This window comes from Daucus carota, chromosome 6 (assembly GCF_001625215.2).
Source record: "Daucus carota subsp. sativus chromosome 6, DH1 v3.0, whole genome shotgun sequence".
In the NCBI taxonomy this organism is placed as follows: Eukaryota; Viridiplantae; Streptophyta; class Magnoliopsida; order Apiales; family Apiaceae; genus Daucus; species Daucus carota.
In genome coordinates, this window is record NC_030386.2 from 4,070,260 (window position 1) to 4,198,929 (window position 128,670).

A 128,670-nucleotide genomic window follows, 5' to 3' on the forward strand; every position below is an offset into this window, starting at 1 on the left:
AAACAATAAAGTCAATTTCACTCTTCACAGCACGTTTCCAATGCCTAGACTCCAAAGAATCCATAGCTTGTCGGAAAGTTAAAGGTTCGTCCTCGACATTGTAAGTCACAAAATCACTTCCAAAGTCCTTAACTACCTTTGCACGCTTACTCCTTCTGGGTTCCTCTACTTCATTAGGAGTAGAGCTACTAGCAGGATCTGCCCTCACATTTGTCATCTTTTCCACATGATCGGGAATAGAACTAGATGTGTGAGTAGGATCATCATTAGAAGAACTTTGAGGTATACTAGTCTTCATAGGGAACACATCCTCAAACAATGTTGCATCACGAAACTCAACTATCGTGTTTGTTACTATACCATCTATGTTAGATTTTAATACTAAAAATCTCATTGCTGTAGTGGTTTCAGGATAGCCCAGAAAGATACAATCAATAGTTTTCGGTCCTAGTTTTTTTCTCTTGTGTTCAGGGACAAGTACCTTCGCAAGGCACCCCCACACACGAAGATACTTTAGACTAGTTTTCCTGCCTTTCCATAATTCGTAAGGTGTCTTGTCCATATGTTTCAGAGGGACACTATTCAGAATATGGCAAGCCGTATTCAGAGCCTCTCCCCACATGTACTTAGGCAACCCCGAATTAATCAACATCCTGTTAATCATATCTTTAAAAGTTCTGTTCTTTCATTCTGGCTCCATATTTATTAAAAACAAGCCGTCTGACAAGTAACCCTTGCCATAAAACACACCAGTCTAAGTAATAACTACTTTATTACATTTCATCGAAAGTTCAAAGAAATTTCTAACCAAACAACTTCCACTAATTATGTTTCTACGAATCTCGAGAACATGATGCACTCTAGTCAGGGATAGAACACGCCCGGAAGCGAACTTCAGGTCCACGTTTCCTATTCCAAGAATTTGAGATGCACTAGCATTCCCCATCGCCACTGTCATCCCATGTTTCTCAAATGTAGGACTAGGATTCGAGTTCTGGGCCCTGGCCGGGCTGGGGGCTTGAGCCTTGAGATTGGACAGCCCATGTTTCTCAAACGTAGATGCCCAGCGGGCTTTTTATAACCTCAATCTGCTAGTTACGAATTTTGGGTGATAAACCCAGAACCCGGGCCTTATACTTTGGCCTTTCATCACACCCGGGCTCAAAATAACCCAACAATTTTTAAGGCCAATTTCAGACCCATATCACCTGGTTGTCCAACAATTGGGCGAAGAAGAAGCCTGTTTTTGTAAATCTTGACGATGAACTGGATACTAGAAAGATTGAAAGAGTGGTACGAGTAAATATATAGCTTAAAGAAAAGTATGCTGAAAATTTGGAAAAATATGGAAAAATCCTGAGAATTCAGGAAAAATCACAAAAATTGAGATTTAATTTTCAAAAATCTTTTGAAAATTATTTAAAGGCTCGAAATTTTTTGAAAAAATGGAATTTATTCAGAAAATTTCAATAAAATAGAATTAAGCCTTAGAAAATACGAAAATACTTGAGAGTACTGTTATAACAATAAATTCGGCAGATACTTGCGACGTAAAAAAACTCGGTAAGTCATAGAAAAATATCCGCCATAGCTTAAAAAACCTCTATAAATTTTTGATAAATTTGTACAAAATTCATCAAAAGTTGGGGCGTAAATGATAAGGGTTAAAATAATTGAATAATTATTTTATGACTCTTAGATGTAATGGCCCGATCAATAAAGGTCCAAATACCAATTAAATCTGTGGAGATCCAGCACATGCCCAATAAGGGTCCAGAGCAGATGTATATGGACCGTAAGAGGGACTCAACTGGACGGGAGGCCCAGTGGAAGGTCCAACTACGAATATAAGTTCTACAACACGACTGATATGATTCTCATGGATATATATAATCATTCAAGAGCCTGAGATAAACATTGGCAACATAAAGATAAGAGTTCTATCTTATCTCTTGCTTAGAGCCACACTTCTATGAGAAATTTGATACATGGAATCATACTTCGCTTCTTACTCCGAAGCATCTATATAAAGGGCTCTACCCCTTCAAACTAGAACTACGTTTTAGACTTGATTCATCTTCAAACAGAGGATACGTAGGCATCTCACACATCGAGAACAGTCTAAAGCACGAACCCTCTTACCCTCGTTTTCTATTCCATAAAAAATAAGATTAGATGGGATATCTAAGATAGATGATACACGAGGAAAACAAAGTTGATATTGGCAAGCTTTTAGAGCAACTTGAATTGGTCCAATCAAATTTCTGTGTACTCCCATAATGTATGACTTGTCAATAACTTATACAGTTCATGTAATGTTGACAATTTTATACATTAGTTAATAGAAACTTGTTGCTATCGAATACTTGTGAATAATTTTGTTGGTGACTGATGCAAGGAGCTAGAGGATTTTTAACTAATAAGGCCTGTTACAACATTAACTGTAGAAAGTAATGCATAGTCTTTTGTCATTGCTTAAATAACGAAAATTCACAGCCTGACTTGTACAGTTGTACAAGTGCACCAATGAGCACAGATTGGTATTCAGAACAAAACTTAAGTGGAAAATGTCAAGATTTAAATGAGTTGATCAAAAAATTGCTCTCTAATTTGGACTCTATTACAATTGATAAAGGTTGTGAGTTATTTAAGTGTAGTCTGAATAAGGATGGTCCAATATACGTCCTTCCTCAAGATGTATGCGAGTTTGTGAGAATGAGCACATTCAATATATCCATCTTACGAATCCACGCAATGTAAGCAATCTAATTTGTGAATTTTTAATTGTACTTTTTCTGTTAATTACAAAGATGGCCTAACGAGTTGACTTTGTTTAAAATTTATTACAGGTACATTCACCAGTTAGCCAAGAACTTGAATGTGCCGTTCGGAATTATGTGTCGATCTGAACTAGCATCGGCGCGTGAGCGTCCAGCCCAGACAAGTACTTATATTACTAACTTTATGCTTGAATCTAATCGAAGCCGTTTATCCTAGCGCCATATATTCAAAAGTATGAACCATAATTTAATTAGTCATCAAGATTCATGTTTAATATTCGCGTTCCTTTATATTCTCAGCCTACTAATTGATTATATAATAATATTGTAGTGGTCATTGGATGCTAATTCTTATTTGTTTGCGGGACAATATTGTTTACGTGTTTGATTCCTTAAACGACACAAGGAACTTAGACCTCCAACTAGTTTTGAGCATGTATGATATAGAAATTTAAAAATAACTTAAAATAAGTGTGGAAATTGATTATTTTTAATTAGGTAGAAGTAATTTATTATATTTTTGTATTCTTGTTTTCTAGTGCATATAGAGCATACATAGTTCAACGCGTGCGCACAGGTGGTAATAAAAGTAAGCTCCATTGGTGTGATGTTGAGGTAATTCTATTAATTCTTCCAACTACTTCATGCTTATATATTTATATGTAAGTGCTAATCAAAAAAATGATTAATTCTTTGATTTGTAGTGTCCCCAACAAGGAGAAATAACAAAGTGTGGTTACTATTTTATGAGATTCATGTATGATATAGTTATGGAATATCATAAAAATCCAGAGATTAAATGGAAAGAGGTATGAACAAAAGTAATTATAAACTTTATGTAATTTGTATGGTTATGTTTGAACATTGTCTTTATATTTTTGTTCGATAATGTAATGATAATTTGATTGTTACTACGTACTTTTGATGGATTATGTAATTCAGCTTTGTACTTTTATTTGCGACTTTTGAATATTAGAATGTAATCTAAACATGAATCATGGATTTGACTTTGAATTATCAAGCTTAATGTAAGATTCATTTTTTATTTCTTGGATCTACATATGTAGTTTTTTTTTGGCTTATAATTTTATAGTGTGGTCGATATAATAAATAAATTTCATTTTCATTTTGGCATCGGTTTGTAAATTAATTGGCATCGCTTTGGCAAATATGTCAAGAACATTTTTGCATCTGTCTGCTGACTTTTGGCAGATAGGATATCTTCTGTAGTGTTTTTAGACCTAAATTGTACAGCCGCTTTGCTATATACTACAGATAGTCATAGTTTTAGAAAAAGCAAGCTGATGGCCTCCTCAATTTTCCAAAAAAGCCTAATTAGCGCCATATATCCGTGTCAACATCACGAATCTAATGGCGTTTCTGCTACTTTCTTTGAGATGTCACCCCTCGAGTAGGGCCTAGTCGGTCAGTTACAAATGTGTTTCATTCATTTGCAGGACAACGTGAGTACATCACTTGAACTCCTCAGAGATCACTGCAAATCTCAATATTAGATATATTTTGTAGAGGCGGACCGTGGCCTGGGCTAGGGTTGGCTCCAGCCCAGGTCAAAGTCCAGTAACCTCCTTAATATTTTATAGCCCATAACTTCCAGCCCAGGTAGAAAAAAACCCAGCCCAGTTATATATATATATATTAGTTTAGGCTCAGCCCACGTAAATTTAAATAACAGAATTTGGGCCACAGGCAAAAAAGAAAGATTGGGCCACGAAACCAAAACGAAAGTCTTGTCCACTGCTTTGCAAACTAATTAAAAAACAAAACAGAGTACACGGACGTGTGTATGCGAACAGAGTACGAGACAAAAAAATTAGTTTATACCCTAATGTGAAAAAGCTATCCGGCGATTGTCTTCCTTGAATCGACTCCTCAATTCTCTACCTCAACTCACTACCATGTAAATTGCTGAACTTTTTTCTTTTATAAATTTTTATTGTAATCAAGTATGAAAAATAATGTAGAGTAATTAATTAAAATATTGATAATGAATATGGGTTTTCTTTTAATCAGGATCATTAGAATATTGATTGTTGGGTGTTTCTTGGTTGTCCTAAAACCAAGACCTCAATATTTTAAGCCGTGTGTGAGTTTGTGAGTCCAATAATAATATTTTATAATATTGTTTGATTAATATCTTTAAGTTATTTAAATTTGACTTGTTGCAGGAGTCAGGATCGAAAGAGGAAAACATTGTTATCTTATTTTTCTACTTCTAGTGCCGCTCCTACAGCTACTCCTAGTGCCGCTCCTACAGCTACTCCTAGTGCTCCTACAATTACAGCTACTCCTAGTGCTCCTACATTTGCAGCTGGTCCTATTGCTCCTGCCCCAGCTACTGCTACTAATACGGCAACAACTACTCCGATTGATATTGCATCTCTTGAACGCGATCCAGGTCTTCGTTGTCCAATTTGGAAGTATCCACCTAATGTTCGTGATGACATTAGGCGTGAATACATTAGACTGGGAGCATTTCAACCTAAACTACACAAAGATCAATATCCACATACTGAATATAAAAGTCAACGTCGTCGATTTCAAGCATCTTGGTTCAACTCATGGCCTTGGCTAGAGTATTCAGTTTCTAAAGATGCAGCATTCTGTTCTCCGTGCTATTTATTTGAAAGTGATACATTTGCACAACATTGATGGAGGAAGAATATTTGAGAGACTCTATGCTTATCAACATTGAGAGGGAGTATGCTGAAAACATTGATGTAGATGAGGTGATAGATGAATTTTACGCTCAAAAGAATCGCCGAGTACAACTCATTATGATGTGAGTAAATCTCATCTTTTTTTTCCCGTTGAAACTAGTATATTATTACTTGCTTTTTTACATATGTTACTATATTATTAAATAATATGACTGAATTTTGTGGCTTTACTTTACATGTATATGTTAGTTTACTTGTTTATCTCTTCATTGAATTCGTGGAATTTTTTTTTAACTCCAGCCCCAGTAGGTTTAGAATCCTGGGTCCGCCCCTGCCTACAAACATTACTAGAAAAACGGGTAAAATTGACCGCCATTTCCGGTCACTTGAACACTTGTTGAATTTCTGCTCTACATAATGCAATTCGAACAGTCTACTCATGACCTAATTACAACTATAGCTAGGGTTTAAATAATTAGGGTCTGAAATATCGAGACTTGGCAGATATCAAAAAGTTCAATAATCGACTACTTCTGCTTGACCGGCGTCAGTGCAAGCAGCATCCATTACACATTTATCAGCACTCTGAAAGCTAGATCGAGTACATTCATTCTTTAAACATGTTCGCTTTGAACATTTTTACTTGCAGCACGTAGATGATGACTAACCACAAGGTCTTTAGCAAAAAAAAATGACCAACCACAAGGTCGGGGTACCACCAAAACTATCGACCTTCTAGTTAATCTATGACAGCCACAAATAGTTATGTATGAAAGGTACAGGAGCAGGAGCTGTATAATGTGGAAATTCTATTTACCAGCCAATCCAAACCCTATCCTTAATTGGGTTGTGTTCAGGTGAAATTGAATTAAATCAAATAGTACAATTTTAGTGTATTAACAACTAAATTGAACGTGATAGGATATTGTAATGCAAAACGCTTGTTCTCTCCTATCCCCTGAATTAACCAGACTTATCTGAAATAATTAAAATATATAAATAAAAGTTATATAGATGACAATCAAAAAAATTCAGCTCCAATTGGACATTTAGGATTGTTAAGAAAGTTTAAAAAATTATGATATTTTTCGAAATATCTACATTCGTAATCAAAATAATACGGATATTTTTCATGTCCATATCCGAAATGAAGGAGATATTATTTGTATTTGTATCTGACAATTTCGAATACATATACAAATATAGATAATATCAGTATCCATAAATATTATAATACAGAAACAAAAAAATTATATCTATTTAATATATAATAATAACTTATTAATAATATATATTTTTCTTCATAATTTAACATATTTCTTAGATTTATATTTAACTGCACACCATTTAAAAATATATATTACATATATATTACATACTAATATATTATAACAAAAATATTTCATATTTTAACTCTTATTTTAAAATAAAATAAATTATTAAGTTACTTTTCAATAAATTAAACAAACTCTTGATAATTTAAATAAGATTCAAATATTATTGAGATCCAGATTTGAATTCAGATATTTTGTCAAATTATTTTCGAATACGTGTACGAATTTGAAGCAAATTTTCACATCCGGATTTAGATTAGATTCAAATTCCAATATAGATAAATCCACATTCGAATTACCTGTTTAACAATGAATTGTTCCCCTTTTTCCTTATCCATAATTTTATCCACCTATTTATATGAGTTATATTTACTCAGTTATTACGGGTCCATTTTAATAATTTATATGATACAATTAAAATAGTGATTTATTAAATCTAATACCATGATTTTGCAATAGTTTCCTATTTAAATTTTGGTTTATTGATTTTTATTAAAAGCAATGGATGTGCTTGTCGGAGGTTGGTGTCAAACGAACGGATAGATGATGGTACTCGAAGGAGAAAAGTCAATAATAATGAGATAATATATTTAATATATATAAATATAATTATAGGAATGAAAAACTTAGAAATAGCTAAATTTGATTATATAAATCATTAGTTTTCAATTAGTGCGGAGTCTTATTGAACCTCTAGTTAGTCCATGATAAATTAACGGAACAGGAAAGGATACCAAACCAATGACATCAAGGAGGGTGAATAATCACTACAAGAAAAACAGGGTCATACAATAGTTTATGACCCATCTGTCTATTATCTCGGAATTCCCCAGCCGACACATTTCCAACCGTCGTTAGTCGGTTTTGAAATTATCCACGTGTATGACACGTCAACGGTGGGACCGGATTTCTAAGGAAAAGGCAACACTTTTCCGACCAAAGTCATCAGTCGGTTATATGTCTCATTTCGGACCGATCCGTCATTCGCGACTCGGTTTTGAGGTACTGACGTGGTCGGTCGGTCAGTGGTCGGTTATGAACTCAAAACCGGCTAATTTCATTCATTTTTGGTTGGAAATGACGGTCGTAAATGCCCATTTTTGTTGCAGTGCTATTTGGAAAAATGTATATTTTTGACAAATATGTATATATATGTTGTCTTTTAGGCTTATTTGACAAAAAAGGGTATTTTTCACGAAAAGAAACGTGAAGGGGATTTAGCCAACCGGCCATTTCTTGTGTTTTCATTTCTTGTGTTTTCATTTGTGCCAGTGTCACAAGGAAGATAGTAATTATAGAAGTTATTTGAAGCTCGAAGTATTGGAATATTTATCAATTTGTGAGGTATATATATATTTAAATTGTAAAAAAATGATTTAGAATTTCATTAACATATCTGGAATTATGATAATCAAATTCTAGTATATAGTATTTGTAGTAATATAGAGTTCTTGAAACTCTTATAATAAGTACATATAACAATTTTATTAATATTTTAAATAATTAAACAAAAATAAACAAATTATAATAATTATAATTGAATTTATTTGTCTTTGTACTTTCTCAAGCTAGTCGAGGGGCTTTCACTCTTGTTTTATACGGTGGAAAGCCCCAACCTTTTTGTTTTCTTTTCTTTATTTGATTTTTTTAAATAAAATCCATTTTTTTGGTATTCGTATGTCTCTTTTTAGAGTGCTTATTTTACCTCTCGTTTAGAGTGTTTCATTATTTTTTCGCTTAATTATTTTTGATTTTATTCGATGTTAGATCTGTTGAGAATGATTGTATTTATGTTTTTGGGATCTATAAAGCCCGCATCAAATCTGAGTGGGTAGTAATTATGACAATATTTATCTTTTCAGAACCAAAGATTGTTCATCCGTTAAGAATTTACATCTTCGGCATGTCTATAACTGGTATCCGACATTTAGATAACTGGGGTGACTCTCCTCCAATCTCAGTGTATGTGATTACGGTGTTTGAACACGGGTTTAACAATGACTTAATTTGATGTGATAAATATGAATTATGATGTTACTTTTTTAGGGATGTTGGTGCTAGTCAGAACGCTTTTAGCTTTATAAAATTTTAAGTTATATGTGTTAAACAATGAGTAAACAAATCAGCTTTAGCATATTATTTGTTTTCCAACCTGATTTATATGTTCACTTAGGAATTTATTCCGGTTTTATTTTGTTCTGGTTAATGAAAATGCTTTTCTTTTCCAGCAAAGAAAAGAGTAAGTTTCTTTAGAACCTTACACAACACGTCCACCACCCTTAATTACCTGTTGTTTCTATGTTTGGTTTATTTGACGAAATGTATTCTTGACAAATTCCCCTGTAAGTGTATGATTAAAACGTGAAGGGTATTTAGCCAACCGGCCAGGTGCTGTGTTTCGTTCCTTTCTCGTGTTTTTCATTTTGTGCAGTTTTCTTACTCACAACTGAACGCTCCTATATAAACAGGACGTCCTGCTAGCTTTGAATACCAAAAGCTGAAGATCCTTTATCTTTCAATACACACTAGTTTGCTAGCTATCAGTAGAGTAAAATGTCTCTCAATGTTCTGGCAACATCTTCAGCTTCTACCATTCCCCAGCTTTCTCGCAGGTCAGCCAATTATCATCCTAGTGTGTGGGGAGACAAGTTCCTAGCATACGATACCCCTGATCACAAGGTCAGAAATTTATCATCATCTTTTCCCCCTTCCATTTCTAAATATTGGGTTTATTAGTTATGAATAAAAGATTTTATGTGTCGTAAATATTAGTTTTCCTAGTTATAATGAATAAAAGATGAGTAGTGCTAGGTGCACATAATTGTGTACAGAAAATTTGTACATAATGATGTGGCAAGTGATGTGGTGGATTTTAATTGGGGTGGTTGGTGTAAATGCAGGGGGGCCATCCAATTAAAATCCACCACATGTCATTATGTACATGTTTTTGTACACAATTATGTGCACCAAGCATTTTCCATAAAAGATTTCATGTGTTGTAAAGATTTCTAAATATTAGCTTTATGTGCAGAAAGATGATACAGACACAGCGGAACAAGTTCAGAAGCTGAAAGAAGAGATCAGGGAGATGTTAGTGCAGACAGCGGCAGAGCCAAAACAGGTGATCAACTTGATTGATGATATCCAACGATCGGGTATCGCGTACCATTTTGAAGCTGAGATTGAGGCTGTGTTGCAGCGTATGAACGACATCTATGATGAGTTTTGTGGGAGTAACGATGTTGATGACCTTCACCATGTTGCACTGTGTTTCCGGCTACTAAGGCAAGCCGGGCATAATGTGTCCTCTAGTAAGTTATTTTATTTTCCCTTTCTGGAGGAGAATCCTTTTTATTCCCTTAACACTTGATATATATAATGACTTGGTCCCAAGTTAAGGTGTTCACTGAGTAATAATATTACACGTCTACTCAGGAACATAATAGAATTATTATTGCTCTTAGCCATGCACGTGAATGAAAAACGTCTTGCTCGAACATTAGGGGAAGATTATTATTCGACATACCCCTATCAAAAATTAGTTATGGTCATAAATATTTTTTATTCATAATTATAACAGTTATTATACTTTTATGAACTTTTTTATATTGATCAGAATAGCTTTTATTTAATAATAATTATTATTATACACTTATGAAATCATTTCTATATGCACTCAGAATTTGCATAAAATTCAAATAAGGAGTAATATCAAAGTAACAAAATTTGGCTATTATCATACAAGTTTTTTATTTAATAAAAATTATTATTATAGGAGAAGAGTTGTATATCGACTAGGTCTTAATAAAATTTCATAAGGCTAGTAGTATATTGACAAATAAAATTATTATTTGAATATACAAATCATTAACGTAGCTATATATACAAGTAATTCTATCACCTAATCTTTAAAATACGCATGCAGCTGTGTTCCGCAAATACATGGATGATGACAGAAAGTTCAAGAAGTGCTTGCTTAGGGATACTCGAGGACTGCTAAGCTTGTTTGAAGCAACACATTTTAGGGTTCATGAAGAAGAGATACTGGAGGAAGCACTTCAGTTCACCATCTTTCATCTAGGGAACCTCATGTCTTACTTGAGCAAACCTCTTGCAACCGAGATCTCATATGCACTTAAGTATCCTATTCGAAAGAATTTGAACAGGCTTGGAGTCAGGCACTACATTTCTGCTGAAGAAAACAATGATGGGCATAATATTGTTCTTAAATTTGCAAAATTAGACTTCAACCAGTTGCAGAAAATGCATCAACAAGAGCTAGGCAACATTACCAGGTACATATATACTTGTGAGGTTATTGCATGCTTTTATGATCGTATTTAATTAAACACTAGGAAATTATTCACCTTAATCATGCACAATAATATATACTCGAATTTCAGGTGGTGGAAAGATTTAAATTCTGCTGAGAAACTTCCATTTGCTAGGGATAGAGTGGTGGAGTGTTACTTCTGGATACTAGGGGTGTACTTTGAGCCCCAATATTCCATAGCCAGAAGATTTCTAACTAAAGTCATTATGCTCGCATCGGTTGTTGATGATATTTATGATTTGTATGGTACCTTGGATGAACTTTTACTCTTCACTGATGCAATTGAAAGGTAAATTGTGGCGAGTACAGATTTTTTTTCCCCCCAATGAGTTGAGTATATAAGTATAATACTTCGCAGCCTTCTTTGTGATCTCGGGTACGTGCAGGCAGGCATAGTGCTAAAAATTTCAAGAGAGTTAAAAAAAACACCTAGAAATTTGATTGTAATTAGTATATTTAGGTTTGCAAGAAATGCTGAAATAATTTGATCACAAAAGTAGCATATTCAACTCCTGAAAGTATAATAAAATCACACAATTTTTTCAAATGAAAATAAATAATCAGTTAATTTTTCTCAATTTCCTACCAGCTGATATACTAGAAATGGGAATTTATATGTCAGATATATGTGTTTGATTTATATATGGCTTATCAACTTGTACATTTATAATGGTCAGATGGGACTCGAATGCATTAAATCTGCTACCGGATTACATGAAAGTGTGCTATCAAGCTCTCCTTGATACTTACGGTGAAATGGAGAAAGTGCTTGAAAATGAAAGTGGAAGACCCTTATATCGTGTTCACGAAGGGAAGAATTCAGTAAGTTACAAAACCTGGTATATTTTTATTTGTAATCAATGACCTAATATGACATAATGAGTCATATTGGATGAGGAAGTATCTTTGTCCTGTACTATTTTATCTTAACACTACTATTCACTGGAAATTGTATCGTAGGTCTAAAAGAAGATTCGAATGGAGACATATATATTAAGTAATTAGTAGCTCTAATGAAACCTTACGTGTTACGAGAAAGACTTATCATAATCTCTATACAATTTTATATGAACAAATTTACTTTCTCATGGTAGAGTAAACTCAATTAATTTCAACGTTACCTTTTAGTAATCTACTCTACAGTTTACTAGGTTAGCCAAGGCATATCTTGATGAAGCGAAGTGGTTTAAAGAATGTTACTATCCAACTATAGAGGAGTATATGAATGTGGCACTCGTGTCCTCGGGCTATGGAACGATGGCTACAAATTCATTTGTTGGAATGGGAGACGAGGCAACAAGAGAAGCCTTCCAATGGGTGTCGAATGATCCTTTGATTGTTCAAGCTTCGTCCTTAATTGCAAGACTCTGCGATGACATGACAGGTCACGAGGTTAGACCTTGTTTTTCATTATGTATGGGTTATATAATTATTATTTACTTAAAAGTTTCAAGTTAATCATTTGTTTCAATTAACAAAGATTCTAAAATTAGCAAGTTTCAGTTTGAGCAGGAGAAAGGAGACATACCGTCAGCTGTTGAGTGCTACATGAAACAACATGGTGCTACAAAAGATGAAGCATATTTGGAATTAGACAAAAGAGTTACAATTGCTTGGAAAGATATTAATCAAGAGTGTCTTAGTCCAACTCAGATTCCACTGTCACTTCTTGCGAGAATCGATAATCTTACACGAGCCATAAATATACTGTATGATGGTGATGACGGCTACACACATTCATCAACAAGGACAAAGGATCTTATAACCTCGGTGCTCATTGATCGGGTTCCATCATGAGGATCTGTGCTCATTGCTCATATATTACTGTTCATCTGTTTGTTTTAGTATCTTCTTAAGTTTCTAATCTTTCATATTGTGACTTGTTTCTGGAGAACCATTTATGATTTTTTTGTTGATGCAAAAACTTTATATATATATATATATATATATATATATATATATATATATATATATCATGGTGAGTTTAAATTATGAACATTAAATATAATAATGATGTGTAAACTAATTGACTTGGATAAAACATGTAATCTAGGTATGTACTACAAGAAATTGATAGCTTATAACACATTATATACTAGGAGTTGGATCATCGCAAGAGCCGGATTCTACTTTCTAATGTTGACAGTTGATATGGGCATGACTTGTTTAAAAAATTACAGTTAAAAAAAATTGTTCAAAATGTCAAGTTAACAAACGCTGGCACTACAAAAAAATGGACAACCGACCAACAAATATGGTCGGTTATGTCCATTTACCATTGGTTTTAGAACCAAAACTGACAAAAAGTAACTTTCGGTTTTAGCATCGATCAAAATTATGCTCAATTTTAACTCGTACAAGAATCTTGCACCACTGCGCCTTACCATGCTAGGTGGTGCCACCTGGAATCAAGTGCCACATGTGTACATATAACTAACCGTGGATGTGGTCGGTTATAATGGATCACCAAGGGATACATTACAATAATTGACGACTACGAAAACTATATACATTCTTCATAAATATGATATTGCAAAATATGATATTATGTAAGAACATGTTTATATGGACATGACTTGTTTAAAATATTATAGTTAAAAAAAATTGCTCAAAATGTCATGTTTACAAACGTTGGCACTATAAATATGGTCGGTTATGTCCATTTACCATCGGTTATAGAACTAAATCCGACCAAAAATAACGATCGGTTTTAACTAGGTCCGTTTATACACATTGGTCATTTTAAGGTCTAAAATACATTACGGTTAGTTTTAATTTGTAAAAAAATCTCGCACTAGCGGGCTCTATAGTGCAAGTTGGTGCCACCTAGAATCAAGTGTCACGTGTGTACATATAACCGATCGTGGCTATGGTCGGTTATAATGTATGACCAAGAGAAGTCAAAATTTGGGGAGAATCCTAAAACCGATTGATGATGGTCGGTTTTAAAACATTGGACCGCTTTATTATAGAAAAAATTTTGGTTGGTTAAAACCGACCAAACATAACCGAGCGACACTTTGGGCGGATTTATGTACCATGTTTAGGAATGATAACTAAAATCGACTAACTCATGTGGTAAGTGTTAATCTTTTATCGGGTTTATCCCAGAAGTAGATTTAGCCTTTTAAAAACTGATTGGTCATAACCGACCTATACATTACGCAGACGGATGGTTTTCTGCATTGTGGAATGGTATACACGGTCCGTTATGACTGTTGTTGGTCAGTTTTCTGAGTAGTGGAATGGTAAGGTTGGTCGGTTTTGACTATAATCGGGTGGTTTTTTGGGGTTTTTTTTTTGTTTTTTTAAGGCTTCTGTTGTTTCTTTTCATTGCCATTACCTGCGACAAACACCCAACCAACAAAACAATTTCTAAGAGCTACAAAACTAACCAATCAAATTAACTACAACCACAAAATATCAATAACAATTACCAGAAACATCAAAATTAAATAAAAACCGACCGAGAATCCACCAATTGATCAATTCGAGGAAGCGGGAAGCTATCCTTGGGGCAAGCCTTGTTCAAATCAGTGAAATCTATGCATGTCCTCCACTTCCTGTTGGGTTTTTTCACCAACACTGGGTTTGCTAGCCATGTGGGTAGAAAGCCTCTTTTACTAGGCCTTCCTTCAACAGTCGGTCTACCTCCTCTTGAAGGGTGGTAGCCCTTTCCCCACTAATTGGCCTCCTTTTCTGCCTGACCTCCTTTTTGTCTGGGTCAATGTTGAGGTGGTGGCACATGACTTCTGGGTCAATCCCGATCATATCCGAATGGTCCCAAGCAAAGACGTCCAGATTATACTTTAAGAATGCAGCCAGGGTTTTCCTTAGATCCGGCCCCAATTGCTTCCTAATTTTTAATTCTTTAGAGGGGTCAGATTCATCCACCAAGATGGATAGAGTGTCCCCAGCCGCTCTAGTCTTCACCTAGGTTTCCGGCATCCTTGGGTCGAGGTCAATTTCAACTGTAACCTCTTTCTTGCTGCTCTCTTGGGGTTACGTACCCAGGATTTCATGAACGGGGAGCCGTGTCTGGTCCCCAAGTCAATAGGTGACCATAGCATTGTTGAAGCCATAAGGCGCCTCGTGACCATTTTCTTGTTTTTTATTTTGGGGCTGCACCTGACCAGCCCCTTCAGAATCGTCGTCAATAACATCTTCCACAATTCCTTCAACCAGGGTTTCAACGACGTCAATATTCTCCACCGGGGGTGTGCCCATGAGAGTGAGTCATCCATGTCCAGCATATGAGGCTTCAAGGTATAAGTCTTCCCCCGGATGTTGCACAATGACCACCAAGTTGCAAGTCTCTTTCAAAAATTTTATCAATATCTTTCCCTGTGTTTTCGCCTCAGGTTTCTCCTCTGGCTCCACTTGTTTGTAATAATTTTCCGGGATGCCTCCATCCACAAGTTGGACCTCCTTGCAGGCCTTCACTGCAGACCTCAAAGCCCTGCTATAGCATTCTCGGGAGTCAGCTTGGCATCCCTGTACACACCCTACTCCATTCGGGGTTGGGAATTTCATGGATAGGTGGTAGATTGAAGTTACAATCCGCATGTGCCTAACGATTGGTCTGCCCAGGATCCCGTTATAGGATATGTCCTCATTCACTATCATGAATTCTGCAACCTGAGTGGTAGCCAGCGGCTCTACTCCAAGGGTGATTGGCAGCCTCACCCTTCCAATAATTTGTACAGCGTTTCCCGTGAAGCCATATAATTCATTATAGCAAGCCATCATGTCCTTATCTGCCATCTTCATTCTTTGGTATGCACTGTAAGCCAGAATGTTGACAGAGCTTCCGTTGTCCACGAGAAGCCTGTGCACATTGATATTCCCGATCACGGCTGATACTACCAGGGCATCGCTATGAGGATGGTGTACTGTGCGCGCATCCCCCTCAGTAAAGGTAATGTCCATGGTCTCCCCTTTAAACATTTTAGGAGGCCTCTCAGACAGGTGGCACACATTAGTTAGGGGTTGCCCTCGGGCTTCCCGCACATATCTCTTCATACCACTGCGTCCCTGGCCTCCCACAAAAGGTCCTCCGATGATCATTTGCACGCTGCCAGCCCGGGTGTTACGGTTGGTTCCTTGTTCATTAGCCTTTTCGGCCTTCTGGTCCTTATATTTTTTAGCCTCTTGGGCCACAAATTCTGTCAGGTATCCAGTACTTCTAATGAGATCCTCTATGTGATCCTTGAGGTGCACGCATTCCGCCGTTTCATGCCCATTCAGGTCGTGGAAAGCACAATATTTCTCCTGGTCTTTGTTTCCGGGGGGTCCATTTCGAAAAGGCTTTCTGAAGAGCCTTGCCTTGTCCCCAACCTCGAAAATATGCTCTATGGAGGCTGTGAGAGGTGTATACTCATTGTACCTTGGATCCCTGGTCTTCCTCAGCGTTAGCCTTGATTTGTCGAAGCCCTGTGTGCTGGTTGCATTCACAGTGATAGGTGAGGTTTTGCCATCTCGGCTTGAGGGCTTCTCACCAGTAGGCCTTGTGTAGGGGTTCCTCTTATAGGTGTTTCTCCTTTCTGGGCTGTAAGACCTATCCCTTTTTCTTTTCCAGTTGCTACGACTTTCGAACTTCGACTCCTTCTTCAGCTTAGCAAGAGATTCCTCAATTATTTTATAGGGTTCCGCCCTAGCAAAGAAGTCAGCCAGGGTTTTAGGCTCTCGTCCCTGCAACTCCTTCCAGAATTCTGTTCCAGGCCTTACCCCTGCTATCAAGAAATTCTTCAGGGTTTCCTTTGATGTTGGCCTGACACGGGGAACCTCTGAGTTGAAGCGTTTGAAATATTCCCTCAGTGTCTCATCTTCCTTCTGTTTAATGTTAGCCAGAGTGTTGGTAGATGGGGCATAAGTAACGGAAGCCCTGAATTGTCAAAGAAACAGCTCACTCATTTTCCTCCAAGAATTGATAGAATTAGCGGGAAGCCTCTAGAACCAGTGGTGAGCGTCATCCCTAACGGTTGCAGCCAATAAGCGACATTTTGTGAGGTCTGGAATTCGGTAGACCTCCATCTTAGTGTCAAACCGGCTAAGGTACTCCACGGGATCCGTGGTCCCGTTAAATCACAGGTCGCCAACCCCCTTGTAGATACGCGGTAGGGGTGACTCCCTAACCCTTTTGGTTAAGGGTGACTTAACGGTAAGCTCGACTTTTGACTTCTTATCGGCCTTCACTTTCTTTAGGGCTTCCAGCAGCTCTTGCATCTTACACTTATCGCCCCCATCATCGAGTACAACCTCATAATCATCATCCATGGGCTGTTCCTTCCTCTTACTCACTTCCTCATCATTATGCGACCCTGAGCTTTTCTCATTATCGTGGATTGAGATGACTTTCGACGGCCTGCGATTCTTATCTTTTGACCGAGCCTCAGACGTGGGCTTCCCCTGTCTTTGGCTGGGAAGAGCCCTCGGTTGCGACCCTTCAGGTTCATCCCCGTTAGGGGCCTTGTTGCCAAGCCTGTGTCGCAAGTCTTGCTCGGTCAGTTTTCTTCCCAGGCGGTCGAACACGCATACACTGGCAGCCTGCGAGTGTTCTCCGTTATCCATCTCGGGGTTATCTTCTTTTTCAGGGTCGCCATCTTCTTTCCTGCCGCCTTCTTCATCAAAATTTAGGTTGGTGGGAGTCACCTTGCTAGCCTTTTTCGACCTTGCTGATTTTCTTTTCAGGGAGGCAATCCTCCGACTCATTTTCTTCATTTTTGCCTTCATCTCCTCGCGTATTAATTCCCCGCTCGGAGTGCCGTTATCGTCTCGCGTACCACCCTCCGGCGTCTTGGGATTTTCTGGATTTTCGGGTATTTCTGACATCTCTCCTCTCTAAGATCAGTAATCCCCTCCTTCTAGCGCCAAAAAGTGTTGTGAGAGGAATTGATACAACACCCCCAGAACCGTATAGCACAATAATATGGATATTTGTTACAACTACGATAATCACGGCTAGCTTTTAGGCGCTACCGTTAACATAAACTATAGAAAAACTAATGAATTTAAGGGCTGAGCTCGCAAAGGACCAAGCAATGAGGCCGGAATTATGGAATTCCGTCCCGCGGTTGCCTGGAAAATATGTCACGAAGGTTACACGTGCCTCTCTTTAGAGTGTAGAACTTGTGAGTTAAAATCTGAATCCTCTCTTTGCAAGGTGCCTACATACCCTATTTATAGGGATCAAGCCTATGTAGTTCTTGAGATAAATACCAAGAAAAGATAAGCTCTTATCCCCTCTAGTTTAGGATTAAACTGCCTTCTTCCATAGTTATCCAGCGGAATCCCACTCCAAGTAGGTCACTTGAAGCCTTCATCTTGCATGCTTATCCGATTATTTGCACTAAATTTATTTAAACGTTGTAATTATCTCCAAAAAAAGCATAATTATCCTTTAATTCGTGGATATATAACAGCTGATATACTCCCAATTCACCTCCAATTAGTCCTCCTAAAAACAAGGAAGAATAGTCCTTCTTGGAGTCTGCCTGCAATTCTGCCCAGGCGGCGGAAGCCCTGCCAGCGGCGTCCCCTAACTGCAGCCCTGTGGCTGCAAGCTAGGATGCACTTAGCGGTAACCCCTATCAGAGGTAACCCCTAAAGCGCCTTCAGATGCAACCCCATTCTGATGGCAGCCTCCACCATGCTTCCAATGGAAGCCCCTTAGTCTTCTTGTATGCCCTCAACGGTTCACCCAGCCATGGTGAAGCCTAATATCGTTTACCAAATAACTCCAATAAGCCCAAATAAAACCCAGATGATATAAAGAGTTGTAAAATAAGCTAAGGGAGATTTTACGACACAACATAACGTTTATTTTTTGATATATTTATTATATAAATATTACTATTTGACATTTTTTTCCTTCTATATCAAATTTTTTAAAATATAGAATAAAAAAGTTTCTTACAATATACATTAAATATATTTGTTAATTGAAAAAATACTGTTAGATATTTGATGATGTCATATCTAACTGACTGGTTTAGTGTACAGAAGTGCATGTCAGAGTTTAGCCAGAAATCAGAGTTTATGGACTGCAAGCTACACCAGAGTTTACGGTGATCATAGTTTTTAGGCGCGTGATTTCTAGGAGAAGATCTGGATAAACAAGGCAGATAGAGATTGAGGAAGATTGTGCAAATCAGGACAGCAGTAGATAGCGAATGATTGATTTATTTCAGGAAGCAGATTATTATTAAATCAATGAGTAGATATCGTGTAACTGTGTATTTATAAACACAACTTAGGGTTTACTCATGAGTTAAGCATCGAGTACATTATTCTTGTAACCTAGCAGCTCTTAGTGATAAAATATAAATCACTAAGAGATTATTTGTAAGTTACTGTGTTTGAGTTTTGATAAAGTGAATAAGAGTTTAGTTAATTTATTCTCTTATTTTTGTGTGTTAGTTATTGATTGTGTTCACTATATACATCTATATGGCGTTCTTCTTCGGCCTAACAAATACAATACGTCATTTTGATATAAATATATACGTTCAAATAAAAAGTTAGTCAGATTTATATTTTTAAAAACCATTCAATATTCAAAACCCAACATGTATAAACAAAAGTTCTAACCCAATACAAAATTAAAAAAAAAAAATTTGACAACTTTTATTTTAAAAATATATATATATTTATATTTATTTTGTATTTCATGTATTTTATTTATTTCATGTATTTTATTTATTTTAGGTAATATATTTAATATATATTAAACAGAACTTGTTTATTTTATTTTATGAAAAATTCAAATATCTATTTTCTTATTCAGATGTGAATTTTATCATTATAAAAATTATAATAATACAAAAATGTTTCATGTATGACAGGTACTCCATCCGTGAGTTCTATACGTTTATTATTTGCATGCATGTCCAGACTTTTATAAAGTATAATTTCATAATATTTTTTTAAATTTTGTTTTGAATGAGAGTTTAAACATCAAACTTTTATTCAGAAAAAATTAATAAAAAAAATATTATGAAATTATACTTTAATTTTTTTTAAAAAAAACATGCTAAAAAGTAATGTATACAAAAAGTCATGATAAATTTTGAAGTCAAAGTTAAAAACACAAAGGGAAAGGTAATCAGCCTGATTGATTCCCTTTGTACGTGTTTGTTTTGTAAAAATTATCATTCCCTTTCCTTTTTTTAGTAATATGTTTACCCAATATTGCTCCTAACTCATTCCCCACCCCCGTATTTGGATTCCCTTTTCTTACCTTTTTTCTATTTTGAGTTATAATTCATATTTTAAACAATTAGAATAAAAGATTATCATATAAAGTATTTTTAAGAATTAAAAATAATTTTTAATTTAGTTTTTTTGATTAAATATAATTGTGACATAATTCACATGTTAATTTATTTTAAAAAATTAATAATATGGTTAAATAAATTATATTAATTTATTAGAATATAAATAAATTATCTTGTTATAGATTTGAATACATTTAACTCTTTTGAAATTATATAGTATTAAAAAAATCGAATATAAAATTAATCACACAAATTTTCATTCCGTTTCTGCAACAAAACCAAACAGGTAAAACAATTCAGTACCATTTCTTTCCTTTCTCCGCGTTTCCGTTTCTGGATTCCATTCCGTTTCTCTGAAGCGAACCAAACGGCCCCTAAATATAATATCAAAAATTATATCCTAGTAGTTTTGTATAAGACTTATCTTGGACTTAGCTCTTACTAGCTATAATTATACAGGATGGCTAAATTGTGCCCTCAGGGCATAGGTTAGGTTAAAGTGTGCTCACAGCTGTATTAGAGGAGTTGCTTTTCATTCAAACTCCACTGCTTCATCTCATTTTCACGGCCTTTCAAAATTTTGTTGTTTATTTTTCTATATTTATTCTTTTAACCAGCATGTTTAATCTTATTTATTTTATTAAAATACATGTATAATAAAAAATTTATTTTAATATAATAGTCTATACCCAATCTTTATATTTTTTATAACTAAAAACTAACAAATATGTATATAAAATTTATAGATTGATTTCACCCACATGGGGTCCCCTGCATGCACACTAATTTTCTAACTAAAATTAGCCTTCTAATTAAAATCAGCCAATTTGATAATAAATTTGTGATTTTTATCATTTATGTTCTCTAATATTATTAAATATCAAATTTGCTAATTTTATTATTAAAAATCATAATTTTATCATTTATATTTTTAATTTTATTAAAATCATAAATTTATTATTAAATATCAAATTGGCTGATTTATATTATAAAATCATATATTTTTAATTGGACAAAATTAATTTATATTTCTTATATACATATTTGTTTTTTTAATCATAAAAAATACAAAATTTGGGTATAGACTATTATATTAAAATAAATATTTCATTATACATGTTTTTTAAAAAATAAGTCAGACTAAATATGATGATTAAAAGAATAAAAATTAGAAAAATAAACATCAAAATCTTTTATTTTTTTTGTCACAATAAACATCAAAATTTTGAAAAGCCGTGAAAATGAAAAGAAGCAATGGAGTTTGAAAAACATATCTAATACAGCTCTGAGCCACAACCACAAGCAGCCACAAGCCTTAGCCCGATAATTATAATCGATGATTATAGTGGTTAGGCTGATCCCCAAGGATTATGTTTGCTAGCTGTTACCATGCTCTGCAAAATCAGTCCACGGGACACTGACTACCATTCTCCTGTGAATCAGATGAGTGATGCAGGTAATGTGGGCGAGCATTGACTACATTGATATAGCAATTCAGCTGAATGCTGCCGCCGATACGGTTGAACAATCACTCGTGGATAATGACACTTGTGTTATGGAAATTACCCGAGTGACTACTATGCTGCGGAAAATCAGCTAAGCAATGTCGTTGAACAACTAGTCCAGGAGATTGATTACTTTGCTCTTGAAGTTCAGTGGAGTGCTGCAGCCAATGTGGTTGAAGTATCATTCCGGGAAATTGACTAGAGTACTCTGCCAAGTCAGCTCAGAGCTGCAGCTGATGTAATAACCACATGGCTCTGGAAAATCATCAATCAGACTTTAGAATTAGAGTGATAGGGGAGAATGGAGGAATGGGCACGATTGAAATATCGAGGTGAAGGCCACACTGATGGTTACTCTCACTAGAAGCACATTGATCAATTATCATCCAGTTATCCTAACAACAGGAAGGTTGCATATATAGCCGGATATAATTACAAGTCAAGTTTCTATCATACGTTTAGAACCGTTTCTCCAGTACTTGTGTTCTTTTCCGAATCATCTTGTTACATTGCTAGTGTATTTGTAGTTGCTACACATAAACTGTGACTTTTTCTCTTAAAAATTTGCAAGTGAATGATTTTCAGATTTCGCCTACTGGTTAAACATATGTAATCTTATCCGACCTTCTCCTTGAAGTAGCTCATTTTGCTCCCAGACTTACTAGCTTAATGCAGTGGAAGTAGTTTAGGTTCTCTCTTTCATTGATCTTGAACTTATCAGGAAGATTGTTCAGGATGATACCAATAAGAGGATTCCATAACATTCCGACAGTCATGCAAAGACAGGAATCACGGTGTTTTCTGCCTGCAATGCTTTTGGTTAAGTCCTTCTCAAGTGAAGCATTATTTAGCATTTTAGCCCGAGATCTTCTACTGGTATAGTGTTACTAATTACCACACAAGAAGCATGTGTGTCTAAAATACTTGTACAATACAATAATTGGTGGTGGGTAACAAAAAAACAGATTAGGTGTCCACCAGTACAAAAGAGTGCAGCATTGGCCTAGCTGTTGATCTTTCCACGCTCTCTCCAAACCATCTTCACTGTTTAGATCCTTATCCTGGAGATTTAAAGATCTAAAATTTCCAAACTGCTCGTGCGCATATTTATCACCATGTGTTGGTTACTATTGCAGTAAACTTGGAGGTTGCAGCCACACACTACAGGATTTGCAGAAGAGCTTATCGTCGAATATTTACACCCCAACAACACCCTCCCTCTAAGTTTCGGTACATTGCAGCAGAAGCTTAGACATGGAAAAATAAATGAAGAGAACTCGAAAGATGAGATGAGAACTGGAGCATGAGTATTAAGATAATTTACAATGCCTATGTGTTTTTAGCTGGCACTCCATGTGCTTGCTTGTGTATACAGTTCTGGAATACCAGCCATGTAACATGAAAATGCATAGCATTACTAACAACAATTTCTCAGAACCTACATCCATAATAATGCATCAAAAAGGCAAAGTTCAAAGTACTAAAATATTAGATTACATAATCTACAACCCATGATATAACATGGGAAAATTTTGATCCATTTTCTTCTATCTGCTCTGGAAAGTCGATCAACACGACAACTATGATACCCTAAACAATTACGAAAGAAATTGAAATCCCGAAATTAAAACTGTAAAATGAACAAGTACTTGTTATTTTTTCTTCCCTAACCAGTTCCTCCTTACCTTGTTACCACTTTGAGGAGCAGCATTCATGCTGGTAGATTTTTCATCTTTTTTCTTCTCCGGTTTTTCAATCTTTTCTGCTCCCTTTTTCATCGATTTCCTTGCATTTTTTTTCAGCTCAACATCACCTTTCTTTGCTTCTTGGTGATATACATCCTTTTTCTTGATATTTGAAGTCATTGCAGAAGAAGCATCCGAAAGCATTGAATCATCACTTTCGACATCACCACCACCACCTTTATACTGCTCTTCCACATCATTTTTCGCTTCACCATCATCATCATCATCAGCGGGGGATCCAATATACATGGTCCAACCGGATTCAGAGCTTTGACATTCTTCCTCATACCCTCCAAAGAACTGGGAATGATAAGAATCCATCACATAAAAGAAGGAGCAAAGAAAAGCAGAGACAAAACAAAGCTCTAAATGCAAAGAACAGACATGCTCACATTATTATACTTTCCAAAGCTACCCAAAATATATACTAATATTCTTTTTAGTTTATTCTAAATATGATCTTTAATAGCTGGACTAAATTCTTCTACCACCTGGACCTCTAAATAGTTGCCATTATTATTTCTCTGACTTCACTTGAGCAGAAGACAGCTAGAAGCTGTCAATAAAACTGTAACAGAGACAGAGAGAAATTAACATGAGTGACAAAAAGGCATGTGTATGCATGCCACAAAAAGTATGCATTTACAAAATAAGGCGAAAAACCCGAAAATGCCTACTTGTTGAATTTAATTCAAAGGACAGAAATAGATGAAGATGAAGACATCTATAAATTCAATTACTCTGCATTCTCATTTATAAGGAGCAGAGAAGCTCATAGGCCATGAATGCAAATACAGATGAAGTAGTCATAAATAGTTTACACATATGAGAACCTCTTCACAGTCTACAAGTCATAGACTACATGATGAAAGCGATGAGGTGATGAAGAATATGTGACCTTTGTTATAAAAAGGGCACGATAAAATCCAATCGAATCAAATCGAGCCAGTCCCGTAGATTTTTAATCTCTTGGCTCGTCTGTGAAAAAAAAAAACTCGAGAATAAGGTGTTATTTGTTAATAGGAAAAAAAACTCGAGAATAAGGTGTTTAATTTATCGAAAAAATCACCATATATTGAGTCTAACAGTCTAAGAAGCAAGGAATCATCATTTTGCCAGACAAATTATTTAGACAAACATGATACATTCACATTTAAATACAAAGAATCAATATTAATATCCATTTAATCATGTTATTACATAACCTACCTCTGTGTAATCAAGTGTGACTAGCTTTAAAATATGAAAAATGAAGACACTAGAAAATTATCGATGCATATCTGGAGTTCAGATAATTCTGACTCACTGACACAAACCATAATCAGATAGTAAAATCCAGTGCTTTCTCAAGTAGCATGTACATGCAAGTAAAGGACTACATATATGAAAGACCATGTTTGGCTAGGTTCCTGTCGAATTTCGGGTCGTGTCCTATCCAGTGGCGGAACCAGGACTGAGGGTTAGGGGGGCTGAACTATTTCGTTATCCACACTTCCATAAATAGCTTTCTCGACATATATCATCATACTATCATTCAGTTATGCATCTCCTATCCTATTACGCTAATAAGTCTTAATTGTTTTTATAGCGGAAAAAACTCTCTCAACAGTAGCAATGACAACGGATAAAACCAGTGCCTTTGCTTTTCTTTTTTTACAATAAATTCTTCTCTATGATATTTATAATTTAGCAGGGGCTAAAAAAAATTATATTAACATCACTAATTCAGCGAGGTCTGGAAAAAAAATTTACACTGTTTTTTCGAAGTTGGGGGCTCTAGCATCCTCTCGCCTCCCTCTGGTTCCGCCGCTGGTCCTATCGTCCCTGTGTTTGGCCAGTCCTCCACATATTCAGCCAATTCTACCCCACAAACGCTTTTTCAAAAATTTAAAAAAATATAAAATATGAAATATCATTATCATGTGAGTTACTGAATGATACAGGGGAGTGGGGGAGCTTAACATGACCAATTGAAGCTAGGCATGCATGCAATAAATAGATAGTAGAGTAGTAAATAAAGCAGTAAGGTGTCACAGTTTTTGTTTTATATGTCGTCCAAAGGTAGGGAAGACTTCATATTTGCCTGCTTTCAACTTCTCCCTTGAGTCTTTTACTCAAGGGAACACAGGTGAGCTCAGATGATGCATCAACCAGGTGGCCTGGAGCTGGGGCATACTATTCCCCTCCATTTTTGGCTGTGTTCACTTCATGGAATGGAATGAGGGGAAAATGGAATGAAAAATTATATAGAAGTTTTAAGGAGAAAGAAGAAAGTATGAGATAATGGTGACAAAATATGAATGTAGTAAATTTTTTTGTGAGAAAGATTGTGAAGAAACATGATGTTGAAATGGAATGAGCATTCCTTCCAAAACATGTGGGTTAGAGTTAAAGTTAAAATAGTAAGGTTGGAATGATTGAAGGAATGACAGTTATATACATTTTCTTTAATCAACACCATTTTAGAGTACAAAATTCATTCCATTCTCCCTTCATTCCATTCACTCCAAGTAAACACAACCTTAGTATTTTATTACCCTTAAGTTCCCTACACTAATAATAAATTCACCATAAATTGTATAAACATGTACTTCCTCTGTCAGGATATAATAGTTGTTTGACTTTTTTTTTCCACGTATTTAGCTTGAAATGTTTTGTGCGGAATCAAAATGTGTGATGTGTGTATGAATACAAGAGAGATGTTTATGTAAGTTGTGTTTGGGTTCCATGTGAGTTTGAAGCGTACCTCAAAGACAAACCGACTTGAGCTGGAAAGGTCTTTTTCACCATCCTTGGCTTTCTGTGCAATAATACAGAGCCTTCGTATGTGGACAACATTCTAATTATCAATCAGAATATGCTGAATATGTTGGATACTCCATGAATAATTCAGAAGAATAATGAGCAGATACTTTACGAATTCTCCAAACATGTCTCAATTAGAATAACAATTATACAGAATTGAAAAGGATCAAAGGAATTATAATTGATAAAGGTATTCTGGAGCATTGAACCATATCGTTCCATCAATTCTCATCGATAGGAGAATGATCAAGGAAAGAAAGAAAGTTGATACGCGTGTTTAATTAAGTTTAAGGACATGGATGATTCTGGGACCATGAGACTAACTGGAGTGAGAGATATAGAGTATAATGCGACATGGATGGGGTTATAGTTAAAGACAGAGATGGCTAGAGAATACTGCGCCCTGCTCCCGAGTAATAAACAGGGAGAAAAGTAAGTGAAGAGGAAGTAAAGTCATATAACTTTCACTTCTATTTGTCCTCCCGAGTTTTTTAATTCCTTTACCACCATATTCATCTGATTGATGAAACTCATGACAAACATTCACTACACAAAATTGCGGAATCATTTACAAGAGGTCAAAAGTATCCATATTACGACATCCATTGCTGGGGATCTTCTGTAGTGTGAGAGATGTCTGCGCATTCAAATGACAAAATTAGCATAGTGATTTCGATGTCTAATAATTTCATTCTATTTACAGAAGTCAAATGTTATAGTAGAAGTCGAAAATGTGACATATATTCTTATATATAAGTTTTTGTGACTATGTTAAGATTTGTATAAATTTATACTCCCTCCGTCCCTCTTTAGTTTTAGTTGTCACATTTGATTTTGTGCCGGTCAAATTGACTAAAGTTTGACTGAAATTTATTAATATTTTATTCATTGACAAAATAAAAAAAATGTCAACGGAAATAACTTTTAATCTACTTTAAGATGTAATTTTCAGTTTTTTAATAAAATGAGTGAATGACTTGTAATTTTTGGTCAAAACTTAGTCAAATTGACCAACAAAAATAGAAATGTGACAACTAAAAAGAGTCGGATGGAGTATTATATTTGATTGTAATTCTCATTGATTTTATGTTAGTTTCTGCATGTTATTCTAGTGGTTTTAAAAAAAATGATATAGATTTAAAATATTTTAAACTAGTCTTTGGTAAAAAGTAACAACCAAATCACAGACACATCATCCGAATCACTCTCCTCCTTCTGCAAAAGCAACAATCAGATCTCACTCTTCGATCCTACCCAATTCTGCATTCACTTAATTAATTAGATTAATGTGTCCCTTATAGATTTGTATATGTATCTAAAATAATAATTAATTAATTAATTGTAGGAGGGCAATGTAAGATCATGCATGCATACAACAGGCTACCCGGAAGTGGACAAACCACCCCATCTCCGTCACCGCCTTCTTCCCCCCGGTCACCGCGCCACCGTCAGCCCCGCTCCAAGCCCAAGCCACATTCAACCCTAGCTCAACGCCTCTCGTGGTTCCTCATTTCCTTTTTACTACGTCGACAGCGTATTCTTTTGTTGGCACCCTTTCTTTACATTTCCGTTATGTTGTTTTATACCGGAAAGCTGTCGCTAGATCATGTCATTCCTTTGGCTATAAAATCCCGCTTGTCGCCCGGCTCCGTTTATCGCAGCCCGCAGCTTTATGCTAAGCTCAGGCCTCATATGGATGCTGATAATTCATCCATGGATGCGGTTAGTTTTTTTACTTTTTTAAATTATATTCAATTATATGATATCGCCATGCTTTTTTGCAGACAGAATGTGGCTTAGTTCTAAATATATATTTACAATTTCATTGGGGACATGAGAACAATTGTTTGCACTTTTTTTAAATCGTGGAAAAACATACGTAGAAAAATTGTTAAATAATTGTTCTGTGCAAATAATATTAGTTTCACGTTTTAATGTGTTGTTGATCTTGCGTTAAAATGTGTTCTTCAGAGAGGACAATCCTAACAGCATTATAGGAAGTATATTTCATCTTTTACTTTGTCATTGTAGTGGGAACTAGAGGAAAGTTAGAGTGCCTTAATTAGTGAGTAACATGTGTACCATGAATATATCATTCGTATAGGTTCAAGCCTGCGGAAACTCTGAATCCTGGTGGTCTAGTATTAGTTTGTAGGTTTTTGTGATGAAGAAAGGTGGATGTCTTCGGTTAAGGTTATATAGAAGCTGTGTAATATGTGTTTGTTATGTCTTGATCATACTGTTGACATAAGACATTAACGTTATTTAGATATCAACAATATGGAATCATCCTAAAGAAGGAGAGTGGAGGCCTTGTACAAATACGTCTTCTGGAGGTATGTCCATATAAGATTCTTAACTGAACATATTGTCTTGTTTTGAAATCCATTGTCAAAAGAAAAAAGTTATTATTCCTGTTTTTCTTATTGCATTTAGTGTGTAAAAGTGTGATTCTATTGGTGTCTAACAGAGTCATGTTCTAGGAAGTCATGTATTATCAATTATTTCATTAAAATTTAGGATAGTTTGCATAAAGAACTCGTAAGTTTCTGGCTATCTAAATTAAAAGAAAAATACTTTTTTCAAATGAGGTTTAAATATCTGAGTATGTTACATATCATCTTGACCTTCTGCCACAAGATTATACAGTTCAGTCCCTGCCAAATATGCATGCAATTCACAACTACAGGATCCTTACCTTTAGCTCTGCGTCTTTGTTAATGGGATCTTTAGTTCATGCTATTCTGGAGTAGTTTTAAGTGAACATATTAGACCACAGACAATCGATTAATGGAAAATAATGTCTTTGTAATATAAGAAGTTTCTTTGTTAATGGGATCTTTGGTTCATGCTATTCTAGATCTTTGTACTTTCTTGTTGTCTAATTGAAATAGCATGTCTAACAATGCCTCTTAATGTGCAAATCAATTTTGAATTGAGGTTTTCTGTCTATAGGATTACCCGAGTCCAATGGATATATATATGTTGATGCAAATGGTGGATTGAACCAGCAAAGGACATCGGTAAACTTTGTGTTCGACTCTAATAGTATCTTATTCAAGACATTTAAGCTTTTATCCTAATTATTGTAGTCTTTTGCCAATGCCGTCCACTCCATAGGTTTGCAATGCTGTTGCTGTGGCAGGATATCTTAATGCAACACTTCTGATTCCTAATTTTCGTTACCATAGCATTTGGAGAGACCCTAGGTTTGTAGAAATTTTTTCTGTTCTTCCTAATTTGCTTGTGGAATCTAGTTCTAGGTTGCATGATGGTTAGGAGTTTAATAATACTAAATCTTTTTAGATTGTGACATCTGTTAAAAAAAATAATTACAAAGTATTTGTATCCACTTTGATACTCATTTAGGGGTTAACTATAGTAAGGTATGCAAATAATATATGTCATTCTAGTTGCTACTAGCCTACAAGGATGCACCAAGCACTCCATATAGTAAGGTATTGAGGTGCTTCATGTACGAAGTACCATAAATTTTCCATCAGAAAAATATTTAGATGCGAAAAGGTGGTGTGCCATATTATCTGGCTATTGGAATTTTAAATTTTTGTCCAATGAGCTTAAATTTCTGTTACCCCGAAGTTATATTGTCACAAGCACCCATTGCGGAGACACCTGACACTTGAAAATGGATATAGACACTTGGACACTTATTTTGGGCCATAAATATTTATTCATGTATAATTTTTCAATATCAACCAAACACATATACATGTTGGGCACTTCCATCCAAGTTTGGGTAACAGATAGCTAAATGGATTCCTCCTTTTAGCTTGTACTGCATTTTATGTTTTTTTTGTGTTGTTTTAGTTTCTTTAAGAGTGTCCATTCAATTGGAAATATTTTAACAGAAAAGTTTTCGAAGATTACAAAGAAAAGAGTATATTATCACAATTTATCATTGATAATAATATATGGATTCTGTTTGTCTTTCACATGCAGTAAATTTAGGGAAATCTATGATCAGAGTTTTTTTATTAGTACATTGGTAAATGATGTACGGGTGGTTGACAAGGTTCCTGGGTACCTGATGGAGCGATTTGATCAGAACATGACTAACGTAGCCAATTTCAAAGTGAATGCTTGGGCACCCGTTGATTTCTACAAGGATATAATTCTTCCCAGGCTACTCGAAGAAAAGTAAGTTGTGCTCTTTTCAGTTTTACTTTGTTATTTTTGGCTGTAGGGTATTTGACCACTTATCCTCTATAATTTGAGTTTCTACAGATATAAAACAACAAAGATCGGTGCTCTTTTAAAGTGTGGTTACTTATATCCATTTGTAGGATATTTAAACCATAACCCCTGTATTATCTCTTATATCTCTTTTTATGCAATCAAACTTCTCTGAAGTGATTTGTTTGATTTTTACCTGTCCTGATTGGTGACAGTGAACTGTTAAATCTTCATAAGAGCGAGTAGTTCCTGTTAACTGCTTTGATATAATCAATCAGTTCTATCTTACTTCCTACTAGCAAAAGCAATCTTGATGTAGGGTAAAGATTCATTTCTTCACGCTATCAAATTGGGTTAAACAGCTTGAAGTGCCTTTAAATATTGCTTCCATGATACATATATATATACAAATTTAAGATTATAATATGTTGGAAAACAATATTTTCTCTGGATTTGTTTTTTGTTAAATTTTTTTCTGGTTTGTCTTTTTTCCCTTACTTATGACCTCTGACTTGAAACTTGATGTATGATAAACAGTTGTTGCATTATGATCCCAAATTGTGGTTATCGCTAGTTTGATACAAAGCCTTCTACAAAGTAGTTCCTGCAGATATCATTTCATACAACAAATACAACTATGAGAGCATAATATGAGGGGAAAATTATAATAGTTTTGAAATTTGTGGAAGTTATTGTGCTTCCATTTGGTGTTATTAATTAATAGATATTTTTTATAAAAAAATAACATTTTTTATTTGTATTTAAACCCTCTTAAAGTTAGTAACTTCTGGAACTTCTTTATTTGTAGAATGCTGGGGGTTTTTATTACTTCTCCTTAAGATTTTTGTTTTTTATTCATTTATTGGTTATGCTCAAAATATTTTTGTTGTCAAATTTAAGTTTTCATGGTGTTAACTAGCTAGTTGGCTATGTTATGTCTTGACACTTTCCTATTGTTCGTGATATATTTGGTTACCTCGAAGTAAACTTGTTTGTTGAATTAAACATTATTATTGCTCTACATTAATTAACTAACTCGAAGATATATTTTATCAATCCTTATCTCAGGGTTATAAGGATTTCTCCTTTTGCAAACCGCTTGTCATTTGATGCTCCTCCTGCAGTTCAAAAGCTTAGATGTTTGGCAAATTATGAGGCTTTAAGGTTTGTTAGTCCCATATTAACCCTAGGAGAATCTTTGGTGGCAAAAATGAAAGAACTGAGTGCAAATAATAATGGCAAGTATATATCTGTGCATCTACGCTTTGAGGAGGTTGGTTTCTAGTGAGTGGATCAGGTTTCATCAGATAGACAGATTGTCATGAAAACTTTTTCTGAAAAGTTATTATCTTTCTTGTGTAGGATATGGTTGCTTTTTCTTGTTGTGTATATGATGGTGGGAAGAAAGAATATGAAGACATGAACACAGCTAGGGAAAGAGGTTGGAAGGGAAAATTCACAAGGCCTGGTCGAGTTATTACTCCTGGGGCATACAGAATAAATGGCAAGTGTCCTCTAACACCTTTAGAGGTAATACTTGTTTCTTATAATATTTACCCGAATTCCTAATCATGTGTATAGTACAAGTATAAATGATGATGATGATAAAAATTTAAAAATAATGATTCTATTCTTCTTTCTTTTGTTATAATCGGAATCCTGGTATTCTCATAGCTGGAATCTCAAATCCTAGGTCATTTTGCTTCTACCGTATTGGTCTCAAGATTCTATTCACATGCATATTGTAATCCCTTGCATGATCTAGCACCTTTCTTGAAATATGTATTATGGTTTACCTTGCTATTCGAGTATGTCTTACCATGAAAAAAATAAAATGAAATGAAGTCATAATTTTGAAGGCTAAACATGATGTCAGCTAATTTAGCTGCCATTTCATTGGCAAATGGTGTGAAAATGAACTTATATATTGTTGCTTTGTGTGTTTTTCCTTTTTTAAACTAATTCATGAGTATATGAAACATTTTGAGGAGTTAAATTTACAAATATAGCTATCCAACTATGTGGTGCAAGTAATTAAGTGATGTTGTTTACTTATTCATTAGGTAGGTTTGATGCTTAGAGGAATGGGGTTCAGCAATAGTACAGCTATATACTTGGCATCTGGAAAGATATATGACTCAGAAAGACATATGGCTCCACTCTTGGAAATGTTTCCCCTACTACAAACGAAAGAAATGTTGGCATCTGAAGAACTAGCTCCATACAAGGTATATAGTATTTGTTATCTCTGTTCACAAGTTGACTAATCTCAGGTCTTCCCGAAAAACTGATTTGTTGTACTGCCCTTAGAACTTCTCTTCTAGGATGGCTGCAATAGACTACACAGTTTGTCTTCATAGTGAAGTTTTTGTTACAACTCAAGGAGGAAACTTCCCTCAATTCCTTCTGGGCCATAGGAGATACTTGTATGGTGGACATGCAAAGACAATTAGACCTGACAAGCGAAAGTTAGCCCTACTGTTTGACAATCCCAAAATGGGGTATGCATTCATTTCGTAGATATGGTTGGCCATCTTACCTTCAGTTCCCTGGCCTACTATGAACTACCTGGATAAGAATCATATAAGCTCATATGAATCTGTTTCTGTTTCCAGATGGAAAAGCTTTAAACGCCAGATGTTAACTATGAGAGCTCATAGCAATGCAAAAGGATTCGAGTTGAAAAGACCATCTGACTCGATCTACTCATTCCCTTGTCCCAGTTGCATGTGTCGCGTGAATAAAAAAATAAACTCAAACACATCGTCAGCGACATGATGGTACTATTTTCATAATTTTCTTTGCACATCTCAGCCTCACATACACGTTAATATTTTGGAAATAACCAAACATACAATACTGAAAGCACAACAAATTTCAAATTCATTTAAAAAGATCATTTTAGCAACAGCAAAGAGAACCTGAAAACATAGCATTATAGCAGAAATGTAGATACACACCTTTCTAATCCAATTTTTAGTGTTTTGTGGTACATTATTCCATGTTGTACTAGCAATACTATCAAGACTGAAACATTACAACATTCAGCAGAAAAAATTATTCACCCATGTTGATGAAAGGATGTATCATAAAGATTGTTCTTTGTTATACTCTTTTTTTGTTATACCATGTGTCCGGGCCTGTTTTTGTCCACATCATCCTGGACTCCAGAAAACTAGCACAACATTCCACCACCATCGTCATGGACTATTTTTTGCTTTACTTGTAAAATGCGCAGTAAATACACCAATGAGTTTGATAATACAAATTACATAACCACACGACTTTGTCGAAATTAAAAAGAGTTCAAAAAAATATGATTAATATAAATATACAAAATACTCGATATTCTAAAAGTCGGCGATTAATCGGTATTAATCGCTGATTAATCGATATTCGGTCTGCCACCGTCTCGATTAAGCGTTAATTGAGGGGAAATTGTTTTCTCTTAAAATCGGTTAAAAACGGGATTAAACAGTTTAAAAAGGTAAAATCAGAAAAAGTCGGTCAAAAACAGGTAAATTTAAAAATATAAAGTAATAAAATTTTAAAATTGTAAATTTAGTTTCAAATAAAACAAAAGGCACGAAAATGACAAATCACATAAGTTTAAGTTGTTTTTATTACCATTCACTCTTTCAATATTAGCTCCTAAATTATAATTACAAAAATCTGCAATATCTTTCTTAACAGACACTCCAATTAATTCTCGAGTATCCGATTAATCACTGGACGGTACTTTCACCGACTAATAAGTCCGATTTTCAATTTTTACAACATGAAAATACTTAAACTAATTAAAATTTTAGATGAGTATGTACCATTGGAACATTTTTTTCCCCCAAATTGCAAAATTTTATTCTTTTTCGTAACTGTGTGTATATCAGGAAAAAAACTGAGCAGCTGACGAAGAGGAGTAAATAAAACACATACACACACTTAAGAAGAAACAAAAAGTCCTAAATTACTCAGAAGAACCCGAATATGATCCAACCCGTGTTCTAAAATGCTGTAATTTGGTTTTGTCTGCTCTCAATTTATAGCCTCAAATCAATCAGACAGAGAGAGAGAGAGAGAGTAATGTGTGGATATTTGAGTAACCCTCTTCAGTTTTCTCAAGCTATATTTCGAAGATTCTCAGCTATGACTGGGGAACAACTCCCTTCATCTTCATCAATTCAGAGTCTTTATGAGCTTTGTAATCAAACATTTAAGCGTTCTGCTAATTCTCCTCCTTCTTCTCAAGCTATTCAGAGAGTTTCTGCTCTTTTAGGTACTTTTTTGCACTAGTTTGGTTTTCTTGATTTTCTTAAAGATCGGTAAAATGATATGTTTTTTCATCTGGGGTTTTTTGATATTGTAATATGTGATTTGGGTTGGTTTGAAATTTGAATTTGTGTATGATACTGGGTGCTTTTTCAATTTCGTATGTGCTCCTCTTCTTGAATAATGACAGTGTTATCTTTTTTCCGTCATCCTGGTATAATCTGAAATATTAAAGGTAATTGGCTATATTGGACTGTTGGCTGTGAAAGTCTGGTTTGCAAACATTGGTTTTTTATGCTGAAATGGAGAGATTGGGGATGCTGCTCTGTGTTAGTCTCACTGAATATGAAATTTAATTATAAGACACCCAAAGCTCGGATACTCGAAATTCCACAAACCAGCATATTAGAGCATCTCCAATAGGCTCTTCAAACAAGCTCTTAACTCTAAATTTAAAGAGGATGCGAAAAATTAGTGCTCCAATGAGCTCCTAGTGGGTCTTTAAAAATTTAAGAGTTTCCTCTCTCTCCTCTCTTTTAAAGAGCATCTAGGTGCTCTTAACTTATTATTATTGAATATGATATTCACTTCTCTCTCATTGTCTCTCCAACTTTTCTCTCAAATAATAATAAAATATGAATAGAGAACAAGTATAAAGAGTCGGGTTGGAGTTGCGACGATATTCAATGTATTAACTTGTTAGGAGTCATATATTATTTTATTTTTTAAAGAGTGATTTAAGAGCACCATAGACCAATGCATTCTGGTTTTTCACATTCTAATGTTGGTAGCACACTTTTTATCGTTTTCTTGTTCTTTTTTATGTTTTCACATTGTTGCCCCTAAAGTCTGGCAGTGTATATGCATAAATCATATTTTAATCCAAATTTGTGTAGAATTTAGGCTTAAAGGACGAATAAGATTCATGAGTAGTTCTAGGTCTAAAAAAGGAGTTGGGAGTTTTTACCAAAAAAATTTAGGTGAAAGGATGGATGTCCTCTTTGACCACAGTACCAGTTGTTTTTCCTTTTAACCCTTTTCTTCCTAGATTGAAACACTCTTTTATTTAGAAGATTTACTCTTGATCCTTTTTTGCTCACCAAGGCTATTGTCTCCTTTTCAAGATTTGCAACATTTTTTATTTTAAGGAATTAAGACAACAAGTTCATTTGATTCTGTTGAGTTCTCTTTTCTCTCGTTTTAGCGAGTTGTCTCCTTTTCATTGAGACAAATTATTCCTTTTCTTCAAACTGGCAGTAAGCACATCTTTTATATATGCTCATTTTCTTCTTTTAGTCCTTGAGTGTTTTGGAAAGGTCTTTTACTTATCAAAATCCTTTTCCATGCTATCATTATTTTTCAGGTGATCAATCATTTCCCTCATTAACTCGTTGAACTTTTTATTATAAGTATCCTTTTATCTGAGTCTCTAAATTACTTCCTCATTGACATATCACTCTATGTTCAAAGGAAGCTTATTTGTCTAGCCTAATCATCGGAATGTAATTTTACCTCACGCACATCATCACATTAAGCCCTGAAAGTTTTGATTTACTTCTGATGCTGGAAGGTTGTTGCTTTCTTGTCCTCTAATTGATACATATCCTTGTTATCATTGCCTTCCTTCCCAAATGTATTGCAAACCTCATCTTCTGAAATTTAATGAATTACATAGATGCTATGCTAGCGAAGAAACAATCATTTTAATTCAAATTTCCTTATGTACTTTGAGTTACATACATGGACTAGTGCGTCCTAGTTTCTCGCATTAAGATTTAGATAACATGATTACTATTTTTAACCTTTTTCCTTGCTAGTTACCTGGAATATACTAGTTACTCATCACTTAGTCAGTGAGCTTTACTCTTATTGCGTGATTATGGTGATGTTTAATTAAAATTATCAAGCATCAAATGTTGACGATGAGGTATGAAATAATATTAAGATTTAAGGGTATCGTTCTTTAATTATACATATAATTTACTGAGAAACCCTAGAAAAAATACAAGGTCTAGTATCAGAGAAGGCATGTACTTTAAACCTAGATTCCGCCTGCTTGGCTGGGCTTATGACTTATGACTTAATGTGACTTATGACTTAACGTGACTTATGTGATAAGCTGAGAGCTTAAAATGTCTGTTTGGGTAACTTTGACTTATTAATGACTTAAAGGTTATTAAAAATATAAAAATAAAAATAAAATTGATATATGAGTAACTTACGACTTGGGGGTAATTTTTATCTAAAAAAAAGTTCAAAAAAATTAAGTCACTGAAAAAAGTACGTCAAACTAACTTCTAGCTTTAAGTCAGCTTCACTTATTTCTGACTTTAAGCCGACTTCTAACTTATTACACAAATAGACATTTTTCAGTTTAAAGTTGGATACAGTTTTGAGTCCTGGCTTTTAGCCGGGACAAACAGCTTTAGATGATGTTTTGCATGCTAAACAATGATTGATATACAAGTGGTGCGACAAAATTCCTGTTAACAGTCTCAAGTTAAATTGTCCATGATAAGAATTTATAATCTAATTGTTCTAAGATTGTTGCATTAAATGTATCTAAAATTGCATTGTTTAAATACGCTTTGTAATTTTTTCTTTTCGTCAGGCTCAACAATTTTTTTCATTTTGTTATATGGTAGATACTATCACTTCCACCGATGTTGGTTTAAAAGAGAATGAAGAGGATGATAGAGGTCATGGTCTTTTTGGATTCAATGTATTTAGTCGGGCCAATCGATGGGCTCAGCCGATAACTTATATTGATGTACACGAATGTGATGGTTTTACGGTATGCTATATTATCTCCTTCACATTGTTTGGCAGTGATATATGTTATGGTTTAACATTTTCAGAAGACGGCCCAAGTTGGTTCTGTTCTTAAAGTTTCATCTTATATATGCTAGATAATCTTTACGTATTAAAATCTAATTATAAAAATTAGCCTTCCCTAAGGGGTTATTCTTCACTTAAAAGATGCACCGCACCCTCTAGTCCTGATATAGATCGTTCAACTCTTTTTACGTACTTCAAGGTCTTTTAAAAAGCTACTCATGTATATTATACATAATGTTTTGAAAAATATATAATAAAATATTTACTCTTTGGGACTAAAGGAAGTAATATCTACTAAAATAATAAGATAAAAAATTTACTTTAGATTTTTTTTATTGGGTTTCTAAAGCCTGGAGTGTTCTAAATTTATGTTTCTTTGGCTTTTTCCGTGGTACTGCACTAAGGATGATACGGAGTCTGACAACAAGAGTTATTGCACTTATAGATAGTAACAACCTCTTTGATCCTTAACCAGATGTGTTGCCTACTTTTCCTTTGTATATACCAGATACCACAATTCTTTCTTTCAACTTATTCAGTTTATTGTTTTATTCAGCAGCAAAAATCTGTCATGACTTGCATACCTTACCTCTTTTCTTACATTTAGGGCCGAGAGTCAAGTTTCAAATTTCCAGAAAATAATTAGAACAATATTTGCATGTGGTAAACATACATTGTGTATGTATGTGGTCCACTCATTGTCTTAATTCGTATAATCTGTCTAAACTATCATAGCAAAGAAATGATGTTAAAAATATTGTAACAAAGAAAAACAAAACATCCTGGAAATCACGAGTATGCCTTGGATTAATTTTGAATTTAAGGTCTGAACAAAAAAAAACTACTTGTCCGTATTTGATGTGTTGTTAAATTTTAATCCTCTATACACACAAATGTCTCTCAAATGCAGATGTGTATATTTTGCTTTCCCACCTCTTCGGTTATTCCGCTTCATGACCATCCAGGGATGACTGTTTTAAGCAAAGTTCTTTATGGCTCCTTGCATGTGAAAGCTTATGATTGGGTTGAGCCTACACGCATCGAAAAAAGTAACGGAACTAGAGGTCTTCTTCTGAACTTTATTTTAAACATCTTAACGAGTGTTTTGCAACCAAATTAAGATCCATGACCATAACCCATTGCTAAGAGGATATGCATGTTCTTGTATCAATGATTGTTCATGTATCCATTTATATTCCTCAAAAAATTAAATACTGCAGGGTAGCCTGTTGTAAGACTTCGCGATACACTTTATATCTGGCAGCTAATCTATGTTTTACACACATATACCACAAATTTTCTTCTTTGTATGATAAACCGAGTTTGATGTGAACCTTGCCTTTAACAGTGAGACTGGCAAAGTTGGCTGTTGATAAAGTTGTGACAGCGCCATCTAATACTTCAATTTTGTATCCAAATACTGGGGGAAACCTGCATTGTTTCACAGCGATCACCCCTTGTGCTGTTCTTGACATTCTTGCACCTCCTTACTCCGAAGCTGCTGGCAGGATATGTACCTATTACCATGACTATCCGTATTCAAGCTTTCGTAAGTAATCTTTTGCATCTTTTCTATTTTCGTTTGCCTTGTGTTTCTCAATGATTCCTAAACATATAATTGTCTAAAATGCATTTCCCAGTACACAGCCTACATTAAAATTATAAGTTATAATTTATTGTCTATGCTATGATGTAGCCACAGCACACAATGGTGAGGTAGGGGATAGTAAGGAAGAAGAGTATGCATGGCTTGCAGAAATAGAAACACCAGCCGACCTTTACATGCGCAATGGAAGATATACAGGCCCAGCAATTCATTCTATAGATTAATTATTTCTTGCTGATGGTCGAATTCTTGCTTCACTAGCAGAACTGCTTCTGGGTACTATCTCTTATCTCGCTGGATGCACTAATGGAGAAAGATCCACGAATGAAAACACATTCAAGAATGGTCATGGAGTGTGCTGCTTTGGAATTAATTCCTCAAACCAGCTCAAAGAAAGACTGAAATCAAATAAAGTAGGGACTCTGTTGTACAGTCTTTTTGCAATTTTACTGCCTTTGCACTAATGATCCTATGCCCTGCTCCCGAGTTGTGCGGGAAGCAAAGAAAGGCAAGTAAAGTGAATTAGAGTGTGAAGACTTTGCTATCAGAGTTTTGAAACTAAATTTTTGTATGTGCTCTGAGTTTAAAACTTTCCATTTTCCTTTGTTAAATTCCTTCACCTACTTGCTTTACTTTTCATCCCAGTGGAAGTTCTATGAGAAAAATATATTAATTTTGCATCCATCTCCGCTTGCTAATTAGTTGAATGTCGTGTTCAACATGATGTTTTCGTTACCAGACTCTATGCAAATTGATTACAATGTATATCTGCGCATGATGTTAGATATGAAAATTGGTTGGAAATTATGTTGGAGAGGCATGTTAGATGTCGAAACTGTTTAAATTTATGACGTAGTTTGCATATAGCAGGTGTGAACCATGTTTTTCGTTAATCGGGATGGTTGCCCTCATTATCACAATTTGAAACATGCCTCAAATATGAAAATGGTCCTCAATATTACTTATTAACATTATATCGTGTAGTGTTAGGTTAGATGAACATAATGTTATATATCGTGTAGTGTTAGGTTAGATGAACATAATGTTATTTTGTCTAATGCTTCTATTTGGGATGTTACTTGGTGTAGCGTTTTGCTGGGTTAACTGAGCAAAACACTACACAATCTAACGTTCTCTTCCAAAATCGAAAATACTAGATTATCCATAATTAATAAATGGTATTTGGTGATATTTTTCCCAATTCTATTATTTAGGGTATTACTTGTGTTTTTTGTGATATCATGTGCCTTTTTTCATGAATCAGGTGGTTGAGTGGTAACTCCTATTTTGACAATTTGTTTTCAAAATCGCACAACAGATCTCTGTAGGGTGTAGGAAACAAGTGTTACACAACACTATTCATTTATGACTCGCAGGAAATTATGGTCCATGCCTGATCAATATTAATGGTCCAGCAGGAGTGGTACTGTTGAATTTTAACTAGGCACGTGATAATAATTAGAAGATTCATCTCGTCAAACCTCTAATTTGCCTCTTAACTTGCCTCAATGTTATAATCTTTTTTCCGAACCTCTAACTTAGAGATGCACAAAAGATCTGTTCGGGCCAGATCCAGACCGGACCAAAAAAATCCGGATTTTTTTGAAACCAGATCGGACCGGGCTTTTTCAAAAATCGGGCCGGGTCGGGCCGGGCTTTCCCAAAAATACTAGGCCTGGTTTAGTTATAAAAAACCCGGATTTTTCAAAAATCCGGATTTTATCCGGATTTTTTGGAAAATACTAGGCCTGTTTTAGGCCTTCGGATCGGGCCAGGCCAGACCGGGTTTTTTTCGGATCGGGTTTTTCAGATTTTTTTCCAGATCGGATCGGATCGGATTTCAGATTTCAGATTTTTTGAACATCTCTACTCTAGCTTGCAACGTGCTATGTGACTCGTGCAGGTGCCGACAGTCATTCACTATAAAGCACTGCCCATTTCTCTGCTCAGACATGTTATTCACAAGATAAAAAAAAGCTTAGGAAAAAATGAGTAGTGAAACTTTAAGAGAATCTGAAAGCAATGAATATACTATTTTTAGATTAAATCATTCCATTGAATATTTGATGAAAAATGCAGATGAAGTTCAGAAGCGAGTACTTTATGAAATACTCTCCCGAAATGCAGGTGTTGAGTATTTGCAACGCCACGGCCTTGGCGGACGCACTGACACTCATAGTTTCAAGAAATGTGTGCCTCTTATCACTTACGAGGATATTCAACCTGACATCAACCGAATTGCAAATGGTGATAAATCCCCCATCCTATGTTCTCAACCAATTTCAGAATTCTTGACAAGGTTTGTACCTGGCTATATGCATTCTGTCGTGTGTTCTTTTACTGATCCATGCATATTTGTTCATTTAACGTAGCTTTATTAGATTTCCAACAAAAGCTCGTCCTCAACTTTTGCACTGTTAACACAGAGATAAAGGTAGCTGCATTCACATAGCAATACTCCTTCATACTCATTGCCGTGAAAACTGAATGCAAGAGACTGGATTTATAAACAATATTAATATTCAATTTGCAGCTTCTAAGAAGAATTGAAGAGATATTGGAGCTGTAGTAAATTATTGTTAGACTAGTTTATTGCACAAATCCCTTTGTCGTTCTCACAACAAAATTATGCACTTCAGGACTTATCATACAATGTTTGGACTCTCTGGCAAATTCTGTTTTTATTGAGTAGTGATATCTGATCATTAATTGGTCGCTTTTGTTGTTGTTTTTATAATTATTTATAAATTCAGCTCTGGGACATCTGGAGGCGAGAGAAAACTGATACCAACCATTGAGGAAGAGCTTGACAGGAAGTCATCACTCAACCGACTTCTGATGCCTATAATGAATCAGTGCATACCAGGTATTTACACTGGAAAAGCAATGAATTTCATATTCTTAGTACCGGAGTCCAGGACACCTGGTGGAATATTGGCTCAGCCACTCTCAACAAGTTACAACAAAAACACGCAATTAGTAAACTACACAAGCACAAATGAAGCCATTTACTGCCTAGACGGCTACCAGAGTATGTACTCACAAATGCTATGTGGATTATGTCTCCACAAAGAAGTAGTCCGAGTTGGTGCCACCTTTGGTTCCATCTTCATCCGGCCATTCAGTTTCTTGAAACTAATTGGACAGTACTATGCAATGACATTCGGACAGGGACTCTTAACCCTGAAATCACAGACCAATTGGTGAGAGAATCAGTATTGACAAGAGTCCTTAAACCCGATCCAGTTTTGGCAGATTTTATCGAGGCTGAATGTAGTAAAAAGTCATGGAAAGGGATTATAACAAGACTGTGGCCTAATACAAAGTGCATTCAAGCTATTGTCACAGGGACCATGTCACAGTATATACCAACTCTAGAATATTATGCCAATGGGCTACCTATTGTGAGCTCCCTTTACGCTTCTTCAGAATGTTGTTTTGCTCTTAACCTCGATCCTCTTTGCAAGCCTAGTGATATCTCCTATACCTTCATTCCAACCATGGCCTTTTTTGAATTTTTGCCTGTGCGTGGAGAAGCAAATTCCAGTCCTGAGGCAAGATTACCGATCAATGAGAAGAAACAACAAGAATTGGTTGATCTTGTTGACGTTAAGCTTGGAGAAATATACGAACCTGTGGTGACTACCTATGCTGGTAAGTTTACTCAGCACAAAATAAAGATAAATTACTTCATTTCAGAAAGTGAACATTTAATTTATCTTACTTAAGGCATAATATCACACTTTTAACTTGATATGTGGTATAAACCTCCTAAAACTGTAAAACTGTTGATACAGAAACTTCTTTGTAATTCAAAACTGTCACCTTTACTAAAATATCATAGTTTTAGCTAGATTGATAAACTTGTAAAACACATAAAGCCTAGCTCATTCGCTATCAAACGTCTTCTGCTCATTTGCTGTTATTTTGGTAATTATCAGGGCTTTACAGATATAGAGTGGGAGATTTGCTAAGAGTTGCTGGATTCAAGAACAAGGCTCCACACTTCAACTTCGTCTGTCGGAAAAATGTTGCTCTAAGCATAGACGTTGACAAAACTTATGAGTCTGAGCTGCATAGTGCAGTAGTAAAAGCTGAGATCAACCATTTAAGGCCACTTGATGGGAATTTAATTGACTATACTGCCTATGCAGACATAAACACAATTCCAGGACATTATGTTATATTCTGGGAATATATTATGTATGATAATGGATCAATAACTACAAGCCAAGTGATTCCACCATGTGTTTTCGAGGATTGTTGTCTTACCATTGAAGAGTCACTCAACAGTGTGTATCGAGAAGGGCGTGTAGCAGATAAAACCATTGGTCCACTTGAGATCAAGATCGTAGAAAAAGGGACTTTTAATGAACTGATGGATTATGCCATCAGCTTAGGTGCTGCGATGAGCCAGTACAAGACTCCTCGGTCTCTGAAGTTTGCACCGTTTGTTCATCTTTTGAACTCAAAGGTTGTGGCAAGCTACTATAGTCCAAAGTGTCCATCATGGACTCCTAAGTAGAGCATGTATTATGTTGAATTTTGTTTGCAACAATACCTGGGGTGTTTCTTTATAGCATATACTTGATGGCATTTTATTAAAATAAAATCATTTTTAATGATATACGTCTTCTTGTCCTCATTTCTTTTATCAACTGAAATATATGAGGATGGAGAAGAACAATTGCTTAACATAGAAAAGATGATCAGAGAACTATGCATCTTTACTACAAGAACTGTACTATGCAGCTTCATATACAAGAATTATGTGGATTATGTCACCGCAAAGAACTTGTTCGAGTCGGATCCACGTTTGGTTCTGTCTTGTTCCGAGCCATTCAGTTTCTTGAAAACAACTGGCCCGTACTATTTTTCTGGTATTAACCTGATTCCAAACATGGCCTTTTTTAAGTTCTTTCCTGTGTCAAAATATTACATAGTTGGTGATGCCAGTTCCAACAATGTCGAATGATCTCTGATCGATGAGAAGGAACAACAAGAACCAGTCGATCTTGTTGATCTTAAGCTTCGAGAAGCATATGAGCTTGTGGTGACTACTGACTACTTATGCTGGTAATTTTATTATATGAAAAAGAGAATATATAGTAATTACTTCATTTGACTGATTGTTCTTTATCAAATTATTTGTGCTTTTCCACTATTATTATCTTTACAGATATAAAGTGGGAGATATCCTACGAGTTACTGGATTCAAGAATAATTTAACTTCATCTGAAGCAAAAATGTTGCTCTAAGCGTAGAGGCTGAGAAAACAGATGAAGCGTAGAGGCAAAGATTTAGGCTCGATTAGTTAATTGAGCCGGCTCGGCTCGACGCGATTAAACTTGGCTCGAATTAGGCTCGGCTCGAAATTCGCCCGGCTCGGCTCGAATTACAGCCCTACTGAGCTGCATCACATTGTTCACATTGTTGATAATGTGAGTGGTCAGAGACTCAGAAGCATCAGTACTCAAACAAATGTTATTAATCTTTTATGTATTACATTTAAATATTCCTTGTTTGAACAATAATGATCAGCACTGTTGGTTTTAAGATACAAGAGGGGGAGAGATATAATATTAGGTGGAAGTTTTTTCTTTTATTCATCATAGTACTCTTAAATAGAGTTTACATCAAACAAATAAGCATGATTAGTGCCACTCATATAGCCTAATCAGCTACAAATATTTCTACAACTAATCAACATTAAAATAAAATCAACTAATTAATATTTCAATTACAATTTTGAATCATAATTCCAACGAGCACGAATCATGATGAGCACCTCCCATGTGGTTTCTAGGGCTTTCCCTTATCTTTTTTCTGTTGGAAAATCAATAATTATGGCAATTATGCAAACTTTCTTCACATCATTGTCGGCCGCAATACTTGAATTATGTTATAACAGCAAATTTTTATCCAAGTCATGTACTTGAAAGGATAACAACTCAAAATACTCTCCTCAGACAACAAACAACTTCTATTTATAGGAATTATGTATCTTCCCCAGTCATACACCATTATAAGAACTCCTTAATCTCTGAACAGCCATAACATAAAAAGAAAGCGAATTCTTATGAGTAGCGGAACTTCACAGAAATTAGAAAGCAAGGAGTTTAAGATGGAGTGCAGTAGTGTGGTGAAGGAGAAGGAGAAGAAGGCTCTAGAGTTTATCGAATACGTGACTACTAATGCAGATGAAGTTCAGAAGCAGGTTCTTGCTGAAATACTAGCTCAGAATGCTGGCGTTGAGTATTTGCAGCGTCATGGCCTTGGAGGACGCACTGATGCTGATAGTTTCAAGAAACTAGTGCCTGCTATCACTCATGAGGATATTCGACCTGATATCAGCCGAATTGCTAATGGTGATAAATCTCCCATCCTGTGCTCTTACCCGATTTCAGAGTTCTTGACAAGGTTGGTTGCCTAAACATATCTTCACATCTTATGAATCACTAGCTTGAAAATCCTTTCTGATAGTCACTTGTGATGTTATTTTGTTTGTGTGCAGCTCTGGGACGTCTGGAGGCGAAAGAAAACTGATACCAACTATTGAAGAAGAGTTTGACAGGAGGTCATTTTTCTATAGCCTGTTGATGCCTGTAATGAATAAGCATATCCCTGGTCTAGACCAAGGGAAAGCCATGTATTTCTTGTTCATAAAATCAGAGTCCGCGACTCCGGGTGGCCTACGAGCACGTACAGCCATAACAAGTTACTTCAAAAGTACACATTTCATAAACAGGACTATCGAAGAAGACCCCTATATGAACTACACCAGCCCCAATGACACTATCCTCTGCCTAGACAACTACCAAAGTATGTACTCACAGATCTTATGTGGATTATGCCTCCACAAGGAAGTTGTTCGAGTTGGAGCTACATTTGGTTCTGTCTTCATCCGGGCCATTCAGTTTCTGGAGAACAACTGGCCGATACTATGTAATGACATTAGGACAGGAACTCTTAACCCTGAGATCACGGACCAATTGGTGAGAGACTCGGTGATGAAAATTCTTAAACCCGACCCCGTGTTGGCAGATTTTATCGAGGCTGAATGTCGTAAGAAGCCATGGAAAGGGATTATAACAAGGTTGTGGCCTAACACAATGTGCATTGAAGCTATAGTGACTGGGACCTTGTCAAGTTATGTACCAACTCTCGAATATTATGGCCATGGACTACCTCTAGTGAGCTCATTTTATGCTTCTTCAGAGGCTTATTTTGGTATTAATCTTAATCCTCTTTGCAAGCCTAGTGAAGTTTCATATACCCTCATTCCCACCATGGCATTTTTCGAATTCTTGCCTGTGAAACAGAGCGACATAGTTGGTGATACAAGTCCTTACCCAGGGGCAAGATCTCCCCTCAACGAGAAAGAACGGGAAGAACTGGTCGATCTCATTGACGTTAAGCTTGGAGAAGAATACGAGCTTGTGGTGACTACCTATGCTGGTAAGTAATAATGCAGGAAGGAGAATACAATAACTTCACCTGATTGATTGTTCTTTATCAGATATTTGTGTTGTTACCACGATAATCGTGTGAAATTTGCAGGGCTGTACAGATATAAAGTGGGAGACATCCTACAAGTCGCTGGATTCAAGAACAAGGCTCCCCATTTCCACTTCATTGGGCGAAAAAATGTTGCTCTGAGCATAGAAGCTGACAAAACCGATGAAGCTGAGCTGAAAAGAGCAGTAGAGAAAGCCGTAATCAACCATTTGAGGCCACTTAACGCTAGTTTAGTTGATTACACTGCCTATGCAGACAAAAGCACAGTTCCAGGACATTATGTTATATTCTGGGAATATATCGTGCATAACGAGGGATCAAAAAGTACAAACCAAGTGATTCCACCATCTGTTTTCGAGGATTGTTGTCTTACCATGGAAGAGTCACTCGACAGTGTGTACCGACAAGGTCGTGTAGCTGATAAATCCATCGGTCCTCTTGAGATCAGGATAGTAGAAAGGGGAACTTTCGATTCACTGATGGACTATGCCATTAGCTCAGGTGCTTCGATGAGCCAGTACAAGACTCCTCGCTCTGTGAAGACTGCACCAATTCTAGATCTTTTGAACTCCAAGGTTGTTTCCAACCACTACAGCCCAAAGTGTCCAACATGGGCACCTAAAGGTTAAAAATATGTAAGAGGCTGTTGCTGTTCGCTCCTTAAGCATGCAATCGAAATAAAAATGTACTAGTATCATCTGTTGATTCAGATATAATTTCATTCAAGTCGTTTCGGTCTCTAATTGACATTTGCACACGACATACATTCTGTAATATAGGATATGTGATGTATTATACCCTTGTCCGACACGGAAACTGGAATGAGCAAAATTTAACATCGGTGGTAATGTAAGATTTACCACAATATTTGAACAAGACTACCAAGTGCACTATATCCTCTTAAATAGATGACATGTCCAATGTTTTCAAAACGTCAAACAATCATCTAATCACAAAATTTTAACCCCAGAACAATTTTTTTCCTGGAAATGAAATAATAGTGGTCAACAGTTGGTAAAAAAGGACTTCTATTTCAGAAAAGTACAACCAGCGAACAAGAATACATATGCGACTAGTGATGTCAGCAGTTCAAGTGTCCATGTTGGCTGTAATAATACTGAAGGGATCATAGGAACTAAACAAGAGCCACAAATCCAGCCAACCACAAGTGACCCGAGGCTGCAATAAGAAAAGCAAGCCTTAGTCATAAAATTCAGGAACTAAATAAATGTTACATAATCTTAAAAAGGTTCAAGTAAGTTACCCGATAACGGAAGCCCTAGCCAAGCTCTTTGTCTTGTCATAGAGGAAGTACATGCAAGCCATCAACGAGAGTGCTACCTACATATGAAACAACAATTTAACTGAACAAAACTTGATGGCCTCCAATTTGAAATGTCAATACAACATTATGAAGATGCAAGATGAAAGCTTTTTTAATAAAATATATCAAATGCAAACATCAATGAGAAAACTTAAAGAAAGAATGCATATTGCAGGGGAATACTACCAAGATTTAAAAAAACGAAAAAACAAAACATAAAGCTTGCCAATATACTTGCTCTGGAAGGATATGACAATAGTTGCTTCATATATAAAGCAGATAGATGGAGATATATGATAGCATGATGAGTGATGACCTGTGTGAAAGATATGGAGCAATTGACTGAAATAATACGATCTTCTGGTTTTATTGGTTTTAGAGGATCAGATCCCTTCTTATTATATCAAAGGTTTACTGTTTCAATGGCTTCAAGACCTGTTGGTCTTGAGACTCTTGACAGTAGGAAAGAGATAAAGCAGATGCTGGCAGCCAAAAAATGAAATACACGCGCACTTTGTAATATTGGTATTCTTGCTACTGTTACTGGAATCAGTGCAAAGAAACTTCATGACGTGTTTCACCTTGGCACAAGGAGATTCCATTTCATATTACTGGCAGTCACACTAACGTACTTCCATCTTTCCAAGAAATCTCTTCTAGTTACTTTCACAACTTCTCTTAACAGGGGTAGTAAGTGTTAACAATATCATTCACAAAGATTAACCATAAAAACTGTGCTACTGTATGCTATCTTTGTGCATGTACATGAAGCTATAGCACCTAATAATAGAAAGCAAAATGCATCATACAGTAAAAAGAAACTATTTTTCTCCGGTTCACATGTCTACATACAAAATTAACTTCTGTGGGTCAAGCTAGGAAATTCTATATTAGACTTAGCTAGGCAGGGTGCCGGGATGCAGCGCAAGCATATGCCAACCCACTAAGAGACGAAAATAAACTATTAAGAAGGTGACGCACGAGAAAGAACGTAAGATTATCAGGAAACATTGCAATAGAACAATTTTCAGAAGAGTTTCAAATCATTCCTCAAAGGGACATAATAAGCCTTCCTCGACTGTCAGACATATAATGAAGTTAAAACAAACCTGGAAAGCTGGTCCACCCTCGGCAGAGCTGTTCACACTCCAGCATGCCATAAATGCAAATAGGAACAACCTTCTTAGAATTATGACATTAGGAGGAAGTTCTATAAAACTGATCAAGTTTTTAACCCAAGGTGGAGACTCTTCTACTTGCTGTTTTAGCCTGCTTTTCAAGTTGATTTTTGTTTTTTTTCTCTTCAAGAAACTGGTCATCAATATTTTCTCAAAAGCAGCTTCTATCGATTCAACACTTCTCTCATGACCAGCATATTGATCCAACAAAAAATTTCGAGAGCTCCACACTTCCTCCTCAGAAGCATCAGTACTTATTCCAAGACGCTTATACGGATCCCAGACATTAGATCTAGGAAACTTCGATACATTACCTGCAGCAACAATAATTAATATGATATAACCATTTTACATTAAAAATAATTTTTCACAGTAGATATGATATATCAAATATCTAACGGTTCAAATAAAGTTTAGGCAAATACAAGAAGTATTCATGACTTTTTCTTCCGTTTTAGTGATTAAAATTATATATTTATTTTCCTCTACCTGGTATCTAACGGTTCAAATAAAGTTTAGGCAAATACAAGAAGTATTCATGACTTTTTCTTCCGTTTTATTGATTAAAATTATATATTTATTTTCCTCTACCTGGGTCTATATAGTTATAGCTCTATCAATAAAGTTCAAGAGACAAGGAAAAACATGAAGATGACTCCAGCTTTTAATGAATGGTTATTACACAATATTTTGAAAACCAATAGGGTATGCGAATTTGCGACCACATTACTCAAGGCAGCAAGGCGATTAATTAGTTGTCATTTTCTGAACTAAGAGCAATACCATCATCAACAGTGCATACACAGTTGTAAACTCAATTAATCGACACCATTAGTATCACTATTTGAACCAATATATCTATATCGCCATAATTTCATCAAAGCTATGTCCCTCGAAACACAAAAAACAATAGAAAATTGAGGTTAAAATAGACAGTGATACCTCCTCCTTCATAAGATGTAGTGGTTGCACATTTAGCCCTAAAAGACTTTCGAGATAGAAACGAAACATTATTAGGAGCTAATCTCCCACTTGAAATACATCTGAAATCCCAAAAAGAAACAAACTTTAGATAATAACAAGAATCAACAGCAAAACCCATGATTCAATTAGCCTAATTCAAGTCATAAAACTTATAAGTCAAATTACACACACAAAAACAAGAAACTTACAGTTTATTGGGTAGGAAAGGTGGGGAAAGAACAGGCCTTGAAAGAACAAGAGTATTCATCATCTTCTCCTAAAGATGATTCACCCTTTTTTTTATTTTCTTTGATGAGGGTAAATATACAAGGACTCCCGGAGGCTTGCAAAGCTATCGCTTTGTTTGTAGCAGGCTAGCAGCTGACGATCTCTGACTTGGTTGCATATTGGGCCTCTATATGCGGATCACTGCAACCGGCCCATAGAAACACAAACTACTCTCTCGTGGTTACTTATTTCCAGAGCTGTAAACGAACCAAAATGTTCGGTAAGTTCGTTCGGTTCGGTTCGTGTTCGATAAGCTCGTTCAGTAAGTTTACTGAAGACGAGTTCGAACAGCACTTTCCCTCCGATAAGCTTAACGAACCAAACCGAACTTTTAGGATGATAGATCCGTGTTCGGTTCGTTAAGCTCGTGTTCGGTTCGAATTCGAGAAACTCGTGTTCGTTCGACCATAAATAAAAATATTTATAATATTATATGTAAATATAATATATAATATTATTTAAAAATATACATTGTTTGCGAACAGTTCGTGTTCGGTTCATGTTCGGTTCGGTTCGACATGTTCGCGAACAGTTCGTGTTCGGTTCGGTTTGGTTCGTTACCGAACTGAGTTCGGACAGAAAATTTTGTCCGATAAAATTATCGAACATTGTTCGGTTCGTTAAGATTTTGTTCGAGTTCGATAAGAGTTCGTCCAAGTTCAATTCGCTTACAGCTCTACTTATTTCGCTAGAACAAGAGTATCTGCATCTCTGTAACGCAAAATCCTTGAATAAAAAATCGATTAATATATACTATAAATAAAAATATAAAAATTATGTAAAAATATTTTATTTTAGTAATATACTCTTTTTATCTCTATATGTAATCAAAATCTTGACATTAATTATATTTGTCGAACTTCTACAAATTTGTTAGAAATTTTACATCGTTTATTATTATATTTTTATCATCATATTGAACTGATATATTATATTTGTAATAATCTAAAATATTAACACGATATTATTTTTAAATATAGACCGTCACTACAGACAAAAATATTGAATCTCCCCTCACTCCACTTATTCTCCACTGCACGGCACGTCCCTACACGCACCCCCAAAGTCGACATCGCCGCTCGCGCTCGTCAGATTCAGACGTGCCATCTCTGGACCTACGCGCTCACCTTCAGCTGCATAGCAAGATTCATAGTCATAGTTCTCGACTAATTCCAAGACCAATTGGTCTTTTACATCACACCAAAAGAAGCAATCAACAAATATACTACTCCCTCCGTCCCATTTTAACTGCTTTTGACTTTTTTACACGTATTTTAAGGGGTTAAAAAAATCACATCTAAACATAATTATTTTTTATAAAATTTATATCAAATAAAAATTTAGAATCTGAACTTTTATTTGATATAAGAATTGAAATTTTTTATTGAGTGTAGATTTTATTTTTTTACTCCTCAATATACGTGTTAAAAAGTCAAACATCAGTTAAAATGGGACAGAGGGAGTACCTTTTACAAATATGTGAAGGTTGCTTTTGAGTTGATTTCTAGTTTGTTGTTTTAGTTGCCTATGAGGTTACAATGTTGATATTAGAATTGGTCCTACATGGGTGTTTTTCTGCCTTTGCAAACATTGTAGCTTATTATGCAACTAAATGTAATTTTCAACCAATTTTTTCAAAGTTGTATTTCTATTTGCATATATGGTTGCTATCAGTTGCAGGTATGGTTGCATATGCAACCACCGTATTTTTGCAAATATTTTCAGGAACATAGTACTTTTGCAATTTGTTTTAAAAGGTGACAGTATTTCTGCAAAAATTCTTTTAAACTTGATTATTTATTAAAAAAAGCCCTGCAAGTTTATATATGCATTAAGCTATTACCCACTTTGTTTCAATTCGATACATATGTAATCAATGTGTATGGCATTGTAGCGTCTGAACAATGCAGATGCATCTAAGGCTCTCTACACCATCTGCATTTCAATCTTCCTGAATTTTTTATATTTACTCATCACCAATCTTCACAACTAAATGATATATTACCACTACTGCTTCACAATTACATCATTCAGATCTTCTTGCACACAATACTAATAATCTAATAATACTACTACTACTACTACTACTATTTTACATTTACAAACTAAGTATCAAATTACATGATGAAAGCTATCAAGTAAAACACCATTTCTTCAGCAATCCTACATGTCATCTTTGCTTCTTGATGAACTTGAACTTTCTTTCGTGTCTGCCAACTACCACGGAGGAGACCAAGAATCAATTTCTAGACTTATATATGAAGCAGCAATGCAAAGAAAATATAACTTACCAGCTTCGGAGTTTCACGTAGTTGAATTCTTGGACCTTGATCAGTAAGTTGTATCCTCACTGATGTTCGAGATAGACGTTGAAACAACTCGATCATATGATTATATATACTACACATCAAATTACAAAAAAAATATTTTCTTTATAGAATAATATATATGCTACGTACACACAAGTAAGAAGAGAGTGTAAAACATTCTACCTGAGGCGGTGCCGGTTGCAGGCTATGAAGAATGCAACAAAACCATTCAAAACGCTGCGAAGGGCACGAAAAACCTAGCAACAGAAACAGAAAAACCGTACGTAAGGACAGAATTATATAATCCAAGTCTTGAGAAAAGCCGGGTGATAATTAAAAACTCTACAACCTTGGAGAAAAGGTCTTTGGACATAGTTCGCCACATGGAAACCTCATATGAGCTCACAGTGACATCAGCACTTGAAGCAAACCGAAAGATGCTACTCATAAAGAGGCATATATCTTTAATCAATTCGTATACATTCGAAAGTATAACAAAGAGAACACTAGAGAGCCCCTGCAGAAAGCTAAATGGAATGTACAGTATATTCCATATGATCCGGAAAAAGGATGTAGCTGCATTATTGAACAAGTAAGTTATTAGTCACAAATCTCGTATATACAAATAGATAGACCCTTTAAATATATTTTCAAAGTAAAGTATGAATATTAACTAACCAATACTCCAAATGAATGAAAGTATAAACCACAAAGGAAACAATACGGTCTTAGCAAAGTTCTCCAGTATGTCAGCTGAAGAATCCACCACAACCCAAATTAGTGTGCCTACATTCTGAGCTACCAATACAAACATGTCCCAGAACGGATCGATGAGCTGCCAACACATCGCAATAGGACCTGCCACCGGCTGTGTTAGAACCCGAAAGAAAGATCTAATGGTCCGCATAGTTGTCATAAACCACTCAAGAGCCTTCTGGGAATTGTGCAGAAATAGCATTGTTCCTAAGTACTTAATTCTTGATACCATCTCCCATGTTTCCATCCAATCTACGAGAGGCCCGCAAAAGCGTGATGCAGCTGCCTTGAGAACAGGAACATTTTTATATAAATCATAAAATCCAATCAAAACAGTGACAACAGAAATTAGAACATACAAAGTTCTCGCTAGAGGACACATCCATGGACGGTAAAAGTGGCAAAAAACTGGGTATGACTGAAGAAAGATGACCCAAGATGGAAGGCCACACTCCAATAATGTAAGCAATCGCAAATCAGATGTAATTATGTCTCTCAGTTTATATGGGAGATGAGGGTCATTAAAACGGAATAACAACAAAACATCTTTGTACTGGGTATCTTTGAGAGCTTCTTCCGTATGACTTGCACAAGGAGTCTGGGGATGTGTAGGTGAATCAATACTTTCACTCTGTGTTTCGTCTGAATATATATCAACCTCAAATCCAGTGCTGAACGATTTTATTAGTTTTCTTCTTTTGCAGGGCCCATTCTGAGAGGTTGGTGAGAGTGGCGGCACGCCTGATGATAAGTTCTCTGAAGTAGCTGTGTATTCACTAAAACAACTACAAAGAGGTGATTGATTTTCAACAGTCCTACTGTAAACAGAGGCGGTGTCTTCATCGTCCCCAATGACAGGACTATTATCAGAGATACTTTTATCACTGTCCACATTACCAGGTTTCCCATTATTAGAGACAATTTCATGATTGTTAACATTTGTAGTCAAGGAAAAGGAATCTTCAGCATTATAAAAGACATCTCCTGTAGAAATCAGAAACATTTTAGTAAACTACATATAAAAAAGATATTTACAGGAGGGCTTTAGCCTTGATGAGATAATACAGTAAATGGTATACATCTTAAAAATTAGGATAACAATCTATTTTATCACTCAACTCAGCATATAAAAGAACAATTAAAATCCCGTCCACCACCGCTCTCCCTACCTTAACTTTGAAGGTAGCTTAGTGGGTAACAATTAAAGGTGCCTTTGGAGGGTACAATATAAAGTGCCTCTTTACAAAAGATTGACAATAAAAAGCATAAGGAAGGGGAAGTAATGTCTCCCAAATATTCAATGAGCAGTACTTTTTGCAGATAGGATCTTGAACTACAGATATTGAAAACAAGCAAGTGGTACATACTTGTACTTCCAAGTCGAATGCAAGAAAATACCTACTGTGGAATCAAGATGCTCTTTCAAGCAAACCTTCTCAAAAAGAGTTCCCGAAAACCAAGAGGATATGCATCCAACAGCTTGAGGAATACTATCAAATTCCCATTTTTTCATGATCTTGGACTCAATAGCCAAAGATGTATCAGTCTGCATGTTAAGAGTACCCAACTGTTAATGGCCCATTACAAGCGACAGAACACAAGAAACTTTTTCCTAAAAAATATAATCACCTGAAGCTCATTGAAGTAGTTGATACCCCGTACATTAGATTATGAAACTTCAAAAACAATAAAACCATACAAGGTCCTATGCAACTTGCTATTTAAAGCTAATGATGTCCTCAGATTCCTAACAGGAATCATCGTCGTGGACATTGCTGTAGCATCAATTACTTGGAACCATCTTTCGAACTTCCTAGATTTACTTGGTTTTATTTTTGAAGTATTCACATTAAACAACCGTATAGTCTCATTTTCCTCCTTCTGCCTCCTTGTGTTTGCGAAAGGGGACAACCTGGACTGGTCATATATAGAAAATATACTTTAACATCACTATCTCCATTAGATATATTAGTAACGTGATAACTAGATAGTCTTGACAACCTTAGTGACCATTAATTGCCATAGGTGTGCAGGTCGTGAGACTAGGTCTTTCAGCCAAGGACGGTTATCCACCAGGATATAGAACTTCTTACTTTCCATAGCCAGGAAAAGGCTGAGGTCTGAAAGATAAGATTGCAGGTCCCTGCAGAACATTTTAACAAACTTCCGATAAAAGGACAAAAACACGCAATATGCAATAAGTTTATAATAGTCGTCTCCAAATTTCTGATTGATCGAAGCTGAATTGCATGGATTTAAGATCTATAAAGTCGCCTCTAAATCAATTAAAACAAAAGGGCGGCGTGCCTTTCTTTCTTTGGGATCAGTACCACGTCTGTTAGTCTTCATCACAATAAGGATAAAAGTTTTTATCCCCACACACAACTACACATAAGGTGTACACTAAAATATTCTTCACTACATTCGCTTGTTTTAGAGAAAACAGATTAAATCAAAACAAATGATAGCCTAAACATTCAACCTCTATAAGTACCTTCATGCATATGTACTCTGGGTGGATCCAGAAATCCAGTAGGTAATTTGTACTAATTAACGTATCACGTGATTCAGTATAATAAACAAGATGGCACTTGATATCTACAAAACATTATTCCAAAAACAAGAATGCTTCATTTTTGTTTCTGAAGTCTTCAGTTGATTGTAATGCATAGCTTAGAATTTTGAGCACAGTGCATAAACCGCAAAACAATTTGTTCATGACAGCCAAGGATAGCCAATACATAAAACAAAGAGTGCGACAAAGGAGCATTCAATGCTTACCCAATTTGGAGATTGGTCAAAGGAAAAACACAACGATCATTGTTGGTTGTCTCCATAAATGATAGCAGCAGGCTAAGTCCCTATACATACACGAACACACGTTATGAGTTAATGAAAGTTGAAATGACATGCAAAAAGCAAAAAGAAAATGAAAACAATGCGCGAGAGAACCACAAGTGAATATCATGAGAAACATTGATATCAGACTTGATGCATTTGTCTGATTCACAGTTGTATTATTAAGTTGTGATTTAAGAATAATGGCCTGATCTTGTGTTGGAATGCACTTACAGAAATGCACACATGCATCCACCGGGTCTTGAATTATGAATTTACATGGAGAAGGGTATATATAACCTTGATTAATGTCAGAAAACTCAAGCTTAAGAAATGCATGCATCTCCCACATGAATTGTCCAGTAATTTTGTATCTTCTCCATACATTATATGATTATTCTTATCCCATGTTCCAGTTATACCCTTGTGGTACCCATTTATTACTACTCTTACCTAATAACTTATTCAAACAATTTTGACAGTAAATTTTTTCACAATCAAAACGCTCTTATCAATCTGAGTATAAGGTAATTTTGCTATTGAACAACCTCTATTTATGGAAAAAATTATATAAGAACTCATTTGTTAAAGGCGATGATAAAAAAAATAAACAGTAATTATATTAAATAAATGTGAATGGAGAGAGTCGAACTCGAGTTCCCGTAACGAGCTCATCTAAAATATTTGAGTAGAGGCCCATCTATTATATATCTAATAGAGCAAGGGTGAGTAATTTAATTCATTGAGACTAAACTACCCTTGCCACTATACATGCATATTCATAAATAATGGGGCTAATTCTGACTTTTTATACTAACATAATTAGACATTAATGTCTCTTCATTAATATATATTAATTACTTTATAATTAAAATTCCAATACATATAAGTATGTACTACCTCCGTCCCTTTTTACTTGTCACTTTGACTTTTTGCACGTAATTTAAGGTGGGTAAAAAACATAATTCCGCTCATTATTTTTAAAATTTTCTTTTTGTGAATAAAAATATAAACTATAAACTTTAATTCAGAAAAAGAAAATCTTAAAAATAATAAATAGAAGTATGTTCTTTAATCACCTTAAGTTACGTGCAAAAAGTCAAAGTGACAAGTAAAAATGGACGGAGGTAGTAATATTTATAATTATGATTTAATAAAAAATAAATATCTCCTGGTGTAAAAAGCGGCGATTAATGAGGATAATTAACATGATCATTATTTCAAACTATAATTTTCCTCCATAATTTTTGTAAATTTTTATATTTTGCCTGATTTTCGAGCTATTAATCAAATCTCTTACCAATTAGGCATCGATTTAACTGGATTTTATCAAATCAGATCAAAATCTTTCCGATTATCGATTAATCTGTTAATTCGGCCGATTTTACCATAAGTTTTGAATGATTATAAATATAATATATAATAAAATAAAAAAATGGACTATTAGTGAGAAGTAAGTCTAGACTTATAAGTTTATTAAAGTGTTTGAAAGAAAGTAAAAGTCTTGATAAAAAAATAAAATTTTCGGCTTCTTATATGTTCTTCTGACTTTTTATACAAATGGGTCAAGGAAAGTAGAAACTGACTTTGCTTATAAAAGGAAGCTGAAAGCAGGGCATCCTAGCATACACATGATATGACTTCAAATACAAACAAATATTACATTTAAATTACATTTATAACACAAATAATCTTAATTTAGAAAAGATAAACAAAAAGATATGAGATATATTGAAAAAATAATTTAAAACAACCCGTGCTTTGCACGGGTTAAAAAGCTAGTTACGGTCTTATATTCTTAACATCTTAAATTTAAAAAAAAAGCTAAATATTGAGTTGAGTAAAATTTAACGAAAATTAGAAAGCAAGAAGTTTGAGATGGATTGCAGTAGTGTGACCAAGGACAAGAAGAAGAAGGCTCTTGAGTTTATCGAATATGTGACTAGTAAAGCAAATCAAGTTTAAAAGCAGGTTATTGCCGAAATACTAGCTCGCAATGCTGAAATCCCTGCTCATCATCTACAGAAACTCGTGACCACCAGGGACGGATCTAGGAAGAGGCACGGGGGACACGTGCGCCCCCTAAAATTTTTTTTTGCATTTTTTCACCATTCTTTTTACAAAATTATAGAAGTGCCCCCCCAAAATTTGAAAATATATAGGTGTTTTTCGAAAATTTGCTTGGTGCCCCCTAAGATTTTGTGTCTAGATCCGCCCCAGGTGCCCACTATCACTCTTGAGGATATGCAACCTGATATCAACCGAATTGCTATTGGCGATTAATCTCATCCTATGCTCTCACCTGATTCAAACTTCTTGAAGCTACAGTGATAGGAACCTTGTCAAGTTATGCACCGACTCTTGAATATTATGGCAATTGACTACCTCTCGTGAGCTCACTTTACGCTTCTTCAGAACTTACTTTGGTATTAATATTAGTTCTCTTTGAAAGCCTAGTGAAATTTCCTATACCCATTCCGGCCATTGAATATTTTGAATTTTTGCCGGTACAACGAAACAATATAGCCAAAGTGTCCAACATGGGCAGCAAAGAACGCGTAAGAAGTTAAGCTCCTGCAGTTTGCTGCTCAAGTATGCAACTTTTTACCGGTATTCCCTCTTCTTGATCAAATAAAAGATAGACTGCATGTTACAAGAGAATATTACTAGCAAGATCTGAAAGAAGAAGAAAACAAAACTTAAAGCTTGCCAATTTACTTGCTCTGGAAGCATAGGAGTTACCTGATGGATGGATATAAACTTAAATGTTTAGGCAACAACATTTAGTAAGTAAAAATGGTACTAGTAGGATGCAAATAGGAACAAGCACCTTCTTGAGAGAAAGTTGTATAAAACTTATAACCCAAGCTGGACTGGAGACTCTTTTACTGGCGTTTCAACTTCATTTTTGTTTTCTTTTTCTTTAAAAAACTGCTCATCTATGAGTGGATAGACCGTTATTCCGAAACACCCGATTTCGACTCACGCTCTTTTCGAACAAGTGGTAGATCAGATATCGCAAAGCATTAGGCATATCTATACTATCTATACTATACTATTAAAGCTGAAACATTAAGAGGAGTGTATTGGATTGGGATTTTAAAGCATTTTTTTGCATTCATGAAATCCGAGGGTATTCGATTGGTATTGTTTGAAATCCATTAAAATCTCGAGGTATTCAATTGGGAATTTAAACTATGCTACAAAATCTAGTGGTATTCAATTGGGATTTTAAATTATGCTTTAAAATCCGATGGTATTCAATTGGGATTGTTTAAAATCTGATGGTATTCAAATGCTGATGGATTTTTTTTCATTTCATAAAATGATGGATTTTGTGGCATTCTTTAGTGTATTTTAAGTTTTTTGAAATCCCACCAAATTCAATGGGATTTTGAAGCATTGTACTTAAATCCTATCAACTCTGCGACATTTCATCAAGAATCCGCAAAAAATCAAAATCCCATACAATCCATTAAAATCCATAGACTAAAAACAATGCATTAAAATCCCAATCGAATACACCCCCGTAAACCTTTGATCGGTCGGTACTTGGGCCGAATTATGGGACTACTTATATAATCAGTTATCTTTTTTAATTAATACTATTAACGTTTTTATATTTTCTAACTAAAAAAACTCAATTTTCTAAAAATAACATTAGACAACATAGCAACTACCCTTTTTAACTAAAAAACATTATTTTTTTCAGATTCCTAACTAAAAAACCGATTTTCTAAAAATACACATGTAACATATCTATACTATACTATTATAAGCCAACATGGCTATAATTTTTAGTCCAAAATTTTAATTATATTTTTTGGTTTAGTACTTTTCCTTTGCAACTACAAGTCTACAACATGTGGAGTTCTATTACTCTTACATTGTTAAACGGTTTCAAATAATAAAAACGCTAATCACAATACATTATCATATAATATTTCATAAAAGAAATTATAATGATGTTAAAAATAAATTTAGAAATATACAATTTCATATATATTTTTTTACAAAAACCTTAATATAACTCTTTTTAACTCCAACATGTTCTATTTCAATACAAACACGAATCATTGCGTAACCCTTTCTAACTCTAATATGTTTGACGGCAAATATCTTTTTTCATACATATGAAGATATACAAAATATAAAAAATCTGATTTAAAATTAATTGAATAATAAATTATCACATATTAATAACAAAAAAGTATTTATAAATGCATAATAAATTGTAAAAGCTAAATTTTCGTGAGAAAAAATATAATCAGTTGGTTAATATAATTTAATTAAAACTCAATTCAATAATACTAAAATACTAATAAAATGATATTAAAATTTAAATTATAAATAATAAATTACAAATCATATAACCGCCCATGCTTCGCACGGGTTAAAGGCCAGTGAGCCTAAATTGTAAATAATAAAAAAACTGTTCATCAATCTTTTCTCTAAAGCAGCTTCTATCGCTTCCAAACAACATATTTATCCAACAAAAAATATTCCTCCTCAAAACTAGAGCTATAAACGAGTCGAGCTGTTCGCGAACAAGCTCGACTCGACTCGTTTAAAACTCGACTCGGTTCGGTTCGTTATCGAGCTCCAGTTCGAACAAAAAAATTTGATCGTTAAGAAACTCGAGTCGAGTTTTACTAGTGTTCGACTCGAGTTCAACTCGTAATCGACTCGAGCTCGACTCGGCTCGTTAAATTCGGACTCGACTCGACTCGTTAAACAAAATATATATGATTTTTTAATTTTTAATGTATAAAAAAAATATGGACACTGAAATGTAATTTTTTTTCATTTTTGATATTTTCCTAATATCATTAAAATAACTAGATCTTAATATCCTTAAGGTTAAATTGTCAATAATTGTTTTGAGAAAAAAATATAACATCAATTCGGGACCAGACATATTTAAAGTACTAGTTATTTCACTAGTTGATTATTAAAATTTCACATCAAATATATTTTTTGTTTTGTGATATTTTTGTAAAATCATTAAAATAAGAATATCCCAACATCTGTGTGGTTGAATCTTCAAGAAATATTTTATAAACTTTTTTAATATTAATTATATTTTTAAAAAAATCAAATTTTCGCGAACGACTCGACTCGATTCGAATTGTTCGCGACCAGCTCGAGCTCGACTCGGTTCTTCAACGAACTCGAGTTCGAACAACAAAAAATGATTGTTTACCTTATCGATCAAGCTCGATCGACTCGTTTAGCAAAAACTCGAACTCGAATTCGACTCGTGGAAACTCGACTCGGTTCGTTTACAGCCGTACTCAAAACCATAAGTGTTTATTCCAACACGCTTTATTGCTTTGTATGTAGAAGACAACTAATAATCTCACAAACTCTTACCTGATTGCATATTGGGCCTGTATGTGCACTCGAGTTAATCTTCAACCAAGCAAGCCACCAAACAAGCCCACAAGAATTGGAGAAAAGGCCCACCATTTATGGTAATGTCAAAATAATCAGAAATATAATTATTATAAATTAAAACTTAAACTTATATTTATATATATATATGTATATATATATATTAAGATTTAAATTTAACTAAAATATTAAAAATTTAAAATGATAACTATTTAGTTAAATATGAAATTAATGTGGTGTGTTTAGCTTATTTTGTTTCTCATGAATAAAGAATTATCTTCGTAGAGTATATATAGATATGTACGCTAGCTTTAAAAAAATATTTTCTATTAAGATTCGAATACAAAACAACTTTTATATTTATTTTTCTAAAACATTTATGAATATAAGTATTTTTATCCGAAAACAAGCTCTTAATTTTGTAAGAGCTTATTTGTCGAACAATTATAAGATGAGACTCAATCTGATCGGGTACATGAGTACTCATATCCATTCCAGATCATATTTTATTCAAATTTAATTTTTTCGTCAAATTTAAATTGTTTTCAAAACAGATACCGCATAGAATATGTATCTCGTATACGAACCGAGATACGGATAATTTTCAAAACAGATACTGCATAGAATATGTATCTTGTATACGAACCGAGATATGGATAATCCAAATCAATTTACCGTCGTTATTCAAACGGATGCACTTCTCGAACATTTTTTGTTTTTTTGTACATAATAATTACAATATAGAATTTGTTTTTCTAGAAATGTAATGTTTTTAGCTATTTGGCTTCAAAGTATCCACCGACTTCTCTCTTCTGCTCGAAGAAATTGTTTAACCAATGAATCCCTCTTTTCAGTATTTTAAAAAATTTTGATTTATTAAAAGATTTCGATAAATTTATGATTAGTTTTAAGAAAAATATTTTATCAATTCATCAATCACACTGCAATTTGATTAAAAATTTCTAGTTCATAAATTTTGTTTAAAAAATTTGATTAAAAATTTCTAGTTCATAAATTTTGTTTGATAAATCTCTAGTTCATAAATTTTGTTTTATTAAATTTTGTTTTGCTGAAAGTAAATTTTTAATAAATTTTGTTTTATTAAATTTGATTTTGTTATTTAGTGGGTGTTTGGGAATTGGACTTCTGGGCTTAAAAGCCTAGAAGTCCACTTCCTCTTTTCTGCTGTGTGTTTGGCTAATGATACGCAGTACTTAGAAAGAGTAAAAAAAGTCAAGGAAAAAGGCTACGAAACGGGGCTTTTTTTGGGACTCCAGCTTTTTTCAACTTCCTGTCACGCACTGTAGTCTCTGTTCTAAATCGGTGACATTCTACTACCAATTGTTTTTTTTAAACAACCTACCTATTGTTTTTGTATCGTTAAGAACCCTAATTCTTTCAAGCCTCTCTCTTGTCTTCTTAGTTTTTGAATAATACATCTTCTCGGGAAACTTAGATTTAAAATCATCAGGGATTTTGTTGTCTCTCTTCCAAGCAGGTGAGTTTCAGACCGATTTCTCTTGTTTTTGTGATTCTGCTCCGGATCTATTCTCGGAAGAATTTTAGATCTAAAACGATTGGAGATTTCGTTGTCTTTCTTCTATGTATCAAGCGAGTGGATTTTCAGTCGGATTTCTCTTGTTTTTGTAATTCTACTTCAAATCTAAGGTTGTTTTCTCTCTGTTAACGGAGGAATCTGGTGATAACAAGATTCGGGGAGGGTTGCTGGAATTAGTGGGGGATGATGACGGTGGACAACGGAGTATGGGTGGTGATTTTAGGTTTGGCTGAGATCGTTCGGGGAATGAGGGTTCTTGCAAGGGTTGTGTCTTCTTCCCAAACAATATGCCTACGTACCCTATTTATAGGGATCAAGCTAGACGTAGTTCTTGGGAAACAAGTAACCTAATCAGAATAGGTTTCTCATTCCTTCATTCCAACGATGGGCCACCGCCTTGGATCAGACAGATATGGGCTTCCGGATCCCAGCTTCCTCCAAGGAGCATGGTACTAGGTGGGCTGACCAACTCTAGCCCACGTGGACCTCCTCAGAATTGGCTGTAGGGCTAGCCCTTTATCCTCTCTTAGGGCGAGGCTGAAGGTGGGCCTGGGCCTATTACAAAATAATAACTTGGCCTGAGAACCAGGCGTAATTGGTCCTTTCCGCTTCGGGTGAGGAAGATGGGCTCCGGGCGAGGACCCAATCACAGAGGGCGAGGACCTGTAGAGGACCTGGCCTGCTAGATACTGGGCCACGGGACTTGACCCATGCCCAGGACGAGGATCCATGTGGGGCGAGGACTTAGTTGAAGACCGGATCCACTTGACACCAGGACTCATGTTCTGGGTCAAGCTAAAGGCGAGGACTCAGCTGGAGGCGAAGATGACCCTGGAAAACGGGCCTTCCTATTTGTAAGGCGAGATTTGCGCAGTCATCTTCCTGGTTGATATTTGGGCATAACACTCTCTCTGGTGAAAGTTTTGTTTTTCGCTTTTTAATTGTAAGCGGGGTCTTGATTTGTTGATGAAAGTTTGTATGGAATCGCTGTTTTGGTCGATAGCTCAAACGATAGCTCTACTAGGGCATTATGAAGAGGGTACCAGGAATTCAACGAGGATGTATGAAACGAGTACTTGTATTTGTATATTCATTTTCTTCAAAATATCGTTTAACTATCTTTTTATGAGAGGGTTTTATATCAACTTGCCCACTCATCTCGCGGAAAAGTCTCAAATGGCACATAGGTCTCCACGGCGACTCAATTAAAACACTAAACAGCTATATAATATCCTGTCGTTATCTTTCTTAAAAAATTTTAACAGAAGCCGTTAAATTTGAGATCTATATTTGTATGTGGCACTGACATGTAAAAACACTGCCAGAAAAAAACAAAATAAACATAAAAACAATATAAAACATAAAGTATTGATATTAAAAAAGGAAGTAATTGAAATTATAACACAACTGTGTATACAAATACATACACAGTCGTGTATACATGACTACAAACATATGGAAACTGAAGATCGTCGAGGTCTTTAGAATTGGGGAAAACGAACCGCGACTGCGTTGCTTGCGATTGGGAAAGGCGTCATCGAAGCTCTTTTCATCTCTCCACTTCGATCGAACGAGGTCAATATTAAGGTTTTATGAACAGTATTAACTTTTGTAGTATTTTTGCTTGTATTTGAATGGGTTGGGTGTATTACTGGTTGAATGGGCTCGACGTGGTTGGCATAACAGACGATGAGTTTGACATGGGGTTTCGGGTTTTGGTGGCTGCTGATATTAGCGGTAGAAGGAATTAGATAGATTTGCTCTAGATACAAAGATTTGGGGGAGTTTGGCTGATGAACCCTAACCTAGAGGGTGTGTATATACGTGTATATATACAAGGACTTGGTCATATTAGTTGTTAGATTCAATACTGCCAGGTCACTTCTTTTTCCCGTATGCACTACTGACACATCACCACTTCCGTTAAATTTTCTTTAAAAGATAACGACGGGATATTATATAGCTGTCTAGTGTTTTAATTGAGTCGCCGTGGAGACCTATGTGCTACTTGAGACTTTTCGGCGAGATGGGTGGGCAAGTTGATATAAAACCCTTTTATGAGAATAGGCGATTGAAATTTACTGTTTCTTCGACTCGAACATTGGTGTAGATGCCGTATGGCTTTTTATTGTTAGATTAACACCTTTGTTTCAAAAAAAAAACCTATTGTTTTTGTTTATTTTTTATTCCTACTGTCTACTTCATGTTATCTCCATCCAAATATGAGGTGATTGAATATAAGAAATTTTTTTATTTAAACTTTTGTCTTCAATTTTATGAAATACTCAAATATATTAATATTATATATTAATATTTATATAAATTTTTAAACACACTTATAAATCACCGAAATAGTTAAATGTGAGACATTTATATTATATAATATAAATATTAATCTAATCTAATATTTTCATCAACTTTTCTCAATTAATTTCGTAAATATCAAATAATTTTATTACAAAACTATGAAACTATACAAGCTTATAAGTTAAGTTATCCAAACACTTAAAAAACTTATAAGTCTCGGTATCCAAACACTTATAATAGCTTATAAGTCCAAACCAACTTTTCACTTCTAATCCACTTCTTTACATTAAGTAATAAGTCATTTATTTTAAACTTAACCAAACAGGGCCTTAATATTCTGTATATTCAACTTTGTCGGTGTCTTGTGAATTCAAATTCTTATTTTAATCTTCGGATGATAGTTTAGAAAAATGTTCAAATCATTCAATTAATAAAGAATTTTGCGACACTGGTAACTCTAATATAAAAAAATCACGGGTGAAAGTACTATTTGCATAAACGTCACAATTTTTAATCTTGCACTGAGTTGAGGGTTTTCACGGAAACAGTCCCCATGGTCTTTTAGATTAGGGGCATAGTCTAAGTACATTTTAACCTCCTCGGACATGCTCTAAACGGGCATAGTCTAAGTACATTTTAACCTCCTCGGACATGCTCTAAACAGGATAAAGGGTAAGCTTGGTTTGGTTATATATTCAATACAACCCTCTCACTTTCACCTTTTCTCTCTAAAAAAATTGAGGGATAGCAATTCACGGATCACCACCTGTAAATAAATAATAATAAAATAAAATAATATTATCGATATTTATCCAATACAAAGACTCTCTACCTTTCCTCCTTGAATATAAACACAACCTTGTGTGCATATATTAACATGCTCCTCCTCACCTCCCCACCCCGCTTTTCCCTCGCGTCCACCCCACTCTCCCCCTTTCTCTCCTCCCCCCACTCCCTCACGCTCCCCTGGCGCGTGACCTCTCCCCCCACGCGCTCATTATACAATTCTAGCCCTAGTCGCCTATATCTCCTCGCCGTTGCGCATCTCATCTCCGATCTCATCGCGCCGATTTCGTCATCTCGGTAAGCCTCTCTCTTCAGATCTGCAATCTTTAATCATGTTTTCATGTATCTAACACTTTTTTTTGTGTGTATAGGTTGTTTTTGTGTTTTTATTGATTAAGAATTGAATTTTTTTGGGGATTTGGTTATGGAGCCGATGGATATAGTTGGGAGGACTAAAGAGGATGCTTCGCTTCCCAAAGGTGCGATCTTTTTTATGGTTTTTCTGTTCTTTTTATTGTTTTGTTGTTATATTTGTTCTTCTGGTTGTTTGATGTTGTGTTTAGTAGTAAAGTTTTAATCTTGCTGGGGATCTGTGTGAAGATTGGTGTTTTAATTGATTTCGCAGTTGTTCTTATGGTTATGATTGTTATATGATGTTTCTGTGGATGAAGTTTAGATCTTGTTACGGTCGCTTGTGTGTGTTTTTGAGATTTTTTTTGTGAAATACTGGATTTTAATAGCTTGATTAATTTAACTTGTGTTTAGTTTTTTGATGAGATAAATCATGTGTGGGCGAACCTTTTTAAAGCATGTTATGTTTTTCATAGAGCAAATTGATTTTAGTATAAACAATATTTTATACTTTTGGGGATTTATTTGAAAGAAAACAATAAGCTATATTCTACATGTATGGATATCTTATGTCGACTGGCTATATAGTCAGGATGAGTCGAGAGATTATGTTTTTATTTTTGTAGTTTACTTGATAAACAATACATCTATAACCATGTATGTGCTAATGGCTAGAGGATTGTTTAAAAGCGATTGTGAATGGTGCTTTTACTTACACAGCTTTTCATTTATAACAGCCACTATGACAAAAATCATCAAGGAAATGTTGCCTCCAGATGTCCGTGTTGCTAGAGATGCTCAAGACCTTCTGATTGAATGCTGTGTAGGTAAGAGGATTATTGGCAAGTGCCATTTCATTGTTGCCCCCGTTGTTGTAACATATTGCGTTTCATCTATATTGTATACCATAAGATATTTGGCATTATTCTGTGTAACATATAAAGTGTTGGTTTTGCTCTTCATTTACCTACTATAGTGATCAGTAGCATGATAAATATTCTGAGTTTGAAAATGAGGATTGTAGAATAGGAATTGTTTCTCTCCTGTATGGGGGTTTCCCCTCTAAAAATGATGGCTGCTTTCATATATCAGAGAGTGTCTCCGATCATAAATTTCACCAGATTACATGCTTATACTATTGTAGTGACTAGTGATGTAGCTTTCTTTGTATCTCCTGCTTCTAATTTCTTTCAATCTTTTCTTTCCATGATCTACAGAGTTCATTAACCTAATCTCATCAGAGTCAAATGAAGTTTGTAGCCGAGAAGATAAAAGAACAATTGCACCAGAGCATGTGCTAAAAGCCTTAGAGGTTGTTAATTTTATGATATATGGTTTTTAATATAGTAACCTTCTCATTATTGCTGTCTTTTAAAGGCAAACTATATTGTCATACTTTTTCATTTGAAGTCACTGCATACAAATAGATTATTAACTGTTAAAATGATACAGTAGTATTGACCAATACAGTTTGCACTTTGCACCAGGACATGAGATAGATTTAGCTTTGTAAAATATATTTTAATTCATGTATATGTTTGCCTCGGTTTTGTGTCATTGATGAGTAGTGATGCATACATCTGCATCTTAGCGCATGTTTTATTTTCTCTTTTCATTATTAGTAAATAATGGCTTTTTTTAATTTAAGCGCACAAGACATATTGCTAATTATGAAATGCACTACTTACGAAATGCACGATATTTTCAGGTTCTTGGCTTTGGGGAGTATATTGAAGATGTTTATTCAGCATATGAACAACACAAAGTTGAAACTATGGTAATAGTTTATCCTTTTTATTACTGTGTGTATCCTTTTATTAAATCTTTAATACTCCTTTGGTAATAACGCATTGGGCAACGGCAACTGGCTTAGTAAACTGCAGAAATTATTTCAATAAAATGTCCCATCTGTTAAAACTTTTTTGGCAGGATACTGTGAGGGGTGGGAAATGGACTACTGGAGCAGAGATGACCGAGGAAGAAGCATTAGCAGAACAGCAGAGAATGTTTGCAGAGGCACGTGCACGGATGAATGGCACGGCAGTGACTCCCAAACAACCAGAACCGGAACCGAGTATGGATAGCTAGATTAGAAGCATTTCTTACTTAAGTATAGGCAAGCTCCTTTTGTACCAGTTCTTCACTTGCTATGTAGGAGACGCTCTTGTCCAGTGCATAGGCACTTGTCTACTCCTTTTTTAAACTTGTACTCAGAAAATATGTTTACATATTGCTGTAATTACTGACGTGCCAGTCCATGTTTTTTACATTGTGCTTGTTAGTTTCTATTGTTCTCAAGCAACAAATGTTAACTTGTACTGAATTAGTTCTTGTTTAGCTAAAGCCTATATATAGTTAATTTGGTAGTTATTTTTTGTTCCTTGGTTATAATATTTTTTCATGTGTACTGAACTTAAATTGTTCTTTGATGTTTACACCTGGACACAGATAAACAGCATGGCACCATTTGCCTTGTAATACTAATTTTTATTTAACCACCTCATTTCACGTTTCCTGTTGGGGTGTTGACACGCTGGGGGTGTGTTGATGTCACTAATCTGGGATGTGTCAACAGGTGTCTTTTGTTTGGGCTGTTGAATTGTTTTGTAATGGAGCCTTTGGGTGGCAATTCTCAGGTTTATTTGATAAACTTTCTGATCCATGATGAATGACAAGTCCCCTACTGTGGAGAACACGGCGGCAGGGTCTGAATGTTGCTGAAACCCAACATGTTCGGTGGCATGCTTAGCACCAGAAGACAGGACACAGGTTTGTTTTTGAAGGATCAACAGTTTTCCTGTGTTGATGGTCTCATTTATGTATGTTTTTGAGATTTAGGCTCTGGTTCAGGTCAAAAAGAGTCTGCCAGACCACTTCACTCCCTACCCCACAAGAAACTGTGAAAGTGAGGTAACATATAACCTTGTCTCCCAGGATACTTTTCTTAATTATAGATCACCCAACTCAACTCTCTCCCCCCCTGTGCTGGTATAATTGGTGGGGGCAACTTATGTTTTCTTTGTCAGTATTTTTTTGCCCTACACCATAGGACTATAAACAACAAATGGGAAATGAGAACTCACAAATCTCTAGAGGAAGAAAATATTAGAATCTTTGTATCTCTCTCCCCCTCTCTGGCAACCCCTCTTTTTATTATTAGCCTACCCCCTTTGTTTTATTTCTTAGATAAAGACAATTATGGCAAAGAGTTCCCAAGACTTGAGCTCTAGGCTCTTCCACTGGACTAAAAAGGTTAGTAATGAGGATGAAGAAATTTGTCCAACCATCAAGTCCTGTTCTAGTATTAGCGACGAGCAAAAATCGAAGGATGCATTGCAGGTGCGGGCTGCAGAATCTCGAATTTCACTGTCATTTACAAGAAAAAAACTGCAAGCTATTGCAGCATCCCGGGTGCACTCAGTTATTACAGCTTTTGCTAAGAACCGGGCGCACTTACAGCAGGGCCTTGGAGCGAGAGTGGTAGGCACCCTTTTTGGATGTCGTCGAGGACATGTGCATTTTGTGTTTCAGAAAGAACCAAACTCCACACCAGCCTTCTTGATTGAACTTGCTACGCCAATAACCGGGCTGGTACATGAGATGGCATCTGGATTGGTTCGGATTGCACTGGAATGCAGCAAGGAAGAGAACGTGGAGAAGAGAAGATGCCGATTATTAGAGGAACCAACGTGGAGGACTTTCTGTAACGGGAAGAAAAGTGGGTTTGCATCGAGGAAGGCATGTGGTCCGAAAGAGTGGAAAGTTTTGAAATCTCTTAGGCCTATTTCAATGGGGGCTGGTGTTCTACCAGCTGGAAATGTAGGAGAAGGGGAAGGAGATGAGATAATGTATATGAGGGCAAATTTCGAAAGAGTTGTGGGTTCTAGAGATTCAGAAGCGTTTTACATGATGAATCCTGACAGTCATGGAGCTCCTGAACTTAGTGTATACTTGCTCAGAGTCTAAGCACTCATGCCATGAAATGTCTGTCTTCATCTTTTTATGTTTTCTTCATCAAGGATTGAATAAGGTCTTTTATGTTCTATCTTTTTCTTCTTTACTGCTGTGGTAGCCAGAAATTGTAAATTACTTTGTTTCAAATTTGTATGGGTAATGGGAAATATTTATTATTTACATGTCCTGTTAATAGGAAATTTCGTTTCAGTGTTTAATCCACCTGTATGACTTGAGTTGCTGTTGCTTAAATAGGTTTCTTCTTCAATCTGTGTTTCGTATGATCGGCGTTGATGGCCTCTCCGAAACCAGAACTCCGCCGGACGGAACAAGAAATATTTTCCGGGGAGGCGAAATATTTTCCATCGTTTTTTAAAAATTGGCTGACATCAACGATATCACTGAGGATTAAAAAATAAAGAGTAAATTTCATGATGGGGCTAAAGTTTTCAATATTTCACAAAATATTGGTCTAATATTACGAGAAAGTACTACAAATAGCGTGAAAAAAGTAAGAAAAGTGAAGATAGTGATGATACCGGTTGATATTTAATGTATAAAGTAAGTATAGTGGAGAAAAGTAGGGGTGGTTAATTTTTTTATTATAAAAATTTACGAAATCTAAAAAATTGCATAGGACATCTCAGAAAAGAAAGCGTAAAAAAATGATTGGGACGGAGGGATTATGTGTGAGTTTCAGATAGTAGTGGAAGTTGTTCATTAGCACATAGTTTCTTAATTGTCATAAGCAATGTAGTTGTAAGAAATGATACAATCGAGTGTGATGCTCATCTAAAGATTTGGTTTAACATGCACTTCCAATAATGTAAGTGAATAATAATAATAATAATATAGATGGCTGGTGTGGTTATATATACGGGGACCAGGTGTTTGATGATCATGAATGAATCTTTTACGATTCCTCTTTCGCAATATCCCGTTAAAAAAATCCGAGCAATGATTGTTCTCTCAGGCAAGTAGCAGTAGATTATGTGTCAAGGGAAGGGAGTAGTTGGGTGCTTGAATGATACTCCCTCCATCCCTCTGATTTCTATACACTTTCCTTTTCGGGATGTCCCATTCAATTTTATAATCTTAAAACTTTCTCAAAATAGTAAACTTTTATAATATAAAAATTCTACCCACCCACTACTTTCATATGGTATTTCACCTTACACTAATTTATACACTTTTCTTAATCTCCGTGTGTACATTCCAAACGTATACATCCCACAGGGACGGAGGGAGTATGATTTAAAACTATTGGAACCATACATATGAGCATTAGATGAACAAGGGACTAGCCAAGACTCCGGTTAAGCTGAATTCTAAAATCCGGCAAATTTTTATTTTCAAATCTTAACCTTAAACTATAAATTAGTAAGAAAATCAGTGAAACGCTAGCTACTATGAAAAAGAAGTGATGTTAAGTTTTAGCATGTCTGTTTCACAATCCTGGTTCCGTCACTATACATCAGAGAATTAATTGTTTAAGGATTGAGACACCCTTGTTAAATAACATATTGTCCGCGATACAGAACTGACAATTTTATTCTTTTACTGATCTGTTCTGGTTTCTAAAACCGAAGTCATGATCCTCAGCAAAGGAAGAGGGGTTACTGAAAATGTTTATAGAGATAAACTTGTAGCAGAATTCTGTATGAAACCATTAGCATAGTAATCACATACTGTGCTTATTAGTAGCTTTATCCTTATTTAAGTGACAATAGTTGCAAGAATTTCCCACCCATCTGCCATCTTAATCCTTGTTTCAAGGCTTTCATATCTTTCAAAGTAAAAGGGAGAAACTGGGTCCATTGTAGAAGGCTTGGTGTGTGGATCACAGCATTCAGAAAGAAAAGATTCAAGGAGGTCTTGAGACTTGAGTTGAGCCTACACTAGGCTTCTCGGAAATCGAGGGGTTTTCCATTATAAGAAAGAAAGAACTGCAATGATTTCCATCATTTTCTCATCATTATTCAAAGATCAAAAGTTGATTGCTATGGATATATAATAGGAGCAATAGCCTTGTAGTATGATTAGAGTCATCACAAGATAAAGCATAATTAGTTGCTAGTTGCACACTCAATACTATCTAAATGCCCATGGGTGCTTTAGTGACATAAAATGTAATGAGTTCTTACCTAATTGATGATTAAGAGCTGATAGCTTCCACCTTTTCTCTTTACAAGCAAGTAAGACAACATATACTATAAAGCCAAATTCAAAACCATAAATAGAGCTATTGAAAGTTGTATTTCAGCATAAACAGAGTTATTGAAAGTTGAACCATGTGTTGAATATGTTGCTGATAACATGCGCAGAAAACAGTCTCATTTATGGTTGAACAAACAGTAATAAGCAGAAATTTACAGAACAAAGAATAAAAAAAACACTTGAAGTAGCTAAGTCTTCTCCAGCAAACACATGGCGTTGGAGAAAAGCTAGTGTTAGAAAAATTAGCTCCTAGAAAATCTGTCTAATGATATTAATCATAAGGAAATACATGGGGTCATGAGACTCATCATTTGAGATGCAGCTGGAACACAGAGGCATGATCTTCCGCCTCTTCACCGCTTCGAAGAATCAGGTCTTTGGCGAGCAAAACCTGGCTGGATATTGTGATTGATGACATATCACATAAGATTCGAACATGAAAAAAACCAAAAAAACATGGGTAAGCAAGTTGCATTAATTGCAAGATAAGATGCTCAAAAGCATAATTATATCAGTACCAAAAGATTGTCTGTGAAGTTGAGAATCAATTTTTCGAATAGTGGAATGGCAGTTGTAATTTAAAAGGTTGCACAAGTTTTATTTGTATTGACTGACAAAGCTTTGCAAGACTCGACATTTTCTGCCCATGAAATAAATTTATTTTTAAGAAAGTTTGTCCAAAACAGTTCTACATTTTAATCAAACTTGCGGTTTTTGTATGTTCCAACTCACTTTATTATCACAAGAGAAAGTTTCAAGGAATGTAAAATATATTTGGAAAACTGAAAATGTTATGCTCCCTTGATCAAAAAATATTTCCTAGAGAATCTACAGGGTTTCTATAGTTTTTGCAATTTAAAATGAAGTATATTAGTTGTGCCAAACTATATAAATCTGTGTCCAGTATTCTTCCTGCTGCCACACAGATTTGATGGTTCCCTCAAATTAAAATGTAGGCCTTATATAGTACAATATATTGCATAATAATAAAATATCTAGAAATATGAAAGAAGGCAATTAAAATGAAAAAGAAGTAGACTTACCTGAAGAAGCATTGAGGGTGCAGTTGAAGCTTCAGAAGCAACATGGCTCCTAGTTTTCCTTCCATTTAATGTGGCAACGGATGGGCTATTAGCGGTGGTTATGTCCCAGAAAGTCCGTTTTTTAGCTGCTGGTGCTGGAGATTGAAACCGATGGCTTGGGCTTTTTAGTTCACCCTCAACTGCCTCCTTTGGCCTTAAGCTTGCTCTAGTCACAGTTCTCTTTGCCCCTTGCCCTACTACCACTCCATCAGCTGGTTTGACACCTTTACGTGAAAGATCACGAATGAAGGCATCTTTTTGCTTTATCTGCAATGCATGATCCTTCTTGATTCTCTCAATTTCTGCCTCTAACGCCTTCACAGTCTGCTTTAGATCTTTCACAGTCTCCTCAGCTACCTTCTTTCTCTTGGATTCGGGTGTGAAACAATTCCCAGTCAAGAATGATGGTCGAGTTTTCTGTTTCTCAATGGCTTTGCAAGAAGGTACTGGAGGTGTAAGAAGTGAAGACCCTGAAGAAGGTGCAGGAGAGGAATTTGCCGCCAAAGATTGTGCTTGTACTGCTAACAACTTCTGTTGCTGCTTGGCCAATTGAACCCTCAGTTCCCGGTTCTCTTTTTGCAACTCAAGCAACAATTTGGCCTGGTCTGGTTCAGATTCAGGTACTTGAAGTATTTCCTCATTTGCATCACATGCCTACAATTGTCCAAGAAGGAAACGTCTCAATACAACAATGATTACTTATAAGGGATCAAGATATAAACTAACAAATGCCCCTTCACAATACATGTGCCAGACTATGTAGTTACTACCTAGATGTGTTTCATCTTTAAAAGTACAATAGAAAAAATACTTCTATAATAAATACTCAAAAAGAATTAATGTGAACTATTCTCAGGCATCGATTACAACCTTGGTGCGGATCTCCTTCGCTCGATCAGCCCAGTGAAGAGTGTTTTGAGTCTCGCCAAATGATAGATTGCTTGGGCTGATATTGGCAATCATCACAGTATTACATGCTCCACCTAGTGAGTCCTTGAGAAGTTGGGTAAGCTTGGAGTTACGGTAAGGGATGTGTTTCTTTCCCTCAACAAGTGCATTGATGCAGCTACTCAGAGCAAGGAGGGACCTATTAATGTTGGCACCCTCAAGTGATCTAAGTGTTCTCTGGTCAGTAGCTATAGCTCTCTCCGAACCTGCAAGGTCAATAAGTGACAACTTCCCAACACGGCTTACAATATTATCGGCAGCATCCCTAACTCGATATTCAACTACAACCTGATGCAATGTAGAAAAAATATTTTATTTATGTCAGAACATATATAGCTTACATGAAACAGTATGCTTTAAAACCAAGACTGGGAAGTTTATTGAAGAGAATTGGAATTAACCTGCAGAATGGCATGAGAACGTGAAGATGTTTCATTGGCCCGAGTTGGTTCAGTTGTCCGATTATGGTTTCCTTGTTGAAGTAATGTCATTACCTGTTATTAATCAAACTAGAGTATAAATCTTGATTGCATGATCAACTGAACTTACAAACTCATATAACCTAAGAGTAAAGTAAGTAGAGTTACTTCATCAGTAGAGTAAGCTCTGTACTGAGTAAGGCCTGCTGCCACGATCCCCTGAAATATTTAAGAATTTTTTTCGTCAATAATAGAAAAACTACAAATGGGAAACACTGGTAGCATAATAAATTTCAGTAACCTACAAACACATGACATTGTAGACCAGACCTGCTTATCTTCTCTAAGGACTAGAGGTCGTCCTGGCGAAAGCAAATCTCTGACAGTTTCATTGTAGACCTCAAGATAAGACAAATGAACCACATGGTTTCCATCATAACTCCTCTGTCTAACCTTGTTAAAAAGATCTTTAATTGCTAAAACCATCACGCCTGGATTCTCCAATGTACCCAGCATTGTGTATGTTTTCCCAGCTCCGGTGGCACCATAACAGAAGACTGACCCATTTCTCCCCTGCAAAATCGCTTCCACAAGCTCTGCTGTCCTGAAATGTTAAATATAGATCTCTTTGAGTTCCTCCTTGATCAAAATAGTACAATAGTACTTGTCATACAGTAGAATACAACGCAAAATTTCACACGAGAAAAATAATTTCCACCAAATGCTCGAAAGGCATAGATACAAGTAACATATAGGAAAAATCATCAGAAACCAAAATCTAATCAAAGAAACAATAATGAATATTGCTTTTTTCAGTGTTATTAGTTTGTCTAATTTCCAAAATGTGCTCTTTTATATAGTTTCATATAACATCAAATGAGGCAATTATATATGATTCCATTTATTAGTAACTTTGGCCCACAAATACCATATAAGTTCCCCTGCCCTAACCAGAACATATATAATGCCTCAGATCTCAGGCTAAAGTAGCTATTTCTTTAAGAGAACACTATATTTTCTCTTAATAATTAGGATAACAAATATGATCATACATTGCGCACTACATAATCAATCACTTCTGTACTAAATTGATCTTTTAAAAGGAAATGAGGACTTACAGCTAAACAAGTAATGAACAAAGAAATTCATAGTTCTGCGCTACAACATATCAGCAGACATCATTTTAGTTCAGCTCAAATAACAAATGTCAATATAAAGACAGCAATTTTACGGAACTCACGATGTAGAGTAAACTTCAAGCTGAGTAGATGTATCAGGAAATGATGCATCAAAGGTAAAATGTCTCCCCCTAAGCCTCTTCAGCCTAAGATAATCATTTTCATTGGCAAATTCAGTCAAGTAAATATCTCTGTTGTTAACAATTCGAACACAGCACCTTGATCCAGCATCTTTCTCCTTCTTCCCCATAGGCCTAAGCCTCACAAAAACAAAAATTCTACTACCCTTGGATCCCAATTTCTCCGAAACAGTCTCCAATTCTTGCAGATTCCTAATCCCTAAGCCACCTCCCCCAATGCCTCTCGGCTCAGAATGTGGCACCACTGAACCCCCCATCGACAATTTCCTTGCTACTGTATTCGACATTGATCCCTTTCTTGGGCACGAAAACCCCACAATCTTTTCCGCTCCTCCCACAACTACATTCTCCCTAACATCATCCACTGAAGGCTTTGGCAAAACATAAGTCTTTGTAACTACAGAATTAGGCATTGTATTCTCTTTCATCACATGGGGTTTCTTCGATTCCTCTTTCGGATCCTCGAAAACCTGATTCCTCTCATCTTTACTAGACAGACCTGACATTCTTCGATTTTCTTGGACTGTAACACCACTAAATGAAGCTCTTTTCTGCTGTTCATACAAAAGGGTCAAAGCCTTCATCTTCTCCTTCAATCCATAATGTGGGTTTCTCATATGATGACTCAAATTCGAATCTTCTTGATCTCTTTGATCTGGGCGTGTCTTGATCTGAGACCTTGTTGAAACAGGCATTTTGTAATTTTCTTAAACCCTAAAATCCAATCATGCCCTTACCAATTTCTTGAAAACCCACTAAAAAAATCCAATCTTTTCCCAAGAAAGATGATTATTTTACAGTCAAATTCAAGAATTTATATATCTGAGTGGCTGAATAGTAGAGGAAGCAAACTGGGTCTTGACTGAATAGTAAAGATTTGTGTTTGAGATCAAGAAAGTGAGATGTTTAAGGGTGTTTGGCTGTGGAGAGATCTGAGCCGTCTGTCTGATTAAATGAACGGTGAGATTGTACCGAAGAACGGAGTATTTTGAATAAGTGTGATAAGCACACCGCATTTATTGCTAGATTCTATTGTGGATACAAGCCATTCCAACCATTTGTGCTGGAGTGTAAAAAGTACATAGGGGGAGTGTCAGTAAAGAGTAACTGTTTTGAAATTTTGTAACGGTCGAAACGTATGACACCATAAAGATAATATAGGTTATAAAAGAGCCGCGGGACCACGTTATCATTTTAACGGTTTTTCATGTGCACACGCTAAGAGCAACTCCAGCAGCTTCTCTGTTTCATGTCCTAAGTCCAATTATAAGGAATGTGACATAAAGTAGTGCTCCAGCAGTGTTTTAGAGATGTCTTAAATCACTAAGATCATCCTTCCATACCTTATTAATAAGGCACCACTAGTCATGCCTTATTTGATTTCTTTAATAAAATAATTATTTCTCTCTCTTATTGTAACTTATTTTCTCTCTCTTCCTTCCATCTTTTATCAATCTCTTTCCAAATTTATTATTATAATAATAATAAGGAATGAATTATAAGAATCATTGTTGGAGTTGAAATACAAAATATTGTCCTAAATCACTAGGATTCAATATTTTATAATATTTATAAGGAAGACACTAAGACACTGCTGGAGATGCTCTAAGCACCAAATTCTATAAATACAGTGAAATTTGGTTGGCTTCTACTTCTTTATAATGGTGGACCCCTATGCAAATTCACAAATCACACCAATAAAAATCCACCAAACTTATAGAATTTGGTGTTTAACATGTGCCCATGGGTACACACTAGACAAACTCTTTATTTAAATAGTGTAAATGTGTGTTTTTTACCAACTCCCCGTTTTCAAAACAACCTCATTTTTAAGAATTTAATAAAAAAATATTGTAAGAATTCTCTTTTCTACAGCGTGATTTAATAAGAAAAGTTGACGTGTTCATGAACGTTGCTTCCGACATACATCCGACATGGCTTCTAGAGAACTTTTCTCTAAAAAAGGATTATATTAGAGTTTGTAATTTTATAAATTTTCTTAAAGTGGTTTATTAATTGTTTGTATAAAGTTTTATTTTTGCCATGTACATCATCATCATCATCATCATCATCATCATCATCATCATCATCATCATCATCATCATCATCATCATCATCATCATCATCATCATTTTATATGATTTCAAAGAGTTACGTATGTGCTATTTGTATTTTTGTTTTCTATTTCTTTTAATGATGGTTATTAGTCATATGCATGTTGTTAGGTATCAGCCCATTACAATGATAGCATGAACTTTGATGATCCAAAATATATTAGAATATTAATTGTATGTTTAGACAATTTTTATAAAAGGTATGTCTTGATCACAAAGTTAGAAGAAGATTGTTGGGTATTAACTCAGTTGTAATTGGATTCCGACTTGAGTTTTTTTTAAACGTAGAAACCCGAAGACGCTACCCTTTGGGTCCGCAGTGGGTAAACCCACGAGCTCACGTAATAGCCTGCAAACCACGTGAATCATGGTAAACCGCACTTAAGCGACATGCTCTGGCTCAGGAGGCATAACCACAAATTCTCCTCCCCTCAGGAGTCGAACCTGTGACCAAGAGGATTCTAATTGCAGTTAGGTATTTCAGAGTTAGATTCTGATTTTTCTAAGTTTGGGGTGGCTATAAATACATACTCATATTGTGTTTGATAGGTGTTGTCAAGATGTAGACTTAGATATCGTTTGTGGGCGGATGCTTGAGTATCCAAGTTTGGTTGATTGTATTATTGATAACGATTTTGATTAATAATACAAGTTGGGATGTGGTTTTTCCGCGTCATATATTTTTTGTATGTGCTTTGCATTAAGAGTTGAATCTCGTATTTTTTATCTTTAACAAGTGGAATCAAGAGCCCCGGTCAGGATTGTGATTGATGAGTTTGGAGAACAATTCGGGATTTAATTGAGAATGCAGAGTATGAAGAAGGTTTTGTTAGCAGGAAGAGACAAAGTTACGTGCGGTATGACAGTTGACTTGCACCGTGGATCAATCATGATGGACTCAAGATGGAAGAAGATTGAAGGGATCATTGCAATTGTTTCAATGGTTTGATAACCGGGTGAATTATTTGGATGATACTGGTGTCGTTATTCTAGTCTCTAGAGGTCGGAATGATTGTGAAAGCAAGGATCGGGTGACTCATCAGATGAAAGGACACTCATGGATTGATGCACTTGATTATGTAGATGGATATACCATTATGATGAAGAATGATGGTTTGGAGGTCACTAAGTGGAATCTAGCGACACTCAGAGTTCGTGAGAACGAGAAGGGAATATTCTTGTTCGAGGGGAGGCTTTGGCAGATGGATGTTCGTGTCTTGGTGGTTATTGTTGATTCAGTTGTAATATTGCATTAGGCTGAAGGGGAGGATTGTTAGGTATCAGCTCATTACAATGGCAGCATGGACTTTGGTGATCCAAAATATATTAGGTTAATAATTGAATGTTTAGACAATTATTATAAAAGGCATGCCTTGGTCACAAAGTTAGAAGAAGATTGTTGGGTATTAGTCCAGTTGGAATTATATTCTGATTTGAGTTGAAGATTTTAGAATTGGATTATAATTGTAGTTAGGTATTTCAGAGTTAAATTCTGATTTGTCTAAGTTTGAGATGGCTATATATACATAGTCATATTATGTTTGATAGATGTGCTCAAGATGTAGACTTAGGCATCGCTTTTGGGCGGATGCTTGAGTAGTGTTAGGCTTGAGTATCCAAGTTTGGTTGATTGTATTATTGATAACGGTTTTGATTAATAATACAGTTGGGACGTGATTTTCCCGCGTCATATATTTTTGTGCGTGCTTTTCATTAAAAGTTGAAGCTCGTATTTCTATCTCTAACACATGTTGTGTTAATATGATAAATAATTCATTGTATAGGTTATTATAATTATTGTGCTTAAGACTGATATACATTATCACCGATCCTGTTTATTGTATTTCTAGTTGTACTTTTAGATGATATGTTCACAGTCTTATTTGATTTTACTAGCTTATTGTATATCATTAAACTAATTCATATATTATTATTTATATTTATTTTTTAAAATCTTAACCTTGTCAGGTGATTAATATTATATATGTTTATGTTAAATATATAACTAGAATGAGTTTATATCGTGTATCTGAATCTTTCTGGATAAAAGGTAAGTTTAAACTCGCTATTTTATTTATTTGAAGTTAATTTTATTTAAATATTTGGATCAAGTTAATATTTTAGATATAAGAATTCCCAATTAGCTCTAACATATGGAACTGTTAGTATTTGCGTGTCGTTCTGGAACTAACCTGTGACACCTTTCTAGGGAGTGCTTGTTAAACCCTTTGGGTTGCACATGTTTATGATACCTTAATAAGGGGCGCTTTATAGACAAATAATGAACTTATGATACTGAGTCACTGGGTTTTTGTGACCTTAGCGAGCTGTGAATTAACTTATGTCACTCTGAACAAATTCGAGTAATGATTTTAGATTTATGAAAATTATGAAATTATGCAAAACTCCTGATCCACTAGCTTATACGATTAGTTATCTTGCAAGGTTTGTATAGCTCATTACTTCCAAATTTCATATGCCTAGTTTTTGGATCGGGAAAGAATTGGTTTACTTTGCTCCAAAGATTTGAACTTGCATGTTACTAGTATTTCATGGAGTTGTGTCACTATATTTGAAATTATGTCAGACTATGATTTTTTTGGTTTTAAGTATAATGTTGTTGCACTTGGATTTTATTTGTTAAATTTATGATATTTGAGACTTGAGATTTAGCATGTAAATGAAAGTTATTTGCTTAAAAAGTTGAGTCTTTACATAGGATGTCATGACAAATCGCGAAGATCGCTCCATAGCCTGCATTTTAAAATGAAGTGTCAGTCATGTACTCGGATAAACAAGAAGAAGAAGTGTCTAACCTAAAGTGTGGTCGAGTACAGAGGTCAGGAGTCGATTCTTGGTGGCGACCAGACTTATGGTTCCGAGAGACAAATACTAAAGTATGTTTTAGGCATCTAAAGCCCAAGGTCTGCTTAAGACCCCTAGGATGCATTCCAAACTCTTTATTTACAAACACTTACCCATTATGCCATCTTTACTACTCCTAAAACTAAACTACAAGTATTTTCCAAATAAAAACATCAACCATAGCAAGCCTATCTTTAATCAAAAACAGCCATATAAATACATGAACAGTAATACTCCATTCATTATCATGAAATATAAAGCAGTGCTTAGATGTGATTGTTGTTGCTGCCGCTTGATTGATTGAAAAGGTTTTGGAAGAGAGAGTGTTTGTGAAAGCGTAAAAAAGAAATGAGAAAAATCGGTATTCATATAAGTTTTATGAGATAGACGGTTGTGATTAACTCACCCATGTGAATTTACGGTTGAGATCTTGCAAATATATTAATGTGTGACAACTAGGCTCCACCGAGAATAGAAACGTTTGGCTCCTAGAGTTTTTAATTATTTAAATTCTTCAGGATGAGAATGAGGCCAACTGACTAGGGGACTAACCCGAAAACGTACCTGAGTTGGACTGCTGGAGCTAAGCCCGATCGAAGTCTAGGCACCACGTCCCTGACTTTGCAAAACAACCTTAACTTCCTCTTTTACTCAGCCATTGACCAACTCAAGTGGGATGAAGACATATATAAACACTGGCACAGATTTGTTAAAATACAATACACATTTTATACACACATGACTACTTTTACGTTCCTAATTTACTCACCCAAAAGTAGTTGACTTATTTTCTTACCGGAGATGAATGGAGGATCATCCCGCATTATATTCTTTACAAGTTACGACCGATACTAGTTATTGCAGAAAACTGGTTCCAACATTTACCTTGTTGAGCGCGTTGGTCTTGAAGCTATAAAGTTGAAAGACAACCCTCAACTAAATATGGCAACCAGAAAAATCCAGGACAATTAAATCTATTATAAGTTATTACTTGGACGAGGCATTATAATATAACAGAATTCTCCTCTAAATTCTGAAAATATTTAATGAGGTTAAGCAACTCATTTTCATATATACTTTTTGTTTCTAGATCACCAATCACTACAACAAAATATACATGATTGTTGAAAAAATACATAACCAAAATTAAGTATAACAAAAAGAAATTATAACTTGATCAGCAGGAAATAAGCAAAAAATCTTACTGTACTTTTGCACAAAATATCAATATAGGACCACACCTACATCAACGAGTCTCTTTGAAGTTGTCCAATGCACATTTGGGAAAATTTTGCAATAATAGTGAAAAAACACACATACCATTTTCCTAGAGGAATACATCAAAACACAATTATGTTAACAACACTGACACATACTGATACTATCATAATCAAGTACTAGATATTTATAGTATTTTTCTGTCTTTAGTTGCACAAAATATTTATATTTTACCTTTAATTGATGATTATGTTCTTGTTCAAGTATTATCCAAAATTAAAATAGTAGAAGATACTGTATAAACAATATGTAAATAGAATGTTACAATGTATAGCAAGAAGACAACATAAATAGGCAAGTTGATAAAAAAATGTAAAGTACAATAACTAAAATGTAATACATGATTCAAGAATATAAATGAATATCTTTTCAACTACAATAACATATTCACTTTACCTTAAAAATTAAATTCAGGGCCACTAGCTTCGAGCAAATATGCCATCATATAAGTTGATAAGCAATTTGATAAAAAATCTTCAATGGTCTTAAAATCTTCACTGCAACTATAATATATAAAAAAAATATTCATCGAGCAATAAAATTCAGAATCGTTAAGCAAATGTCAAGGATCGTGCTTCATATAAATATTTAAGCAGATTCGTACTTCTTGTCCCTTCTATTAGTACATTACAGTCTTGAAGCAGAGCAAGGAGACCTCCGAGAGGGTGCCTCACAAATGAAGACTTCCCTTTTGGACCAATAATTAAACCCTTTCACCGGTAATTATTTCTGACACAAATTATCGGAATCTATCAATTTTTGCATCCCAACAAGAATTTAATTACAGAAATCTAAGTGAAAATACATAAATAAAATATATTAAGAGAAATTTCTAAAAATAAACATATGACCTTAGGACAACACGAAGAAGAACATGGATAAATAGAAGAAGGGTAGTAAATAAAAGACATAGCATTACAAATTAACTGTCATCACAACTTCTCAGAAGGATAAAAAATATATTCATACAAATTAAATTTGCTTTGCAAATCTTGTTTTGATGTATTAAATATCCCTGTTCATATTTATTTAAAATGATTTGAATAATTTAGTACTTGAAAACATATTAATTATAAATAGTCATCTCGAATTCCTATTTATGTATATTATTATGTGAAGTATACATTATACTTAAATTATACTTATATTAATATAATACTCTCAAATTATTGCATTCAGATGTAGTACATAATTATCCAAATATCCCTAATATTGTGGTTACTTTATACAAATTGAAATACGGATATACAAAAACAACTTATTCGGTAATCACTTGAGTCAAATTAAATAAATATGTAGATATTTGAACTCGAGTAAAAAATGAGCGAACTATTTTTTTTAAATTCGAATCCAAATCAAATGTAAGGAGTAAATATATATATTCGAGCAAAATATGATCGTATTTCAATTTACAAATATTCGACTCGATTTCACATATTACACATGTACATATGAGTGGGTTTTGCTGTAAATTTTTTAAATTATAAACTTTTTGATTGTTTTGGTGGCTAAATAATTTTTTAATGTTAGTTTTTAATAATATAATTGAAATATATAAAATATGATCACTTGTAAAATAAAAATCTAAAATTAATGTCAATTTTTAATTAATAGAGTTGAAATGAAGCGCATGTTGAAGTGGAAGATAAATGGGTGGGGTGAGGTAAAACTGTAAAAGAGTCTAAGTAGAAAGGAGCCATATATATAAAAAAATACATGAAACGAAAGTATACGAAGTCATATAAAAAAAGTTGAAGACAAGGGAGTAAAGTGCAAATATAATAAACTTTATATCATAGTTCCAGTCCGAGCAACGGAGACCCAACCCCAGAGGCTTGTGAATTGAATTCAATTGAATTGAATTGAGTAGGGTTTGATCGGTTGAAAATGGTTGGCGAAGAGAAGAGGCATCAGATGATGCAGAACCTATTCGGCGACCAATCGGAGGAAGAAGACGACGATGAGGAAGTCGAATCGGAGCATGAATCCAATCGCCAGCCCGTCGATTACGCATCGGTTTCCATCCTCTTTATTCAAATATTATATCATAGATTGTGAAATTCATGATTCGATGCTTTATCTCTGTGTGTTTGATTGTTGAATTTGAAATAGTTTAATAATAAACCCCCACCCCTTATTTCCCAAATGTTTCAATTTCTACTTGATTTTTTTAAATATGCATTTCCCTGTGTTAATATGCTACTGTGTGAGGCTTATGTTCTCCCTTCCTTTACGGAATTATGGGAAGGCGGGATTTTAGTTTGTATGTTTCCCCCCTTTCGTATTATGTTGTGTTTCAAGTAGAGGTGACTTGTTTTTAGCTGCTTGTATGGTGGAATCTGGGAATTGTTGAATGTTACTGAATTTGGAAACTATGCCTCTATAGTGATCATGAGATTTTTTGGTTTTGTTGATTCTCTTTGGATTGTGGATTGGATTTCTTTTTATGACAACAGCTTACGTAGTGTCTCGACTCTTGAATACTTTTCTGTTTTATCAAGTTGATGACCTGTATTGGTAATTTAGGTAGTATTTGCGTTGTTTGGACAAAACATTGATGCGTTTGTGGCTGTAGTATTTCGGAAAGCACTTGTCTGTATGTATAAATATTGGCATATTGTTCAATTGATGATGTCATTTCTCTTTCTTGATAATACCTTTCCAGGATGAAGGCGACGGAGGGATGGAGCCTGAGGTTGAAGGCGAGGCTGAAGTAGAAGGTCAAGGGGAAGTTGAAGCTGAAATGGAGAGTGATGGTGACTTACATGATGCAGATCCTGTTCATGGAGAGAGCGAGGCCGAAAGGGATCAGAGTTCTCAAGAAGTGGAAGTTGGTGATCAGAGGGAAGAAAGTGAAGGAAAAGATTTTGAAAGTGATGATCAAGAAGACTATCGTCAAAGAGTTGTGACAAGCAAGAGAAGGAATGCCATTGAAAGTGGATCAGAAAGATTTGAGGAAAATCGCTATGCTGAAAATGAAGATGAAGAAGTTGAGCAGACTAAAAGTCAGAGGTATGGTGCTGTGTCCAAATCTCTCTTTATATCTTCTCCTCAAACCCCCTGTAAATGTTTGTTTTGTGTTGTTGAGAAATTGTATTTTTAGTACCCATATGAATCATATAAACAACTTAATATGATCTAAAGTTGGTTTTATAAACTTATGCACAGCTGTTCCCATCATTAGCTATATAATTATAACCATAGTTACATAAGACTTGGTTCGATTCGAAACGGGGAACGAAATCGGGTACGCGGAACATTAGTTTTAGTGAATCCGGTACGATGAAACGTATGGGTACGATGGAACGTATGGGTACACCTGGTCCTTTTAAAAAGAATTCTATAATCATATATATAAATTCCATTATAATATACAATTTTAGTTGATAATACATTTATAAATTTTTTTAGAGAAAAAGATGTTGAATAACAAATAAAAGTACACATTTATTGATAAAATAAACTACTTATCATATGACATAAACATGGATCTATTGTTCAGAACAAGAATGAAGTGTGTTCTTGCGGGTCGTCACTTCCGGCGGTCTAGGTCGCGACCCCGAACGTTTCCGTTTGCGTTTCGGGTACGAACGATTTGGATCGCGGTATGTGGTAGCGTACCCGTTTCCTTGTAACTATGATTATAACGTCTGTGCATATATGCGAAGAAATATTTCCGTTAATTATTTTCAGCAATATGTTCGCACTATAGTCCACTATGTTGATCATTAGATATTTATTTGATTAGTTAACTTAAATACATGAATAAATTTCTCTTTCTTTTATGTGCTGCACGCTTTTGATTATTTGTCTACTGAATGACTGATCTTTTGGCTATTGGTGTAGATCGCCTGGTGAGGATGAAGATGAAGCTCACATTTCACACACAGCGCCTGAGCTTCGTGATGTTTTTGGGGACTCTGACGACGAGGAACCAGAGTATGCAGTTGAAAATCAAATTGACCATGATTCTAATGTATGTATTTGATTCAATTTATCTTTTTCCATCTACTTTATTCTTTAAATGGCATGTGCGAACTGCCTCGGGGTTTAGTATTAACAGCATATGAAGTACACTGAGCATTGTTTCACTGCTACAGAGATCCCCTATTGATGAGGAGGGAAGTTATGAGAAAGGGCTCAGGCCAGAGGATATGGTAGCTGATGAGGAGGGTCAGTACGAGTCCGAGGAAGAGAATATAAAGGCTAAACACAAGGAGAGACCAGTTGGCCCCCCTTTGGAGCTTGGGATTCCACTGCGACCCCCTCCAGCCCGTCCAGAGAAGGTTTTTATCTCTCCAATTTTCTTTGATTTCATAAGGTTTTTTCCCATAAACTGGTAATTTCAGCCTGGAGATTCGGCATAGTTGATCTTTGACAAACTTTTTTTGATCCTTTGAGAGTAATAAAGATGAAGAAGGGATGAACGAATCAATTCAGTTTTTTACAAATAATATAGAAGCACATATTTTCTATTCACTCTGGTCTTGCAATATTGGATTAGGACAGAATTTTTTATGCTTAATTTGGTCATGTCAATACTTATTGACATCCTATATTTTTGCAGATGAATATAATTAAGGTTTCTAATATTATGGGAATAGACCCCAAACCATTTGATCCTGAGACTTATGTTGAAGAGGATGAGTTTGTGACTGATGAATCTGGATCTAAAAAACGTATTCGCTTGGAGAACAACATTGTGCGCTGGAGAAATGTGAAAAACCCTGATGGCACAATTACTGTAAGTAGCATTTTGGGATGCATATTTTAGTATTCTTGATTAATTAATTAAGGCCTCATTTGTTTTGATGTAACCGGATGACGTTACTACAAATTCCTGGGAACTGAAACAGTTTGGTTACATGATTTTAATCTTGAACAAAGTAATTATGAACTCCCAGGGATTTGTGGTTACTCCAAAGCAGAGAAACCCACTTACCAAGCTTAACCATGACAAAACCCACTTACGAAGCTTACCCATGGTTTCTTCAAGTTAAAGAGTCCACGAATTGTAAGTTAGCGCAACTTAAATGAACTATATAACCTCTAGGTATATAGCAGTGAAACAAACACTGATATTTAATTTCCCAAGGAACTATACAATGTAACTTGGTTTCAAGGATGTTTCAGTTCCTCCCGTGACTAAATAAATTGACGATACAAACAAGTTCTAACTATAGTTGCTCACACAATACTGTACATTGGTTTTCAGATTAGTAGACTTGTTGTCATCATCATTGGTATGATTTTTCACCATTGTGTGCATGCGTAACTTGTCAATATATCGTGGCGGGCACATCTGTGATAGAAATTAAGTGTTTTACATCTTTTCAACATATAACGTATTTTCTGCAGCGTGAAAGCAATGCTCGCTTTATTAGATGGTCAGATGGCAGCTTACAGTTACAAATCGGTAATGAAGTTCTTGACATATCTGTCCAAGATGCGCGGCATGATCAGGCACACCTTTTTCTTAGACATGATAAGGTTAGAATTTTAATACATCTTTTTCTGATTATTCAGTACCATATGTTATATGAAAGAACATATTAATGCATGCTCGGTTTTATCATTGAGATACAGTACTATCTAATTCCTAGAGTTATATTTCAAATTATGGTACAGCCCTGATATACATGTGACAGAAGCCTGAATGACTTGATAAGTGATGACTCATATATACTAGAGGGAGCTACTCTGCATGTATATATTGATTATAGAATTATGAGATAGTTTAACTGTCATAGTTAAGTAGACTTATACCGTTTTGGGTTGTATTCTTGCATTGCAAATTTTGGGAATCTGATCACTTGAAATATTTAAAATAAATCAAGTACATGCAGTTGTTACTATGTACAACAATAGTGTTATCAGCCATTATATTTTCACGAGGTGTCATGTCTGAATTAGACTAGGGGTGTATATTCTGAATTGTGGTGCAGGTAAGAGTTGATTTAAGACTTGTAATTTTATTTTTCCCCCCTTCCTTTTTTAAGTTGAGAAACACTGGAGGGATGATCAGGATTCAGGAAACTTTTAATTTTTAATATTTGTGAACGTTTCTAGCTTCTTTACATGTGGGAATTATTTATGAATGTTATTGGTAATTGCACTATTTTACTATTTAGGGTATTTTGCAATCACAAGGAAGACTTCTGCAAAAGATGAGGTTTATGCCTTCTTCCTTGACTTCTAAGTCGCACAGAATGTTGACTGCCCTTGTCGATTCACGCCACAAAAAAGTTTACAAGGTCAAGAACTGTGTCACAGACATTGATCCTGAGAGGGAGAAAGAGCAAAAGGAGAGGGTAATCAGTTACTGCTGCTGCTTTTGTTTATGAATTTTATATTACACTTTCTCAGTTTTTTAAATTGATTTATTTTGTAGGCTGAAAGTCAAACAATTAGAGCTAACGAGCTTCTTAGTCGGAAGAAGGAAAAGGTTAATAGGAAATATACACAGACTGTTCGCAGGGAGCGCCAACTTTCCCCTGGTTTCTTGGAGGATGCACTTGAGGAGGCATGCCTTTTATTATATATCTGTCATATATGTTCAATTCATTCTTCATAGTCATTATTAATTCCCATAACAAACTTTTTATATTGTACTGTAATATTTTAAGTAGTTTCCCAGTCAAAATGTCAAATTAACAACATAACTTCATCACCTATTAATTTATTCTTTAAGCTAAATAGTGGAACTTTTATATGCAATTTGCAATCATAGTCTTCTTCTTACTATATATTTGTTATCTCAAATCTGATCCCATTCCATTGACATCAGGATGATGAACCTGATTACTACGAGTCCCGACGCTCTGCCCCTAGACGACGCTTTGATGATGACATGGAAATGGAGGATAGAGCAGAGAAGCGGATTCTCAGCGCAAAGAAGGCATCTAATTTTAGTTGTACATGCATTACATAAGCATTTCTGATATTTTTTTGCATACTTCATGTGTTTAATTATCTTTCCAGGGGCACAAAGATATACCTCGCAAGTCATTCCCAGCTTCCAAATCATCCCGACGCCCGGTTGATTTTTCAGATAGTGAGAAAGAGGAGTCTGAGTATGAAACTGATGGGGAGGAAGAATACAGGTCTCCTGCACGTCGGATGACCGAGGATCCAGAACTGGACGATGAAGAAGAGGAAGAAAATTATGAAGAGGAGGCTGGTGCTGATGAAGCATCAGAGGAAGAGGTATGAATATGAAATAAAATGATGTTCACGTGTATGTATTTTGAAAAAAGTGCGACATAACTTGCTGGAGTGGGCTTTTTTTAATCATGTATATAAGTGTGTGGCAGATTTCAGTTTTGTATCCAGTAATGGTTGATGCCTTACTTTAATGTCATTTATAAGGTTTATCTATACCGCTATGCGTGGTATTGGATGTTTGGTAACCGATACTAACCAGGGCGTAATGCAGATATCACAGCAGTTTTTTATTTAATATTTATATCATCATAAATATTTCTACCCTGTACTATATCATTGAAAATAATACTAACCTGGGGGCAGAAATTTGTAGATATCGCAACAATTTTTTTCCCTTGAAATATTTTCATTGGCAGGAAATCTTCTGCCCTGTACTAAATAGCTGAAAATTGTATGTTACTTGCTCTATGATGAGAAGCTAGCAGGGACTATATATTTGATGTTTGAGTGTAGTATTAGGTTGTTTTCTTATAAAATATGATCTTTTATGAATCGGTATATATTGCTCGTGAAATCTCTCACTCTCTCTCTCCATACATACATATACATATATATTTGTGTCTGTGCGTGTGTGTGTGTATAACATGGGTTGAAGCTCAGATTGTGAGAGACATTACTTAGCACTAGATTGAATTAGAAAGGATGGAAGCCAGAGATGGTTAGATTAAAGCTGTAATGAACAGTATGAAGGTTCTGAAGGAAAAGTAGAATTAGAAAGGATGGAAGCCAGAGATGGTTAGATTAAAGAAGATAAGAGGAAATGATATGTAAAGATGTCGAGTATGAGATTGTAATGTAGCGGTCTATGTGAAAAGGAAATTGAAGGAGTGAATGAAAGCAAAATATATAGTATAGAATGAATATTTTTTTCAAATTGAACCAAATCACCTAATATGTTTTTTCAGTTACAATTCCTTTCATTCATTTAAAATGAACACTGCTAAATCTCTCACATCCCTTTATGGTATATTCTATGTACAAAATCTTATTTAATACTCCCTTGTCCATATACTTTGGGTTGTATGAATTTGAACATGTAGCAAGAAATATTATTTTTATTCTAGTTTGGGTGGCCAATACCCATATTTGAATTTTGAACACGTAGCAAGTAATATTACTTTTATTCTAGTTTGGGTTGCCATACCCATATTTTAAGTATAAATTTTATTCTAGGTTGGTTAAAAATCACAATTACACTGTATAATTAATTTTTTTTTTTGTGGGGGGGTCCGAGGGAATCAATTTTACAAAACAGGAAATGAAGGCAGAATTTACTGTTAATGCTTGTTTCCACATATCTTTGATGAGAATAATATAATATAAAGGCTTGTTTCTGCATACCTCTAAAACTTTATGTTATATACATGGAGGACCATGTATGCCTAACCTTAAGAACTATAATTGTTAATTAGTAATTATTTGGGGCTGTAACGTCGGCAAAGAAAATGGGCTCAGGCAATGCATAACAATTAGCATTATTATGGTAAAATTTAATGGTCCTCTACATTGCCACTATTAATTAGTCGAGACTATAACAGTCCACTTACCACTAGTAGGGCTGTAATTCGAGTCGGGCGGCTCGCGAGCTCGCCCGGCTCGAACTCGTTTAAGTGGGCTCAGCTCGGCTCGACTCGTTAAACGAGCCGAGTTCGGGTAAAGGTTTCGGCTCGTTTAATTAAACGAGTCGGCTCGACTCGACTCGTGAAATTAAACGAGCCGAGTTCAGGTAGAGGTTTGGGCTCGATTAAGTGTAAAATTATACGAGCTGGCTCGCTCGGCTCGTTAAAACCGGCTCGTTTAGCTAAACGAGCCGGCTCGACTCGACTCGTGAAATTAACCGAGTCGAGTTCAGCCAAAGATTTAGGCTCGATTAGTTAATCGAGCCGGCTCGGCTCGGCTCGATTAAAGTTGGCTCGAATTAGGCTCGGCTCGAAACTCGCCCGGCCCGGCTCGAATTACAGCCCTAACCACTAGCCTATATGCACCCAACTCTGATAATCCACAAGTTAACTACAAGCCCTTGAGAGTGCATGGTTTGGTGCACTTTGTTCATGGTACTTAAATTAATCGAATGTAATAAACCTTATTTTCTACTATTTGTTGTTTTTTTTTTCTGACAAAGTAGAGTTCATAAACATAAATATCAGTATCCATAATAATTTTTTAGTATATAAATACGAGGGAAACATTACAAGACGTAATAACCTAGAAGCATTAAGTTTCGAAGCCTTTATTCTGCACCAGTATTACTGATTACAACCCGTTGAATTACCTATGACGATCCTTTTATCACTGATTTCCAATATATTAGATGGCTGTCTTTTAAAATCAATGAGCATTGTATTTGATCACATCGTCCAAAATTTGTTGTATGTAGAAACCTTTAAGAATAAATGATGTATATTTCACTGAAGTTGGTATATATGTTTATTATTATATTTATTTGTCGTGACTGGAAGTCTCGAGATAGTCCTTTGAGGAATTTATAACTTATACGCTAAATCATTAACCAGGACCTGCCCCCTTAAATGGCTGATTTTAGAACATAATCTTTGAATTTTCACATCTTTAGAACTTTCTTAGTATGCATGTAGGTGAAATAAAAGCAGTAACGGTGGATAATCACAAACTCTAGCGGACATGCTTTGGCTGAGCAATTTAATTTGTTGAGCTAGAAGTCATTACTTTACAAGTTTATCCTATATCTCAAGCAGGATTTTACCATTTTGAGGAACTTGAGTTGGATCTTCTACTTTGATTCTTTACAGTTTGCTATATTATGCCATATCTTATGCTCTATTCCCTTGAAGAAGTTAGATATGGTTCTGTTTACTTATATAATTCTGAGTGCAAAACTGATTTTTGCTAGCAAATATTTATTGTTTTTGGGCTGGTTTACTAAGTTTTTCTATTTTGATACAAAACAATTTTAAAAAAGAGCATTTTATGATTATTTGGCAATTTAAAACTGTCATTGGTTGGCGTGTGTCCGGTCCCGAAATATCAACAGGTTCCAGTGGGCCCTAGCGTTATCACTGCTTTTACAAGTAGCCATACGTCATGCAATATTGCTTCTTATTTGATGTTTAGTGACTTTGTTTTCGATCTGTATAATGAGGTGTATATTTATTTGTCGGTAAATGTCTTTTTTATCCAAATTCCTAAAATGCATGTAATGGTGTATATATTCATATCTTTAGGGCTTATTTATTAGTTTGAACTTCTATCGATATTAATTCTTCGGTTAATTTTTATTTATTTGTTGGAAAACTTTAGGAGCCAAAGCACAAGGCTAAAGAGTCGCAACGTAACTTCAAGCACAAGGAGATAGAGTCAGATGATGATTCCCCTAAAAGAAAACCGACAACACACCGTCGCATGGCGGTTGTGTACGATAGTGATGAAGATTGATAAATGCTTTATGCAAGTAAAGTAAGTTTGCATGTTCTTACTCTTTATGACAATGAATTTAATTCTGAAAACTTGGGTTACTCCTTAGATTCATGTGCCTCTTGGCAACATGAGGATTGATATTGAGAAGTTAAATTTGGATATTGTACATTGAAGTAATATAATCATCTACATTCGGAGTATTAATTTTGTGATTATATTCATTGAAATTTCATTCTAAATTTGACTATTATGTGTGTGAACATTACCTGCAACTGATTGTCACGTTCCAAAGAGATGCATATTACCATATATTATGTGCATTATAAAGAAACTTAATACTCACATGCATCTTATGTACGACGTGTATATGCTCACATGTCTACGAGGAACTTAATAGAACTTAGGTGTCAGACATCAAATTCTTAGAAGACTACCATGAACAATTGAGACAATAGATTGTATAAGCATTGTCAGATTGATCTCTTTGATGTTTTCTTCGATGATTGATTAGTGTATATTTAAGCAAAAATAGAGAAGTATAGATAAGCATTGTCAGATTGATCTCTTTGATGTTTTCTTTGATGATTGATAAATGTAAATTTAAGCAAAAATAGAGAAGTATTGTCAACTGGGTACTTGATTATTAACAACTTCAAGGTTTTTTTATTAGGTGTGGCAATTCGGGTAAGGGTCGGGTTCTTGTTGGGTTTGCTATACCTGGTCCTGTTTTCAGTCCTGTTTATGGGTCAAATGAACCGAAAAATGGGTTTAAAATTTCAACTTGAAATTGACCTGATATGTACCTGGGCAACTGAAAATGACCTGTTTTGACCCGAAATTTATTAAAAAATAATTATTATAATTATATATAATATGTTTATAAAAAATTAAAAAAATATAAAACGGTAACTTGAGGAGATAATATGTGAATAAAATTATTTAGATAATATATAAATATATGCCAAAGATATGCAATTGCAATGCAAATTTATATATTTTACATAATATATTATGTATAAAATATTTCGGGTCGTGTTTGGGTACTGAGGGTCAATTCGAACCCGACTTGACTTTTTCGGGTAAAGGTTGATCGAATCCAAACCCAACTGAAAACACAAAAGCCTCAACCCTTGCTCATACTTTTTCGAGTAATGTTCGTGTTGAGTTTCAGGTCGTGGCGGATTTTGGGACCCTTTTTATAAAATACTCTCTATGACCAGCTGCAATTGATTGAACAATTCTCGATCTCATCCTGCCTCTTACACTAGGTAGACCCGGTCGAAGTTTGTTCAGCGAGATGAACTTGGAAGTCCTTTAATCGATATACACTATATTTGTTTCCAAGGTATTATTAACATTGATTATATTTGCAGGTGATAAATTGACACACTAGTATGTAACTTGCTAGAATCTGTAACTGTAGAAGTGCTTGGTATGAATTAGACACGGACATCGGACCTTATTATTAGTAGCTGAATATATTATGTACTCCTTAAGTATGTGTGTAAGGGTTTTGGCTCCGATGCATGCTTGTTAGTTTTAATTTAATCGGCACTTTTCGAATGGCTGAACCAAAAGTTTTAAATTCTTGCTGCTAATAATTCTTATCGACTTAGAATTCATACTAATAATTCGATAATCATCTATTTATTCTTCAATCGAACAGAACAGCACGACTCTTTTTATCCTTTGTTCAATTGGCAATGTTATCTTATCATGGCAAATATGATTGTGCAGGAGATGCATGCTTCTTCCTCCGATGTTGAAAAGTGATCGACCTTCAGGTGCAAATACAAGGAATGCAAACTTTTTTCCTCTTTTCTTTATCTTTATGGTTCTCTGCCAAAAGAATTGTAGTGTTAGTGGGGAGGAAAGTTTTATAATTAGTCATAGTTGAGAAAAGTTTTCTTTTCGTTAAGGTTTTCTTATAGTGTCCACCATCTGGATTGTAAGTATATTTGAATTTGGTTCTTTCCTTATGATATAGATAAACTTCAGACTTGTGGATTGGTAAGTTTTGCATCTTTTATTTACCTGGGAGCTGAGATGTCAGATAAAGATTGAATCTGAATCACAGGGAACTAGATGATATTGACAACATAGAGCATCTCCCTTTACGGATGGAAGCTTTGGTCCAGAAATAATATTATCACATGTATGGTGACAATTTCACGTTTTTAGCCATTTTAATCATCTAGACTTAATATAAAAGGAATACATTATAAACAGAGTTATTTGCGTTTTAGGTACAATGTGCATTTTTTAATTTGATCGAGTTAGGGGTGATCGCGGTGCGGGCGGTGCGGTTTTTCGCTAAAACCGCGAACCAAACCACACATGCGGTTTGGTTGAAAACTCAAACCACAACCGCACCACGCTAGCATAAAAACCGCGTAAACCGCACCACAAAAATGCGGTGTGGTGCGGTGCGGTGCGGTTTGTGCGGTTTGTATGCTTAAGAATAAATATTTTTAGTTGAAGTTAGAAATAAAATTTAAATATACAATAATTAAAAACTTTTCATGTAATGAATTTATATGATATTTATCATTTCAGAGCTACAACAACTACTAAAATAACACAAACAAAAATGTAAATATGATAATAAATATGAGTACTAACTACCAAGAGACATATTATAATATATATGTATAATATAATTTTATTTGACAATCACTAATATATATATATATATATATATATATATAAAAATATTGCGGTGCGGTGCGGTTTGAACCGCACTACTAATATGTCAAACCGCAATCCGCACCGCACCGCGCGGTTTGTGAAAAATTCAAACCGCAACCGCACCACGAAAATTAAAAACCGCGTTTTGTGGTGCGGTTTGGTGCGGTGCGGGCGGTTTATGCGGTGTGGGCGGTTTTTTGATCACCCCTAGATCGAGTCGTGTTTCACTCCAAAGCTGCAAAATTTACTTAAAAGTCTTTGCTCTGAGCTCTAAGTTCAGTGTACAGTTAAAGTATGTAGAGGTAATGAAACGAGCTTGGTGGTGTTTGCCTCCACTTTATTCATAAAGTAAAGACATCGTTCATATGATCATATTAATTTTTGTAAGTAAGCATTTGGGAAGCGTAAAATATCTTATTTGGTAGAAATATATATATTTTTTAAAACATACATATTTAATTCTAGGGATTATTTGACTTATTTCTCGAGAAATATACATGTAATTCTACTTTTTTATTCTGAAATAACTTCTTTTTTTATTAACATAAAATGATAACTTTTTTTAAGAAAATGAAAAATTTATTTCTTAAAATGGGAGTTACTCCCTTTGTTTCATATTACATGTCCACTATTGAGAACAAAAAATTGTTTTAAATTACTTGTACATTTCAACTTTCAATGGAGTGTAGTCAATATTTGTATTTTCAAGATAAGTTTTATACCACACCTTACTAAATTATATTTTCTAGATCAAATATATGCCACATATTATACTTGATCAATGCAATAAATACAATAATAAATGAAAGATTTCTACAAAAGTTGGTTTTTCTTAATATGTGTAATTTATGACATGTATTATGAAACGGAGGGAGTATCAAACAAGCACATAATTTTTAAAAAATTAATTAACTTATTTATGATAAATAAGAGGGACCGGGTTGTTGAATTAAGTAAATTTGGAGCGGAGCGGTGCATGTTGATATTCTGGTGTAGGACCTTTGATTGTTGGTTGATAACTTGATGGGACTCACAGTCAATAAAGCAATATGCTCGTATGATTATTTTTGAATATTATCACATCTTCTTCCCAACTTAAGACAATATTAAATACCAAAGGATTGTCATTAAGAAGATGAGCATGTAGTAATAATTAGCAGAGTAGAGAATTCTTGTTCATGCTTATTGCTTAGTTGGAACAGCATTTTCCATTTATTAAAGATGCAAGAGATTGTGGTGGTTGATTGTTGTAATTGAGCATTAATTCAATAATTAAATGAGATTAGTGGGGTTTAACCAAGATTTTATTACTATCAAACAAATCCTAATTCACATGTTGGTAGATTTTAAAAATCAGCATCCACTAAATTCTGCATGTTATATTGTAGATTGTATTTGTTCTTACAATCCCGCCTGCTTTCATTGTGTTGTCCGAAAGAATTATGTGCATTTATTAATTAGTCTGTTGTCCATATCTACCAGTATTCAATGTCTACACTCCCTCCCCTCTTTCTTTCTTCTATATATAATGTCTGTATGCACTCATCACATACCCTCAGACCCAGACCTCAATTTATAAGACATGGGTTTTTCAGTTTTGGTCTTGATTTTTTCGATTTTTTCGGTTTTATGTACTTGTTCTGTAAATGGATTTGTTAGTTATAATACTGGGAGCAAGATTGTGGATGGTAAATTGAATGTTCATTTGGTTCCTCATTCACATGATGATGTGGGCTGGTTGAAGACTGTTGATCAGTACTTTGTTGGATCAAATAGCACCATTCAGGTCATTTCGTTTCTTCGACGACTTTTTTATTGGTTTTTAGTGTGTATGAGTTGATAAATTTGTGATCATGTAGGCATTTACTGATTCTTTTTGGGGACTTTGGTGCAGGGTGCTTGTGTGGAAAATACTCTTGATTCCGTGATTATGTCATTGATGCGGGATCCAAATAGGAAGTTTGTATTTGCTGAAATGGTAACCTTTTTTTTTTTCTTTGGCTAAGTGTTATTGTAACTTATTTGGTACTTCTCTTATAAATGTTTAGTTATCGTGCCTTTTTTTGGGGGGGCCTTTTATGAAATTGTCATTGCATTTGTTAGTTGGATAGAGCTATGATATGACAAACAGTATTGTCTTTCTGCGTATCATCAAAACTTTAATATTTTACACTACATTATTCGCCAGAATGGGGCAGCTGGTATATATGAAAATGAATTGTTATCATACAAGGTTTTCTCATGCTACACTTCCAACATTCTGCCACAAAGAATAGGGCAGCAATTAGAATACCCACAGACACATCTCACAGCTTTCTTCCTGAGAAAAAGAATGCTAACTTGTGTTATATGTGTGGTCATGCTGAAGTTTAGTATGATTTTATGCCAAGCCACCTTATTGTGAACTTTAGGCATTTTTTCAACGTTGGTGGAGGATACAAAATCCAACAATACAAGCAGAAGTGCGAAAGCTCGTCGATGCTGGGCAGTTGGAATTTGTGTAAACAGCTCTTTTTTTAACTCCTTTTTTTTGACTCTTTACTCTGATTAAATTATACGACTCGTATCATTGTTTAAGTATTGTTCTGCTTTAGGAATGGTGGCTGGTGTATGCATGATGAGGCTACTACCCATTATATCGATATGATTGATCAGACAACTTTAGGTCATCATGCTATTAAAAGCCAATTTAATATAACTCCTCGAGCAGGATGGCAGATTGATCCTTTCGGGCACTCTGCAGTGCAGGCTTATTTACTCGGAGCAGAGGTATATGAATTTTCCATTTTATTGTGTTTTTCTTTAAATGACACAGCTGGTCTAATTTTCAGAGTTGTGAATCAGTTTGGTAGTACACTTCGACGTACTATGTGTTCATGATGCTATTATAACTAATGTGATGCTCATTCTGGAATTAAAGGACTTCTTACAGTCCGATCACAAAACATTATACGTGTGACTGGACATGTATGGAGTATAGTATTTGTCACCAGTTTGTCATTTTTTATAACACGAATAATGCTTTCTTTTCCGGAGTTATGACCAAGTGAAAATTACTATGTCTGCATGAAACTTCAAACTTGAAATTATCTCTACGGAAGAAGTGAAAACTACATACTCAATTATTTTCTTTATCAGGCTGGCTTTGAATCTGTACATTTTGCACGGGTTGATTATCAAGACCGAGCAAAGCGTAAGGAAGATAAATCTCTCGAAGTTGTTTGGCGTGGGTCGAAAACTTTTGGATCTTCATCTCAGGTCTGGGACTAGAGCCTTCTACATTATCATCAAGCCTTCTTTTCTTTACTTAAATGTTTTGGTTCTCTGCAGATTTTTGCCAACGCATTTCCTGTTCATTACAGTCCACCAACCGGTTTCCATTTTGAAGTGAATGATGACACTGTTCCTGTTCAGGTTACAATGCTGATAATAAATGAGATTGCCACTTGATTGTGCTGTTTAGGCTACAGTTTATAGCCTTTCATTGGATAACATGCTGAAAAATTGCAGGACGATCCTCTTCTTTTCGATTACAATGTCAAAGATCGAGTTAATGATTTTATTGCTGCTGCCATAACTCAGGTACATTTAACTTTCGCTACTTTAATATTTATGATATCAATTTCATCTGGAGATGGAATTTCAGCTGAATATAAAAAGGTAAAAAGTTGCATGATATTTGATTTGACATATAGTTATCTCCTATGGTCAGGCAAATGTAACAAGGACAAATCATGTGATGTGGACTATGGGTGACGACTTCCAATATCAATATGCAGAGACATGGTTCAAGCAGATGGACAAGTTAATTCATTATGTTAACCTGGTGAGTTATATATATATTGAGGAAAAAACTTTAGGTATCTTGTGCGAAGTTGTTAATATCATTCACATCGGTGATTTATATTATCATGATATCATCACAGAAAACATATCATTTAGCAGTAACAGGTTTGACTCATTATATGTGCTACATAATTGTGTCAAAACATAATCTTTCCTGGTGCCTGGTGAGTGAGATGACTGACTATTACTAAATATAAGTGTTCACAATAGCTTCAGTAACACTATTATAATGGTTCACACCATTCATATATAAAAATCTTATTCGTATATTGTGCATGTCTACTAATAGATACACTTTTTTCCTCTTCTTAAAGCTTTACTTTCTTATTTACTTTGAAAGTGCTTCTGAATGTGTCAGGATGGTCGAGTGAATGCACTTTATTCTACCCCGTCTCTCTACACAGATGCAAAAAATGCAGCGAATTCTTCATGGCCACTGAAAAGAAATGATTATTTCCCGTAAGCCTTTTGCTTCTTCTGGTTTTTAATTAATTAGAAAATCATGATGAGAAGTATTATTTCTGACGCAGACGCTTGTCTCTTGGTTGCATGCAGATATGCAGATGGTGAAAATGCCTATTGGACTGGTTTTTTTACTAGTCGTCCAGCGTTAAAGGGATATATACGTATGCTCAGTGGATATTATCTGGTAAGACATAGGATTATTTATTTTCTTGTTATATTATATAGACTATAGAGTTTAACATACAAAAAACCTTTCTTTTAATTCATGATGGATATGTAATTAACCTTCAAGTATGCTTCTGGTGAATACGAATTGCTCTGAATGTAACATTAAACCTCTCAATCAGATTTATTCTTGACAAGTATTTATAGTTGCACATCAATATTTTTTTGTCACCAAGAAGTCAGGAACTTGCGATGAAGAGCTAATATATACCCTATCTTTAGTTTCTTAACTAATTGAAGTTATATTTCTTCGCAAAACAGGCAGCAAGGCAGCTCGAGTTCCTGGCAGGAAGGAGAACCACTGGCAACAGCACTTTTAGCTTGGGAGATGCTTTAGGAATTGCACAACACCATGATGCTGTGACTGGTACTGCTAAACAGCATACAACCGATGACTATGCAAAACGCTTGGCTATTGGAGCTACGGAGGTAAAATAAATATTATATGGCCACTAAATATGTGTAGCCCTAATACTTCACCACTTCTCCACCCCTGTCTATGACCAATTTGAGTTTTCAGACTCTTCAATTCTCAATATATATTTTTCTTAAATTTCCCGTGCAACAACTTTCTCAGGCTCAAGCTGTTGTTAGTTCAGCTTTGTCATGTTTATCTGATTCAAAATCAAGCAACGCCTGTTCTACAGCACCAACAATGACATTTAATCAGGTATTTTAAATAACTTAAGACAGTAATATTTTAGAAACCGAATATATAAATAATTGATTCTGTGCTTGCTATTTTTTCTTTTACACTGAATTACATGTTAGATAGATGCTGAGCTTGACTTGTATGCTTACTGTTTTGATGTTAAGAATATTTCACGATGAAGTACAAGTCATCAGAGTCTTCATGATAAAGATATGTGTTATGCCCAAATTTGGGATGGGCCTCGGCAGGCCCATTTTCAGATATGGATCACCAGGGCGGGCTCATCCACATCTATTTATAAAGATTAACTGCTCCGAGCTGGAGAGGGGGGACTAGACCAAGTAGATTATTCTCCTGATTATTTTGGACTAAGTATGTTGGGTTCATCATTCAGCTGGGCCGCCTCATTAGTAAGCCCCCGCTACGTAGAAGATATATGAAGACCCCTGAGGGGTGCTCACACAGAGGGCTCCTCGCCCTGAGGGGTCATCACCCTAGGGGGGTTGTTATCCTGATGAGTCCTCGCCTTGAGGGGTCGTCACCCTTGAGGGGTCTTAATCCAGATGGGTCCTCGCCTTGAGGGGTCGTCGCCCTGAGGGTCGCTGCAAGTATCAACAACGAGACTTGGCCTCGCCGCCCCTTGGCCTCGCGGCCCCTTGGCCTCGCCGCCTCATCGGCCTTGGTGCCCATGGCCTCGCCGCCCCTTGGCCTCGCAGTCACTTGGCTTTGGTGCCCATGGCCTCGCTGCCTCTCTGCCTCGCTACTTCTTGGCCTCGTATATATTGGGGTCGTCACTGTTGAAGATTGCTAGCCTAGGGCCATCTCCCTGGGGCTCATGTTCCAGCTAGACTCTCATGCCTCCTCATCATCATTGAAGATTGGCCTCATCGAAGGGGTCACCTACTTTATGCTACTAAGTCCCTTGTGGACTCTCATCTATTTCGGGTTCCCTCACCCCATAGAGGATGGTCGGGCTCCCTCGCCCCATACGAGGATGATTGGGCTCCCTCGCCCCATACGAGGATGATTGGGCTCCCTCGCCCCATAGAGGATGAACGGGCTCCCTCGCCCCATAGAGGATGAACGGGCTCCCTCGCCCCATAGAGGATGAACGGGCTCCCTCGCCCCATAGAGGATGAACGGGCTCCCTCGCCCCAAACGAGGACTTATTGGATCGATATCCATTCTCTGACCCGCTCCATGACAGCCTCTTGCCATATGGGCCTAGGCCATGCGAGCACGGGCCTCTCCTGACGGCTGCCCTCAAGGTCCTACGGGCCTGGGCTTTGATGGACCGGACTGACACTTAGCCCATGCTAAGAAGTTTGGCCCGTAAGAACTACGTGGTAGCTTGAACCCCTATAAATAAGGGTACGTAGGCCTCTTGTGCTAATAATCTGATTCTTGCTGAGAAACGCTTGAGAACACTTTCTCTCTTTCTCTCGAGGATCAAACACAAGATCAGCTACATCATCCATCACTTCCCGTCCCGTGTTCTTCGCTGTTCCTTCCGGAAATCACTCAGGTACCCACATCTGTTGTTAACCAATTTCTCCCGTTAACAATTTGGCGACCACAGTGGGAGAATTAACAACATCTTAGGGAGAAAGATGCCGTAGGAAGAACAAGTCCAAGAGAGCAGGGAGGATCTTTCAAGGAGGCCTCGATGAGGAGAACAGTGCGGTCCCCCATATTGATGAGCCCGAATGGGGACCCCTGGACACTCCTGAAGGAGAGACCCCAAGAAAAAGAGAGGCTTCAAGAAGACTGGTCGTTTCTCAAAAGAAGTGACCCCCAAGAACTGGGAGAATGATTTTGAACGAGAGGTGGAGGCCAAACAAGCAGCTAGGAGGGAGAGAGAACGCCAACGCAGAGAGGAATGACCCCCCTCTCATCAGGACGAGAGGGAGAGGTCGCACCACTCAAGGTCCAGACGGGAGAGATCCCCTCCCCATCATTCCCGCCAACCATCTGGGCCGCGGAATAATGAGGATGAGGAAGAATCCCGGATGCATCCCAACGGGAGGAATGATCCTCCGCCATCTCTCCGTAGTGAAAATGATGGGCGTGGCGGCAACAATGAGGATGAGCGCCTTGGGAAATTGAATGGCATGACCCGAGAGGCTCTCCAACTATTGTGCCACGTTCTCCCCTCTCTCGGGCCATCTTAGAGTCACCTCCTCCTCCTGGTCAACATGAGGCACCATCCGGGGCTCGCTTTTGACGGGATTAATAGCGCCTCAAAGCTAGCATGGGAGAGCCGAAGTGCCCCAAGCTAGAGTGTGTCCGCCCTGGCGCGGGAGAGCCCAAGTGCCCCGAGCTAATGTTGGGGATCCCAAGTGCCCATGCCTAGCATGCATGGGAGAGCCCAAGTGCCCCAAGCTAGAGGCCAAATAATTTTCAAGGTCAGAAATGGAGCGCTAGCGCGGAGAGGAGCGATCCCCCTCTCATCATGACAAGAGGGAGCGGTCGCACCACTCAAGGTCCACGACGGGTGAGATCCCCTCTTTATCATTCCCGCCGACAATCTAGGCTGCGGAACAATAAGGATGAGGGAGAATCTAAGATTCGGGTTAGTTAGAGAAATGATCCTCCCCTTCTCTCCATGATGACAATTACGAGCGTGGGCCACCTTAATGAGGATGACCCTTTGGGGAATTAGAACGTAAAAGACTTGAAGAGCACCCTGGAGGGGTCGTCGCCCTGGGGGGTCGTTACCCTGAGTGGTCCTCGCCTTGATGGGCCGTCATCGCCCTAACGGATCGTCACCCTCAGGGGTTGTTACCCTGATGGGTACCTCGCCCTATGGGGGCGTCACCCTGGAGGGGTCATCGGCAAGTGGGGTCGCTACACGTATCAGAAACGAGCCTAGGGGTCGCTACCTCTTGGCCTCGCTGCCCCATGGCCTTGCTGCCCCTTGGCCTCGTTTTACCTCGGTGTTGTCCTTGTTGAAGACTGCTAATGAGCCTCCTTTACTTGGAAGATTTTTCAAGTTCAAGGTCCTCCCCCCGAGAGAGGGGTCATTACGGACTCACATGATGTCCCCCGAGGTCGCTACACGTAGGCCTCGCTATCTTGGGGGCGCTTCACTAGGGGTCGCTACAACTGGGATTGCTATACTCAGGCCTCGCTATCTTGGGATCGCTTCACTAAGGGTCGCTCCCACGGGGTCGCTCCCTGAGGGCCGCTTCACTTGGGGTCGCTGTATCTCGGTCGCCTCATTAGGTGTCGCTCCCTCGGGTCGCTCCCTGAGGGTAGCTTCACCAGGGGTCGCTGTCTCCCGGTGTTGCTTCTCTCGGGGTCGCTCCCTGAGTGTCGCTTCATCTGGGGTCGCTCCACCGGGGGTCGCTGTATTCCGATGTCGCCTCTCTCGGGGTCGCTCCCTGAGGGTCGCTTCACCTGGGGTCGCTTCACCTGGGGTCGTTCCACCGGGGGTCGCTGTATTCCGATGTCGCTTCTCTCGGGGTCGCTCCCTGAGTGTCGCTTCATCTGGGGTCGCTCCACCGGGGGTCGCTGTATTCCGATGTCGCTTCTCTCGGGGTCGCTCCCTGAGTGTCGCTTCATCTGGGGTCGCTCCACCGGGGGTCGCTGTATTCCGATGTCGCTTCTCTCGGGGTCGCTCCCTGAGTGTCGCTTCATCTGGGGTCGCTCCACTGGGGGTCGCTGTATTCCGATGTCGCTTCTCTCGGGGTCGCTCCCTGAGTGTCGCTTCATTTGGGGTCGCTCCACCGAGAGTCGCTGTATCTCGAGGTCGCTCTCTCCGGGTCGCTCCCTGAGGGTCGCTTCACCTGGGCTCGGCTCCACCGGGTAGCTAGGTGAGGCCTCGCTACTTTTGGGATCGTTGTCCTGGCCTCGTCAAGCACATACATACACATTGTTTGAAGGCCTCGTTCGGATTCCTCCTCGCATCTCTAATGACGAACAGGAATCGGGGGGTAGTTGTTATGCCCAATTTGACATGGGCCTCGGCATGCCCATATTCGGTTATGCATCACCAAGGTGGGCTCATCTACCTCTATTTAAAAACTTTGATTGCTTTCCAACTGGAGGGAGGACTGGATCGAGTACATTAGGCTCGTGATTATTCTGGACTAAGTACTTTGGGCTCATCATCTGCTAGTCTGCCTCATTGATGAGGTCCCACTACTTAGAAAATTTATGAAGACTTGAGGGCTCATCATTCTGCTAGGCCGCCTCATTGATGAGCCCCAACTACTTAGAAGATATTTGAAGGCGTAAGGGCTCATCATTCTGCTAGGCCGCCTCATTGATAAGGCCCCAACTACTTAGAAGATTTATGAAGACTTGAGGGCTCATCATTTTGCCAGGCCGCCTCATTGATGAGCCCCCTCTACTTAAAAGATATATGAAGGGGTGTGAGCTCATCATTCTGCTAGGCCGCCTCATTGATGAGCCCCCACTACTTAGTAGATTTATGAAGACTTGAGGGCTCATCATTCTGCTAGGCCGCCTCATTGATGAGCCCCAACTACTTAGAAGATATTTGAAGGCGTAAGGGCTCATCATTCTGCTAGGCCGCCTCATTGATAAGGCCCCAACTACTTAGAAGATTTATGAAGACTTGAGGGCTCATCATTTTGCCAGGCCGCCTCATTGATGAGCCCCCTCTACTTAAAAGATATATGAAGGGGTGTGGGCTCATCATTCTGCTAGGCCGCCTCATTGATGAGCCCCCCCTACTTAGAAGATTTATGAAGTCGTGAGGGCTCAGCATTCTGCTAGGCCGCCTCATTGATGAGCCCCCACTACTCAGAAGATAAGGCTCATCATTCTGCTAGGCCGCCTCATTGATGAGGCCCCACCACTTAGAAGATTTATGAAGACTTGAAGGCTCATCATTTCGCCAGGCCGCCTCATTGATGAGCCCCCACTACTTACAAGATTTTTGAAGGCCTGAGGGCTCATCATTCTGCTAGGACGCCTCATTGATGAGCCCCAACTACTTAGAAGATATTTGAAGGCGTAAGGGCTCATCATTCTGCTAGGCCGCCTCATTGATAAGGCCCCAACTACTTAGAAGATTTATGAAGACTTGAGGGCTCATCATTTTGCCAGGCCGCCTCATTGATGAGCCCCCCCTACTTAAAAGATATATGAAGGGGTGTGGGCTCATCATTCTGCTAGGCCGCCTCATTGATGAGCCCCCACTACTTAGTAGATTTATGAAGACTTGAGGGCTCATCATTCTGCTAGGCCGCCTCATTGATGAGCCCCAACTACTTAGAAGATATTTGAAGGCGTAAGGGCTCATCATTCTGCTAGGCCGCCTCATTGATAAGGCCCCAACTACTTAGAAGATTTATGAAGACTTGAGGGCTCATCATTTTGCCAGGCCGCCTCATTGATGAGCCCCCTCTACTTAAAAGATATATGAAGGGGTGTGAGCTCATCATTCTGCTAGGCCGCCTCATTGATGAGCCCCCACTACTTAGTAGATTTATGAAGACTTGAGGGCTCATCATTCTGCTAGGCCGCCTCATTGATGAGCCCCAACTACTTAGAAGATATTTGAAGGCGTAAGGGCTCATCATTCTGCTAGGCCGCCTCATTGATAAGGCCCCAACTACTTAGAAGATTTATGAAGACTTGAGGGCTCATCATTTTGCCAGGCCGCCTCATTGATGAGCCCCCTCTACTTAAAAGATATATGAAGGGGTGTGGGCTCATCATTCTGCTAGGCCGCCTCATTGATGAGCCCCCCCTACTTAGAAGATTTATGAAGTCGTGAGGGCTCAGCATTCTGCTAGGCCGCCTCATTGATGAGGCCCCACTACTTAGAAGATTTTTGAAGGAGTAATGGCTCATCATTCTGCTAGGACGCCTCATTGATGAGCCCCCCCCACTAAAAAGATATTTGAAGATCTGAGGGCTCATCATTCTGCTAGGCCGCCTCATTGATGAGCCCCCCCTACTTAGAAGATTTATGAAGTCGTGAGGGCTCAGCATTCTGCTAGGCCGCCTCATTGATGAGGCCCCACTACTTAGAAGATTTTTGAAGGAGTAATGGCTCATCATTCTGCTAGGACGCCTCATTGATGAGCCCCCTCCACTAAGAAGATATTTGGAGGCGTAATGGCTCATCATTCTGCTAGGCCGCCTCATTGACGAGCCCCCTCTACTTAGAAGATATATGAAGGGGTGAGGGCTCATCATTCTGCCAGGACGCCTCATTGATGAGCCCCCGCTACTTAGAAGATATTTGAAGATCTGAGGGCTCATCATTCTGCTAGGCCGCCTCATTAATGAGAGCCCCCGTTACTTAGAAGATATTTGAAGGCGTAAGGGCTCATCAATCTGCTAGGCCGCCTCATTGATGAGCCCCCACTACTCAGAAGATAAGGCTCATCGATCTGCTAGGCCGCCTCATTGATGAGCCCCCACTACTCAGAAGATAAGGCTCATCATTCTGCTAGGCCGCCTCATTGATGAGGCCCCACCACTTAGAAGATTTATGAAGACTTGAGGGCTCATCATTTTGCCAGGCCGCCTCATTGATGAGGCCCCACTACTTAGAAGATATTTGAAGATCTGAGGGCTCATTATTCTGCCAGGCCGCCTCATTGATGAGCCCCCTCTACTTAGAAGATATATGAAGGGGTGTGGGCTCATCATTCTGCTAGGCCGCCTCATTGATGAGGCCCCACTACTTAGAAGATTTATGAAGACTTGAGGGCTCATCATTCTGCTGGGCCGCATCATTTACATTCCAACATAGGATTCCAAGGCCTCACTGAGATTCTTACTCGCATCCCTAATGACGAGCAAGAATCGGGGGGTAGTTGTTATGCCCAAATTTGGGATGGGCCTCGGCAGGCCCATTTTCAGATATGGATCACCAGGGCGGGCTCATCCACATCTATTTATAAAGATTAACTGCTCCGAGCTGGAGAGGGGGGACTAGACCAAGTAGATTATTCTCCTGATTATTTTGGACTAAGTATGTTGGGTTCATCATTCAGCTGGGCCGCCTCATTAGTAAGCCCCCGCTACGTAGAAGATATATGAAGACCCCTGAGGGGTGCTCACACAGAGGGCTCCTCGCCCTGAGGGGTCATCACCCTAGGGGGGTTGTTATCCTGATGAGTCCTCGCCTTGAGGGGTCGTCACCCTTGAGGGGTCTTAATCCAGATGGGTCCTCGCCTTGAGGGGTCGTCGCCCTGAGGGTCGCTGCAAGTATCAACAACGAGACTTGGCCTCGCCGCCCCTTGGCCTCGCGGCCCCTTGGCCTCGCCGCCTCATCGGCCTTGGTGCCCATGGCCTCGCCGCCCCTTGGCCTCGCAGTCACTTGGCTTTGGTGCCCATGGCCTCGCTGCCTCTCTGCCTCGCTACTTCTTGGCCTCGTATATATTGGGGTCGTCACTGTTGAAGATTGCTAGCCTAGGGCCATCTCCCTGGGGCTCATGTTCCAGCTAGACTCTCATGCCTCCTCATCATCATTGAAGATTGGCCTCATCGAAGGGGTCACCTACTTTATGCTACTAAGTCCCTTGTGGACTCTCATCTATTTCGGGTTCCCTCACCCCATAGAGGATGGTCGGGCTCCCTCGCCCCATACGAGGATGATTGGGCTCCCTCGCCCCATACGAGGATGATTGGGCTCCCTCGCCCCATAGAGGATGAACGGGCTCCCTCGCCCCATAGAGGATGAACGGGCTCCCTCGCCCCATAGAGGATGAACGGGCTCCCTCGCCCCATAGAGGATGAACGGGCTCCCTCGCCCCAAACGAGGACTTATTGGATCGATATCCATTCTCTGACCCGCTCCATGACAGCCTCTTGCCATATGGGCCTAGGCCATGCGAGCACGGGCCTCTCCTGACGGCTGCCCTCAAGGTCCTACGGGCCTGGGCTTTGATGGACCGGACTGACACTTAGCCCATGCTAAGAAGTTTGGCCCGTAAGAACTACGTGGTAGCTTGAACCCCTATAAATAAGGGTACGTAGGCCTCTTGTGCTAATAATCTGATTCTTGCTGAGAAACGCTTGAGAACACTTTCTCTCTTTCTCTCGAGGATCAAACACAAGATCAGCTACATCATCCATCACTTCCCGTCCCGTGTTCTTCGCTGTTCCTTCCGGAAATCACTCAGGTACCCACATCTGTTGTTAACCAATTTCTCCCGTTAACAATATGTAACAAAAGTCTTAACAAGTGCAGATATACCTTGCAAAAAACAGACTCAGATAAATGAGTGTGTCTATTTTTGTTCCCGACTTTGAACAAGTGAAAGTTTCTTCTGTCTCCCTTCCCAGTGCTGCGTGTCAAGTTTTTCTTATATGACCAATATCTGCAAACTTATTCTAACAGTTAGTTCTCTTTGTCATGCAAAACAGTGCCAGCTACTTAATATTAGTTACTGCCCTGTAACTGAGGAAGATATTCCTCAAGGAAAGAGTTTGGTAAACTTTCAATCTCCCTGTAAATTACTTATACAAAAAATATCTAAAATATGTTTAAGTTTAATAGCTATTTCCAGGTGGTGGTGGCATACAATCCTCTTGGATGGAACCGTACTGAGATTATCAGGATTCCGGTTGGTTATTCTATTTCTCTTTATGATATTTATATATTTCTTTTAGCATCCATACCTTAGTAGCCATGTCTAATTTTATTTATTGCTAAAAAGAGGCATACGCTTCATGTAAAATGGCGACTTTTCCAAGTGCATAAACATACATGTATATACTACTTCCGGAAAAATGTGATTTTCATCTATTGAGCAGACATATAATGAAAACAAACAACAGTTACAAAGTACAAGTATTTTGATTAAAGAAAGTGATTATTGTACAGGTCAAAGATACTAATTTAATTGTCCAAGATTCCATGGGCAATAAGGTGGAGACACAATATGTAGAGTTCGATAATGTTACAAAGAACTTGAGGAAATTTTATGCTGAGGCTTATCTAGGCAGACCTCCAGAAGAGGAGCCCAAATACTGGCTAATCTTTCAAGCTTCTGTGCCACCATTGGGTTGGAATACCTACTTTCTTTCAGTGTCAACTGGAAAAGGTATATACCTACAACATATCAGCGGGCAAGTTTTAATTATGTCTTATAGTTGCATAGTTGTTTTTTCTTGTGCTGGTAGAAACCAAACATTCAATATATTTGTCTAGGGCTCGTAAATTTTTTCTACAAAGCAAATTATATATATCTCTACCAATAATTAGTATACTGTAAGCAAACTTAAAAAATAATAAGTATTAAGAAGATAGCAGGAAAGCTCAGAAAGGAAGAAGCTTTTTGACGGAGTTATTAAACTGGCAAAAAAGGATTTGTGATGGGAAGCTATTAGCCCAATTAAATATCTTGATATGTTTTATTTGCATGTTACAGGAGAAAGAAGTGGTTATATTGGTGTAACAGACGGTACACAGAATGATGCTATTGAAATTGGACCAGGAAGCTTGAAGATGTCATTTTCTTCACAATCAGGGCAACTTACAAGGATTGTTAATTCTAAAACAGGGGTGAGTCTTTTTATTATATAAACCAGCGTGGTGTAGGTATCGTAATTAGGAAGCTTTAAACATACACTTTGGTAAAGTTACGGAAAAGGTAAGTTCAGAAAAGTTTAGATGGATTGGTGCCTGTACGGAGTCAGAATTTAATTTTATTTCAAAAATTTGATCAAAATTGCAAGATTTGCATCCTGACCTAAAAGTTGAACTACTTGATCTAATTCTGTTGGTTATTGACAAAAAAAATTTAATCTTTACTTTCTCTAAAAAGAAAGATTTAACATCATCTTGGCGTCGAAGGAAAATGGTTGAAGCAAGACAAAGTCGTAAAATACTCTATTTCTTTGATGAAACAGAACTAAATATGTAACTCTCCTCTGTGTACAAAAAGGCGCTTCTTGTTACTTTGAAAAAAATATTTACCAAGTTTTTCCAGTTGGCCACTACTGCATCTTGAAGTGTTTTTGCATGATTTGATCAGGTTGATATACCTATACAACAAAATTATCTCTGGTATGGTTCAAGTCAAGGAGATCAGGTACAAAATGTAGATGTAAGAATTAAATGTGACGATACCACTGAACAGAAATTAAAACATGACTGTCAATTCATTTTACTATCTGCAGTCTTCAGGTGCATACATATTCCACCCTGACGGATCACCTCCAACTATTGTTTCAAAATCAGTAAGTGTTCCTTGGTTGATTCGTCTCCGTATATTTTTAACTCAATGAAGAACATCGTTACCACTTCATTACATTTGACATTATCTGCACCAATATATTCTCTGTGGCATAATAATTTGTCTACTTGTCGTATTAAAGGACTGTCATACGCCTAAAATTGTAATCATACATTTTTCACGGTTGATCCATGATCTCCCTTTTCTTACAAATGTGTTTTGTATGCTTACAGGTTCCTTTTCAAGTTAAGCGTGGGCCGCTTGTTGATGAAGTTTACCAGCAATTCAACTCATGGATCTCACAGGTATTTTTCATCATTAAACACAGAAAGTGGTATGAAAATCCAAAAGTAAAGATTTACTTGTCATCGTTAATAAGAGTTTGTTTCAGAGTTTAATTAGGAGTCGAGAAATATTGTTATAATGAGCAAATTATGAAAGAATATGACAATAACTCACAATTTTTTTGTTCTGCTTCGAGCATCTCCAAGATCCTCCTAATTGGCTCCTAAGTATAATATAAAAAATACGGCTCTTATCAATTTAGTACAAAGTTAAGAGCATGAACTCCAACAATGATCTCTATATTTCTTCTCTATATTATATTTTATTCATGTTGGGCTCCACTATAACAAAGATCCAAATTCTAAAGTGGAGATGAATTAGAGGGAATTTTTTTTTATTGATAAATAAAAAGAAGTTAAGAGCCAAGTTGTGGCTCCTAAAAGAGAGGAGAGAGAATGGGCTCATAACTTTTTGAAGAGCCTCCTCTTGGAGCTCTAATTTATACATGACTCTTTATTTTTTTCGCTTAAGAGCTTGAATAGAAAGCCTCTTGGAGATGACACAGTGAATTGGTCTGCCTTATCTCAGTTTCACTAGGACCCCTTTTTTTCCTCTTTTGCAGATAAAACTAAGAAAAAATAAATGCCCAAAGCCTTCATCTGCTATTTATCTCATTGTTGTGCATTTATGTATATCTATTTTATATTAGGTGATCAGAGTTTACAAAGACAAAGAGCATGCTGAATTTGAGTTCACTGTAAGTAAATACAATTGTTCACTTGTCTACAGTGTTTTATTTTATTTACTCTACATTTGTCATGAATCTTTAATAGAATTGAATATGCTGCCCACTCTTTCGTTTACACAGTAAATGTTTGAGCTTGAAGTAAGCATTACTAACTATTTTTCAAATTGAAGATCGGTCCAATTCCAACAGATGATAGTCTTGGAAAAGAAGTCATCACAAAGATTACATCAAACATGGTCACTGACAAAGTGTTCTATACTGATTCCAACGGGAGGGACTTCTTGAAACGGGTAACCTATACTTTTTAGATTTTTTGAAGTACTGAAAAAACATATAAAAAAGCGCCTTTGTCATTTCTGTCAAATTCGTGGTGGTATCAACTATTCTTATGCCAGCTAAACTATTGCCAAGTACCAAAAATTTCAAGACCTGATGCTCTTTAGTTTTGCCCAACTAGGTAGAGTCACTATTCAATATTAAAAGCATAAGGAAACATTGACAAGCTTTAATTTAGCTACCCTACTTGATTTTTAGTGTTATTAATTGTTCACCTTGTCTTACTAAAGAAACACTCTGCAAAAGGAAAAAAGAAATCCTTTTAGGGACTTCAAAAAAAAAAAAGAGTTTAAAATCTGGATTTTAAGTTTATTCCTCTTTGACAGTATGCACACATTTGTTGCAAGTTTCAACATCTATACACTTCCCCAACTAATGCCAGGAGACTCTGAAATGATCTTTCTATAGGAGCGTAGCCTCTTTCACAATGAAGCTTATTAAGGTATCTTGTAAACATCTGGTCCAAGAATTTGGTTCAAGTTAATATGAGTACTTTCACATAAAGCACCAAAACACAGATGCCGTCCTCTGCACACTGGTTTATGTTCACTACTCTTTGCTGCCTTCCTATTCTGCTATATAATCTTTTTATTTGGTTAAAATGAAAACCTTATCCTATCTGTAATTTTTCATGTATTCAGCTGTCTCTTGATCATTTACAAACTCTGATAAGTTACTCCCAACTCGATTAATGAATCTCACATAATTGTTGTGATAATATCAGGTTCGAGATTTTAGAGAAGACTGGCCTCTTCAAGTTACTCAACCTGTAGCAGGGAACTATTATCCAGTAAGTTACTTGACTTCTGCACATTACATTTAAGCTTCAAATTAATATTGTCAAGAATTTAAATAAATGTAATCCAAATTGGATAGGCACGGTGTGCATAGAGAATAAAGCAGGGAAGTTTACTTGATATGGGACTTAAGGAGAGATTGGCTTTTGTTAGAATTTCCTGGCTGCTTTTGCACATTTTAAGTGAGCTCATTAAATAAATATCAATTTTTTTTTCTGTAAAACAATTTGTAGAAGATATAGAAGGTGGGAAGGAGTGCACTTAATTATGACATGGGAAATAAATTGTCAATACTGTCATAAAAGTTACTTTATACAAATTTCGCTAGTCTTATAAACTTTGACCCAAATATATTGACTCCTATATTAGATCTGTCACTTTTTGATGAGATGCAAATGATAAAGTGGTTTTTGTTTTTCAGCTTAATCTAGGAATTTTCACTATGGATAGTAAAACTGAATTGTCAATATTGGTTGATCATGCCACTGGAGGATCCAGCATTGAAGATGGAGAAATAGAGTTGATGTTCCATAGGTTCTAATAAACTCTCTCTTTTTCACAGCTTCCTCAAAAAAATATATGATCTGTATATTTCTTGGAGTGTGGACATTATTAAACTGACTTCCAATTTTGTTTTGTGCACATATATAAGACGCATGATCGATGATGACGGCAGAGGAGTAGGCGAAGCCCTTGATGAGACGGTGTGCGTTAACGATACTTGTGAAGGACTTGCGGTATAAACTATCATATTTGAATAAAATTGAAGTTTATGCTTTTCAAATATTTTATTGATACATCAAATGCAGCAGAACTATGTTGAAATTATATGCGTGAAACAATATATTAATGCTAAATATTAACAAGAATTGTAAGGTCAAAATAAAATTACCAAATTGTTACAACACAAGACTTGAATTAGTGGTCAGGATAGACAATATAGTTATAATTTTATTGGAATTATGTGCTCTAATAGTTTTCTTCCTGATCAGGTGCGAGGAAAATATTATCTGAGCCTCAACCAGCTGGGTGATGGAGCACAGTGGCGGCGAACAACTGGCCAAGAGATATACTCGCCCATTCTTTTAGCTTTCACCCATGAGGTATTAATCTTAATGATTCATTCGCATCATTACTTAAAGACTAACATTTATCAATCTTACAGAATGCAGATGATTGGAAAGCTGCTCATATGACACAGACTACTGTTATGGATCCGAACTATAGTTTACCTTTTAATGTTGCATTAATTACTCTACAGGTGATTCAATTCACTACATTCCCCCTCCCTCCCTCTGTATAAGTATGCACATATTTGCTCATCTCATTTTTGGTCAGTATCCGTGCCTCTACCCCTAACTTTTAGATTTACAGGAACTGGATGATGGAAATGTACTCCTTCGTTTGGCACATCTGTATGAGGTAAAAGTCCATAGAGATAACCTTGAAAAAGTTTCATAATAAGTGTCCATCTTTTATTAATATCAGTATAAAGAGACAATGCGCTTATTGCTAAACAATAGTCTTGCATCATTGAGGCTACTACAATATAATTGCATTATGGTGCTATCTATAAAACCACCTACATCTTGTTGTAGTGTTGTAAGAATAATTTACCCTCGCTATTTTCTCATTTTCCAAGCTTCCTTGTATTGGTAACACAATACTTGTAGTAAACTCTTATAAGTTCAATATCTAAAAAGGAGTATCAATTGACTGTAATTAAGGCTAAAAACTATCGACTTCTTCATTATCTGAGACGGTAGTATATGTCACATCATAATATCTCTACCATCCCAAAATCATAGATGAGATAATACTTTTAGGAAGAGAAATGTTGCACTAGCTGTCTGTATCATTGCTTGTTCACTTCTATTTCTGCTAAATCTTTTTACGCATTCATTTCAACAATAATTTGACATTCTCAAGTTATAAGTGGAAGTAATTGATTTGATGTCTATGCTTTCTAGTATAGGTCCTTGTTAACTTCTTTCTTTCTTTGTATCTGGTAGGTTGGTGAAGATGCTAAATACTCGGCATTAGCTAAAGTCGAACTGAAGAAGATGATTGCTAAGAAGACGGTGAGTAATATTTATCTAATGTGTTCAGCTTTTCATGCTTATAACAAATTTGTATATGTTATAACTTTATATTCTGAATTTGTTCTCTCTTTCAAAGTAACCTGGATGATATTTTTGCTTAGTAAAAAAAAAAAGAAGAAGAAAAAGAATAAACCTGGATGATATTTATATTTAGATAATATATCTTAGTTGTTGGTTTCATCACACGTAGTCTATATTTGCTTTCCTCATCCTAAATTTTTGTCCCACCATATCGAAAGGTTGAACGAGGTAAGATGTCCCGATTAAAATACATTGTTTAGTTACAGAGCAAAATGGGAAAAAAATACTTCAGGTTAAATATGCAGTAACAGTAACTGATCAGTCATAATCATCGACACGTACTTGCAGATAAAAACCATTAAGGAAATGAGCTTGACAGCGAACCAAAACAAGTCGGATATGAAGAAGATGGCATGGAAAGTCGAAGGGGACAAAGCAGACGAGCCCAAACCTATAAAAGGTGCCCCTGTAGATCCGTCAGCTCTGATAGTCGAGCTTGGTCCCATGGAGATTCGTACTTTCCTCCTGACATTTTAAAGGCCATTCAACACATTATTGTAATTAATTGAGCCTGATAACTTTCTGCTTAGCAAGTAGAATGAGTAGTAAAGGAGATTATAGCAATTCAACCTAATCAGTGATGCAAAATAAGTTTCTGATATGTCAAAGAACAATAATTGTAACCAGAACAGATTCTTATGGTATGAATAAAATCTAGATGTCTCATTTTTAGCAACTCGTTTGAACATTTTTAAAAGATTAAAATAGTATGAATATAATCTAAATGGCTCGGGTTCGATAGTAAATACCAAATTTGAGCGAAAGAACTCCTCTAAAAATTTCCGTTTTCTCCCATTCCTTCGACAATTTTTTTCCCGTTTTCCATTTATTTCTATAAAAATAAAAAAAAATCACCATACAAATGGATACTGTATGTAATATTTTGAAAAGTTGAAACCACTTGCACCTTTTTTTTATATAGAAATTCAAAATAAATTAGTTGAAAAAAATAGAATAAAAATAAAACATAGTGCTTAGCAAATACTAACTAACTGGAAATTACCGGTATTTACGCGGGAACTTCTGTAAACGGTTACTTTTCAACCAACCGATTTTTTCCCAATCATCATCGTCTACCCTAATTTTTCTAGTTCAACAATGGCTTCCAAAAGCCGAGTGTTACGCTCAAAAATAGGCCTGGGCCTCGACAGGCCCAAAAGGATGGATGGGCCCTATCAAGCTAGCAAGGGGTCTTATTAACCAGTCCAAAAGAGGGATGAACCGGCCCAATCCCTGCGAGAATGAGGAGGAGCTCGCCGGACAAAGGGGGGTCGCAACCCTTGGGCTCGCCAAAGAGGGGTCGCCCTCCCGGCCTCGCGTTGGATGGCCTCGCATCACCCCGGCTCGTTTTGGCTGGGAGGGGTCGCGAGGAGAACCGGGTCGCAGGCCCGGGGTCGTTTGCATAAGCCACCCGGCTCGGGACTTCTTGCCAATCTATTCTGCACTAATTGGTCCGTTGGATCAACACTATCAGAGTTATATCTTAATGATCGGGCTCCCTCGCCCCATAGAGGATGATCGGGCTCCCTCGCCCCATAGAGGATGATCGGGCTCCCTCGCCCCAAACGAGGACTTATTGGATCGATATCCATTCTCTGACCCGCTCCATGACAGCCTCTTGCCATATGGGCTTAGGCCATGCGAGCACGGGCCTCTCCTGACGGCTGCCCTCAAGGTCCTACGGGCCTGGGCTCTGATGGACCGGACTGACACTTAGCCCATGCTAAGAAGTTTGGCCCGTAAGAACTACGTGGTAGCTTGAACCCCTATAAATAGGGTACGTAGGCCTCTTGTGCTAATAATCCGATTCTTGCTGAGAAACGCTAGAGAACACTTTCTCTCTTTCTCTCGAGGATCAAACACAAGATCAGCTACATCATCCATCACTTCCCGTCTCGTGTTCTTCGCTGTTCCTTCCGGAAATCACTCAGGTACCCACATTTGTTGTTAACCAATTTCTCCCGTTAACAATTTGGCGACCACAGTGGGAGCATTAACAACATCTTAGGGAGAAAGATGAGCCGAAGGAAGAACAGATCCAAGAGAGCCCGAAGGGGTCCTCAAGAGACTCAAGATGGGGAAGATAGCGTCACTCCCAGCAACGGGAGCCAGCCCCAGGTCACACCTGAGGGGGAAGCCCCCCCACCTAATCCCATCATGGAATACCTGCAGAATCTATCAAGAGACATGAAAACCATACAGAATCAGGTAGCCCGAATGAGTAAGCGGGGAGGCAAGAAGAAGAGAGTTTTCAGGAGGACTGGGCGCGGGCCGACACCTTCGGTGACCCCCAGGAACTTAGAGCGAGATTTCAACCGAGAGGCTGAGGGAGAGGGCACACTTGAGGCAAGTGAGGAGCCCCCCCGTTCCCGTCGGCCACCTACTCCCTCTGCTGCCAGAAGCACGAGTGTTCTCGACCGGTTGGGAAGGAGACTAACTGAGCATGACTTAAGGCTCAGGCTGGAAGCCAAGCAGATGGAAAGAATGGAGAGAGAGCGCCAGCGTCGAGAGGAGCGACCCCCCTCCCATCATGACGAGAGGGAGCGGTCACTCCACTCAAGGACCCATAGGGAGAGATCCCCTCCTCATCTTTCCCGCCAACCATCTAGGCTGCGGAACAATGAGGGCGATGGAGAATCCCGGGTCCGCGACCTTAGGAGGAGTAATCCACCTCCTTCTCTCCACGGCGAGAATGATGACCTCAATGAGGATGAACGACTTGGAAATCTGAATGTGAATGACCTCAGGAGGATACTAAACCGCATGGAGGAGGAGAAGAGGCTCCCTCAAGCTATTGTTGCCCGTTCTCCCTTTACTAGGGCCATCCTGGAGTCTCCACCGCCTGTAAACATGAGGCATCACCCTGAACTCATCTACAACGGGGAAGATGACCCAGCCGCCTACTACATGCGGTTCAACATGGAGATGGATGTCTACCAGGTCCCCAGCCTCACGCGTTGCAGGCTCTTCGCTGCCTCACTTCGAGGGCGCGCCCAACTGTGGTTTTCTAAGCTAGCCCCAGGGATAATAAGCACTTGGGAATCGATGGGGGACCTGTTCATCAGGCAGTTCCAATCTTCCATGACCTATGCACCTCCCGTGGCCACCTTAGCCAATATTAAACAGAGGAGCAGGGAAACCCTTCATGACTACTTTAAAAGATTCAACGCTGAAGTCCCTTATGTGAGAGGGGCCACTGATGAGGCTGTGAAGAATTTCCTAATTGCGGGGTTGAGAAGAGGCTCGGACTTTTGGAAAGATATTCAGGCTCATGAGCCCACCACTCTCCAGGATCTCTATCGGCAGGCTGAACCATTCAAGATAGTGGAGAGGTCCATGGCCGAACTAGACAACGGGAGCCCTCCTCCCCGCGAAAACTACAAGTATAAAAATCGGAAGAGAGGCAGGTCGATGACCCCCGACAGGAAAAGGAGGAGCCCCAGTCCTAAGAAAGATCGGGCAAAGAAGGAGAAGACCCCCCCTAGGAACCCCATCGGGACTCAGGGGAGGGGTCAGAATCAATTCACCCCGTTGGTGGCCTCGATAGAGCACATCTATGCCATCAACGCCGATAAGGGGATTTTCAAGAAGCCTGCCCCAATGAGTAACTGGGCGAAGAAGGATAGGACCAAGTATTGTGCATTCCATGAGCAAAATGGTCATGATACTGCCGATTGCCATCAGCTGAAACAACAAATTGAGGAGCTCATCAAAAATGGGAGGCTCACCGAATGGGTCAAGACTCAAAAGAAAAGTTATAATAATGTGCCCCCGCCCCCACAAGATAATGATACAGAGACCGCCAACGCTGAAAAGGTACCTAGGGCAGGGAGCATTCACATGATCATTGGCGGTCCTCATATTGGGGGAGAGAGTAGAAAAGCCATGGAAAGGTACGCGCGGGAGGCCAAGAGCCCACCTTTGACTAATGTCAATCACCTTTCTGAGAGGCCCCCCAAAATGTTTAGGGGTGAGACCATGAACATTGTTTTCAGTGAGGAGGACGCAAGATGGGTTCACCACCCCCATTCCGATGCTCTGGTGGTGAAGGTCAAAATTGGCTCCAACAATGTACACAGGGTACTTGTTGATAATGGAAGTGCAGCAAATATCCTGTCCTATGACGCCTTCACTAAGATGGGCCTCACGGACAAGGACCTGAACGTGACCCTCAGTGCCTTGTACGGATTCTGCGGGACCCCTATTGACGTAAGAGGATCCGTCAACCTCCCCGTTACCCTCGGGGAAGGCCCTCTCTCCACGACCCAGATGGCTGAATGGCTAATCATAAACCAGTACTCAGCCTTTAATGCTGTCATTGGTCGCCCCATCTTGAAAGAAATGAGGATAGTAACCTCCATCTACCACATGTCCATGAAATTCCCCACACCGAATGGTGTAGGCTGCGTCAAGGGGTGCCAATATGACTCTCGGGATTGCTACAACAAGGCCATCCGCTTAGCCGAGAGGAGAAACCGCCCCGAGACCCCTGGGGAATTGCAGGGTGATAAGACAATGAAAGGGGGAGGCCTAGGCTTCACCTGTAACATGATCAGCATAGAAGAAATTCCAGAGGAGTACTTTGACGATTGGGGGCTCGTAGTAGAACCCCGCCCAAGAGCACTCACTATGGGCCCTACTTTGCCTGTCATGACATTGATTGAGGGTATTGTAGAAGAGGCCAGCGATGATGAGGAGGAGAGCCCTGAACAGTTGGCAGCCCGGGCTCGCAAAGGAAAATGGACTATGAAGGAGACTTCGACTGTCGTCGATCTCCCCAATGGGATTACCAGGGAAGTCACTGTCACCACTGAAAAGCTCGTTAAGTCAACCGGGGGCCTCACATTCGAAATTGAGGAACCCGCTGTTAAGGAACCCCTCGTTGAGGAAATTGTTGAGCCCAGCCCCAAAACGGGGGATATAGATCTTGACCCCCGAATGCCAGAAACTGGGGAGAGGGCGGGCACAACGGAAGACACAGTGTCAATATTGGCAGACGCTACTGACCCGTCTAAGGTCCTCAAAATTGGCTCCAACCTTGGTCCCGAAATAAGGGGTCCTCTTGTGAAATTCTTGAAGGCTAATCTGGATGTCTTTGCCTGGTCTCACTCTGATATGGTGGGAATTGATCCTAAAGTGATGTGCCACAAGCTTAATATTGACCCTAGCAAAAAGGGGGCACGCCAGAAGAGGAGGCCCATTAGTGGTGAAAGGGCAGAGGCCTTAAAAAGTGAGGTTGATCGTCTCCTCAAGGCCGGCCTTGTCAAAGAATCATTCTACCCTACTTGGTTAGCCAATCCTGTTCTCGTGAAGAAGCCTAATGGGAAGTGGAGAACTTGCGTAGACTTCACTGATCTTAATAAAGCATGTCCCAAGGATAGCTTTCCCCTTCCCAGGATTGACCAGCTTGTAGACTCCACCGCCGGCCATGCTCTCCTCAGCTTCATGGACGCTTACTCCGGGTATAATCAGATCCCTATGTATGAGCCTGATCAGGAACACACTTCCTTCATCACAGATAGGGGCCTCTACTGCTACATCGGGATGCCCTTCGGCCTTCTTAATGCCGGAGCCACTTATCAAAGGCTGGTGAACAAGATGTTTGAGAATCAGATTGGAAAGACTATGGAAGTCTATGTAGACGATATGCTTGTAAAATCTAAGGAGGCCAAGGACCATATCATGCATCTCTCAGAAATGTTTGGGATCCTCAGAGAATACAGAATGAAGCTTAACCCTCAGAAATGTGTCTTCGGAGTGGAATCTGGTAAGTTCTTAGGCTTCATGGTCAACCACCGAGGAATTGAGGCTAATCCGGCCAAAATAGAGGCCCTGATAAATATGAGGTCCCCTCGGACTGTCAAAGAAGTACAATCTCTCACGGGCAGGATAGCAGCCCTCAATCGGTTTGTCTCCAAGTCATCCGACAAGTGCCAGGAATTTTTCAAGGCCATCAAGCAGGTGGGGAAAGCTTTTCACTGGACCCCGGAATGTGAGGAGGCCTTTCAGAGCATTAAGCAGCACCTCGGATCTCCCCCCCTTCTCTCAAAGCCTCAGGAAGGGGAGACCCTCATAATATATTTGGCTGTCTCTGATTACGCGGTAAGCGCTGTACTGGTAAGGGAGGAGGAATCCGTTCAACTCCCGGTTTACTATGTAAGCAAACGGATGGTGGACGCGGAAACGCGATACACCAGTATGGAAAAATTGGCCTATGCCCTTATTTTGGCCTCTCGGAAGCTGAGGCCCTATTTTCAGGCTCATAAAATTGAGGTGCGGACATCCTTCCCCCTCAGACAAGTTCTTCATAAGCCTGAAACTTCGGGCCGTCTTCTCAAATGGACTATTGAACTGAGCCAATTCGATGTGGAATATAAGCCTCGGACGGCTATCAAGGGGCAGGCCCTGGCTGATTTCATCTTGGAATTCCCCCTACAGAATGAAGGAGACAATCTAGCCCTTGTCCCCGTCTCCACTCCAAATGGTGCAGCTTTTGCCCGAGAAAATGGAGCCCTCTGGTGGACTCTCCATGTAGACGGGGCCTCAAATAAACAAGGAGCGGGTGCAGGTGTAGTTCTCAAAAGCCCCGAGGGCCATTTGTTGAAGAGTGCCATACATTTCTCCTTCGGGGCCACAAACAATATGGCTGAGTATGAAGCCCTAATTGCCGGGCTAAGATTGGCTAAGGAGATGAAAGTCGAGAACCTGGACATCTACAGTGACTCTATGATTGTGGTACAGCAGGTGAAAGGGGGGTTCCAGTGGAATGGGATCCAAACTGATGCGTATATTCAGCTGTGCAGGCGTTTAATGGGATGTTTTAAAGAAGTACACCTTGAAAGGATCCCAAGGGAGTTCAATGCAAATGCAGATGCACTAGCAAAATTGGCATCACAAAAGGAAGCGGTCCTCCTAGGGGTCATTCCCCTAGAAACTCTGAAGCGCCCTAGTGTTCCCGAGATAGAAGAAACAGGGGCGGCTGTGATAATGGCAATTGGTGATGATGGGGATACCTGGATGACCCCTATCCTGCGGTTTCTTAAGGAGGGCACTCTGCCCGATAACAAAAATGAGGCCAGGCGCCTCAGGTACAAGGCTGCACGCTATGTGATCTATGATAATGTTCTCTACAGGAGAGGCTTCAACTCCCCTCTCCTTAAGTGCATAGATGGGGAGGAGTGCAACTACATCATGCGAGAAATACACGAGGGAATTTGTGGCAATCACTCGGGGGGTGGTTCCCTCGCTCAAAAGATTGTGCATCAGGGATATTATTGGCCCACTATCAGGCAAGATGCTCAGGATTTTGCTCGCAGCTGCAGCAAGTGCCAAAGGTATGCCAACTATAGCAACCTACCAGCAGCCAGACTCACATCCCTCTCTAGCCCTTGGCCTTTTGCTATGTGGGGAATTGACTTGATCGGTGAACTTCCCAAAGCCAAGGGGGGAGTTAAGTACGCTGTGGTGGCTGTGGATTATTTTACCAAATGGGCAGAAGCTGAGCCTCTAGCCACTATCACTGCCAAAAAGATAAAGGACTTCGTGCATAAATCTATTGTGTGCCGCTATGGGATCCCCTACAAGCTCATCTCAGATAATGGCAAGCAATTCGACAGCAAGGAGTTACGGGACTTCTGTGAGGCACTTGGCATAAAAAAGGACTTCTCAGCCGTCTGTCACCCGCAGTCCAATGGCCAGACTGAAGCCATCAATAAGATTATCAAACACACCCTCAAGGCCAAGCTGGAGGAAGCCAAGGGTGATTGGCCTGAGGAGCTCCCCCGGGTGCTGTGGTCCTACAATACCACGCCCCGGAGCACAACCGGTGAGACCCCTTTCTCCCTCACATATGGCTGCGAAGCCATGGTCCCGGTTGAGGTAGGAGCTGGCTCTTTCCGCAGAGATCACTATGACCCCGAAGCAAATGAGGCCAATCATCGCCTCTATCTGGATATGATCGAGGAAGTGAGAACGAACTCCCAAATCCGGCTAGCCTCCTACCAGCAGAGGGCCGCCAGGCACTACAATGGCAAGGTGAAGAATCGTCCCCTTCGTGTTGGTGATTTGGTTCTTAGAAGAGTCATGCCAAACACTAAGGTAGCCGCACACGGAGTTTTTGGGGCCAATTGGGAAGGACCCTATAAAGTCAAAGCTGTAATCTGGGGAGGGACCTACCACTTGGTGGACATGGATGACAAGATGGTTCCTAGAGCATGGAATGCGGAGCACCTCCGCAAGTACTATCAGTAGTTCCTTCTTGATCCAGACTTCACATGAATATTATTCATCTCAAGTCTAGGGGGGTAGTGATCATATAGACGCCTCCTCTAGTACTTTTTACTATATGTAAGCAGTGGGGGCTTGTCCCACATATCTATCTACGCATTTAAATTTTAGTGAGCAGTGGGGGCTTGTCCCACATATCTACTTATGCATTTGGATTCAGTAATAGCAGACTTTTGAAGCATTGCATTTTATGGTATAAGTTGTCTTAATCTTCTTCTATCACGTGTGAAGTAGTACGCATATGTGTGCTATGATGAGGGCGTTTGGTTCGTTAAAACGACCCCCCTAGTCATATGGCCTCGCTAAGCAACCCCAGTCTAGGGTCCGCCCGGCGACCCCAATTTTGGGCTCGCCAGGCGACCCCGGCCGAATTATAATTAGACAGGGAAGTGGCCCCCTGTTAACCAGGTGCGGACGCCTCCCCACTAGATATAACCGAAGTGGGTCAGCTAGGTGAACCTAGCACACCTCTCAGAAGAGAAGAACGTGTTCCCCCCCCCACTTGTTTCATCGGGGAGCGGGCACAATCCTTCCACTGCATAGCTACAAATATCAGGGCTCGTTACGCGACCCTAAAACACTTGTGCAAAGATGTCAGAAAAGAAGTAGCCACTACAGACAACAGAAATAATGGAGAGCATATATATATTGTAAGGACGACCCCCCCTCGCGGGGCGAGGTTGTACTCAAGCACTTTATGACAACATAAGGCCCGGGTCGCGTCATAACTTCAAGGCTCGCTATAACGACCCGAAAGCAAAAGAGGAAAAAACGAGGACGACCACCTCCTCGCGAGAAGGGGTCGCACCTCACGACTTGTGACTAGTCACCTGTAAATGGCAGAGACAACAGTACAAAGCCAAACAAACATGAACACATGGTCGAATATAATAGGCATTGGTAGATACTTGAATTTGCAACAAGGGCTCGCTAAGTAGCGACCCCATAACAGTACGCAGGTGCCAAAATAGAAAAAAATAAAGTACTGTCAATTACAGCTGTGGAGCATTCAAGGTGCCCACCCCCTTGTTCAAATGTTCACAAAACAAGACTACATTGTTCGTTCAAAAGCAGATAAAAGACAGGAAAAGCCTAGGGCTCGTTCTGAGCATTGCTGGACCGGTCGTGGCCTGACCCCGCTGCGAGCTTAACAGCCTCGGCCTCCATCTCCAAACGAAGCTCCTCAGCATAGTCTCTTGTATCTGGCCCGAGCTGACCCCAATCGAAATCCGGCAACTGTCTCATGAAAGATTTCATGAAAGTGACTTGCCCCTCAACGGCAGCCTCGGTGACCAGAGTTTCCTTCTCGGCCTTCAGAGCAGCCACCTCCTGCACGAGGCCATCCCTCTCCTTCACGAGCACCCCCTCAGACTTCTCCAGTTCAGCGACCCGCTTTCTGGCCTCGCGAAGCTCATCGCGAAGCGAGCCCGTCTCCCTCTTCAGCTCTTCCTTGTGGGCCTCGCTCAGTTTGGTCAGCTCGTTGACATGCTCCAACTGCTTGTATTTGAGGACCTTGTTCTCTTTGTCTAAGCGGTCCAATTGAGAGGCCGAATGTTTGTTCTCTTTATGGTAGGAGGCTTGCCTGATCCAGGCCTCGGCGAGGCACTTGGTGAGGGCTGCATTGTTCTCCTCCCTGGAGCAGTTGGTCCAAGAGACAATTTCCTGCTCGCTAACATAAGAGTGACCCAATTTGGCGAAGGCCTGGGCCACATTGTTGGTGGATTGGGCTACCGCAACGCTGGCCGTCTGAAGGGCTAACTGGGTTTGAGCCGACTCATCCACCTTCTGCCTCTTCGCAGGCTCTTCTATGCTATAGCCCTTACGAGCATCGGCCATCAGCCCAGACGGCTTATCTGGGGTCTCTTTGTTAGCCCCGAGCTTTGCAGGAACCTTAGCAGTAAAAGGGGGAGGGGCCCGACTGTTGGAACGGGACATAACTGCAAAAGATGAAAGAAAACGGTCAGGCACACAGTTAAGCCACGAGGGGCAGGAGAAGATGCAGACAGGGAAACAATGTATACATGGTACATGTGCATTAAACTAGACTAAACACGAAGAAAAGCTAGAACAAGGAAAGAGGGACCAGAGCAGAACGAGCCGGGGCTCGCTCTAGCGAGGCCAGATCACATACTGTCGATGCGATGACGCTTGCCCTTCGCCGGCTCACGACCCTTGGTAGCCTTTGGAGAGCTTGGAACACGAGACCCTCTCGGGATCGTCTGGCGAGCCCTAGCCGTCTGTTTCATGGGGTCAGATGCGGTCCCAGGGGTGAAGAACTTGTATTTTATTAAGTTCTCGGTGGTCACCAACCGCTTGATGTTCCTCCTCGCCTCGGGAAGGTTCACAACTTTATCAGCTGTCTTCTTAGCCTCTCCTTGAAGTACAGTACGAGTGGGGGCAACTGCGAAGTCACACAACATATAAGATTCCAAAGCAAAACACTATGCAAGGTGTGGTAATTTGAGCCTACTAACTCACCTGGGTTATAATTAAACGAGGTCTTAACCCGAGGAACGTCATAAATATAAAAGAAGGGGCCCTTCCATGGCCCGGCATTGCTCGGGGCGCCAAAGACGAGGCTTTTCCCGTTGTACTCTGGCCAAACCGAGAAATATACATACCCGAAATCCTTCTTCGGGGATCGCTTAAGCTGGAGGAAGTATCCAAGGGTCCTCGCATCCAGTGTGCCGAAGCCTTCCTCGCCATAAATTATATACAATGCAATCATCGACCGATAGGCATTGGGGTTGATTTGAAGAGGGGCCAGGTGATAAAAATCACAAACATCCTTAATAAAGGGATGAAGAGGAGAGGTGATCCCGAGCCTCACCAAGTGGGAAGATAAAACGAGTCGTGGAATCCGACCCCCATTCTCAGGAAAGTTGAACCTGTAGCACCTTTGGTGAGGACGCGGCAAAACGACCCGACCCCTTAGCCCATAGGAGTCAACTAGTTCTGCGAGCTCCTCCTCGGATAAAGTGGTGGACAAATCGCGACAAGCCAGAATGCGAGGCGATTGGGGTTTTGAAGAGGAAGAGGCGTCGTCCGAGAGCGGGCCCAAAGTAACGGCCCCTTCTAATTCTGGCTGGGGGGTCGCGACATACTCGACTTCAGAGGGATCCGGCACATAGTCATAATTACATAAATCAATAGACCTAGTGACCTCCTCCAACTCGGCCGAGGTGGCCTCAGGAGTAGCAAATTCATCTTTATATTCCGGCAGGGGGTCGCCCTCTCTCCATGATGGGTCGCTATCATCATCAGACGATCCCAAATCATAATAAGCCCCGCCAAGAGAGGCGTTGCTAGGGGTGTCACCCGATTCGTCGCTCAGATCTATGTGCTTCCCCTTTCTCCTGGCACGGATCATTTGCTCAATCTGAGCATCAGCCTCTTCTTTACTTAGCTGGCGAGGCTCATCCTCTATCAACGAAAAGTCAATAAGGCCCCCTTGGGGTCGCGAGGGCTGTTTTCCCTTCCACCCCTCAGGATCTCTCAGCGAGTGGAAATCCTCCTTAGCCCATAACGGGTCCAGATGCAGATGGAGCGAACTGGAACCGCTGTGCATAGAGGATTCCACTCTGGCTATGTTGACGGCCGCCTCCTCGCTTACAGCCGTGGCCGGATCTATGGGATGGCGGCTCGTCCCCGAAATCTCGTTCAACTCCCGTTGGAACTCAGCCGAACCCCTCTGGTCGCGAGGGAAATGACTCAGGGGCGAGGAGACATGGCTGGAACGGCTCGTGCTCTCAGACATCTGTAAAAAGATGGTGTGAATTAGGTGTGTGTCTTAAAAGAAATCACAAAGGAAATGAAGGTCGAGAAAAGGTGGAAAAAGAGAAGAACTAAGGCCTTCTATGTGTCCTCACTTCGCACACGTGGACCAACCAAAGTAATAAGGGGGTCGCTTTGTGAGCCCTAACACAAGGGGGTCGCTTAGCGAGCCCAAGTGCTAGGGGGGTCGCTTAGCGAGCCCGAGTGCTAGGGGGTCGTTTAGCGAGCCCAGGTCGATGGGGTCGCTCGAGGAAATCTCCGGGTCGGGGTCGCATTGGAAGGGGTCGTTATTCTACGGCTCGCTAATCGTGTGAGGGTAACTATAAGCATGAATTATGTGTGCAAGACAGTTGTGGATCACATAATAAGACATGTAAACAAGAAAATACAAGGAAAAGACTCACCTTTTCCAGAAAGCGAGGACGATGAAGATGAACTGGGTGTGGATGATCCACCGGAACGCGAGGACGATCTT

At 37.6% G+C, this 128,670-nt stretch overlaps 11 protein-coding genes, 1 long non-coding RNA gene and 2 pseudogenes across 16 annotated transcripts; 10 read left to right on the forward strand and 4 right to left on the reverse strand.

The window, feature by feature from the left end:
• Positions 1 to 2,548: 2,548 nt before the first annotated feature.
• Positions 2,549 to 3,592, forward strand: LOC135146955 (uncharacterized). Its single transcript, XR_010284091.1, has 5 exons — positions 2,549 to 2,756; positions 2,850 to 3,013; positions 3,112 to 3,216; positions 3,320 to 3,395; positions 3,485 to 3,592. It is a non-coding gene; the product is annotated as an uncharacterized LOC135146955 (long non-coding RNA).
• A 5,674-nt stretch (positions 3,593 to 9,266) lies between these two features.
• LOC108192917 (sesquiterpene synthase Cop) lies at positions 9,267 to 13,022 on the forward strand. Its single transcript, XM_017359453.2, has 7 exons — positions 9,267 to 9,471; positions 9,824 to 10,103; positions 10,718 to 11,087; positions 11,196 to 11,414; positions 11,803 to 11,947; positions 12,269 to 12,517; positions 12,629 to 13,022. The coding sequence occupies exons 1-7, from the start codon at positions 9,346 to 9,348 to the stop codon at positions 12,920 to 12,922; spliced, it is 1,683 nt and encodes a 560-aa protein (XP_017214942.1). The 5' UTR covers positions 9,267 to 9,345; the 3' UTR covers positions 12,923 to 13,022.
• A 2,339-nt stretch (positions 13,023 to 15,361) lies between these two features.
• Positions 15,362 to 17,158, reverse strand: LOC135147089 (uncharacterized). Its single transcript, XM_064079549.1, has 2 exons — positions 17,082 to 17,158; positions 15,362 to 17,009 (listed from the first exon to the last, which is right to left on the reverse strand). The coding sequence occupies exons 1-2, from the start codon at positions 17,156 to 17,158 to the stop codon at positions 15,362 to 15,364; spliced, it is 1,725 nt and encodes a 574-aa protein (XP_063935619.1).
• Positions 17,159 to 27,606: 10,448 nt separating this feature from the next.
• Positions 27,607 to 33,705, forward strand: LOC108226931 (protein ESMERALDA 1). Its single transcript, XM_017401924.2, has 10 exons — positions 27,607 to 28,177; positions 28,725 to 28,791; positions 29,411 to 29,478; positions 29,576 to 29,664; positions 30,416 to 30,613; positions 31,718 to 31,922; positions 32,012 to 32,179; positions 32,713 to 32,877; positions 32,960 to 33,150; positions 33,265 to 33,705. Exons 1-10 carry the CDS (start codon positions 27,818 to 27,820, stop codon positions 33,425 to 33,427), a joined length of 1,674 nt encoding a protein of 557 aa, XP_017257413.1. The 5' UTR covers positions 27,607 to 27,817; the 3' UTR covers positions 33,428 to 33,705.
• An 883-nt stretch (positions 33,706 to 34,588) lies between these two features.
• On the forward strand, positions 34,589 to 40,041 carry LOC108225090 (plant cysteine oxidase 3). 2 transcript variants are annotated; one of them, XM_017399905.2, is made up of 5 exons: positions 34,589 to 34,922; positions 37,561 to 37,709; positions 38,664 to 38,817; positions 39,102 to 39,302; positions 39,450 to 40,041. In XM_017399905.2, the coding sequence occupies exons 1-5, from the start codon at positions 34,730 to 34,732 to the stop codon at positions 39,581 to 39,583; spliced, it is 831 nt and encodes a 276-aa protein (XP_017255394.1). In that variant the 5' UTR covers positions 34,589 to 34,729; the 3' UTR covers positions 39,584 to 40,041. The 2 variants fall into 2 exon arrangements, with proteins under 2 accessions (XP_017255394.1, XP_017255395.1); XM_017399906.2 differs by having other exon boundaries at positions 39,456 to 39,726.
• Positions 40,042 to 41,164: 1,123 nt separating this feature from the next.
• Positions 41,165 to 43,992, forward strand: LOC108226567 (indole-3-acetic acid-amido synthetase GH3.6-like; annotated as a pseudogene).
• A 1,303-nt stretch (positions 43,993 to 45,295) lies between these two features.
• Positions 45,296 to 47,576, forward strand: LOC108228132 (indole-3-acetic acid-amido synthetase GH3.6). Its single transcript, XM_017403621.2, has 3 exons — positions 45,296 to 45,779; positions 45,874 to 46,817; positions 46,920 to 47,576. Exons 1-3 carry the CDS (start codon positions 45,439 to 45,441, stop codon positions 47,504 to 47,506), a joined length of 1,872 nt encoding a protein of 623 aa, XP_017259110.1. The 5' UTR covers positions 45,296 to 45,438; the 3' UTR covers positions 47,507 to 47,576.
• Positions 47,577 to 47,763: 187 nt separating this feature from the next.
• Positions 47,764 to 50,786, reverse strand: LOC108228133 (protein CHAPERONE-LIKE PROTEIN OF POR1, chloroplastic). Its single transcript, XM_017403622.2, has 5 exons — positions 50,552 to 50,786; positions 50,322 to 50,422; positions 49,311 to 49,693; positions 48,142 to 48,218; positions 47,764 to 48,056 (listed from the first exon to the last, which is right to left on the reverse strand). Exons 1-5 carry the CDS (start codon positions 50,611 to 50,613, stop codon positions 47,906 to 47,908), a joined length of 774 nt encoding a protein of 257 aa, XP_017259111.1. The 5' UTR covers positions 50,614 to 50,786; the 3' UTR covers positions 47,764 to 47,905.
• A 959-nt stretch (positions 50,787 to 51,745) lies between these two features.
• Positions 51,746 to 56,970, reverse strand: LOC108225640 (uncharacterized; annotated as a pseudogene).
• Positions 56,971 to 66,641: 9,671 nt separating this feature from the next.
• On the forward strand, positions 66,642 to 69,299 carry LOC108192789 (protein Dr1 homolog). The gene is made up of 6 exons (XM_017359276.2): positions 66,642 to 66,875; positions 66,950 to 67,057; positions 67,667 to 67,756; positions 68,147 to 68,241; positions 68,638 to 68,706; positions 68,859 to 69,299. The coding sequence occupies exons 2-6, from the start codon at positions 67,003 to 67,005 to the stop codon at positions 69,015 to 69,017; spliced, it is 468 nt and encodes a 155-aa protein (XP_017214765.1). The 5' UTR covers positions 66,642 to 66,875; positions 66,950 to 67,002; the 3' UTR covers positions 69,018 to 69,299.
• Positions 69,300 to 69,431: 132 nt separating this feature from the next.
• LOC108192788 (protein MIZU-KUSSEI 1) lies at positions 69,432 to 71,063 on the forward strand. 2 transcript variants are annotated; one of them, XM_064079792.1, is made up of 2 exons: positions 69,432 to 69,698; positions 69,768 to 71,063. In XM_064079792.1, exon 2 carries the CDS (start codon positions 70,128 to 70,130, stop codon positions 70,893 to 70,895), a length of 768 nt encoding a protein of 255 aa, XP_063935862.1. In that variant the 5' UTR covers positions 69,432 to 69,698; positions 69,768 to 70,127; the 3' UTR covers positions 70,896 to 71,063. The 2 variants fall into 2 exon arrangements, with proteins under 2 accessions (XP_063935862.1, XP_063935863.1); XM_064079793.1 differs by having other exon boundaries at positions 69,780 to 71,063.
• Positions 71,064 to 73,106: 2,043 nt separating this feature from the next.
• Positions 73,107 to 77,726, reverse strand: LOC108224690 (kinesin-like protein KIN-8A). The gene is made up of 7 exons (XM_017399381.2): positions 76,790 to 77,726; positions 75,880 to 76,153; positions 75,718 to 75,768; positions 75,532 to 75,624; positions 75,053 to 75,418; positions 74,144 to 74,836; positions 73,107 to 73,495 (listed from the first exon to the last, which is right to left on the reverse strand). Exons 1-7 carry the CDS (start codon positions 77,560 to 77,562, stop codon positions 73,454 to 73,456), a joined length of 2,292 nt encoding a protein of 763 aa, XP_017254870.1. The 5' UTR covers positions 77,563 to 77,726; the 3' UTR covers positions 73,107 to 73,453.
• A 7,127-nt stretch (positions 77,727 to 84,853) lies between these two features.
• On the forward strand, positions 84,854 to 95,753 carry LOC108227647 (protein LEO1 homolog). Of its 3 annotated transcripts, XR_010284471.1 has the most exons (13): positions 84,892 to 85,140; positions 85,790 to 86,136; positions 86,971 to 87,100; positions 87,225 to 87,410; positions 87,692 to 87,868; positions 88,483 to 88,614; positions 89,256 to 89,435; positions 89,516 to 89,647; positions 89,912 to 90,022; positions 90,106 to 90,330; positions 93,625 to 93,780; positions 95,010 to 95,086; positions 95,479 to 95,694. XR_010284471.1 is itself a non-coding variant. In XM_017402920.2 (12 exons), exons 1-11 carry the CDS (start codon positions 85,012 to 85,014, stop codon positions 93,757 to 93,759), a joined length of 1,884 nt encoding a protein of 627 aa, XP_017258409.1. In that variant the 5' UTR covers positions 84,854 to 85,011; the 3' UTR covers positions 93,760 to 93,780; positions 95,479 to 95,753. The 3 variants fall into 3 exon arrangements, 2 of the variants coding, with proteins under 2 accessions (XP_017258409.1, XP_063935522.1); XM_017402920.2 differs by lacking the exon at positions 95,010 to 95,086 and having other exon boundaries at positions 84,854 to 85,140; positions 95,479 to 95,753; XM_064079452.1 differs by lacking the exon at positions 95,479 to 95,694 and having other exon boundaries at positions 94,913 to 95,039.
• Positions 95,754 to 97,537: 1,784 nt separating this feature from the next.
• LOC108227228 (alpha-mannosidase) lies at positions 97,538 to 116,811 on the forward strand. Its single transcript, XM_017402271.2, has 29 exons — positions 97,538 to 98,215; positions 98,324 to 98,407; positions 98,841 to 98,929; positions 99,024 to 99,198; positions 99,568 to 99,687; positions 99,760 to 99,843; positions 99,940 to 100,011; positions 100,142 to 100,255; positions 100,634 to 100,734; positions 100,831 to 100,924; positions 101,227 to 101,394; positions 101,543 to 101,635; positions 109,973 to 110,038; positions 110,116 to 110,172; positions 110,433 to 110,652; positions 110,980 to 111,113; positions 111,586 to 111,642; positions 111,731 to 111,790; positions 112,020 to 112,091; positions 112,781 to 112,828; positions 112,990 to 113,109; positions 113,880 to 113,945; positions 114,374 to 114,486; positions 114,605 to 114,689; positions 114,945 to 115,055; positions 115,118 to 115,213; positions 115,327 to 115,374; positions 115,965 to 116,033; positions 116,424 to 116,811. The coding sequence occupies exons 1-29, from the start codon at positions 98,012 to 98,014 to the stop codon at positions 116,610 to 116,612; spliced, it is 3,009 nt and encodes a 1,002-aa protein (XP_017257760.1). The 5' UTR covers positions 97,538 to 98,011; the 3' UTR covers positions 116,613 to 116,811.
• Positions 116,812 to 128,670: the final 11,859 nt, after the last annotated feature.

What these genes read in the sequence shown, in the direction of transcription:
- LOC108192917 (XM_017359453.2), top strand. Translation starts at nt 9,346, where the DNA reads ATGTCTCTCAATGTTCTGGCAACATCTTCAGCTTCTACCATTCCCCAG. An exon ending in GAGCTAGGCAACATTACCAG is followed by an intron (nt 11,088 to 11,195) that starts GTACATATATAC and finishes CTCGAATTTCAG; the next exon opens with GTGGTGGAAAGATTTAAATT. An exon ending in TTCACTGATGCAATTGAAAG is followed by an intron (nt 11,415 to 11,802) that starts GTAAATTGTGGC and finishes TATAATGGTCAG; the next exon opens with ATGGGACTCGAATGCATTAA.
- LOC108226931 (XM_017401924.2), top strand. Translation starts at nt 27,818, where the DNA reads ATGCATGCATACAACAGGCTACCCGGAAGTGGACAAACCACCCCATCT. An exon ending in TACAAATACGTCTTCTGGAG is followed by an intron (nt 28,792 to 29,410) that starts GTATGTCCATAT and finishes TTCTGTCTATAG; the next exon opens with GATTACCCGAGTCCAATGGA. An exon ending in AAGAACTAGCTCCATACAAG is followed by an intron (nt 32,878 to 32,959) that starts GTATATAGTATT and finishes TACTGCCCTTAG; the next exon opens with AACTTCTCTTCTAGGATGGC.
- LOC135147089 (XM_064079549.1), bottom strand. Translation starts at nt 17,158, where the DNA reads ATGGAGGTCTACCGAATTCCAGACCTCACAAAATGTCGCTTATTGGCT. An exon ending in AGGGATGACGCTCACCACTG is followed by an intron (nt 17,010 to 17,081) that starts GTTCTAGAGGCT and finishes TTGACAATTCAG; the next exon opens with GGCTTCCGTTACTTATGCCC.
- LOC108225090 (XM_017399905.2), top strand. Translation starts at nt 34,730, where the DNA reads ATGTGTGGATATTTGAGTAACCCTCTTCAGTTTTCTCAAGCTATATTT. An exon ending in ACGAATGTGATGGTTTTACG is followed by an intron (nt 37,710 to 38,663) that starts GTATGCTATATT and finishes TCTCAAATGCAG; the next exon opens with ATGTGTATATTTTGCTTTCC. An exon ending in CTATCCGTATTCAAGCTTTC is followed by an intron (nt 39,303 to 39,449) that starts GTAAGTAATCTT and finishes GCTATGATGTAG; the next exon opens with CCACAGCACACAATGGTGAG.
- LOC108227228 (XM_017402271.2), top strand. Translation starts at nt 98,012, where the DNA reads ATGGGTTTTTCAGTTTTGGTCTTGATTTTTTCGATTTTTTCGGTTTTA. An exon ending in TTCCTCAAGGAAAGAGTTTG is followed by an intron (nt 110,039 to 110,115) that starts GTAAACTTTCAA and finishes AGCTATTTCCAG; the next exon opens with GTGGTGGTGGCATACAATCC. An exon ending in TTGCATTAATTACTCTACAG is followed by an intron (nt 115,214 to 115,326) that starts GTGATTCAATTC and finishes TTAGATTTACAG; the next exon opens with GAACTGGATGATGGAAATGT.
- LOC108224690 (XM_017399381.2), bottom strand. Translation starts at nt 77,562, where the DNA reads ATGCCTGTTTCAACAAGGTCTCAGATCAAGACACGCCCAGATCAAAGA. An exon ending in GAGCTTACTCTACTGATGAA is followed by an intron (nt 75,625 to 75,717) that starts GTAACTCTACTT and finishes GATTAATAACAG; the next exon opens with GTAATGACATTACTTCAACA. An exon ending in GTTCTCATGCCATTCTGCAG is followed by an intron (nt 75,419 to 75,531) that starts GTTAATTCCAAT and finishes ACATTGCATCAG; the next exon opens with GTTGTAGTTGAATATCGAGT.
- LOC108228133 (XM_017403622.2), bottom strand. Translation starts at nt 50,613, where the DNA reads ATGATGAATACTCTTGTTCTTTCAAGGCCTGTTCTTTCCCCACCTTTC. An exon ending in CCTTTCCTACCCAATAAACT is followed by an intron (nt 50,423 to 50,551) that starts GTAAGTTTCTTG and finishes TTGGGATTTCAG; the next exon opens with ATGTATTTCAAGTGGGAGAT. An exon ending in GCTAGGGCTTCCGTTATCGG is followed by an intron (nt 48,057 to 48,141) that starts GTAACTTACTTG and finishes TTCTTATTGCAG; the next exon opens with CCTCGGGTCACTTGTGGTTG.
- LOC108228132 (XM_017403621.2), top strand. Translation starts at nt 45,439, where the DNA reads ATGAGTAGCGGAACTTCACAGAAATTAGAAAGCAAGGAGTTTAAGATG. An exon ending in ATTTCAGAGTTCTTGACAAG is followed by an intron (nt 45,780 to 45,873) that starts GTTGGTTGCCTA and finishes GTTTGTGTGCAG; the next exon opens with CTCTGGGACGTCTGGAGGCG. An exon ending in TGTGGTGACTACCTATGCTG is followed by an intron (nt 46,818 to 46,919) that starts GTAAGTAATAAT and finishes TGAAATTTGCAG; the next exon opens with GGCTGTACAGATATAAAGTG.
- LOC108192789 (XM_017359276.2), top strand. Translation starts at nt 67,003, where the DNA reads ATGGAGCCGATGGATATAGTTGGGAGGACTAAAGAGGATGCTTCGCTT. An exon ending in GGATGCTTCGCTTCCCAAAG is followed by an intron (nt 67,058 to 67,666) that starts GTGCGATCTTTT and finishes CATTTATAACAG; the next exon opens with CCACTATGACAAAAATCATC. An exon ending in ATGTGCTAAAAGCCTTAGAG is followed by an intron (nt 68,242 to 68,637) that starts GTTGTTAATTTT and finishes CGATATTTTCAG; the next exon opens with GTTCTTGGCTTTGGGGAGTA.
- LOC108227647 (XM_017402920.2), top strand. Translation starts at nt 85,012, where the DNA reads ATGGTTGGCGAAGAGAAGAGGCATCAGATGATGCAGAACCTATTCGGC. An exon ending in TTTTTCTTAGACATGATAAG is followed by an intron (nt 88,615 to 89,255) that starts GTTAGAATTTTA and finishes TTTACTATTTAG; the next exon opens with GGTATTTTGCAATCACAAGG. An exon ending in ATGAAGCATCAGAGGAAGAG is followed by an intron (nt 90,331 to 93,624) that starts GTATGAATATGA and finishes GGAAAACTTTAG; the next exon opens with GAGCCAAAGCACAAGGCTAA.
- LOC108192788 (XM_064079792.1), top strand. Translation starts at nt 70,128, where the DNA reads ATGGCAAAGAGTTCCCAAGACTTGAGCTCTAGGCTCTTCCACTGGACT.